Source organism: Callorhinus ursinus, unplaced genomic scaffold (assembly GCF_003265705.2).
Source record: "Callorhinus ursinus isolate GAN/ISIS: 27379988/994484 unplaced genomic scaffold, GSC_fseal_2.0 scaffold7, whole genome shotgun sequence".
Lineage (NCBI taxonomy): Eukaryota > Metazoa > Chordata > Mammalia > Carnivora > Otariidae > Callorhinus > Callorhinus ursinus.
The window spans coordinates 43,455,593-43,599,771 of record NW_027397069.1 but is presented as its reverse complement, the minus strand read 5'-3'; positions in this window follow the sequence as shown (position 1 = coordinate 43,599,771).

Below are 144,179 nucleotides of genomic sequence, written 5' to 3'. Positions count from 1 at the left end.
ATTTCAAAAAACAGAAGCTTTAGGTGTGCCTGGGTGGCTCAGTCAGTTGGATGACCAGCTCTTGATTTTGGCTCAGGTCAATATCTTGGGGTCATAGAATCAAGCCCCATGTCCGGTTCCATGCTTAGTGCGGAATCTGCTGGAGATTTTCTCTCTCCCTCTGCCCCTCCCCCCCAACTCGTGCACATGCATGCACTCTCTCTCTCTCTCAGATATTAAAAAGAAAAAAAACTTTAAATTTGACAATGACCAGTGTATCAGTATTTTGCCTTTATAAACTAGGATTTTGGTATTGTATCCGAGAATTTTTTGATATAATTTAAGATTACATAGATTTTATCCTATCTGTTCCCTAGAAGTCATATAGTTTTAAATGTTACATTTAGGTCTATGATCCATTTTGAGTCAACTTTTTAAATTTAATATGAATCTTGTGTGGACAGGACAGTGTTCTACAGTAAGCCCACTGGACAATTGCCCATGGTCAGATCTGAAAAATCACTCATAGGATTTTTCTTTGAAAACAGACTATTGGTGATAAAATCAGCTTTCATATGTCTGGAAAAGTGTTTGATCCTTATTTTTGAAAGATATTTCATTGTATATAGAATTTTAGTTTTACCATTTTCTTAGTACTAAGTTACCACACTGGTATTTTCTCATGTGCATAATTTCCTATGAAAAAGATGCTGTCATCTTTATCTTTGTTTCTCCATATATAATGTTTTTTTCTCTGGTTACTTTTAAGATTTTCTCTTCACTACCTGTTTCTAAACAATTTGATTATGATGTGCTTGGGGGTAGTTTTATTCATAGTTTTTAGGCTTGGAATTTATTGATTGACCTCCCTGGATCTCAGGGTTTATAGTTTTCTATGAATCTGAAAAATGTTCAGCCATTTTTACTTTAAGTATTTTTTATGTTTTATATATTCTATATATTCATATGCTTTTATTTATAACATATCTATAAATATAAATATAAACACAAATATACATATATATACACATACAAACAAACATACATATATATATATATATATATATATATATATATATATCTTTTTCTCCTTTGGGAATACCACTTCAATGTAAATAGGACTACTTGAAGATGTGCTACACACTTCATTAAGGTTCTATTCATTTTTTTAGTTTCTCTTTTTTTCTCTTTGCATTCTGTTTTGCATACTTCCTATTGCAATTTCTTTTCATTGATCTTTTCTTCTGCAAGGTCTAATCTATTTTTTTCTTTCAATACATTTTTCATATAGTTTCAATTTCTAGAAATCAGTATGGCTATTTTTTATAACTTCCATGTCTCTACTAATTCATTGAATGTATGAACACAATTATAATGATTGCTTGAATACTTGCTGGTAATTCTAATGTGTTTGTCAGTTGTGGGTTGGTTTGAATTATTTGTTCACTTCATTATGAGTCTTTTTTCTGCTTTATATGCTGATAATTTCTTTAATTGTATGCAATATATTGTGGATTTTATCTTTTTGGATACTGGCTATTTCTGAATTTTCACAAATACCTTTGATGTTCTGGGGCATAGTTAATTTACTTGGAAATAGTGTGATTTCTTCAGATCTCTTTAAAATTTGGTTGGCAGGACCTGAGTAGTGTTCGCTGAAGACAGGTTTTCCTGACCTTAATACTATTGACATTTTGAGCCAGATGAAACTTTGTTGTTATCATGTTGATTTGGCTGATAGAGGGGAGGAGGGTGTTTTTTCTGTACAATGAAGATGATTTAGCACCCCTAGCCTCTACCTCTAGATGCCAATAGAACCCCTGTCCTATTGGTGACATCCAGACTCTTCATAAATTGCCAAATATCCTTTGGAGCAAAAATAGTCCCTTGTTGAAAATGAGTCTACTGGTCATTAGTCTCACAAGCATGGCAATACTATTCTAAGTAATCTAACCAATACCCATGAATCGTGAGGTTTCGTAGTCTAGGTGATAGGAATAGGCACTCTTCTCAACTTTGTGTGAGCACCAGGTACTGTTCCACCTAATTCTTTTAAATTTGGTTCTTTCGGGGCACCTGGGTGGCTCAGTCGTTAAGCGCCTGCCTTCGGCTCAGGTCATGATCCCAGGGTTCTGGGATCGAGCACTGCATCGGGCTCCCTGCTCTGTGGGAAGCCTGCTTCTCCCTCTCCCACTCCCCCTGTTTGTGTTCCCTCTCTTGCTGTATCTCTCTCTGTCAAATAAATAAAAAATCTTAAAAAAAAAAGGCCTCCCTCAGCTTATATAATGAAAAATTCTTTAAAAAAATAAAATAAATTTGGTTCTTTCCTTGACTTTGGGTAGTTTTTGCACATAGGTTTGCTCACTAGTACTCTGTTGAATACATGAGAGGTGCCTGCTACATAACTCCAGAGTTCTCTTTCTGTGCAAGTTTCTCTTGTATATGTCATATGAGCTCAAACACCCTTGGGCTCCTCAAACACTCAGTTCTGTCTATTCAATGGAAGGAATCCACTGAACTCCATCTGTTTTTCCCTTAACACACAGGCTGCAAATGCACAAATGCTCTTTGTGCAGGAAGCTGAGGGTAGGGCTTTCAACGTTTTCTTGTCTATCTCTCCGGGATTACGGTCTTCAGCAGAGAGCCAGACTAGGCTTACTGGTAAGCCTACATAACACCCCATTCCTGTATGGCCTGAAAAATAAAATAATTGCTTTTAAATTATACTTTCACACCCGCTCTTTCATCAGCACCAAATTATATATTTAGGCATTGTTACTGTTCAGTTAATTTTTGGTATATATTTTCATACTCACCGTTTTCTTTTTCCATGGAAAACAATTGTCTGACATTTTGAGGAGATTTTTCTAGTATTAGGAAATAAAACCAAAACAACTCATTGAAAACTTATCCAGTATTTCAAGGGAACATGAGTATATACTTGAATCACTTAAATGTATACAGTTTTTCTATTTCTCTTCTTTTGCTTCATGGATTACTTCCATTATCATAAAGTTAGCACAGCCCTTCAGTGGCTTTTCTCAGAGCCTCATATGTGGAAGAGAAGCCTATTATATTCTCAATAACAAAACATATTGGAATGAACTCACCTGTACTTCATATGCTTTACAAATTAAGAGTATAAAAACAAAAGCAGCTGTTTCGAGAAAGGCTCTAAGACCTGTCCTTATGGAATCTGCAAATGCTACTGTAAGCAATGACCTACTACCAAGAAATGCATACCTAATGAAAAAGAAGTCATGCTTTTTCTGATCAAATTTAAGTAGAACCATAATGGGATTCAGCTCAATATTTATGAAATCAGATATGCATGGGTCATAGCATATGCCTGAAATACAAAATCATTTAGTAAATGCTATAAAAAAAAACATTTTTTTGCTGTATTTTAGTGTCTATAGGACATTTTTATGTGCCCTTACATAAAATTTTAAGGGCAGATATAATCCTGTTTAATTTTCCTCATTTTTGTAGTTAAGAAAACAAAGTCTAAGCCATGTTTTTCAGGTAAACAAGATCACGTAGTTGGCATGAGGGAAAGAATGCTTCTTATTCAGATCTCTGAGGCAACTCTTCTGCCTTTTACCACTTCATCACGGCATTCTGAAAACAAAACAATATATAACAAATATGAGGCATCACTACTGTCACAAAAATCACATAAAAGTAACTGAGTTCACCAAAAGTGCTTGCCATCTAAACCAAGTAATTAAGAATCATTTCTCAGGATTTTGTTCCTGATTCTCTTTCTTTCAACTTCAGCATTGCTATGGTAGCCATTAAATAATTTTCTTTTGTGCTTGCATGCCATGCATATGAAGTCACGTAGATTGAAATATGTTACGAATTAACACAGGTGTATAGAGATAAGACCGGATTCAGCTGATCTACTTTGAAGCATGTTTGTTAACTGAGGACGATGCGGAGATAAAAGACCTCTAAGTAAATTACATTTAATTTGTATAAAAAAGAGAGGGGATGAGAGTAAGCCCAAATAAAGATAATTTTTTCCTATCAGATATTATGGTAGGGAATAAGAATGAAACAAGAGGACAAATCACGTGGATGAAAAGAATCCAATTAGTAGATCGATTCAAAGTGTAACATAACAGGCTAGTGTCTCCCTCTTTGTGCCACTCTATCCTCTATATTACGCATGCATACCTATTGTATAACTTCTGCATGGGGCTGCATTTAAATACATAACTGCATAATTTACACAACTTCTTCCTAGAATTTACGATCCCTTACTTTTTAAATTAGCAAGGAAAAATCTTTATGTATATTGACACAAATAGATAACTAATGTTTATCAGGAGTTCAGAGAAAAATATGAAATGATATATGCTTTTATCTTTGAGTCAGTTAGAATCTCTTTGCCTTCTTCCTCCTCTGGTTTTTCCTCGAGTAGTCTTTGCTATATAATCCTCATCTTTCTATCTCTAGGTATTATATTGACATAAGGCCTAGTCGTCCTCTCTATCAAGACTCCTTCCCCGGGGGGCGCCTGGGTGCCCAGTCGCTCGGTCATTAAGCGTCTGCCTTTGGCTCAGGTCATGATCCCAGGGTCCTGGGATCGAGCCCCACATCGGGCTCCCTGCTCCGCGGGAAGCCTGCTTCTCCCTCTCCCACTCCCCGGCTTGTGTTCCCTCTCTTGCCATGTCTCTCTCTGTCAAATAAATAAAATCTTTAAATAGCGTGTCCCCGCCGGCGGAGCGTCGGCGATGTCGCCAAGGGATGATATTTGGCCGCGGTCGCCGAGGCGGAGTTCCAGGAGGCCGGCGACACTAGCGCGATCGTCCCGCTGTCTCCGTGTCGTCGGCCCGCGCTCCGCTCGCGGGAGATTGAGCCTCCAGCGCCTTCGACATCGATTCAACAAACTCCAAACCTTGAGATTCTCCATAGAGCTAGATCCAGAGAATGAGATCGATGGAGCCACGGACGGAAATCAAGTTTCTCTTTCCCTGAAACGACCTAGGACACTCCTCTTCTAGTCAGCTGCTGTCCTGCCCCCCACCCCCAACAACCTCTCATCGGACCTTCCCCTTTTGTCACCAGAAAGCTTTTCCACTCCTCCGCCTGGCCTGCGTTTGCTTGGCCTCTCTGCCAGACCCAGATGGTGGTGGCCGACCGCAGACTCTCTTGCCCTCAAGAAATGATGCCAGTTCTCATGTGGGTGATCTTTTGTTTATTTCCACAGAGGTGATTAGTTTGGGGAACAAAGAAAAGCACTCTGAATAAAAACCATGCCCAGTATCATGCACGCCCTCCTCTCCCCCTCCCCCTCCCGCCTTTTGATGTCTACATGAACCGACAGACGGCATGCATGGCATGCATAGATGGATGGATGGATCGATGGATGGAACGAACGGAAGAACGAACGAACGACCAGGGGAGAACACGGGTCTCACGATGAAAGAAGCCCACCTGTGTGGGACTGTCACTTGTGGAAAATGGAATCTGGGCAAAGTAGTGAAAGCAGGATCGATAAAGAGTATGTTGCGGATTAGAGATACTCCAGTTTGATTCCTTCCCCCCGCCCCCAAAGCAAGCGCTTACTCACTTTGGATGCCGTGTCTTGTTTGTTCATTCGTTCGTTCATTTATTATTCTTTTGCAAGATTTTATTTATTAGAGAGAGAAAGCGCGCGCTCACGTGAGCGCACGTGCAGGAGCAGGGTGAGGGGCAGAGGGAGAAGTGGGCTCTCGGCTGAACAGGGAGCCCGATGTGGGCTCCATCCCAGAACCTGAGCCCAAGGCACACATGCTCAACTGATTGAGCCACGCAGGCACCCCATCACTTATTATTTGTTAAAGATTTTATATTCAGGTAATCTCTACATCCAGCGTGAGGCTCGAACTCACAACCCCGAGATCAAGAGTCACACGCTCCACCGACCAAGCCAGCCAGGTGCCCCGATGCTATGTTTTAGATCTCTTTCCTTGCTGGCTTGCCGGCCCGCCGGCCCCCCGGCCGGCCTGCCTGCCTGCCTGCCTGCCTGCCTATCTCCGCATCCAACTGGAACTTTAAGTCCATGAGGTGGGAGCTTTAGCTATCTGGTTCTTGCTATATCCCAAACATGCCATAGACGTTTGCCATAGAAGAGCGCTTTCAATAAATTAGCTGTTAAATGAAAAAAAAAAAATCTTTAAATAAAAAAAAAGACTCCTTCCCCGGCTCACTCACCCAAGCCGATAACTTCACATTCTATCTGGACAAAGGTGACTCTCCCTATATTTATCTCTCCATTTCTAACTTCCTCCATGATCTCAAGACTCATGTAAACTTAACGTGGGCAAACTCTGATTCTCAATTTCCCTCCAAACTTGCTCCATAAATGATGTTCCCCAATTCAGGAAGTGTTACCTTCATTGACTCAGACCCCTAAACTTGGAGTCATTTAATTCTTCATGTTCCCTCATGTTTTACAATCTATTTGATGATAAATTCTGTCCACCTATAATATGCAACTTTCTTCTCTACAGTTCTTATCTCTTCTACCAATACCATTCTGATTCGAGCCACCTTAGCTTCTCACATTGACCAAAATAACCTAACAACTTGATCCTTTTCCACTCTTGTACATTATACAGTCTGTTCTGTATACAAAACCCAGAGCTACTATTTTAAAATATATAACTACTTATCTCATATCTCCACTTAAAAGTTTTCAAAAGCCTTCCATTACAGTTAGAATAGCAATCCAAATTTCTCATGGAGAAATCTCTAATTTCTTTGTGACCCCCTTGACATCATTTCTCACAACTCCTCTTTCTCATTCCGTTCAAGCCACACTTAGTCTCTTATAAAAAAAATCCATGCCTGCTCTGGACTCCAGGCCTTTTGACTTGTTCCTTCCACCTGAAATGCTCTTCTAAAGAAATGGATCTTGCTTTTTCCCTCAGTTCTTTACCTGCTCAACTTTTGCCATGTAAGAAAGGAGTTATGTGAGCACTCAATATAACATACAAAGGTGAACCACGTGAGATTGCTAATATTCTTCTGTTTTTGATTTAAGGTCCATTGAACCTATAATCTCCATTCTCTCTCTCTCTCTCTCTCTCTCTCCTCCCATATGTTTTCATTAACTTTGCAATACCTAATAATTACCTGACCTCATAGTGAGTTGTCACTTGTTATCTGCTCATCTGTTTTCCCCACGAGATGTGGATACAAGCTGCACAAGAACAAGACTTTTATTTCCTTTGAACAATGTCTAGCATAGGAATCAGCCAAAGAATATTCAATATATAAATAAATTCTCATTGTATAGGTTGAAAATAATAAACAGTTTACCTATCTCATTTCCTGGAGCAAAAATCTGAATATCTGCGATAAAATCACTAATTTGTATGTTCTTTTTCTTTTTTATAAAATAATGATTTATTTATTTTATTTTAGGGAGAGATTGAGAGAGTGCGGGAGTGGAGGGTTGGGGCAGAGAGAGAGGGAGAGAGGAAACAGACTCCCTGCTGAGCGGGGAGCCCAACAAATGTGGGGCCAGATTGTGGGACCCCTGAGATCATGACCTGAGCCAAAACCAAGAGTTGGCTGCTCAACTGACTGAGCCACCCAGGTGCCCCTGTTTTACACTTTCCAATTTGCTTTCCATATTTATTTCTCTCTCTCTTTTTATGGCTATGGTATTGGGATTTAAAATTATAATTTAAAGTAGGTACATAAATTGTGTAGCTCCATATTAGTAAATTAATCTATTCACTTATTATTTTTCAATCTTATAGATATTATTACAAGATATTATCTTATTACACTCCTCCATTTCTGTTTTTCTAACTTAAATTCTAATAGAGGGTTTATTTCTGTTATTAAATTGCAGTAATAAAAAAATTCAAGTAGTTTTAAAGGAATAACATGTTTTGACTTTAGTGTGAGATTGCACATAGCAACTTAAAAAGGTAATGCTTTACATTTATATTCCCAATTAAAGGTCAAGTGTCAGTTTTTCTCCTCCTCTCTTAATGCAAATATCCTCCTAGTAAAATTGGTATTTTCCAAGCTTGTCCAGTAACTGTCAGTGTTCTTTTTACTTTTATACTTCCCCAAACTCATGTCCTCTGAATGCTTTTTGTTGTACTCTTATCTTTAAAAGGCTCACTTATTCTGTTAACAACATCCTTCATTTTCCTCCATCAAAGCACCAGACAAAATCATGTGGGTGAATCTAACTATACTGAAACATGTGGAAAATTAAGCAGGTGTTCACTCTTCTTTCTCAGTCCCTGCAGGCATCTGAGGACAAATAAATGCCCATACGCTAGGATAAATAAGAGAAGTAGCTGAGCCTAAAGTACAATATATCCAAATTTCATCCAGGCATTTGAATACATCAAGGAAAGCAATACTATGATATAAAAAATGTTGCTTTTTTGTTTTGTTTTTAGTATTCACATGTCTTGACATATTTTAACATCTTCTAATGACAAATTTCAAACATAAACAAAAATAGAGAAAGTAGCAAAAAGAACCTACATGTCAGCATGAACCAGCTCAATAATTATTAACCATGACCAATACCTTTTTGTCTGTATGCCCTAATAATCACCCATCATACCCCACTGGATAATTCTGAATTGAATCCCAAATCCCAGATATCATAGGATTTGTTTTGTATAAATAAATTTTGACAACATATAAAGAATACACACACACACACACACACACACACACACATATTCATCAACCTATGCAAATAGAGAAAATTTAAGAAAGAGGAAGACTCTGAATTAGAGTGAATAAAGACATTTGAGCTTGTCACTCAGGACTGTTATGGATACCTAGACAATAATTTAAGTAGTTCTGCCCCTTGGCAATATTGCTATCCTTAATATACTATAAATTGAATTAAACTAGCAGTTCTATTCTATGTTTATTGAATGGGTGATTCTGTTTCTCTGCTTCTTTGCTTATCACAAGCAGTACTAAATCATAGGCAAACAAAGAATGAAATAACTGAAAAATTTTGGTGAACATGGTCACCACCAAGTTTTCAAACCAGACACTACTAAAAAGATAAATTTATAGGTATTCATTCATTTTTTCATTTATGCATTTCATTTTAATTTAACAAATATTATATATATAAAATGTATATAATCTCAGACCCATATCTATAGTATAGGTGAGTCTGTGCTATATTATGCACTTAGGAGCCAAAAAGAGATAAAAATATTTCCGATTTTGAGAGACAGATTTTAATGTAAATGTACATTTACAACACAAGATGAAAGAAGGGCATCTTACAGGCTCTTAATAAATTAATAGAATTATAAAATGATATTAATATTTCATACTCATTTTAATGGACTGTTCCTCAATTATATGTTTTGAAACCATTCTTGATTCTGATCAGATTATAGAAGCAGAACTTCTATAATGATTTTGAAGGTAAGGTTACTATCAGTCTCAAGAGATTTGGTTCTTGTACATCAAGAAAATTTTACTTTTTTTTTTTTTTAAAGCAAGTTTCTTAAGCATGTGGTGGAAAAGATAAACCAACATTCAAAAGTAGTGACAAATTGTATCTGTCAGCTATCAGGGTTGGGTGTAGGAAGCAGTAGGAAATGTATTCAGAGTGACAAATATTAACAGGGACATAAGCCATGGTATTTATTTCTCTATTTGTGATATATTCCAAATGGTTCAAGCACATAGAACAGATGGTATAATTCTGAGGTTGTGGTGACCTTATATAGAATTAAAATTCTCTTAGTAGATTAAAAACACAGAGTTTTTTAGGCGAAGTTTATCTTTTATATTCAAGAAGTTCTGGACCTCTGTATCACTTCTAAATATTCTTTCCTGATTTTTGCTGCAGTATTCAGGGCTTCCCAATCCTGCTGCTCGATACCTCCACATAATCTTCTGTTCTATTGTTCTGCCTGAACCTAATTTACTACTAGTACTTTAAAGTGGTGGTAATACTTTAAATAGTGTTACAATTATTTTTATTTTGACCTAAGTTTAGGATAGTTAATTATAAAACAACAAAAAACTTGAGTCTATAGAAATGGAACAGAAATTTAAAGCAGTGGATAATCTATTACTCTGTCAACATGTCCATGTATTCAGAAATTTTGGGATCCTTGAGGGCCACAAAGACCTGAAGTGCGTGTTTTGGTAAGGCAGAACATTAACAAGCACTATATGGTAAGAGAGATAAGTGAGCCCCCAAAGATGTCTATGTCCTAATCCCTGAAACCCATAAATATATTATGTTACATGGCAAGGGGATTAAGGTTGCAGATGGAGTTTAGTTTGCTAATCAACTGACTTTAAGATGAGAAAATTATCCTGGTTTCTCTTGGTGAGTCCCATGGAATCATAAATGTTCCTCACATGTGGAAAAGGGAGGAAGAAGAGTCAGTTGTTAGCATAATATGATGTGAGAAAGACATGAGAGGTCATTGCCACCTTTGGGGAAGGAAGGGCTCCCTTGAGGCAAGGGAGGTGACAGCCTCTGGAAGCAGGAAAAAGCAGGAAAACGCTCTTCCCTAGGGTTTCCAAAAAGGGATGCAACCTGCTGACACTTGGATTTTAACCTTGTTACCTAATTTTGATATTCTTGGTCATCAGGTACTATTGAGGGTGTGATTTTTGCATAGAGATTTCATGGTCATGAAGTTATTTCCTATTATTATTTTAGGCTACCCAGAAGTTTCACATTGTCATCATTTAGCAGGCTAAATTTACTTGTCTATTGTATTTATTGTTCATACTGCAACACACACACATAGTCATACACTATATGCAAGTCCCAGCAGGCGATAGTTTTAATTTGTTTTGGTCATTAATATATCCCTGGCACCTGGAAGAGTCCCTGTATTAACTGTGTCCACTGGCCGTGAGATGAGAATTGGGTGTTTTGTCTATTCAGTATACCTTTTTCTTTCGGGAAGTCATGTCTCCCACTGGAAAAGTCCAACCCTAGACCTTGACTGCAAGAGGGATGGGACACTGCATGCAATTAGGTAGACAAAAAAAACCCCAAAGAGAAACAAACCACACTTTCCACATAATATGATCTAGGAATAATGAAAAATAAAGTTTCTCTTGCTTTTGTATCACAAATGGAAAAGAGAAAAACAGTTCTGACACTTGTCAAAAAACTATCTCCTAGACCTCATGAGAGATCCTATGTGCAGTAGACTGGAAAGCAGGCAAGCCAAGATAAACATAGACGTTATAAGATATGAGGTGGAGTCAGCACGGAGGAAGGAAAGCAGATATCCTTGAATACAAGGCAACAGGTAATTGTCAAGTCAGGTTATAATATGGCCCTTTGATTTACTTTGAATGAAGGTCTTTTTTTTTTTTTCATTTTCCTTGTCTTTTCTACCTATTAAAGGGTTAACATATATTAAGATGGAATGTTCAAACTGGCTTCACGGTGTTCCAATTGGCTAATATAACTGTTCCCATTGGTTAATATGAGTGCCCAAATTGACTTCATGAAAAAAATTTCATCATAGTCACCACAGAAAATTTCAAAAGTTTACTTTTACTACTGTAATTCACTCCTTTAATCTTTGATGGTATCAAGCACAGAATTTATCAACCTATAATGTTTCTTTATGACTTTAATTTTCATTTACCAAATTTCTAATTTATTCTTACAAATATATGCGTAATCTTGTCTTCATAGTTTATAATTTTTTTATTTTTCAAAATTTGTATTTGTTTAAAATCGTGTCTTTGTTTTTTCCCTTCGAGTATCCCAATACTTAATATATTCATATATAAATAAGTGTGTCTCTAGGGAAATCTCATTTCTATTATAGATTAATGCCTATTTATTAATATTAGTTTTCTTTCTCTCCTTGTTTTTCTATGTCCTAAATTTTTACTTGTAAACTCATTTTTGATGGGGAGTTTTTCCTCTCATCTCTAACTCTGTATCTGTCTCCATGTCTTTATTACCTTTCCTCCCTCCCTGCAGCCCCTCATACCTTTCATTTTTTGTACACACTCCCCCTACCTAGCAGACCTGAAGTTGCTCATCACACACTCCCTAGACCATAATACAGAACCTGATCTTATAATCATGTTTTTGTTATTACTCTCTATGTATATTGGTGATACCATAGATCCAGCAGGAGCAGAACACACAGCATGGATCAGGTACTGGTTTCCTGACTATCTTCACCATCTCTTTGGGTCCCTGGTTTTTTCAAAGGCTTAACCCAAGTCAGTATATTGCTAACCTTTGCTTTTCAGTAGTTTTCTTTTATTACAAGAAGAGATGCACTACTGCCTATCCTTTCCTTATCTATGTGGACAGTCACTCCCCTTTTCCCCAGAGGAATCATATTGTCTGGTACCACATACTATTTATCAACCAGAGGTTAGTGTTACTCAACATTTTGTATATATATATTTTTTTTTTTTAGTAAGACTGTATCCTTGTGTTTAAACTCATCTATGTCTTTCTGGTTCCTTCTTTACACATTTTTTTTTAGTCATTGCTATGTATTTGGAGCAGTGGGTGTTTTCTCAGTATAAATACTCTGGGGCATGTTAGCAAAGAACTAAACTTGTTTTGCCTAATAGTGTCAAATATTAATAACGGCAAGGCATAGTATTGGTGGGGTATGACAGCACAAATATGAAAATATAGACTAGTTAGTATTTCAAAATAGATAAGTGTCTAACAACCTTGTTGACACAAATTCTTTTTTAGTTAGGCTTTCCTTACAAGCTCTGTTACACTTGTTTAATTCAACCCAATGGGATTTCCAGAACTCACAGGTGAAAGCAAACAAATAAATGCACCTGGAGAGAAAGAAAAGACCATATGACAGCTGTTGAGGACAGATTTTGACCATCTGTTGTAGAACTACTTCAACCTTGAGGAAAATATGGATATTTGAAAATGTGGATTATGAAAGAATATCATAGTGCAATATTGTAATTTATAAGAAGTATATGTTTGTTTGACCATTTAGATGACCAAAATATATGTCACACATATATTTGACCTTCATCCACCATCCTAGATCAAAGATCCCCAAACTTGGGACTTCCTGAGGCATAAGAGCAATGGGAGCAACTTTTGTTATAATTGCTTTTCTTATTTCCAGTTACTGAAATTTTTGCAGAGTCATTAAGGTGAAATGGGTGGCTAGTTATTCATAGCAAACTTCTTTCCACCACAACTGGATTTATGTTAATGAGGTAACTTGGAAAGCATCTAAGAATAGGGGCTGATTGTCAGGGAAATCCACCATGAATAGAGGGGTGAAACTTTTACTCCATTCCCTGATTTCCAGGAAGGGGAGAGCGGCTGGAGGTTAAATCAATCACCAATAGCCTATTACTTAATTAATCATACCCATGTAATAAAGCCTCCATAAGAACTCCAAAGGATGGGTTCTGAGAACTTCAAAGTTGATGTTGGTGCACCTGGAGGGGGCATGGAGGTCTTTTCCCCAACCTTGCCCTATGCATCTCTTATACCTTGCTGTTCCTGAGTCATATGCTTTTATAATAAACTGGTAATCTAGTAAGTAAAATATTTGCCTAAGTTCTGTGAGCTGCTCTTGCAAACTAATCAAATTCAAGGAGGGAGTTGTTGGAACCTCTAATCGATAGCTAGTCAGTCAGAAGCACAGGTGACAACCTCGGCTTGTAACTGGCATTTCAAGTGCAGGAGTGGGAGAAAGGTAGTTTTGTGGGACTGTGCCTTTAACCCGTGGGATCTGATGCTATCTCCAAGTAGATAGCATCAGAATTGTGTTGAATTGTAGGACACTCAGCTGGTGTCTGAGAATTGCTTAGTGAGGTAAAGAAATCCACTCACCCACCCAGTTGGAATTAGGTCCAGAACCCAAAACACATAGCAATCATCTATTAACAAAAAAGTTGTTAAATGAGCGTGGACAAAAAAATTTACCTTAATGGAACAGAATTACTTTAAAAAATGATTAATACCATTGTAAGCAAATAGGATATTTCTTTGTACCGGTAATCAGTGAAACGTAAGAAGTACCCAAACAATTTATGTTTAATTATGGCAAAAATTTTTTGAAATCATACAAAAATTGAATGTTTAATAAGAATGTAAGTTAAAGAAATCTCTTTGGGATAAAATGGAGCAGTACCAATATTCTGACAACTGCTAAATACATCAGTAATTGAGAGGCTGCTAGAAAATAAAAAGAAAATGGGTCTTTATTAAATAAAGTATTTCTGTAAAGACTCATTCAATTTTAAGTGAGATTTTCATTTTCAAAAATAAAATAGAAAAATACTTTCAAAACCAATTTTAGGATATTTTACATATGCAGGAATTGTTTTACTTTTCTACTTTTTAAACTTAGAGTGTTAATATTTTGAAGACTTGCAGTTTATACAATGAATATTGAATGAATTCTGCCATATTATTGATATGAGCCCCAACTGTAATGTGTCATGATTGAATCACATATCTGCCTCCGAAGAAACCTGCATAATGGAATTAAGAGAATGTCAGGCTAAGAGAGAATGGATAACTAGCCCATATTGTGAGATTATTTCCTGTGAGTCTCCTACATTTGTGTGTGTCTTGTGAATAGAGCCACTGTCTTTGTTGTAAACTGTCTCTTCAAATATTTTTCTATAGTCAACAATCTTGGAGAGAGAAATATTGGCTCCTTTTAGAGAAAAGGGCAGGTTCATGTGCTGTTCAGTATTATAAAGATAGTGACTCTCAATTTATTGCCTACTATAAAAGAATCAGCTTCCTTATGCTTAGGGTCTCTCTGCAATAAGGCACCCAGGATATGTGGAGGCATAACCTTTTCTACTTCATGTTGCCTTGTGAGAATTTGGGCTTGAGGAACTGGTGAAAACACTAACACTAGCTACTTTTATTGACATAGGTTAGTTGTAAAGACCTTTTCTTTCATTCAGATATCCTGTATACTTTGTCAGCATTCATTAAACTGTGGCAGACTAATTTCACAGTACTTGAGAGCCAAAGCTGATTTTAATTGCAAAATTTCATAGCCTTGGGGAGATGTAGTAGAAGAAAAAGAAATATTGATGATTGTACTGCATATCTGGAATCAGGCTATCTTATAAAAGGGTAAAATCACTGAAAGGGAAACATTTTGGTGAATTGCAGTTGAAACCCACCCTCATTATTGGACAGAGAATAAAATCAAGTGTACTATAGAAGGGATAACTTTCAGCCAATGGTCAGAAAATTTGAGAGATTTGTCAGGCATTCGTAAAAGGGATATTTTTATAGTGTACCATAAACCCTGCAGATGATAGGACTCTTCTCTGATATACTTTCCACAATTTGCAGTTACAAATGTATCTAAATTTAAAGGAGCATATTCTTCAACACAAACTATACTGAAACAATATGCTCAGTAAAAGCAATAAGGGATCCAAAAAAAAGAAGAAATAGTTTTAAAAGGTGAACTGAAGCACATTAAAATTTAGGATTATTTATTTAAACAAACATTGAGAGCGCCTGGGTGGCTCAGAAGGTTAAGCGTCTGTCTTTGGCTCAGGTCATGATCCTGGGGTCCTGGGATCAAGCCCCACATCAGACTCCCTGCTGAGCAGGGAGCCTGCTTCTCCCTCTCCCTCTGCCTGCCGCTCCTCCTGCTTGTACTCTCTCTCTGCCTAATAAAAAAAAAATTAAAAAAAAACAAACATTGATTTGAATTGGGTAGTACCAAACCAAAAATGGTTAGGAGTATTCCACCAATAGAAGGTAGGTGCGAAGTTTTTATACGGGACTGGTAGAAAGAATGCAAATAAATTTTTTCACTGGTTATAGTTTAAGTGGTTTACCTTATTTGGGAAAACCTGATTAGCTGGAATTGGTTGTTCCTAAGTTTCACTTTCTCAAATTTGAGTGCACTGACTTTGGCTTAAATTTTGCTTTGCTTATGTAGGCTACCAACATGTTAAAACTACGTGTCTATAGTTTCCTTGTTTAAATACTTTAATGGTAGGTAGGTAGGTAGGTAGGTAGATGATAGATAGGGATCCATTTCTTTTAGCCAATAACTAAAATAGATCTGTATCTATCAACCAGTTATATCCTCCATAAAGTAGTAAAGTGATTTTCCTATTTTTCTTTGTTCAGTATCTGTTTCCAAATAATGCAATATGTAAATTGATTTCATATAATCCAAACCTAGGGATGAATACTTAAATGTAAAAATCCAGTCAAGCTCATATGCACATCAAACTGCTCTGAGAAGCCTGCTCTAAAATTGTTGTTGTTTATTTAGGAAAGTAACCATCCTGCCTTAATTTAACAAATGATGAATAGGAAGAATAAACAAAAATAACAAATGAAAATATCTCCAAAAAGATTATTTCCCAAAATGAAGAATCCAGTATTTTATAAGTGAGAGACAAGATAGAAGAAAATAGGAAGAAAACAAAAATAAACATCAAACACAGTTAAAGGGAAAAAAATCCCTCAAATACACATTTTTAAAAAGATCATCTGCGGGTGCCTGGGTGGCTCAGATGGTTAAGCATCTGCCTTCGGCTCAGGTCATGATCCCAGGGTCCTGGGATCGAGTCCCGCATCAGGCTCCCTGCTTGGAAGGGGGCCTGCTTCTTCCTCTCCCTCTGCTGCTCCCCCTGCTTGTGCTCTTTCACTCTCTCTGTCAAATAAATAAATAAAATCTTTAAAAAAAAAATCAACTGCTGCAGGGAACAAAAAGTAAATTGTGAATGCCAACAAGTGAATAAAGTAATTTAAGAAAAAGATGCAGGGGCGCCTGGGTGGCTCAGATGGTTAAGCGTCTGCCTTCGGCTCAGGTCATGATCCCAGGGTCCTGGGATCGAGTCCCGCATCGGGCTCCCTGCTCCTAGGGAGCCTGCTTCTCCCTCTGCCTCTCTCTCTCTCTCTCTCTGTCTGTCTCTCATGAATAAATAAATAAACTCTTAAAAAAAAAGAAAAAGAAAAAGATGCAGTCATTTTGAAGTAAGAGATGAAAATGATCAAGTCATAAGAATGCTGTAATAGAATTGATCTGGCAGCTTTAAGAAAGTAGTTAATGATTCAAGCCCAGGAGTCAGATTGTTGGGATTTGAATTCCAGTTCCTATACTAACTAGTTATAGGATTTGAGGAAAGTTTCTTCACCTGTAAATAGAATAATAATAATCATAAAATCTTAAAAGTTTGATGTTTATGATATTTGAAAAAATGCTTAAAGCATTCAGTACAAGTTTGCTATTTAAACAGAATAAATAATGTTAGTCCATAAGCATAAAAATATCCATATTTTAGGTAAAACTTACTACAGGGGCTAAATGATATCATCAATGTCTAATTTATATCTTATTATTCTGCCTCAAATATGTTGTCTTCATTCTAACACAGGCTCCATTTTTTTAATCACAAGAAGACCTGCAACCCATTTTTACACTTTCAAGATTCTATTTAGGAAAACAAAACTGGGGCACCTGGGTGGCTCAGTCGTTAAGCGTCTACCTTCGGCTCAGATCATGACACCAGAATTCTGGGATCGAGCCCTGCATGGGGCTCCCTGCTCCGCAGGAAGCCTGCTTCTCCCTCTCCCTCTTCCCCTGCTTGTGTTCCCTCTCTCGCTGTGTCTCTCTCTGTCAAATAAATAAAATCTTAAAAAAAAAGAAGTTTGAGATTGGTAGTAAGGAGAAATGAAAGAAAAATGGATATTGAAGAAGCAAGTAACTTACTTACTTGTTATAATGATATTAGGAGTTCAAGGTGAGCCAGTTATGCTTCTGATTTTATAGATTGTCATTGAAGACATGAAAGACATTATTGAATATACAAGACCATTAACCTAAACTGAATGAATCAAATTGGGTAATTGAGAGAGCTTAGCCTAAAGCTTTACCTAAATAGTCATAGAAAAATAATGTATGAACTACATGCATACCTTTTAATGCAGGAACCCCTAACCCATTTATGAAATATTGTCCAAAGAATATGAAATTCTGACCAAATAGGTTAGAAACAGATTTGGAGAAGAATAAATAGAAGGTTGAAAAGAAGAGAACATCTGGGCAAACTGGCTAGTATTCAAATGTGAGTGAAGGGAATCAGTGGTATATCAAAATGGGGCAGCTGAGGGATGGAGACAATAAAGAGATACATTATCTTTAGAAAACTGAGAAACAAAATAAATCCAAATACAATTTATTGTTATTAGAGCCATTAGAACCATGTGCTAGGAAATCTAAACAGTGTCTCCCTTTGGAGAGCCACTGATGGGAAAACACCGGTGTCTTATTCCCCTGATTTTAAGCCTTTTTAACCTACAGCATTCAGATGACCAATCTATAGTCAGTCTAGGAGTGTGCCCCCACAGATGATGAAGAATGATGTATCTTCTTGAACTGCTTCAGAAATGTTTTATCAGGCAGGAACAAATCTACCTCAGCATCTCCAGAGTGATTTCAACTCCCACAAATTTTATGTATTCCACTCTAACAAATAATCAAAGAATGAATGGGGAATTTAAGACTGTTATTATATCAATCTCATTTTCATAGAGCATTTAATAAAAAAAATTTTTTTTCACCAGCTGTTAGAGCCATCCTTCTTTTTCATTCATTGGTAATTTAATCAGTATTAGAGTTGTCGACAATTTGCCAACCTTAATTATTTGGGAGGATTCACTTAACAAGAATTTGTGGTACTGGACTGTCCATTTTCTGAGGAAAATTCTACTTACACCATTCCCTCTTTCAGAAGACAAAATCAAAGTACTCCTCTTTTGCTGACTTAGAGAGTAACAATGGTGGTACTTCTCTTCAGGTCTGCCCAGAGTATCTCTTGGTTCATGTAAGCACATATGTATTTAAAGATCTTTAATTATCATTTTTCTGTTTGCTTCTCTTTGTTCCTGATCTCTTTGTATTTCACTTTCCACAAGAAAAACTCCAAAGTTGTTCTAACCCTAAGGCCCAGTGTAGTCTTTGACCAGGAATCTCTCCAATTCATGAGATCTGCCTATTGGGTGTTTTTGCCTTTTCTTCATGTTGCTCTGCTGGAAAATAATCCAACAGATTACTGAACTAAAAATGCTATTGATACTTTTTTCAGTCCTGTACCATTAGGGACCCACTAAGAACCTGCATGTTCTTTAACATGTGGTATTATACAAAAGTGTGTTTTTGATGCTTATGAATTTTTCATGCTTTCAGTACTGGTGATGGAACCCATCCTTTCTTGTATAGCCTCTACTGTAGCGTTGGGATGACTATAGCTCTCTCCCTCTCTTATTTTTAGAGTTTAGCTGAGTCTTTAACAATTCTAAGACTGGCCCTATTGTGCATCACTTCCATTATCTCTTATTACTGGCTTTCTTCACACTTCACCTGGCCAACTACCATTTTTTCAATTTCTGATGTCACCTCCACTTGGGGGGAAAAAAAAAGAACTCCCTCCCCTAAAAAAAAAACACCAAAAAAATCTAAAACATTAGATCTTAGACTCTCCCCCCAAACTGAGTTAGGTATCCCTACTCCTTGTTCCTATAGTACATTATGTATTTCAGCACTCATTATACTTAATGGCTTGGGTTTCTTCACTTAGTTTTTTCTCCCCAAAACATTGAAAATACCACAAATAGTCTCTTCTGTCTCTGGATTCCCAAAATCTAATCATGTGTACCTCTCATGTGGTAAAAGATCAAAGAATGTTGGTTGAATAAATAAGTGCCCAAAGTGTCTTATGAATATTAGAAGCCATTCAGCTATCTTGTAAGAATTCTGGAAATGGGAACCATCCTATATGGACAATAGATGATAAAACTAGATACAGACTTCAAGATTCCTGTTGCTACATAAACTTACATTGAATCTGTCCATTGGTGTGCTTTTCATCATAATATACAAGAGCTGAAAACATGGAACATCTATATTCCAATGTGCTATACAGGTTCATCAGTATATATTTCAAATACAGAAAGAAGGGCAATAAAAAGATGCAGAGTTGTTTTTATGTGTTGTTTTTAAATTTTTGCATTGTAATAATAAACATGAACCAATTGCAACCATAAGAGTTGTGAAATCTTTACTGCATTTTTCAAGGCCTGTTTTAGAAATTGAGATGAAGAGTGATCAGCATTTCCCTTTTATTCGTAGTCAAATTGATTTTATTTTATAAATATCAATTTTCTGCTTAGTATATTTTGTTTTACAGAAAACTTGTTTGGAGAAATTAAGCCATTAGGCCACAGTAGTAAAAATATTAAGAAGCAATAGGGGAAGAGGTAAATATGCAAATCCTAAAGGATGAACAGTATTGGCTCTCATAGTTAGGCTTCTTATAGAAGCCATGCCCCCTATGAGAGGATAGGTAGGTCTGAGTGGGAGAAATAGGTCTTTATAAAGCTTTCAACATTCATCTAATAAATGTATTTGACTCTCTCTGTGTTTTGTGGTCTTGTATAGCTAAGCTTTTCAGAACAACGGAAATTCTTTAGCAATTAACTGTACTCATTGGTAATATATTTGGACATGCTGCTTCTTGCTTCTCTAACTTAAACCTATTTTATCCAGGGTTAAATTAAAGCATTTAAAAGATAATGCTCTCTCCATTCACAATTAAATTAAAAATTAAATTCTTAAAATAATTCTTAATAATATATACATAAAGAATCAAAAGGCAAAAGGTTGAGTTAATTATGTTCTTTACTTTATAGCATATTACCACATTAAATATAAAACAGGAGGGTTTTGAGGATTAGCCTGTATAATTTGTAAAAAGTATTAAATAATAAATATTTAATTTTGTTAATATTAACACAACTTAATAAATTACATTTATTGAATAAGTACTCAAACTCCCACAGAAAATATCCTGTGATATGCCAAAAAACATCTGAAAAAGTTTTTTACTTTTACTTTCGTAAGTTGAACAATTATACACAGAATCTATTAGCCCATTATCCCCAATCCAGTGACCCATCATTGTCCTCTCTATATATGCTCTGTCTTTGTTCAGCCTTCCCTTAGAATCCTAATTTTATACATTTCTTGGCCATGCTTCTCCATGATACAAAAAGTTCCTGTGACCTCTCCCACACCACCATAAAAGTATCTCTTTGAAGCTTATCAGGAAATCTTTGGGTAGGTTATGCTGATATTCCCAATCTTTTCTCCTGAAATTCCTCTAAATTGGTTTCACCTATTTTATTAAAGAGTTTTATTTACTTATTAGAGGGAGGGAGAGAGAAAGCACAAGCTGGGGTGAGGGAGGAGCAAAGGGAGAAGCAGACTCTCTGCTTAGCAGGGAGCCCTATGTAGGGCTCAAACCTGAGACTCCAGGATCATGACCCAAGCCTAAGGCAGTTGCTTAACCAACTGAGCCACCCAGGCACCCCCGGTTTCACCTATTTTAATCTTGTAGTTGTACTCCTATTGCTTTTCCTCTAGATGTTCCAGTCTTGCTTTAAGAAATCACCACTCCATGATTTCCTCCCCTCCTGGTTCCCATAAGTGACTCATTTCAGTGAACTGACACTCTGAGCCTCTTGCTCAGTCTGCTTTTCTTAGGGCCCCATCAGTTTTTGGTCTAATCTAAGGTAGATTCCCTTTATTTGTTGCCTTCTTGAAAACAGTAAGATCCAGGGCTCCTGGGTGGAGCAGTCGATTAGGCATCAGACATTGGTTTTGGCTCAGGTGGACATCTCAGGGTCTTGAGATCAAGCCCCACAAGGGGCTCTGCCCTCTGTGACGAGTCGGCTTAAGATTCCCTCTCTCTCCCTCCCTCTGCCGCCTCCCCATTCTCTCTCTCTGTAAATAAATAAATCTTAAAAAAAAAAAGTAAGATCCAAGTGCATTTTATGTTTCCTTTTATATATGTCTTTCATAAGCTTTAGTTCTCATTTTCCCCTTCGTATCTGAGGAGCATCTCCCCCAGGATATAATTCATTATCTCAAGGAAAGCTTAATATCTTTTCTCCTAGTTTAATTCGTCTCCCCTTTAAGATTTTGTTATTGTTCTATAACTGCATATGTTATCAACCTATTCCATATCCTCCTTGGATTCCCAGAAAACGTGATTCCTAAAGACAGGGTATTTCAGAGAAATTTTTATATTACCAGAACCAAAGGAAAATATGGAGACCCTATCTCCCCTGATTATCTAAGCTGAGCACCAGATAACTTAAAAGTCAAAAGGTCACAGCCTTATGCTTGTACCTCACATGAAACTTAACCTGCATTTTAAATTTAGATGTAAATAGAAAAATGATAAAAACAGAAAACTAATTCCTCTGCCCCCTCCTTTTTTTAGATTTTATTTACTTATTTATTTATTTAAGAGAAAGCAAAAGCAAGAGAGATCACAGAGGGAGAGGGAGAAGCAGACTCACCACTGAGCAGGGAGCCCAATACAGGGCTGGATCCCAGGACCCCGGGATCATGACCTGAGCTGAAGGCAGACGCTTAATCGACTGAGCCACCCCAGGCACACCTCCTCTGCCCTTTTATGTCCAAATGCACTATATACAGAAAAAGTTTTCTTTCCCCAATAGTTGAATCATTACCATTTGCAGTGAAAGCAGTGCCTTGATGTTTTGAGGTTCCCATGAAGCCTCATGCAGCTGGTGTATGCGGAGTTGCTCACACTTGCCTTAGGCGTAAGGAGCCCAAGTTCCTGCGTTTACGTCTGGGTGGCCCAGACATTTGCTGAAGGACATAAACTGCAATCTCAGGCTAAGATCAAAATACCCTTGGCCTAAGGCTAAAGGCCTCAGCTACACAGCAGCAGAAACTAACTGCTCAATTATACCAGCTTCAATCACAAGAATATGCTATCAAATTTTTCTGCCCTAATAAAGGATCGTTATAATCCCCACATTCCTCTCCGTATCCCTCCCAATATCCCTAGCCTAACTGAACAGAAATGGCGATTTATTTTAACCAATAAATAATATTCCTGTTTTCCTGACTAAGATCTGAACAATTGAGATATTTCGAGTGTAAAATTTCAGCAGATTGAAGACCAAAACAGCGCTTTATCGACAAAAACTAGGTTCAAAAATGTGGCTTTAAGTCTAATAGCTAAGGGACTTGCTAATATTGTGCATTAGAATTAAGTTGATTTATTTTCTCAGACCAGAATATGTTGGATGGATTTATGATTTTCCTTATAGGGGTCTATTCCAGTAAAATTTCAATAGGCAGACCAGAATATGGACTTTTGTGGGTAGCAATTCTTAAAGCAGGAAGGAAGGAAGCAGAAAAGGGATGAACAATGTTTGCCCATTCTTTTTCTAGGATCACTCATAACATTTGTCACTCTTTCTTTGCTGCTATGAGTAAGGGGTCTAAGAGATGCTAGAAGTTAACTCTGATAGCAGTGCCTCCCTAATGGAAATAGAGACCAGGGAACAACAACCTACAGTGTGAGACACTTATATCCAGGAACACATTATTTCCTACCAAGGATAACTGACAGTGATAAGTGTCCCACATTTGCCTTGTCAACACAAAATCCCATTTTATTATACTCAAATGTCATATCTGTTACACACACACACACACACATACACACGCACACACACACACAAAACATTTTTAGAGCAATTTTGGGACTTTAAAAAACCACCTGTGATTTTGTTTGTTTGTTTCAGAAAGCACTGATACTCTCAGCAGCAATTCTACATTTGTTATAAATTCTACCTATGTTATATATGTCCTCTACAGAGAATTTTCCTAGCTTGATGATTGCAAGCTAAATGTGTGTTTGGGACTGGGCTCTGCTGTTTTATTGTCGTAAATTACCATTTTGAAAGCCCAGAAAAGTGACAATAGCAGTAAGGTGAGGCAGACTTACCATAGTATTTTTTTTTCATGATTTCTAAAACAAACAAGGGAGTGCTAACATAGAAGATGACTTTGTTTAAATTATTTTGAGGAGCAGACTTCATGTCCTTGATTAGGTGGAAACCAGCTACTTTATTAATTTCATAATTAATATATAAGTAGGGAAAGGAAAGGAATTGAGAGGAAGTGACCATGAAAGAGGTAATAGACTACGTATAAGATAATACATATACTAGTTAAAAGCAAACAAAGTGGGATGAGTATGAAAGAGGAATAGAGAAAAAAAGCCACTTGAGAATGAAATGTATCCTCAATGTTAATATTCTTTTTTTTTTTAAGATTTTATTTATTTGTCAGAGAGACAGCGAGAGAGGGAACACAAGCAGGGGGAGTGGGAGAGGGAGAAGCAGGCTCCCTGCAGAGCAGGGAGCCCTATGTGGGGCTGGATCCCAGGACCCTAAGATCATGACCTGAGCCGGAGGCAGTCGCGTACTGACTGAGCCACCCAGGCGCCCCTAATGTTAATATTCTGTTCTAAGAAAAGAAGTATTTGACTTCTTTACAAATGAGTATAGATGTCAGAACTAATTGGAAAGATTTAATTACAATGAGAGAGGTCAACACCTCTTTAAAATTCTATCATAACTCAATGGAAATTTTTAAGAAGTTTTGAAAACTTGTCAGATCTTGAATAACAGATTGGAACTGTGAATCATAATGGGACTGTAGGTATGATGGGCATAGGTACCTATATTTGTTAAAGTAATTTTTAGAGAATAGTAAAAGTAAGTTTCTTGAAGAACTTCGTGTGTACTGAAGTTTAATAATATTTTTTATTAGCGGGTGCCTGGGTGGCTCAGTCATTAAGCGTCTGCCTTCGGCTCAGGTCATGATCCCAGGGTCCTGGGATCAAGCCCCACATTGGGGTCCCTGCTCAGCGGGAAGCCTGCTTCTCCCTCTCCCACTCCCCCTGCTTGTGTTCCCTCTCTTGCTGTGTCTCTCTCTGTCAAATAAATAAATAAAATCTTTAAAAAAATAATGTTTTTAGTAGCTATTCATTAAAATTAAGACTGTGTCCTCGTTTCCAGATACCTCCCATTATTTTTCCCTTCTCAATCTCTATGTGATAGCCCAACCAAAAACCAGAGTTAGTTTGCTCTCTACAAATGTTCATTCTTCCTCTGACTTCTAAAGTCTTCTTCTAAGGGGAAGATAGTTCTTTCTTCCAGCAGCAAGAACTATTCTCAACTTTTTTTTTTTTTTTTTTGCAAGGCTTATCTCTTTCCTCCAGAATGCCAGTCAGATTTTCCAAAAGCATTATTAAGGTACAGGTGTACATAGAAGATATTCCCATGCATTTGGGACAAAAAGCTTTCTAATTCACTTTATTAAAGTTTCAGAATTATCTTTCACATATGACTTTTTTTGTGAATTGTTAGATGCAAGTCTAAAATCTTAGAGTTTTTAATACTATCACTATAAATACCCCCATTTTATATTTTTAAATATTTTACAATATTTTTTTCAGTTATGAGAAGAGCTTATGCTTATGATGCTTTTAAAATCAATGTCACAAAATTCCTTGGTATTAAAAAATATCAAGGCAAAAGTGTTAGTAAGAAATACTGAAAATGAAAATATTAATTGAACAACTTAATTAACATTTAGCTGTAACACCTACTTTTTGGATATTCACTACTTTTTTCTTTTTAGTTTTTACATTTTAAATTGTATTTTAAAGTCACCTTAGGCAGTTAATCACTTCTCTCAGAATACTTTTAAAGACACAAGGAGAACAAATACCCTCTAGAAAATGTAATTAATGTTTTATTACATTGAAATGGGTATAAATAAATTATTAGCTTTATTTAAATTGGGTGTGGGGAAATGTGAGAAGCTTGTTAATTGATACAAATGTACCCATGAAGGAAAAAATTAGATTTGGAAGAGTAGTTAAAGAGAGGTAGCTGCTATACATAAAAATGTTATAGTAAAGCTATATTACTTCACATTATATTAAAAATTGTAAGTAAAAAAACATGCATATCTTTATATTTAAAACTGTGAATGACATTTTAATTAAAGGAGATGATCAAAAATTTACCAATGTAAACAGATTATAGTTTTATATTCCACATATACTCTCTAAAGATTATGTTGATAAGTACATGTTCATTGGTACCCAAGGGGTCAGGTAGTAAATTGCATATTATGGTTATAGGAATATATCAAAATATATGTAAAAGCAATGAGTGCTTCTACGGGGCAAGGAAACAAAGCAAAATTACTCAACTGTACTTATCTCTATTCCCAATTTATTTAAATCTCATTCTTGTGAATTTTCCTTTGTGAATATTTGAACTTTATTCCTTGTTCCTATCTAGGACTATATTATCTCTTCCTGTGCTTGCCTGTCCTACACTTTTATGCCAAGATCACAAGTTAATGTTTATGTCTTGCTGATTTAATGATACACAGAATAGTTATTGAGTGTTTGGTCTCTCCTATGTAGTTAGCCTTAGGATCTTGTCTCATAAACTGCTTTGAAGCCAAGGCCCAGCAGTCCTGACATCCACACATTTCCTAGAAACAGCTCTTAAAAAAAAATAATGCATATATGAACCACATCTTCTTTATCCATTCATCTGTTGAAGAACATCTTGGTTCCTTCCACAGTTTGACTACTGTGGACATTACTGTTATGAACATTGGGGTGCAGGTGCCCCTTCTTTTCACTACATCTGTATCTTTGGGTGCAATTAATTGCTGGGTCGTAGGGTAGCTCTATTTTTAACTTCCTGAGGAACCTCCATACTGTTTTACAGAATGACTGCACCAGCTTGCATTCCCACCAACAGTGTAAGAGGGTTCCCCTTTCTCCACATCCTTGCCAACATTTGTTGTTCCTTGTCTTGTTACTTTTAGCCATTCTAACTGGTCTGAGGTGGTATCTCATTGTGCTTTTGATTTGTATTTCCCTGATGACTAGTGATGTAGAACATTTTTTCATGTGTCTGTTGGGTATTTGTATATCTTCTTTGGAGATCATATGTGGAATATAAGAAATAGCACAGAGGATCATAGGGTAAGAGAGGAAAAACTGAATGGGAAGAAACCAGAGAATAATCACCTAAATCTATAGCTCAGTGGGAATGGAACTGTTCGAATGGGCAGATTTAATTCATCAGTAACTAAATACTTGCCTACTTAAACCTTTGGTTCATTATAACCTCAATGGGCAAAACTCATTTAATTTGAAAGCCAAAACAGAAAATACCAGTCATCCCCACTGAGGTGGGGAGCAGAGGGCAGAACATAGGGAGATAGACCTCTCTCAGGATAGTATGATGGCAGTGCATGCAAAAGTGAATGGAATATTGTGAGACTTGTAGTGGAATATTGACATTCTCCAATTATATCATTTTACCTTTGTGTAATAGTCTTAACTTATCTATTATAATTGAAACAAAAATAATAGACTCATTGCTCATAGGTCATTGTGAAATAGGATAGATGGTAACATTTCATTGTTTCTTATTAAAACTTTAGTCCTCATAAGAAAATGTCACAATTCTATCATTTTACTTTCAGCACCTTTGACCACAAATGACAGGATAGTGAATAATATAAAAACTATAATTTATAGTTCTATTCAGTAACTTGATTTTTCATTACTTGAATTCATGAATGACTAGGTGATTAAGGCATAAAAATCTATGTAGCTTTAATATATATTATAAAAATCTATGTAGCTTTAATATATATTATATACTATTCTTTAAATAAAATTATGTGGAGGGCACCTGGGTGGCTCAGATGGTTAAGTGTCTGCCCTCGGCTCAGGTCATGATCCCAGGGTCCTGGGATCGAGTCCCACATCGGGCTCCCTGCTCCTTGGGAGCCTGCTTCTCCCTCTGCTTCTCTCTCTCTCTCTCTCTCTCTCTCCCCCCTCCCTCTGTCTCTCATGAATAAATAAATGAAATCTTTAAAAAAATAATAAAATAAAATAAAATTATGTGGATAACAATTCTTGTATTTAAGTTACAGTTGTCTTTGCTAGTCAAGAGCTTAATCTCAATTTCTTTCAAAACAAAAATATGCTATTTATTTATATAAATAAAGAGTAAAATGTCTGAGTTAATAAATTATTCAGAAAATGTTTATAAACAATGAAGAACATATCTATAGCATTGGGAACAACTGCCATGCAACAGATATGTGTCCTATTACCACTCAATAATATGTGCTCCCTTTTGAATTGGAATATAATTCATTGAATTTAAGAGCAGGCACATCCTTCATATGGAGGTCATTGGTAATTATCATGAAGCATTAGATTAAAGTTTGTGGACAATGATAAATTCTCTCTCTTTGTCCATTGGAGTCTTAAAGCAATCACAGGTGATCATTTCAGATACCTTTCAAACCTTTTTTCCAAAGATATTTCAAGTCTTTAGAAGAGGATTTCTATACTTCTATCTTTTCTCTCTTCTAGTTTATACATCTTTTGCTTTGAGCCAAGAAAATGCTCAGATAGAGGAAGAAAATTATTCTCCCCTTAATAAAACTGACTTAGTTATTGTCTATTTGTTTGTATATTTTGTTTGTTAAAAATCCAGTAGAGAAAAAATTTAGTATACCTCAGAGAAAACTGACTAATAAAATATGGTGAACAAAGTCTAGTCAATTTGATTTTACCAACAAGAAAGTGTATATCAATCTTCCCTTGTGCACACTCAAGAAAGAAAATAACTGCATTTTAAGCAAGTTCATCTTCTACTTAATGGATTAGATTTGGGGGCAAATGGTAAAATTAATTTTTACAGGAGGTAGAACTATGCCTGCCATATATATATATGTTTCTAATCTGTTGCTTTCATTGCTGTTACTAGCACAGGATTTTCTTGGTGTCTGTCTACTCATCCTATGTCAAGGTCCTGACCAAAATGTCTTTAATGTTCCCCTCAGCTTTACTAAAATTTAGACAGGTTTCTTCCTGACTGTATAAATCCCTGACCTTCCTTTTCTTCTAGCATATATTTAGAAAATTTGGAATTGTAAGCTCTTTCTCTGTTTTTTGAGATGTAAATTTTCTCCAAACATCTTGCCAGTTTTATAGTCCAGGGATGTCTTTCCTAAAGACATGAGAACCATCCTTTGAAATGTAATCATCCAGAAAGATAGGGCTTTTATCTCCCATGGAAGTAGGGGACTAATTTTGATAAATGCCAGTTAGCAAACACAGATGTTTTAATCATATTAACCACATTAACCAACTTCCTCCCTAAAATCCTCAGGTCCTTTTCAATTAGCTTACCCAAACACTTGAAAAACCTTCCACTTTTATTTAAGAAGAGTTGAGCTCAGTTCTATATAGAAGTTTCTCTCCCTTACTACAGTAGTCTGAATAAAATCTGTCTTATCCTTTTATTACAAGTGTTTTTTTGAAATTTTTCTTTGGCAGCATTTGATTTTATGCTTACTCACCTATGGTATTATCTTTAAAACTTTTTAAAAGGTCAGGGCAGTTAAGATACAGTTTGCATGCATATAACAGACCTAGATAAAATTTTATAAAGGCAAGTTTGGTGGATTGCTTTATGTCTTTGAGTTTCTTTTTTTTTTCATTTTTTTTCCCAAAATACATTTTATGTTCACTGGCTTATCACTGGAGAAGAAGAGGAAAATTCTGACATTGAAATATGTTTTGGTAGTAAGTGGACAGAGAGAGGTTCTAGAGTTGGGGAAAATATCTCAGTAAAGTGAGTTAGGAAATCTGCATTTCTCTTTAAATCAAAAGCAATTTTAATGAGAAATGTATACCTTAAAGTCAGGTAGCCAAGAAAATGTAGTTAGACATTGTCTTGCAGGCTAAGGAAAGTAAAACGTCTAAGAAGTAATCTGCCAGCTTCATTACACTCAAGTACTTAATAGGAAAAGGCAAATCAGCTATAGCAAATTTCTTAACCTTAAACTTCTTAATAAACTTGTTAACTAACTCCGTTAACTGATATCGTCAAAAGAGATTATGAAACAGAGTATGTAGAAGTATTTGATAAAACATGGTATCACATATGATAATGATCATAACAGCAATAGAAATGTGATAATGATTATGATAGTAGTAGTGATGTCCATTGTTTACTAATTACAGAAGTGTCTAAATGTAAGTAGCATTAACTCTTTGTACCTGAAACCTCTCTTATCAACCTAGCTTTAGCTTTAAAGAAATGTAACATGCAGACTTCTCTGAGTGAAAATCTCTGCCTGATCTCCAAAATGACATACTGTCATGTAATATCTGCAATATTTCTTAATACAGTGAAATTAGTGACATGTTTTTCTGTATGTTACATACCGGTCTGTTATTGACTGGGTTTGGCCAATGAATGCTATTTTGGTCTACATAAACTTTCTTCTGATTGCTTTGAGTAATTTATGGTTTTACTAAATTCTAATATAAATAAAAAACGCTAAATGATAAACTTTAAAACAACAGCATATTGAAAATATTTTTTTGACCTGTGAGATTTCTTGCCTTATTTAAATATATATTTTGCATATTTTAATAATAGGCTGTTGTGTATTATCTTTTACTTATTATATTATTGTATAGCATTTTTCCCTGTGGACCAAATATGGATATTTTTGCTACTTGTACTAATAATGCTACAGATATTCAAATAAAGTAATATATTTTATTTTCATTTTTCTGATGATTAGTGATGTTGAACACCTTTTTTATATTTATTGGCCACTTGTAGGTCTTCTTTGGAAAAATGTCTTTTCAGATCTTTTGCTCATTTTTTAACTGGGTTATTTGGGTTTTTCGCTATGGTGTTGTATGGGTTCTTTGTATATTTTGGATATTAATGTTTTATCAGATAATGATTTAGAGTATTTTCTCCCATGCCTTTTCCTTTTGTTGAGTTTCCCTTGTATGCAGAAGCTTTTCAATTTGATGTGGTCCCACTTGTTTATTTTTCCTTTTTTTTTTTTTAAGATTTTATTTATTTGACAGAGACATAGTGAGAGAGGGAACACAAGCAGGGGGAGTGGGAGAGGGAGAAGCAGGCTTCCCACTGAGCAGGGAGCCCAATGTGGGGCCTCAATCCCAGGATTCTGGGATCATGACCTGAGCCGAAGGTAGACCCTTAACAACTGAGCCACCCAGGAGCCCCTATTTTTGCTTTTTACTACTTTTGCTTTTGGTGTCATATTGAAAAAATAATCACCAAGACCAGTGGCTGTTTTCTTCTAGGTGTTTTCTGGTTTCAGGTGTTAACATTCAAGTCTTTAATCCATTTTGATTTTTGTGTATGGTATAAGATAGGGGTCCAGCTTCATTCTTTTGCATGTGGCTGTCGAGTTTTCCCAAAACCATTTCTTAAAGAGATTATACTTTCCCCATTGTATATTCTTGGTTCCTTTGTCATAAATTAATCATATAAGCATGGGTTTATTTCTGGGCTCTCTATTCTGTTCTATTGATCAATGTGTCTGTTTTTAGGCCAATACCATACTCTATTGATTACCATAGCTTTGAGATACCATCTCATATCTATTAGATGTCAACTATCAAAAAGACAAGAGATAAGATATGCTGGCCAGGATGTAGAGAAAAGAAAATCCTTATGTATTGTGATATCTACTTTAAGAATGGAAATCGCCCCATTCCCTCATTAACTCAAAATGGAATAATTTTTTGCGGATTGATAATAAAGGTGTACCATAAACAGATCTAGACTGGCTGTATGATAACTAATATATCCAGCTACTTTAATGTTAATGATGGAGATGCTATATGATGATACAACTCATGGATATGATGAGCACAGTAAAACCTATACACTACCATAGTTATACTTTATGATGTAATTTCAGTAAGACAACCCATTTTAAATTAATATGAATGTTGTAATCTTGTCTTTGGAGTTGAGATTTCACAGAATTTGTCATTTTAAAATGCTTTTAAGACCGTGCTTTTTTGCTTCCTTTTTATTCTGCTATTAACTCTTTTGTTTGTTTTCCCTCTTTGCTTTCTTTTATGAATCTTTGTTCTATGTGATAAGTTTGAAGTAGGAAAATGTACTTTTAGTGCTTTTAATATCCTTTATCTCACTGAATTAACTAGAGTACAAAAAAGACATTTTAGTTTTGTTAGTAATATTATAATTTATTAATGTCTGCACTTCCAGAAATGCCTTTAGCAAATACTTTGTGTTTTCCCTGGATATACCCATTCTTTTTTTTAATTTAAATTTTTATTTATTGAAGTATAGTTGACACACAATGTTACATTAGTTTCAGGTATATAGCATATGATTCAGCAACTCTATATGTTATGCTCACCACAAGTGCAAACACCTTCTGTAACCATCCAACACTATTATAATACTATTAACTACAATCCCTAGGGTGCATTTTTCATCCCTGTGATTTTTTCATTCCATAACTGAGAGCCTATACCATTAATTTTTTATAAAGACCTTAGTTTTTAGCTTTATTTTGTGTTATATGAAATTATGTGTGAATTTAATGTTAGTGTAAAGAACCAAATCCTAACACACTTGTCATTTAGACTTTAATATGCTAGAAATTTAAAAAAAAGAAAGATCTTTAAAAATAAATATGCATGTAAACATATATATTTGTGTAAATGTCAAATATTTTTCTCTTAATTTTATGAACTATTTCAAACAAATGGGAAACAGTACAATGTCATATCTCTCACACCTCAACTTAAACAAATATTTATACCTTATTTGTTTCAAATTTTGAAATTTTATTTCAAATACATACAAAATTATAGAAACACTTTAAAATGCCTCATGCACCCATATCTAAAGATTTTATTTATTTATTTGTCAGAGAGAGAGAGAGCACAAGCAGGGGGAGCGGCAGGCAGAGGAAGAGAGAGAAGCAGGGTCCCAGAGGAGCAGGGAGGCCAATGTGGGACTCGATCTCAGGACCCTGGGATCATGACCTGAGCTGAAGGCAGACGCTTAACTGACTGAGCCACCCAGGTGTCCCTATGCACCCATATCTAAATGCATTCCTTTTTTGCCCTCCCCAGAGAAAGTCAGTATCTCAATTTGTAGTTTATGATACTTATTAGGTTTCCTTCCTTTTACTACTAGAATTATATCCACAAATAGTATCTAATATTGTTTGCATGTTTAAATTTTTACACAAATGTTATCTAAGCTATATATGTCATCTTTAATTTGCTTTTTAAAATTTGCCTTTCTGTTTTGAGATTTATCCATGAGATAAATATAATAATACTTTATTTTAATGTAGTATTCTGTTTTATTATATGAATACAGTTAGTTCCTGACTTACGATGGATTGCCTTATGATTTTTCAGCTTTGTGATGGTGTGAAAGTGATACATGTTCAGTAGAAATTATACTTCCAAGTTCTGAATTTTGATCTTTTTCTGGGCTAGAGATAGGCAGTATAATGTTCTCTTGTGATGCTGGGCAGTGACAGTGAGCTGCAGCTCCCAGTCAGCCACACTATCCTGAGAATAAACAACCAATATGCTTATTAAACAGCCATTTTGTACCCATACAACCATCTGTTTTTCACTTTCAGTACAGTATTCTATAAATTGCATGAGATATTCAGCACTTCATTATAAAACAGGCTTTTTGTTAGATGTCATTGCCCAAGTGTAGACTAATAGAAGTGTTCTGAGCACATCTAAGGTAGGCTAGGCTAAGCTATGATGTTCAGGTGTATTAAATGCATTTTCAACTTATGATATTTTCACTTACGGTGGTTTATCAGGACATAACTCCATTATAAGTCAAGGAAGATCTGTATACAACAATTTATTTATCCATTCCCCTCTTAGTGAATATTTAGGTTGTTCTGATTCTTCATTGTCCCCTTCATTTTCTTTTTCTATCTTCTACTCTACACTCAATTGCATCAACTTGAGATAAGAGATTTTCTTAGTGCCTTACACATGGTATATATGCCTTTAGAGGAGCTGGTGAAAGAAATGAGAAGAGGGAGATAAATACATGAGAGCTTTTCTAAAATCTACCCTGTATCTCTCTGTATATTGCAAATCTGGAACAGTCTCTTTCAGTCGCCTTTTCCTAGTTTTATATTCCAACAGCCAAGTTGCTTTCTGGAACTGTTTCAAAGGTGAACTATTTAAATTCTGAAATGTGAGTTACAATGTTCTTTTTATTCTGTGTTCCTAAGTTGTAGAAGATGAAATAGAAGATTATACTTCTATTGATAGTTAAAAATACCATATTTATGGAGTTTTCAATTCTATTTCTCTAAAAATGCTCTAGAGAATTTACATTGCCAGAATTGTCAATCAACTCCAATGAGGTAGTGATCCTCTAAGCCTGAAAATTTGGCTATAAATTGGCACAGTTAAAAAAATGATTAAGGAGGTGGTATATTACTGTCCACAGTAAAGGTGACTGTACACTTTTTTTTTCACTTTGAAAAGGCTTTGGGAATTTCTTTCTATATAACATTATCACAATTGATAAACTAAAGTTAAGGATGAGTTTATCATATTATCAATGTCACTCACAGACAATGCAGGGCTATTACTGCAGGAAATAATTTTAATATCTCAATCACTAGGTTAAGTATTTCCTTAATGATTCACAGGAGACTTATGAATGGCACATTATAATATTAAATTAGTTGAAATGTTCGATTAAAACACTAGTCATGGAATTAAGAATGCTTTTCATAGAAAGGCAAATTATTAATGTCCTGCCTCATTTTACATTTTCTTAGATACTGTTTATAAGGTAAACTACAAGGACATCACATGTAGACATCCACATCCATACTCACATTGTCTTTCACTGACTGCTTCTAATATCAGCTTTTATCTGGTTTCTTTTTATGCCACATCAGTGTAAAGACAGGCAGTTTATTGTATCAATTTTCTCTGTGAATGTAGAATGAGAAAGAAACAGTTGTATTGATAAATGTTCAATGACAAGGGACCAAGATGCTATGTTTGTATAAAGTCTACACAATAATGTAGACTTTATGTCTACAATGTTATGTTGACCTGTGCATGTACAATGCTTGGTTGGATATTTGACATCTTTTTTTTTTTAAGATCTTATTTGTGTGAGAGTGCACGCGACACACACACACACACACACAGACACACGCACACGCATGAGTGGGGGGAGGAACAGAAGAAGAAGCAGGCTATGCTGTGAGGAAAGAGCCCTATGTAGGACTGGATCTCAGGACCCTGGGATCATGACCTGAGCTGAAGGCAAACGCTTAACCGACTGAGCCACCCAGGCATCCTGGATATTTAGCATCTTTTCAGTTGATAACCCTTATATTTAAATCATTTATTGTCTAATAAATATGTAAGAGACACATGATTTAGATAGGTAAAGGTGCATTTATAGGATTGTAATCAAATCCTACTGTACAATAATCTGATTTTAGCTTTAAGTTTTCTCTAGTTTATTTTATCATATGCTAATTTTATGACTTAATTTTCAAAAGATTATCCTTTATTATTTTTACAGCGAGTATTTTCATAATTTTATATTCAAAATATTATGTTTCATTGTCTTTTAAGGTATTTCATGCAAACCATTTCCTCCTCCCTAAAATCTTAATGTAGTATTCAATGAGAGTGGCAGCTTTAATTCACATTTATGTATCCTCTCTTGAACTTTTAATCCAGAAATCACAGATCTAAGGCAGCTCCATGTGGAAATACTTATAAGAGATATAAGAGATGATATTAAGAAAAGCCAAGAAGAAAAGTGAGAACTTGTATATAAATATAGAAAGTAATATATTGTCTAAGAAGCAAATTATTTTATCCTATTTGTAACTATGAAACATTCATTGACCATTGCTGTAGTTATAATATCTTAGTGTACATTAAAGATATAAAAAAATGGAAGAGGAGAGCCCTAATCATAATACAAAAATACAAAAGGATTGTGTTTATTTTTATAAAAAGCAATATTGTATTTATTTTTATTCTATTACATAATGAAAATTTTAAAAAATCTAAGATATCTAAATATGGAAATAAGGTTAGAATATGCATTTTGTGTTACATGTGATAAACTTTGCATTATTCAACAGGAAAGGATTTAATGAGTCATTCTAATATCAATTAAAATATTTACTTTGCATACTCCTCCTTAAAATGTATAAAAGAAAAGGAAGTTTACAGATAGTATGATTTAATTGAGAACACCTACTTTAGAGACTGAAAGTCTGCATTAAAATAGTCCATGCTGTCAATTTCCTTGAGCACCTTATATTAACATTTTGAGTCTCAGTTTATGATGTTTAAAAAGTGAATTATAGGGCGCCTGGGTGGCTCAGTTGGTTAAGCGACTGCCTTTGGCTCAGTCATGATCCTGGAGTCCCGGGATCGAGTCCCGCATCAGGCTCCCTGCCTAGCAGGGAGCCTGCTTCTCCCTCTTACCCTACTCCCTCTTGTGCTCTCTCTCTCTCTCACTCTCTCTCTCAAACAAATAAAATTAAAAAAAATTATAAAAAAAATAAAAAGTGAGTTATATTTTCTCCAACATTTTGCTATTAGATAGTACTTCTCTTCATGCCTGAGTTTTTTTTCTTCAAGTTTTTATTTAAATTCCAGTTAGTTAACATACAGTGTAATATTCGTTTCAGCTGCAGAATTTAGCGATTCATCACTTATATACAACATCCAGTGCTCATCACAACAAGTGCATTCACCATCACCCATTTAACCCATGCCCCCACTCACCTCCCCCCCAGTGGTGGACAAAATTCTACAGCAGCAATGGAAATTGAATAAAATTCAATTGAATAAAAGTTAATTTTCTACTAGTTTGAGAAACATTTCTTAATTAGCACACTGATTTGAAATAAATTGTGATAAATGACAATGTTTTATTTAAAAACAAAAATCTCAGTCCTGTTTACAATTATATTTGTTCAGGTTCTGACCAAATCTGATACTGTAGAGATTGGTCAGCCATACTACTCTGCCAGTATGGCTGTTTGCTAAAATAAAGGATTTCTTCACCTTTTCAGGAACTATGAACTCAGACAAAATAGACCAGTGGAGAATTTGTATGTAAAAGATCATGTGGTAAGGTCAGAAAAGAAAGTCACCAAGGGGAAAAGAGTCATTCTAGGAATTAGGAGATTTTTTTTTATGTTTATCTAAAGTATAAAAATTAAGTCCAGGATATTTATTCTTGCTGTGATTGCAATGCGGTGTAGGGAAAACTAACATAATCCATTAAAGCCAAATTAAATTAATTTCTGATTAGCTCTAGAAACTAGGCCATGGATTGTGAATAACTACCTTCCCTTCTTTTTGTTTCAGAGAGGACTACAATTAAATCATTGTGGATGCTTAGAATAGTTAAACTGCCTGTTGATAAGTGATAGGCCTAGAGAGATATCTTAAGTTTACATGATGTGTAAACAAAATCAGGAAATTATAAAATGCACTCCACTACAAATGAAAGTATTTCCATAAAGAGTCAAAAGGGAAGCATACAGGATTGATTTGACATGATCTTTGAATTACTTTCAGTAATTTCCATCCTGAAAGAGTTGGTATAGTGTAAGAAGTCTTTACATGTATAGAACAGCAATAGGGAATCATAATGGAAAAAAAAATAGATGAAACGCTAAAAGTGAGTGGTTATATGAAAGTAAAAGACTTCTATAAGAAGTAAAGACAGAAAATCAAAAGGGCTGTGATAAAGATAAACTCACACCGCTGACAATAAAGCATCAACTTATTATGACAGATATTCACATTAATAATGCATTAGTCATGGTGCTCCAGATAAACAGAACCAATAAGATTATATATTTTTTCATTTATTAAAAGGCATTGACTTATACAATTAAAGATTCTGAGCAGTCTCAGGATCTGTGGTAGGCAAGCCGGAGACCCAGGAGAGCTGATGCTATTGTTCTACCCAAGGCCTAAGGATCAAGAGAATGGTGTAAGGTTCAGTTTTATTCTGAATCTGAAGGCTGGAGAAGCCCAATATCCCAGCTGTAAGACAGTAAGACAGAATTCTCCCTTACTTAGCCTTTTTGTCATAGTAAGGACTTCATTGGATTGGATGGGACCCATCCACACTGAGTAGGGTAATCTGCATTATGAAGTCCACTGATTCAAATGTTCATCTCACCCAGATACAGTTTCACTGACACACACAGAATGTTTAACAAAATAAATGAGCACCCTGTAGCCCAGTCATGTTGATACACAAAATCAACTCTCAAAAGTGAGACAGTTGATTATCCTGAGAAAATTATGAAAAGCATAAGAGAAGACAAAAATATTAAAAGTGAGAGGGAATATAAAGGTGTTCTTTCATTCACATAAAAAGTTTTTATTGAGAAACTATTGTGTGTCAGGCCCATAGCTGGACACTAAGAATTAAAGGAGAACATATCAGATATGGTAATTATCTTAATAGGGTTTAAATACAGAATTTGTTAAAAGTGTAGATGATACAAAATTTTACTGAGATTTAATAGGAATTGAGATTTAAGAATACAAATTCTCAGCAGCAAATTAATGAAAAGAGAACTAGCTATAGGAAGAAACGTACCCACTGAAAGGTGAAAGCTATAACATTATATATATAGGCATAAAAATTTGATCCCACCTCAAAAGAATATAGTCCCATTACTATAAAAATGATTATCCCTTAATATTATTTCCTTTCTGATTGTTATTGTAACTGTGAATAAAAATTAATAGATATCTAAATTATCAAAAATATACTGGACATTTGAACTTGCTGGGAAAGAAAACTAAATGGCACTTTGACATGAGAAATCAAAATATAGAAATGATATTTCAGAAAGTTGCATATATCAAAAATGTTGAACAAGTCTTCTTAAATTATTTTCTTAATGTATTAAATTGCTGCATTGTTAATAATCACTGGCAAATTAGCTATATGTATAGAAATAGCAGTATAAAAAAACAAGTATGTTTTTCTACAAAGTAGATTTTTACACAGGCAAGGTCAGTCATTGTTCTGATATTATTGGTAGAGAAGAGAATAGGAGAGGGGGAAAAAAATCTTCAATTCCATTAGACTTTTATTTCAACATTGGGATAAATTAAAAGTAACATATAAACAAGAAAAATACTTCAGATTGGGTAGACAAGGAAGTCTTTGAGAAGATAACTTTTATGCTCAGATCTGAATGGCAAGAAATCCTCTCTATGGAAAGATTGTGGAAAGAGTATTCCAGTGAGGAATGGAGTCAGAGGGAAGGGGTCAGTTTGGAGTGTTGTGGAAGCCAGATTGTATAGGGTTGTAATTGGGATAAAGATTATTGATTTCTTCTAAATATAAGGGGGAAAAAAATAGAAGACTTTTAAGCAAGGTGGTTGGCATGATTTCTTTCTTTGGAGCCTGGAATTTAGACAGTAAAGTAGACTTAGGGATGTCGAAGAGGAGAGTGTTTTTGTTTTTGTTTTTCTATAATAAACCATTTGAGAAATAATAGTGGCGTAACTAAAGAAACATACCTGTATTTTTATATCCACATAATGCAATTATAAATGCATATGGATGGATAGATATATAGATAAGAAAGAAAGAGAGAAAAAGAAAGATCTAATACTCATAGTCTAGGATAAGGGTTGGAAAACTGTTTCTATAAAGGTCTGGATGCTACATATTTTAGATGGAAGGGCCATATGATCTCTTTGCAACTAATCATTACTGTCTTCGTATCATGAAGACAGCCCAATATATAAATGAATGGGTGTGACTGTTCTAATAAAAATCTATTTATGAAAACATTTGACAGGCCGGATTTGGCTATAGCTTGCTAATTTCTACTCCAATTTATAGAATATGTAATTTACAATTTGCTGCATAAGAATACATTTTATTTAGTTCATAAAATATATAATATATAAGATACATTATAAATAATGTATAATGTGTAACATAGTGGTATATAATTCTTATATAAATAAGATTAACAACATAGAATGTATACTATATCGATGTATCATAGTGCCATAACAGATAAAGATTTTTGTTCCTACAAAGTTCAGGTTCTTGTTCTGGGACATAGATGGTGGAATATAATGAAAAAAATTAAGTATGCCAAGAATTCACCAAAGTTGTTATTTTTGTTGTTTTCTTTAAGTGAAACATTTTTGTGTGATCTCTGAAAGTATTTGGAGAAATTTACATCCTCATTTATAAAATAAACAAGTTAACAAACTAAATAACAAAGAATCTAAAAGAGAATGAAATAAGGTAACTATTTGGGTGGGGAAATGTTCACCCTCTGGCCTCTAAGAAGAAAGGGCATTTATGCCAATAACTGGGTAGGGAAGACTTAGCCCTTTGAAATGCTGCCAGCAGTTTTTTCCTGGCCCTAAGGTAGTTATCACTTAAAAGAGCAGAAAGAACAAGTTACTGCATCTATACCAAAATGACCAAGTCTAAAATATGAGGGATGAGGTTGAGGATGTAGGGAGAGACTAAACCATAGAGTGCCTTAAAGGGCGTGGAAATAATTTAGAGGAACTGATCAGAAGACATTTTTTTCTGAAGTTATTTTAATTTAAAACACAAAATTACTCTGCCTTGCTGTGGAATGGTTGTCACAATGAAGATATATACAGCACTTGCCTCATTCCCCAAAATTTATCTGGATCAATGTCTCCTCTCATGCCAAACTTCTGGAAACTTCTGATCTGTTTTTGCTTACTATGCCTTTCCCTTTCCCATAATGTCATATAAATGGGATTATACACTATGAATGTATTTTGAGTCTGGTTTATGTATGCTTTCATTTATCATTTTGGCAAATGAGCATTTTTAATAATGAAGTATTTTTTCTGCATTTAAAGAAAAGTTATTAAAAATGTTTTTCAATGCCACTAATTGTTTATTATTTGTCTATGACAAAGGATGTGTCTATCTAGACATAGTCTTTGATAATAGATAAAGTATCCTTGTTGACCAGGATTTTTGACTCAGATTTAAAACTGAAGCCAATTACTCTACATAGACCTTAGTTTAGGTTCCAGTAATTAACATGTGTATATCTAGCTAGGATCTACTGGACTTACTTGGGAATTTGCCTATTCTCAGCCAAGGCATCTATGATTAGGATTTAAAGCCAAATGTGATCCAAATTTCTATCCTTCCTATGTGCGTAATCTTGGGCAAGTTACTTAACATTTATGTGTCTCTGTTTCTCAGTCTGTTTTTGTGAGGACTAAATAGAAAGTCTTTAGAATAGTGGCACTTCTAAAATGTCTTTTATCTCCCAGCTATTGGTATTCTTATTATTAGTAGTAGTCTTGTTATAATATAAAAGACTGTATCCTATAATAGAAGTTCCAAACTGTGTCCCATAAACCAAATATAGCTTGTAGATAGGTTTTGAATATTCTACATTATTAGCCCAACATAATGCTATAAATCTGTATTTAATGCCATTTTTAAAATTGAGATAGTTCACATAAAAACCCATATATTCTGTTGAAAAATTGGATTATGTATCAATTATATGTTCATAGTCTTGTTTGGTGACATAATAGTCTAGATTAAAGTAAAAGCTGTTCCCAGTCGACACCGAAATTCACAATCTCCAGGTCTATATAGATCTAAACATTCATTGTTATCATTCTACTTAGAGACTGATTACCATTACTTCTCTTACAAACTAATCTGTTATCAAGGTTCTAACAACTTTTTCGTTCCGGGTGGCTTGCAAAATTGAGGCTTGTTGCCCAGGAGCAAGCACTTCTTTTACAAGTCCCATCCTTAAACAATTATATATTATTATTTTTTTTAAAGATCTATTTATTTCTTTGAGAGAGTGAGAATGAGAGAGAGAGAGAGAGAGAGAGAGAGAGAGAGTACACGAGAGGGGGGAGGGCCAGAGGGAGAAGCAGGCTCCTCGCCTAGCAGGGAGCCCGATGCGGGACTCGATCCCAGGACTCCAGGATCATGGCCTGAGCCGAAGGCAGTCACTTAACGACTGAGCCACCCAGGCACCCAATTATATATTATTAATGATGCTTCCTCCCATTTTGTAACCTCTTGCTCTCTACTGTTTACAGTTTTGCATGTTGAGAACTGTTTTGTTTGAACATTTATACCATAGTAGGGGCTACTAGGGAATGAGATCACAATTTTGTTTCTGAGCAGCTCAGATTGTTTTTTTTTTTTTTTTCTTCTCTATCATTTTAGGGAGAAATCCACCTGTTGCTTTGATTTTCTATACATTTCTTGGAAGGGAAATATTTTTGTTTTTGTCATTGCTGCCTCTGCACTCTGGATTTATGCACAGGTAATTGTTGGAGTCAATTACATCAAACTTCCTTTGGCACTGTCTGCCTGTTCTGGTTAAGCATATGGCATGTAATGAGTAATCAAGACTGTATTCTAAATTCAATCTTTCCTGTCATTCATTTAGTGGAAAACTTCTACAGGCAATAGCAAACATTCAGTGCTCTTGCCAGACTTTGATTTTTCTGTATTCTCAAGGATATTTTAAAGGGAGATAGAAAAAGTTTTATATTTGGAACAGAAAAAAATTGCCATGATGTTACTATCAGCAGAAATTATCTGTTTACTTTTCTGTCGGGGCTACTCTTCCCTGAACTCTTTGAGGTTTGATCTTTTAATCCCTAAAGCCTAGAACAGTTACTGATATACAATAGCCATTCAGTAAATATTTACTGAATAAACCTTCCCTCTGAGGATTGCACCTGCTCTGAATTGATTTTATATTTATCTCCACAATGCTTGTGTTAGTCTATGAAAGCAGTATACCTCTCAGATCTTCCAGATCAGTATCCTGGTGGTAATGCTTGATTTTACTTTATAAACACAAGTAAAATTTAACGGGTATGTAAGAAAACATAGAAGGGAAGGAATAATCAATGACTTCATATAGAGGAGCCTGTGTTTTCCTTGTCAAAGTGTTACATAGGGTCAAAGCTACCAAGTTCTTTTACTATGGAACATTCCACTGGTGTAACTGTCATTATTTCAATAAAGCCATATGGTTCCTGAACCATATTAAAATACTACATTTAACACATCTTGGACAACTAAAATGAAATTATTTCTGAAAGAAATTGAACTAACATAGAGCTCTAGTTACTTTCCAAGACTAAAGACAAACATTTGAAATTTGTTAATGAAGAAATGTGTTTAATATGTCCTGAATAATTGAGAATAACTTGGATATTTAACCAGAAGATAAAACTGGGAAATTCAAAATCTGGAAAGGATGCTATATATACACGTAACTTATTGCATTTATAACACAACTTAACCTGCTGCTTTAAAAAAAAAAAAACATGAAATAGTAATTACATACTTTTAAAAGGATGTTTGTGAAAACTCTCCAGCAACAACTATTACTTTGGGAATGCCATTATGAAAATCTCTTACTAGTTAGGCTCAATGTTTGAGAAACAATTTCCTGGGAAAAAATGTCAGATTAAGTCAAATAAATATTTTGATCCAAACCTTGTTGCTATACAGCTTATTAAAATGGAACAATTTTCTTCTTTGTTAATGTCATTTAACATTAACACCAATATATTTAAGGGAAAATAAACCTATATTGTATGTTTATGTAGCATTCAGACATTTCCTTTAATTTATCTCTCAGTAGTGATAAATGTTGGCCTGGAAAAAAAAAAACACACAAACTACTCATGACAATGGCTTGCCACATGACAATGTTATAAGTATTGATGCCATAAAATATTGTTATTCTACACATTTCTATCTGTGTGTGTATACAAACACATAAAACAGTGGCACTATATAGAAGTGTAGTACTAAATATTAAAATCCTGAGATCTTAATCAAACCAAGAACTGTTAGAAATTTATTATAAGACCAATTAAGCCATTTGGAATCAGTTTCATTTGCTATAAAATGAGCAACTATATATAACGTGTTTTATTTAGTTTACAAATTTAATGTCAAAATCAAACCTGCTGACATATTTAAAAATTACTTTGAAATACCTTAAAATTCTTTAAAGAAATTATTTTACAAATCACTCAATATGCTGTTCTCTGTACACATTATGCAAGCTGGTAAGGACAGTTTTCTTCATTTATTTTAGATGTGCTCCTATTTCAAAGACCTTTCCAAAAAGTCTGATATTTCACTACCATAGTAAGAACAATGAGACTTCGTCATCAGAAAGTGCTAGTTTATTCCTTATGTTCCACATGGCTAACTGAACATAATAAAAAAATGTTTTGCATTTTTATTTCATCTGGTGTGTCTGTGTAGAACCCTTATCTAAAAATTTGGTAATCTAAACATAAGCACATGTATCTTTAAATGATTAACCGGAAACTGATGTTTTATCTTCTTGGGCATTGTGCCATTATGTTGCATTATACAGTATATTGACCTTATACTCTGACAAGCAGAGGTTCCACTGCCTGTTAAAAATATTAGTAGATATAACTTACATATGTACAGATTACAAGTAAACTATTTGAAGACTGGATGATTAGGTTGCATCCATATCTTGGCTATTATAAATAATGCCGCAGTGAACATGAGGGTGTACATATCTTTTTGAGTCAGTGTTTTAGTTTTCTTTGGATAAATACCCAGAAATGGAATCTTTGGATCATATGGTAGTTCTAGTTCTTGGTTTTAATATTTTGCGGCATCTCCATACTATTTTTCACAGTGGCTGTGCCAATTTATATTCTGAGCAACATTGTACAAGTGTTCCATTTTCTTTACATATTTGACAACTTATTTTTTGTCTTTTTTTTTTTTAAGATTTTATTTATTTATTCATGAGAGACAGAGGGGGAGAGAGAGAGAGAGAAGCAGAGGGAGAAGCCGGCTCCCAAGGAGCAGGGAGCCCGATGCGGGACTCGATCCCAGGACCCTGGGATCATGACCTGAGCCGAAGGCAGACGCTTAACCATCTGAGCCACCCAGGCGCCCTATTTTTTGTCTTTTTGATAATAGCTATTTTAACATGTGTGAGGTGATACATCACTGTGGTTTTGATTTGCATTTTCCTGATGAGTACTGATGTTAAGCATCTTTTCATGTCCCTGATGGCCATCTATGTCTTTTTTGGAAAAATAGGTATATTCAAATCCTCTGACCATTTTTTTTTTTAAGATTTTATTTTTTGACAGAGAGAAAGAGAGCAAGAGAGGGAACACAAGCGGGGGGAGTGGGAGAGGGAGAAGCAGGCTTCCCGCCAAGCAGGGAGCCCCATGCAGGGCTCAATTCCAGGACCCTGGGATCATGACCTGAGCCAAAGGCAGATGTTTAAGGACTGAGCCACCCAGGCGCCCTCCTCTGACCATTTTTTAATCACTTTTTTTGCAGTTGAGTTGTAGGAGTTATTTATATATTTTGGATATTAACCCCTTATCATATATATGATTTGCAAATATTTGTTCCCATTTGGTAGGTTGCCTTTTCATATTGTTGATGGTTTCCTTTGTTGTGCAGAAGCATTTTAGTGTGATGTTCCACTTGTTTATTTTTTGCTTTTGTTGCCTTTGCTTTTGGTGTCAGTACAAGCAATCATCACCAAACCTGACGTCGAGGAGCTTACCTCCTATGTTTTCTTCTAGGAGTTTTTGGTTTCAGGTGTTATGTTTAAGTCTTTAATCCATTTCAAGTTAATTTTTGTGTATGGCATAAGATGGGGGTTCAGTTTCCTTCTTTTGCATATGGTTGTCCAGTTTTCCTAGCACCATTTCTTGAAGAGACCATCCTTTCCCCATTGTATATTCTCGGTTCCTTTGTTACAAATTAAGTAACCATATATGTGTGGGTTTATTTCTGGGCTCTCTCTTCTGTTCCATTGATCTTTGGAATAACGTGGTTGGATCTTGAGGGCATTATTATAAGAAAAGTAAGTCAGAAAAAGAAAAATACCATATGATCTCACATGTATGTGGAATTTTTAAAAAACAACACACAGATACAAATGATAGATTGGTGGTTGACAGAGAGCGGGAAGTGAGCAAAATAAGTGAAGGTGCTCAAAAAGTCCAAACTTTCCTTTGTAAAATAAATCATAGGAATATAAAGTACAGCATAATGACTATAGTTAATAATACTGTATCTTATACTTGAAAGTTGCTAAGAGAGTTGATCTTAAAATCACAAGTAGATCTCATCACAGGAAAAAAAAAATCATAACTGTGTAGTAATGATAACTAGACTTATTGTGGTCATTTCATGATATATACAAATATCAAATGATTATGTTTTATACCTGAAACTAACATTATGTTGTATGTTCATTATATCTCAATAAAAAATACAGAAGTAGAGACTTTATTCCAAAAGACTATTGCAGTTGGGTGAGAAGGACCGTTGGACTAGGGAGAAGGCTCCAACAGTCAGATATGTTAAGTGTCTCAAAGCTGTAATGGAGAGGCTTTCCTTTCATAGGAATAGAGGGAGAAGTAAACAAGGCTAGATGGAACAGTGAGTGGAGGAAAGGAAAGAACAGGTGGATCAGACAGTTGATTAGGGAATATTTTTCTCTGAGGTCAGTCCATTCTCTCTGGAAGGAATAGTAGGAAGGGTTGTTTGTATTCCAGTGCCTGTTGAGTTTGGGTGAGTCTAAGTCCAGGAGTCTGTGAGGAAGGAAAAAGCCTTACTAAATTTATCAAGTCAGTTTAACATGGCTATTTTCACTAAATTGGCAAATCTTATTTGAATAATTTGTTCGTTCAACTTATTGAACAATTTTTTCCAGTAAGCATACTAGGTGTGCTTACTTTATCCTAGTGGAAAGTAATGAAGAATAGTATTTCTCATAATGTCATCCTCAAATTGATTACCACAAAACAACTAATCAAGACCTAACCCTAAGGATGAGGGAGCTGCATTTTCAATAATGAGTCTGAGTAACTCTTACACACACTAGCGTGTGAGAAACGCTGCATAAATAATTTAAGCACACAAGGAATCAGAATCTTGAATGGATTGCCAAGTAGGGTTACCTGGTATGTATAATTTAAATATTAATTTAGAGAATGAATACTTATTCCACTCATCTGATTAATGTGTGATAAATACCTTACAATCTGCTTTGAATTCTATATATTTTACAAAATGCTTAACCTATAATTATAAGTACTTTTAAGTTAAAATAAAAAATGATATCAAATATGCCAACATTCATCCACCTTATTCTATTTGTCTAATATGTATTAAATTATAGTTTCAGTAAAGCCTTTAAACATTTTTATTAACATTTTTATTTCTTTATATTACATAGCTTCTTTGATTTTTTTCTCTTACCATTCAAAATTCCAAGCTTAGATGACAAAATAGTCAATTACTTCTATCAAAGGTGATAAATTATTTGAAGAGACTGTGAGTCCATAGTTGTTTAACATCCATACTTCAAATTATGTCTTTCTCAGAAATGTATTCTAAATAATGTGAAAGCTATAAAAAGTAAACTTCTCAACCTCTGTAATGTTTCTCTAGCTGTTTGTGGAGGTACTTGGGCTTTTTCTATGTTTGTAAATGTAGGTAGATTAGAGTCTGGAAGCAAGTTTGAAAAGATTCACTGACCACAACAAATTTTGATTTCAAGCAAGATTTCCCAAACAGTGAAGATATGGCATAATATTTAAAATAATGGAATTTGAAGTCAGATATGAATATAAATTCTTCCTCTTTCTCTTATCAGCTCCTAGGATATTCATTCAGCAGATGGCATAACTTCACTGAGATTCACCTTCCTTTTCAGTAAAGTGGAGATAGAATGAAGTAATATCTGCACTGTTTTCTCATGTATTAGTTGCTCAATAAGTAGTAGATATTTTTTATCTCAGCTTGCAAAAGTACTATAAAACATCCTCCTTGGTTATATATATTGTTATTTTATTTATTCCAGACCCAATTAAATCTAAATTGCACTCAATACGATGTATATAAATGAATAAAATATAAATCCTACTATCAAGGAATAACATTCTAGTAGGGGATACTCGGATATAAATATATGATTAAAGTAAACTTCTTATCAAGTGGTTTTAGAAAAGTAAAATAAAATTTATTTGGAATTTTTTTCAAAGAAATGCAATAGTTATTACAATTTTAGAACGGATTTTATGGTTAATTAATTTAGTTATCTAATTGTCATTAATATTCATCTTTGTTTTATACATTTTGCTGTATAATGCAACAGATAATTTTCCACTATATCATGGATATTAATTATGTAATTATGATGCTTTAGTTATTCTGAGTTAAGATTACACATGAGATGGCAGAGATGCATATTAAAAATAGCAATAATTGTAAAGCTTTTCACTACTTAATTACTGTGTTAATTTTTTAATAGTTTTTAGAGATTAATAACAATTCTATGGTTTATTTTTATTTTATACACTCTGCCTTACAGATTTAGACCATTTTATATGCTATTCTTATCTGATTGATTCCACCAAAGATTTATCTGGCCCCACACATATGGTGCCTAACTACATAAAACCCTAGTTATGACCAGGGTTCCGAAAGTCCTGCCCATCTCTCTTTGTCACTAGTGTGACCCTATTACAAAGGTAATTATCCTGACTTCTGTACTCAGATTCATTTTGCCTATTTCTAACTTTTATTAATGGAATCATGTTGTATCCAATTCATTATGTTTGGCCTTTTGCTTAATGATATGGATTCAAACATGTTTATGCATGTAGCAGTAGTTGCTCATTTTCATTCATGCATTTATTAACCATTTTAGGAAATATGCTCTAATTTACATGTGTGTTCTTCTGTTGATGGAAATTTGAGATATTTCTAGGTTTGTGCTAATTATATTGTCATTCTTCTATAGAACTTGTGGTACGCATCTGCATGCATATCTCAGGCATGTGCCTATTAGGATGGTTATTATCAAAACAATAACTGCAAGCTGTCTTTTATTAATGTATTGTATCACATTGATTGATTTGCGGATGTTGAACCCACCTTGCAGCCCAGGGATAAATCCCACTTGGTCATGGTGAATAATCCTTTTAATGTACTGTTGGATCCTATTGACTAGTATTTTGCTGAGAATTTTGCATCCATGTTCATCAAGGATATTGGTCTGTAATTCTCCTTTTTGATGGGGTCTTTTTCCGATTTGGGGATCAAGGTAATGGTGACCTCATAAAATGGGTATTATGCTGAGCGAAATAAGTCAATCAGGGAAAGACATGTATCATATGACCTCACTGACATGAGGAATTCTTAATCTCAGGAAACAAACTGAGGGTTGCTGGAGTGGTGGGTGGGGTGGGAGGGCTGGGGTGGCTGGGTGATAGAGACTGGGAGGGTATGTGCTATGGTGAGCGCTGTGAATTGTGCAAGACTGTTGAATCACAGATCTGTACCTCTGAAACAAATAATACATTTTATGTTAAAAAAAAAGATAGCAGGAGGGGAAGAATGAAGGGGGGGAAATCAGAGGGGGAGACGAACCATGAGAGACTATGGACTCTGAGAAACAAACGGAGGGTTCTAGAGGGGAGGGGGTGGGGGATGGGTTAGCCTGGTGATGGGTATTAAAGAGGGCACATACCGAATGGAGCACTGGGTGTTATAGGCAAACAATGAATCATGGAACACTACATCAAAAACTAATGATGTAATGTATGGTGATTAACATAACATAATAAAAGAATAAATAAAAATTAAAAAAAGGAAAAAAACACCAAAAAGCAATTAAAAAAACAAGTGTTGGGGAGGTTATGGAGAAATAGGAGCACTTACACACTGTTGGTGGGAATAAAAATGGTACAGCAGCTATGGAAAACAGTACGGAGGTTTCTCAAAAAATTAGAAAAATCGAACTCCATTTAGGATCCAACAAGTCTACTTCTTGGTATACCTAAAAAGATTGAAATTAGGATCTGGAAGACATATCTATACTCCCGTGCTCATTACAGCATTATTCATAATAGTCAACATATGGAAACAGCACAAATGTCCACTGACAGATGAATGTATAAAGCAAATGTGTTATATACATACAATGAAATACTTTTTTAGCCTTAAAAAAGAAGGAAATTCTATCTAGGCCACAACTTGAAGAACATCATGCAATAAGTCAGTCACAGAAGGACAAAGAACACATGATTTCACTTACATGAAGTATTTAAAATGGTCAAACTCAAAGAAGCAGAGAGTATGGTAATGGTTGCCAAGGGCTCTGGCTCAGATATTCCTGAATCATCTTGTCCTTATCCCGTTCCAGTCCAGAAATCCAATAAGTCTTGGTACCTTTTTATAGAAAATGGTATTTAAAATCCAACTTATTAACATTAGATATGCTCATTTGTATTGGGACATTGGTATTGTTTCTAGACCCTCTTGTTAGAGGTCAAAATTACACATACATGCACACATGCAAACAACTATTTCTTTTTTTTTCTTGTGACCAATCCTTTATTTATCTATTTTTATTATGTTCTGTTAATCACCATACATTACATCACTAGTTTTTGATGTAGTGTTCCATGATTCATTGTTTGTGCATAACACCCAGTGCTCCACGCAGAATGTGCCCTCTTTAATACCCATCACCAAGCTAACCCATCCCCCCACCCCCTCCCCTCTAGAACCCTCAGTTTGTATCTCAGAGTCCATAATCCTCATGGTTCATGTCCCCCTCCGATTTCCCCCTTTCATTTTTCCCTTCCTACTATCTTCTTTTTTTTTTTTAACATATAATATATTATGAGTTTCAGAGGTACAGGTCTGTGATTCATCAGTCTTACACAATTCACAGCGCTCACCGTAGCACATACCCTATTTCTAACTACCTACCTACGTATCTTAACTGAGTTCAAACTTTTACTTCAAATTACTGATTAATATCACATGGCTTATTCTAACCTTACCCTTTTTGTATTTGTAATTCCTTTTTTTTTTAAAGATTTTATTTATTTATTTGAGAGAGAGAGAATGAGAGATAGAGAGCATGAGAGGGAAGAGGGTCAGAGGGAGAAGCAGACTCCCCGCTGAGCAGGGAGCCCGATGCGGGACTCGATTCTGGGACTCCAGGATCATGACCTGAGCCGAAGGCAGTCGCCTAACCAACTGAGCCACCCAGGCGCCCTGTATTTGTAATTCCTTTCTGCAATATTGAACTAGCTGCTCTTTTGTCCAAATATGTACTTCTTTTTTCAATCTTCTGTACATAGCCAGTCCGCCAACAGATTGATAGTGCTCTTGGAATGACGCTGCCAACTCAGGACAGCGCCAGCCAGGATCTGTTGCTCCTGCACCAGCAGTGCCAACTCGCATGATTTCATTCAGATCAAAAGAGAGAGACAGAGAGAAACACAATATTCATATCTATGAGAGGTGGTATCAGGTTAACCCCTTGCTAGAGAATGGCTATAATGTTTTGTTGACTGAACCTAAGTAACTTTTTGTTGTGATTATTTATCTTAATTGTTACCAGATCTGATCAAATAAAATGGAATGCTTAAATGTATCAAAATAATTTCAATTATTTTTTAGGTATATTTTGAGCACACTGTGAATTTTTACTAAAGGATTTTGAGGAGTGCCTCGGTGGCTCAGTTGGTTAAGCATCAGACTCTTGATTTCGGCTCAGGTCCTGATCTCAGAGTCGTGAGATTAAGCCCCACCTCAGGGTCTGTGCTCAGCACAGTGTCTGCTTCTCTCCCTCTCCATGCATGTTCTCTCTCTCTCTCTCTCAAATAAAAAAAAAAAAAAGATTTTGAAAAGTATAATGTAAAAATTAAGCAGGGAAAAGTCCTAACAAATTCCATTTTAATAGAATCTGAATTATAAATATACACCCACATTTCATTTCATACTTAACAATGGACATAAAAGAAATATTTAATGCAAATACATTATTTAGCCTACATAACATACACTTTAATATCAATAAAGCTTACTGTTTTAGATGTGATTATTAGTTACTAAGGTAAACATAAATAATAAATGCTATGCAAATTTAAAAGTGGCTTCATTCTAAAAAATATACATGATCCAGTTAGTATATTTTATCAGACAAATAAAAAAAATCCCATTTTTTTAGAGAATGCATATCTGCTAAAATATAATGCTGCTAAATTTATTAATTTGGATACAGATTTGCTAACATGAAATAACTAACAGATATAAACACAATGAAGTCTTAATTACGGGTTTCTCAAACTGAAAGATAAAAAGTACTTTTCTCCCCTTTGTAAATCATATGTCCTGATTTGGGAATCAGACAATCACTGAACTTGTCAAGATAACAAAGAAACAGTAACAATAAGAACACAATTTTCTCTTGGTTGTTTTCATCTAATGTATGGGTGATGCAAATTGAGTTAAAAATGGTAGCAATAGGGTGCCTGGGTGGCTCAGTTGGTTAAGCGACTGCCTTCAGCTCAGGTCATGATCCTGGAGTCCCAGGATCGAGTCCCGCATCAGGCTCCCTGCTCAGCAGGGAGTCTGCTTCTCCCTCTAACCCTCCCGCCGCCATGTGCTCTCTCTCTCATTCTCTCTCTCTCAAATAAATAAATAAAATCTTTAAAAAAATGGTACAATAAAAGCTCAAAATAAGTATACAATTTATGATATAAATAATTCAATGGAGATCCAATTCCCTAACAAACATAAATTTTAAAGAGAAAGACAATAAAGAAAATTAATTCTTCATCTATAACATATATCCCTTATGAACTACAAATTAGTAGATTTGAATTGCATTCTAGTAATATCTCTTTTTCCAATAAAGCAAATAACCAAACAACAGAATTGGAAATATCTTATGAAGGCAAATGATTTTGAGTGGATTAAACTGTGTCTCTCTGTTAGCTTGCCTATTATCTCTGTCTTTCAAAACAATTCTTAGTTGAAAAAAAGGCATTGCCGCCTTAATGATATTTTGTAGTCAGTGTCCTAAAACACTTCTGTCACACACTATTTTTGGTCCCATGGACATTCTAACAATTTATTAATCATAACTGCTGTTTAATTGAGTAAAGTGTTAAAATATTAGATCTGATCTCTTTTCATGTGATACTGTTTTGTTGTTTTTTTTTAAGGAAGGGGGTCTGGAAAAAATACAGAAATGTTTCAAGAAGGGTGTAAAAGACAAAAATTATTTCATAAACAGTGCCATGAAACCTTCATCTTGAACCATTATTCTATAGCAAACACTACAACGTTTTGGTGTGTATACTCTATGGTCTTACCCAAAACAAACAAACACAAACAAAAACCCTCAAGTTTAGGAAAAGATTTAAATCCATTTTTCCTTTGTTCTTTTCTTAACCCTTCTTTTCTTTTGTTGGCACATTTTAACATATACTCCATTAAGTTTAAAAATGCCCAGGAAGTTAAGTTTTCCTTTCAATCCCAATGTAATATGTTTAAATGCATCCTTTAAAATAGAGATGCTGTCTATAAAATCGTATTGTAAACACTGTGCCGATAAAATTGTTTTTACCATAGTTATTATATGGAACAGATGTTTTAATGTTATAGAAAGAATTAAAATCTAATGGGTGGTTTGGGGAATTGCACATCTGTTTTGATTAGACAGATATTTTCTATTTAATTTTAATGTTGTCTTAAAAATATTCCAGAAGAATACATCTGTTATTAATTTACTCAAATCTAAAATGTGTGTCTATTATATATACTTTTGATTTATGGCAATAAAAATTGAAATGTTATGGCAAGAGTGTTTCGGCATTGAACCTTAAGTTGTCTCAGCATTTAGAGAAGAATGAGATGTTGATGGCACAGAAGCAAAGAATGAATGTTAAAAAATAGGGAATGGTCATGATTGATATCAGTTAACCATCCATAGCATGCTTTTCTTTCATCCAGAGCCTTGGCAAAACATTGGGGGAAAAAATACCCTTGTCAGGCACGAAGTCATCTTTGCCATAATTTGTCGGTATACTAATATGTAGGAAATGCCTGCTTAAACCACCTGCCATTTGATCTTTGCTGGCTTCAACTTTATACAATTTTTTAAACTTTTCTAAATAGTCTTAGAGAAAATTTCCAGACTGTGAGTGTAGAGATTTTGCTGGGACAGTGGTATGAATATTTATACCAGCATTTGTAAAGTAGAAATACATTAATATTAATGTCAATTCCTTTTAATAAGAAATAATTGGCCAAAGAACTTAACGTATTCCAAGGGTGCCCTGGGATTTTTATGTCCAAATCAAAAACTTAGTCTGATTTGACTGGGTGTTATTTTTAAAGATTTCATTCTTATACTAACAATAAAAAAAATAACTCCATAATCATGTATTCATTCACTCTTTCAAGCATTTATTTACCCAACAAAATAGACTGGGGGACAACTCTGTTCTAATCTCAGTGCTAGACATTACAAGTAAAACTGTGAATAAGACACCCGTTCTTTCCACTCATGATGTTTACATTCTAATGGGTTAGACAGAAGACAGGATTATACTATTACCTTAGGTTAGGACATCAGAGAATATACCTAAAAGCAATTCAAGTAGTCTTTAGGAAAAAAAAAACGATTTAAAATATAAAAATAGTGATTATAAGGTAAAAAGTTATTAAGACTTGAAGAAATAGGAGTGCACATCCATTGGTGTGACAAGAGCACAGACACTAGTAGTTTTAGGCAGTATTATAACATGCCATCAACAACAGATGTTTTATTTTGTTCTTTATGTTACTCTTTAAAACCTGAATTCTAGATGGGATAAGTCTAACAACATTTTGGTAGATAAAATTAGAACCAGATAGAGAGCTAATTTAATAGTCAAGGTAAAAGTTAATTGAGGAATGAAAAAAAAAAACTGAGAAACTCAAATGACTCTTAGTTTAGCTCCTTCACCAAAATGAAATCCTCTTTTGGCTGAATGAAAAAAAAAATCTTGGTACATCTATTTTTCTTGCTTATCTGCTCTCTGGGACACCTGACGTCTACAATAATTACTACTTTCTACAAACCCTCAGATTTGGAACAGTAGGATATCAATCAAAAGACCTGTTACAAGAATTTTAGTTGATATTTTTGGTGTTCCCCCCTTTTCAGAAATCAGGGAACCCAACTGTGCAAATCAACTATGAAAAAGAAGAAATGAGAGACAGTGTATCTACTTGGCTAAAACAGGAGCTGAATTACAATTTTACTACTCATTCTTCTCTGTTTCAGTTAGCTTTTAAAAGTATCAGTAGCATTTCACAAGATTGTTAAGGATTTGCCTTGATTTCAGAAAGAGCCATTGGTCTGGAACATTGATAATACATTGGGATTGTCTAGTTCATCAAAGGTTAATGTGCTCAAGTAATAATATTATTATTTCAGGCACTTCATTTTAAATCTTAGTCGTTTATTTAAGGTAGTAAATCAGAATTATCTCTGAAATTCTGAATTGGCTTATGTTTGATACATTCAACCTAAGAGCAGAGCTCTGACCATGATGTGATTTCTTTTTGCTTTCAACTATTCATTGAGTGCCTATGTGTGCCAGGTGTGGAGAATATAGCAGTTAAGTTACAGACATGGTCAATGTGCCTTTATAGAACTTTCAGTTTAGGAGTGAAGTTAGTAGTTAAAAACAAACCCAATGTTAACTGACTTCAGTTGTGCTATTATAAAGAAACTTAAGATGCTCCAAAAGCATGTATTTATTCAAATTAGTTTATGTGTTCAAGAAGGGTTTTCCTGTGGAAGTGATATTTGAAGGAAAAGATGGACAGGTAGGGACTGTCTAGGAGAAGGTGGGAGGGAGAGAAACTCAGGTGGACAAAATAACATGTTTGTTAAAGTCCTGAGGTGAAAGGGTGAGGAATGTTGGAACAGGAGAAAGGCAAATGTGATTTGAAAAGAGCAAGAGTAACAGAAGCAAAAGTTAAGGCTAAAGATATAGGTAGGGCTATGATTATTCAGGGCATTATTTAAACTATTTTTATTTAAAGTGCAGAAATCCCATCCAATGTTGGAGTGAAAGATGAAAAAATTAATAAGTAGGAGTCCAGGTGTGGTGCTAACTTCACATATAACTGATCCAGTGACTCAACTAACAGTATTAGAATTCTGTCATTCTCTCACAAGAGTTCTCTTTTCTGGGGTGCCTTGTGATTGAGCATCTGCCTTTGGCTCAAGTCATGATCTCAGGGTCCTGGGATAGAGGCCCACACTGGGCTCCCTGGAGCCTGCTTTTCCCTTTCCCTCTGCCCCCTCCTGATTCATGCTCATTCTCTCTCTAATAAAATCTTAAAAAAAAAAAAAAGTTTTCTTTTCCTAGAAGGCATAATATCCCTTTGATAAGGTATGCTAAATAATGTCTCCCTCATAAAGTGCCACTCCTTACCTTTGCCTGTCTCTGTGGAAACATTATATGGTAAACCAGACTTTGATTTTTTAATTTTTTTTTTATTTGAGAGAGAGAGAGTGAGCATGAAGGGGGTGGGTGTCAGAGGGAGAAGCAGACTCTCTGCTGAGCGGGGAGCCCGATGTGGGACTAGATCCTAGGATTCTGGGATTGTGACCTGAGCTGAAGGCAGACTCTTAACTGACTGAGCCACCCAAGTACGCCAGACTTTGTAGATGTAATTAAGTTAAGGATCCTGAGATGGAGAGGTTATCAAGGTTTATCTGGATAAACCAGATGTAATCACAAGGGTGTACTACTAAGAGGGAGACTGGAGGATCAGAGTCAGAGAAGAAAATGTGATAACAGAAACAAAGGGGTGGAGGGGCAGGAGGCAAGGAATTAAGGTGACCTCTAGAAGCTGAAAAAGGCAAGGGAAAAATCTCCCCTGAAGCCTCCATAAGGAACACAGCCTTGTTGATGTTAGACTTCTAAACTCCAAAAGTGTAGGATGACAAATTTGTGCTGTTTTAAGCCCCTGAATTGGTGGGGAATTTGTTACAATAGCCGTAGGAACCCATATATGTCATTTCCAATTTAGTCACCCTAGTTAAAGGGTCAATCTTTTTCTGTAGGTTTGGCAGAAATTTCTAGAACAAACTCTAGTCCAACTTGAAGCATGTGGATATCCTCAAAACAAACCCTATGGTCAGAGGGATGGAGTATTCTTATAGGCCTACTTGTGTCATGTTCTTCCACTTCCAAAGGAAAAATTGTGGGAGAAGTTATTCTTTCTTTCTGATTCACATGGGTAGTCCCCCATGAGGAATATTGATTTGTTACTTAAAAAAAAGTGGACAAAGAATATTGTGTGAATAGCATCAGAGGGAGAGGGAGAGAGGAGGAGAAAAAGAGAGAAAGAAAATAACTGAATGAATATAAGGATAAAGACACTCTGACAGCCAAAATCAGAATCACACTTAAGAATAGCACCAAACAGGGGTGCCTGGGTGGCTCAGTCCTTTAAGCATCTGACTTGATTTCAGCTCAGGTCGTGATCTCAGGGTCGTGGGACTGAGCCCTGCCTTGTGCTCTGTACTTACTGGGAGTTGGCTTGAGATTTCTCTCTCTCCCTCTCCGTCGCCCCTACCCCCACTAAAATAAATAAATAAATCTTAAAAAAAAAAAGAATAACACCAAACATTATTTTGACACTCAGGAATTGTGTTAGTGTACTCATATGAAAAGTGAAGTGATTTAATAGTAAATATGTGTATGTTTTATGAACTCACTTAAAATGGAAATATATTAAATATAAAACATTATTACTTTTTCAATATTCAGTCTGAAACCTCACTATCAATTGCTCTAATATTTAGCTAAAACTAGTAACAAGAATTTTCATGTTTGTAGATAATTCTATAGTACACATATAACATCTCTATGTTTCCATTTGTCAAATACAAAGACAGAATGCAAAAGTAATAGGAACTTAAAAGAGTATATGACAAAAGACTTTCCTGATTACCCATCCATTCCAACCTGGCTTATGATCTCCCTTCTCTGTGCTTGTAGTTGTCTGGTCATGCCTTGATCCTACATATTTCTGTTAAATAATGTATAGTATGATTGTCCCTGAGGGCTGAAACTATGTCTTGTTTATAATGGTGTGACTCCACAGTCCCTACTCAGCATAGAATAGATAATAAATCTTTTTGAATAAAACAATAAAAATAAAAGAGTATATGAAGAACATGCTATGTATGCTTATTATGTATACATGTATACGTATATAGATAAATAAATCGATGGATAATTGCTTGAAGTTTTGCTCACCATTGTTATATTTTATTTGGTCTTCTAAGATTTATTTTTAAAGATTTTATTTAGTTGACAGAGAGTGAGAAAGCACAAGCGGGGGGTGGGCAGCAGAGGGAGAAGGAGAAACAGGCTCCCTGCTGAGGAGGGAGACCAATGCGGAGCTCCATCCCAAGACCCTGGGATCATGACCTGAGCTGAAGGCAGATGCTTAACTGACTGAGCCACCCACGTGCCCCATGGTCTTAAAAGTTTTAAATTGACCCTATGATGGGGTCTATATGTAAAATAACCAGCTCTGTAAATTGAGTCATTGTTTTATCAAATGTTCTATCAAGTGTTCTATCAAGTGTTTGCCTTAATCATAAATCAGAAGCAACAGGCAAGATTGTGGCTGAGGATACTAGCCCTTTATCTGATAAGACATTTGTAAATATCTTCTCCCATTCTCTCGGTTGTCTTTTGGTTTTGTTGACTGTTCCCTTTGCTGTGCAAAAGCTTTTTATCTTGATGAAGTCCCAATGGTTCATTTTTGCTTTTGTTTCCCTTGCATTTGGAGACGTGGGTGATGGCTATTAAGGAAGGCATGTTTGTAATGAGCACTGGGTGTCAGGCAACCAGTAAATCACTGAACTCTACCTTTGAAACTAATAATACACTATATGTTAATTAATTGAATTTAAATAAAATTAAATTTAAAAAAAGATTGTGGATGAGGGAAGTTCAAAGAATACAAGCCAAAACCTATGAAAGAATAGGGACATAAAATATGACATAGAATATTCCAACATGTTTACACGTGTTCGGAAGGTCACTTTATAATCAGTTTATCAACAGTGATGTAGTAAAGAAGTGAGGTATAAATTATCCACATTAATTAATTAAAGTTTCTTCAGCCTTCTCCTTAGGAGCCCTTACAACCAGATAGCCATGAAAGCAAACAGAATTTTAGTAGATCAAGAGATCGTGATCAGTCAATATTATCTTTTCTATAAGTAATTGTGTATTTTACTCTCTAAAACAACTATTTAGCAATAATCAGATATCTATTATCAGCCCATCTTGCATACCTTTTCTGACAAATTCTTTTCTTTGAATGTAAAAATAATTGTCATTGCCTCAAGAGATGAATGAAGAATACAACAGGGTAATTGCTTCAATAGTGGGAAAGGAGAAGATTGTTTTATCCCATCCCTCAAGACAGAAATGATAGTGTTGAAGTCCAAAGCACAGATAGGCAGTTATTTTTTTATCTCCATTTTCTTTTTTTTTTTTTTAAGATTTTATTTATTTAATTGAGAGAGAGAGAGCTCGAGCATGAGCAGGGGAAGGGGAATAAGGAGAGACAGACTCTGCTGAGCCGGGAACCCGATGCTGGGCTGGATCCCAGGAGAATTGTGACCTGAGCTGAAGGCAGGCACTTAATCAACTGAGCTACCCAGGCGCTCCTATCTCCATTTTCAAAATAGAAACATTAGGATAGCATATATTTCCTTTATAGACAATACTTCCTATTTTTCTCTACTATACCATTGTCCATTCTCCCTCAAACTTCTTTTTCTATCTTACCAATAATATCTAAATGTTTATAAAGAAAATATTTGCTCCTTTCTATCCATACTCATTCACTTGGTGATATCATCAAATAGCATCTTTATTAGTTTACTAGGGCTGTCATAATAATTCTACAGATTGGGTGGCTTAAATAACAAAGTAGTCCCTTCCCTTATTTGTGCATAATCCGTTCCAAGATCCCCAGTGGATGCCTGAAACCATGAATAGTACTGAATCCTATAAATACTACTTTTTCCATACATACATATGATTAAGCTTAATTAATAAATTAGGTATAATAAGAGATTAAAAATAATAAAATTGAGTAATTATGACAATATGCTGTAATAAAAGTTATGTGAGGGCGCTTGGGTGGCTCAGTTGGTTAAGCGACTGCCTTCGGCTCAGGTCATGATCCTGGAGTCCCGGGATCGAGTCCCACATCGGGCTCCCTGCTCAGCGGGGAGTCTGCTTCTCCCTCTGACCCTCTTCTCTCTCGTGCTCTCTATCTCTCATTCTCTCTCTCTCAAATAAATAAATAAAATCTTAAAAAAAGTTATGTGAATGTGATCTTTCTCTCAAAATATCTTATTGTACTCTACTTACCATTCTTGTGATGATGTGAGATGATAAAATGCCTATGTGATGACATGAGTGAGGTGAATAAGTAGGCATAGTGACATAGTGTTAGACTATTACTGACCTTCTGATATGTCAGAATGAGGGTCATCTGCTTCTGGACCATAGTTGAGTGTAAATAACTGAAACCATGAAAGGCAAAACCACAGATAAGGGGGGACTATTGTATTTTTTCACAGTTTTGGAAGCTGGAAGTCCCAGATCAAGGTGTTGAGAAAGTCTTTTTTTCTCCTAAGGTCTCTATCAATTATTGGCTTGCATGAGGCTGCCAACTTGTTGTGTCTTGAAATTACCTTTTTTTTCCCCCTTGTGCATGAGCATCTTGGTATCTCTCTCTCTCTTCTTAAAAAGACACAAGTCGTATTGGATTATTCCTCGTACACGTCAGAAATATGCCCAAGACTCTTCAATCTTAATTTTTAAGCATGATCCCTGTTTTAAGATTCAATTTGACTTAACAAAAATCTTCAAAGCTTTACTATGTGCCAGGCTCTAGATACTTCTCCAATAATAACTCAATCATTATAACAGCATGGAAGTACTTCTTTTATCTCTGTATATAGGTAAGAAAACTGAGGCCTAAGAAGATTAAGTACTTTTCCCAAGTACTTTCCCAAGTACAAGAAATAGGATTTGGAGTGAGATTCCAGAGTCTCTGCTCTTAACTTCTGTATACTTCCTCAGTTCAAGCTAGAATATTTTATTGATTGGCACTTCAACCCCAATTTTTAACACTCAATTATCCCTTTAATGTGTACCAGAGTATAAAGTAAACATATGATCTTAAGCTAAGATTCAGTATTGTTTTACAAATCAATTTATATGTATTTGTGTTACAGTATAAAGACTTGAAGGCCATAAATTGCATAGTTAGCTCTGTTGATGAGGTGTCTAGGCAGCAATTGTTGGTATCAGCTTGTGCAATTCAACACTGAACATGCAGGGACTCTTGGTATTCACTAAGTTCATATGATGACCTGATTTCACAGAGGTCAATATGGAAAAAGTAGCCAAATGGCATTATTTATATCATATAACTGTGTTTGTTATAAGAAAGCATTTCAGCTAGGTAACAGGGAGATGCAAGAATTATATTATACATAGGTTTATGGTGTTTAAGGCAAATTCTGTATACATTTACTACCTGTGAGCAGAATATGGACCAAAGCTAATATGTAAGTTTATTAATAATTCAATATTAAAATAATATTTGATATAAACTTTGATCAAAGGAAGTTCTGAGAGCAATTAACCTCAGAAATTATATATTTCTAATGATTTGCTGCAAAAAAGTCTTAGTAATCATCTAAGAACACTTGCATAATTAAGAATAGACCTAATTATTAGATTGGTTGACACTTTCATGATATTCCTTCATAAGATCACTGCACTGGTAAAGCATGTGACGTTTTATTTTTAATTATGAAACTCAATTGTATTGTTATTTTAAAACATCTATGCAGCTCATAAAGTGTGTTGAAGATGCTTAAATAAAACTTCTAACAGTTATGTACTATTTTTCTGGCTTGTTGTTGTGAAATGCAATTTTTTGTGACATTTTAGCTTGAGTTAGTACACAGAAATTGCTGTTTCCATCCCTTGGAAACAATGACAACTGAAACTATTACATTGTGCAATATACCAAGACTTGGTTTATTTTCTTTCTTTTATTTATTTATACCCAAATTCACACATCCATGAAGTAAAATAGTTATTTTGTTATGCCACTTTCCAGCCAAAAATATTGCCTGTTCTAATTTCAACAGTGTATAAGTAGCAGTGGCAAAAGAATGTTTTTAAGGACAATTCTCCTTAAAAAAAAAAAAAATGGGTTTGATTGTTCTTGAACCCAACGTATTGAGGATTTATCAAAATCTCCAGACTAATTAAACAATGTACCTACCACAGGAATTCTGATTTTCTGTCTCATGCACTCATACACACGGTTTTAAGTTGAAAGCTGACTCGCTTTAGCAGGAGATTCAATTTACATTGCAGCAAACAGTTGAGACTGCAAATGAACAGTGGTTTTGCAAAAGATACATGATTAAAATGGGAAATAGCTTTGGTCCAAAATAAATACAGCCTACACTGTATATCATTATTTATCCCCAAGAGGTTAAAAGATCCACTATAATAAACTAAAGTTTTTATTCCCTCTTGTGTTTATTTCAAATGAAATGAGTTGGAAAAAATAGGTAAACTAATGTATTGAAATTGATCAATATTTATCACTGCTTTTCAATAGTAAATTGAAATTGTTAATAAAACATCGATTGTTTTCATAACAATTTTTAGGAGAAATCAACATTATTCTTACATGAACAGTGAAACACATAGAATAAATGAATAGCTGAAATGTCAACATTATTTTTGTAAAAATGGATAAAAGTTTGAAACTTTATCCTTTTTGATCTTTGACAGATATTAAAGTATTCTTTTAGTTTCCACATTTACTTACAGCTATCCAAAATGTATTTTTTTTAAGATTTTATTTATTTATTTGAGAGAGAGAATGAGAGAGAGAGAGTACATGAGAGGGGGGAGGGTCAGAGGGAGAAGCAGACTCCCCGCCGAGCAGGGAGCCCGATGCAGGACTCGATCCCGGGACTCCAGGACCATGACCCGAGCCAAAGGCAGTTGCCCAACCAACTGAGCCACCCAGGTGTCCCAAAATGTATTTTTTTAAATCTTTTAAATTATACTTTTATTTGTGGCAGGAAGCTATAGCATAAGTAAGTGCTTTGGGGGACATAAACAGGAAAGGAGAACTTGGAGACATTTTTGTGTATTTTAGATCAGCTTATGCTTAGAACAGTATTCTCAGGAATTTTAGTGATGTGGATACCATCTCTCATTAATGCCACTAATAAATTATACTTTTAAAATTTATTTTACCTCGGGGCGCCTGGGTGGCTCAGTTGGTTAAGCGACTGCCTTCGGCTCAGGTCATGATCCTGGAGTCCCAGGATCGAGTCCCACATCGGGTTCCCTGCTCAGCAGGGAGTCTGCTTCTCCCTCCGACCCTCTTCCCTCTCGTGCTGTCTATCTCTCATTCTCTCTCTCACAAATAAATAAATAAATAAAATCTTTAAAAAAACAAAATTTATTTTACCTCTCAGGCAGAGTTCAAATAGATAACTATTAGGTTTTATAGATAGGTAGGTAGATTAATTGGTAAGTAGATAAATAGATGGATAGATTGATTTTAAATTAAAATATTAATTGAATATAAACTCATTTTAGAGAACATATGAATGTTTTCTGTCCATAATGTGTTGTTTTATAAATTATATTTATAAAGAAATGCATGTATAGAGCACAGAAATTAAATTCTGAAATTAATATTATAGGCAATTATATTAATATAGCTCCTTTGGAAAGTGAAATTTCACAATGTAATGACTGCATTTCTTGACTAAAGCCAAAAAAATTATGAAACTAAGTACTTTGATAATGGAATCGTTTTGCCCTTCCTATTCTGTTTATTTTTGATGAAAAAATATGAAAATATAGCTCATTGGATATCAGAATAATCCCAGAAGATTATTTATTACCAAAGTTTTAAAATTTTTCCTGATTAATTATGTTTACTTTTAGACCACTACTAGGTATCCACAATAAATAAGCAATGTTATTATACGTACTTTTTTAAGAACTGATTTCAAAGTAAACTCTGTTAATAATCAAAATTTTACTTTTAATTTTTTGATAAATTACACATGGTAACTTTAGTCATAATCTTTATATCATGAACCTTGTTTAATTACTTAAAGGATAATTCAGATATAAATTTAATGCCATTTCATTGAAATAATAAAATTACTCTATATGTAAAATGCCCCTGATAGCATCCAGAACTTGCATCTGTAAAGGTTGTTTTCATGCAAGCATAAATGCATTTCTGAAGGCTTCATGAAATTACAGATCTTGAATCTATCAGTAACAATTGCTTCAATCTTTAAAAGAAGTCTCATAAAATAAACATTTCGGTAGATTCCCTTGGTTGTCGCTGAACAGAATGAACTTCAAGTAAATAATCTCCCCATCCTAAGTAAAATCAAACCAGTAAAATACAATTGACCTTTTGGAATAAAATTGTTGCTTTGGGTTCTTATTGTTGCTGGGTAAATTACTGTTGATTTAATTTGGTAAATATAATTTTAAAACAAACCCCTACCAAAATACCTTTGATCTCTTCTGTTCTCACATGAAAGTCATGGTTTCTTTTTCTTTTCTTTTTTTTAATTTTATTTTATTACATTATGTTAATCACCATACATTGCATCATCTGTTTTTGATGCAGTGTTCCATGGTTCATTGTTTGTGTATAACACGCAGTGCTCCATTTAATACGTGCCCTCTTTAATACCCATCACCAGGCTAACCCATTCACCCACCCCCCTCCCCTCTAGAACCCTCAGTTTGTTTCTCAGAGTCCATAGTCTCTCATGGTTCATCTGCCCCTCTGATTCCCCCCCCCTTATTTTTCCCTTCCTACTATCTTCTTTTTCTTTTTTTCTTTAAACATATGGTGTCTTATTTGTCTGTGGTTTATCAGTCTTAAACAATTCACAGTGCTCAACATAGCACATACCCTCCCTAATGCCTATCACCCAGTCACCCCATCCCTCCCAACCCCCACCACTCCAGCAACCCTCAGTTTGTTTCCTGAGATTAATTCCTCATATCAGTGAGATCATATGATACTTGTCTTTCTTTGATTGACTTATTTCACTTAGCATAATACCCTCTAGTTCCATGCACGTCTTCACAAATGGCAAGATTTTTTTGGATGGCTACATAATATTCCATTGTATACATATATACCCCATCTTCTTTAACCATTCATCTGTTGATGGACATCTTGGCTCTTTCCACAGTTTAGGTATTGAGGACATTGCTGCTCTAAACATCAGGGTGCACGGACCCTTTCGGATCCCTACATTTGTATCTTTGTGGTAAATACCCAGTAGTGCAATTGCTGGATTATATTGTAGCTCTATTTTCAACTTTTTGAGGAAACTCCATATTGTTTTCCAGAGTGGCTGCACCAGCTTGCATTCCCACTAACAGTTTCTCCACATCCTTGCCAACATCTGTCATTTCCTGACTTGTTAATTTTAGCCATTCTGACTGGTGTGAGGTGGTATCTCATTGAGGTTTCAAGTTGGTTTTCCCTGATGCTGAGAGATGTTGAGCACTTTTTCATGTGTCTGTTGGCCATTTGGATGTCTTCTTTGGAAAAATGTCTGTTCATGTCTTCTGCCCATTTTTTGATTGGATCATTTGTTCTTTGGGTGTTGAGTTGGATAAGTTCTTTATAGATTTTGGATACTAGCCCTTTATCTGATATATGATTTGCAAATATCTTCTCCCATTCTGTCGGTTGTCTTTTCGTCTGTTGACAGTTTCTTTTGCTGTGCAAAAGCTTTTTATCTTGATGAAGTCCTAATAGTTCATTTTTGCTCTTGCTTCCCTTGCCTTTGGCAATGTTTCTAGAAAGAAGTTGCTGTGGCTGAGGTCGAAGAGGGTGCTGTATGTGTTCTCCTCTAGGATTTTGATGGACTCCTTTCTCACATTTAGGTCTTTCATCCATTTTGAGTTGATTTTTGTGTGTGGTGTAAGGAAATGGTCCAGTTTCATTCTTCTGCATGTGGCTGTCCAATTTTCCCAACACCATTTGTTGAAGAGACTGTCTTTTTTCCATTGGACATTCTTTCCTGTTTTGTCAAAGATTAGTTGACCATAGAGTTGAGGGTCCATTTCTGGGCTCTCTATTCTGTTCCATTGATCTATGTGTCTGTTTTTGTGCGAGTACCATACTGTCTTGATGATGACAGCTTTGTAATAGAGCTTGAAGTCCGGAATTTTGATGCCACCAGCTTTGCTTTTCTTTTTCAACATTCCTCTGGCTATTCGAGTCTTTTCTGGTTCCATTCAAATTTTAGGATTATTTGTTCCATTTCTTTAAAAAGTTGATGATATTTTGATAGGGACTGCATTAAATGTGTAGATTGCTCTAGATAGCATTGACATCTTCACAATATTTGTTCTTCCAATCGATGAGCATGGAAAGTTTTTCCATTTCTTTGTATCTTCCTCAATTTCTTTCATGAGCATTTTGTAGTTTTCTGGGTACAGATTCTTTGCCTCTTTGGTTAGATTTATTCCTAGGTGTCTTATGGTTTTGGGTGCAATTGTAAATGGGATTGACTACTTAATTTCTCTTTATTCTGTCTTGTTGTTGGTATATAGAAATGCAACTGATTTCTGTGCATTGATTTTATATCCTGCCACTTTACTGAATTCCTATATGAGTTCTAGCAGTTTTGGGGTGAAGTCTTTTGGGTTTTTTCACATAAAGTATCAAATCATCTGTAAAGAGTGAGAGTTTGATGACTTCTTTGCTGATTCAGATGCCTTTGATTTCTTTTTGTCTGAGTGCTGTGGCTAGGACTTCTAGTACTATGTTGAATAGCAGTGGTGATAGTGGACATCCCTGCTGTGTTCCTGACCTTAGGAAAAAACTGAGAGTTTTCCCCCATTGAAAATGATATTTGCTGTGGGGTTTTCATAGATGACTTTTATGATATTAGGTATGTACCCTCTATCCCTATACTCTGAAGAGTTTTGATCAAGAAAGTATGATCTACTTTGTCAAATACTTTTTCTGCATCTATTGAGAGAATCATATGGTTCTTGTTCTTTCTTTTATTAATGTATTATATCACATTGATTTGTGGATTTTGAACCACCCTGCAGCCCAGGAATAAATCCCACTTGGTCGTGGTGAATAATCCTTTTAATGTACTGTTGGATCCTATTGGCTAGTATTTTGGTAAGAATTTTTGTGTCCGTGTTCATCAGGGATATTGGTCTGTAATTCTCCTTTTTGATGGGGTCTTTGTTTGATTTGGGGATCAAGGTGATGGCCTCATAAAAAGAGTTTGGATGTTTTCCTTCCATTTCTATTTTTTGGAACAGTTTCAGAAGAATAGGTATTAATTCTGCTTTAAATGTTTTGTAGAATTCCCCTGAGAAGCCATCTGGCCCTGGGGTCTTGTTGGGAGAGTTTTGATTACTGCTTCAATTTCCATAGTGGTTATGGGTCTGTTCAGGTTTTCTATTTTTTCCTGCTTCAGTTTTGGTAGTTTATATAGCTCTAAGAATGCATCCATTTCATCCAGATTGTCTAATTTACTGGCATATAGTTGCTCATAATATGTTCTTATAATTGTTTGTATTTCTTTGATGTTGGTTGTGATCTCTCCTCTTTCATTCATGATTTTTATTTATCTGGGTCATTTCTCTTTTCTTTTTGTTAAGTTTGGCCAGGGTTTATCAATCTTATTAATTCTTTCAAAGAACCAGTTCCTAGTTTCCTTGATCTGTTCTACTGTTCTTTTGGTTTCTATTTCATTGATTTCCTCTCTGACCTTTATTGTTTCTCTTCTCCTGCTGGGTTTAGGCTTTATTTGCTCTTCTTTCTCCAGGTCCTTTAGGTTTAGGGTTAGGTTGTGTATTTGAGACCTTTCTTGTTTCTTGAGAAAGGCTTGTATTGCTATATACTTTCCTCTTAGGACTGCCTTTGCTGTATCCCAAAGATTTTGAACAGTTGTGTTTTCATTTTCAATGGTTTCCATAATTTTTTTTTAATTATTCTTTAATTTTCTGGTTGAGCAATTCATTCTTTATTAGGATGCTCTTTAACCTCCATGTATTTGAGTTCTTTCTGACTTTCCTCTTGTGATTGAGTTCTAATTTCAAAGCACTGTGGTCCAAATATATGCAGGGAATGATCCCAATCTTTTGGTAACAGTTGAGACCTGATTTGTGACCTAGGATATGATCTATTCTGGAGAATGTACCTTGGCCACTAAAGAAGAATGTGTATTCTGTTGCTTTGGGATGGAATGATCTGAATACATCTGTGAAGTCCATTTGGTCCAGTGTGTCATTTAAAGTCTTTATTTCCTTGTTGATCTTTTGCTTAGATGATCTGTCCATTTCAGTCAGGGGGGTGTTAAAATCCCCCACTATTATTGGATTGTTGTCAATGTGTTTCTTTGCTTTTGTTATTAATTGCCTTATATAACTGGCTGCTCCCATGTTAGGGGCAGAGTTATTTACAATTGTTGGATCTTCTTGTTGGATAGACCCTTTAAGTAGGATATAGTGTCCTTCCTCATCTCTTATTACAGTCTTTGTTTTAAAATCTAATTTGCCTGATATAAGGATTGCCACCCCAGCTTTCTTTTGGTGTCCATTAACATGGTAAGTAGTTTTCCACCCCCTCACTTTCAATCTGGAGGTGTCTTTGCATCTAAAATGAGTCTCTTTCAGATAGCATATCGATGGGTCTTGTTTTGTTATCCAATCTGATATCCTGCATCTTTTGATTAGGGCATTTAGCCCATTTACATTCAGGGTAACTATTGAGAGATATGAATTTAGTGCCATTGTATTGCCTGTAAGGTGACTGTTACTCTATATTGTCTCTGTTCCTTTCTGGTCTATGTTACTTTAGGCACTCTTTTTGCTTAGAGGACCCCTCTCTATATTTCTTGTAGGGTTGGTTTGGTGTTTGCAAATTCTTTTAGTTTTTGTTTGTCCCGGAAGCTTTTTATCTCTCCTATTTTCAGTGACAGTCTAGCTGGATATAGTATTCTTGGCTGTATATTTTTCTTGCTTAGTGCTCTGAGTATATCATGCCAGTCCTTTCTGACCTGCCAGGCCTCTGTGGACAGGTTTGTTGCCAGTCTAATGTTTCTACCATTGTAGGTTACAGACCTCTTCTCCTGAGCTGCTTTCAGGATTTTCTCTTTGTCTCTGAGACTTGTAAGTTTTACTATTAGATGTCGGGGTGTTAAACTATTTTTATTGATTTTGAGGGGGGTTCTCTGTGCCTCCTGGATTTTGATGACTGTGTCCTTCCCCAAATTTGGGCAATTCTTTACTATAATTTGCTCCAGTATACCTTCTGCCCCTCTCTCTCTTTCTTCTTCTTCTTGGATCCCAGTTATTCTAAAATTGTTTCATCTTCTGGTATCACTTATCTCTCGAATTCTGCCCTCGTGATCCAGTAGTTGTTTATCTCTCTTTTTCTCAGCTTCTTTATTTTCCATCATTTGGTCTTCTATATTGATAATTGTCTCTTCTGCCTCCTTTATCCTAGCATTTAGAGCTTCCATTTTTTATTGTACCTCATTAATAGCCTTTTTAATTTCGACTTGGTTAGGTTTTAGTTCTTTTATTTCTCCAGAAAGGGTTTCTCTAGTATTGCTTTTTTCAAGCCCATATAGTATCTTGATAATCGTCATTCTGATCTCTAGTTCTGACATCTTACTAATGTCTGTATCGATTAGGTCCCTGGCAGTCAGTATTGTGTATTGTTCTTTTTTTTTGAGGTGAGTTTTTCTGTCTTGTCATTTTGTCCAGAGGACACTAGATGAACGAGAGAACAAGATGGTAACAGGGTAACAATGACCCCTGACAAATATGCACTAAACAAATCAGAAGAGACCTGAAACCAGAGGAAAAGAAAGTGAAAGGAAAAAGAAAAAAAAATGAAAAAAAAAAAAAAGAATATGATCATATATGATCAGGCTGGTGCATAGATCAGTGCCACACAATAGATTTGGGGCATATTTTTCTCTATTAGAAAAAAGTGCCTCCCAAAATTTTAAAGAAAGTAAAACTTATATATGTTCAAAAATAAGGATAAATACAATGAAGAGATGGAATATGACTGTAAAGATGAAAATTATAAAAGATCGTATAAAAGGAATTAATAAGACGTTGGTTGAAAATGAAAGAAGAGAAATTAAAAACAAAAATAGAGAATGTGATGAGACAGGAGACTAGAACAAATCCATACACTAGAGATTTAGGGTATATTTTGGTCTGTTAGAAGAAACTGTATCCCAAAATTTTAAAGATAGGACAACTTATATATATATATATATCAAAAATAAGCTTAACTACAATGAAGGGATAGAATATGACTCTAAAAATGGAAAATAAAAAAGATTTTAAACAAGGGATTGATAAGATGTTGGTTGAAAAAGGGAAAAAGAAAAATTCAGAAAAAAATAGAAAAAGAAAAAAAAGAAAAGAAAAAAATTAACTTTAAAAGACTAAAGAATCAGGGGAAAGAAGCCATGAATTCTATGTACTGTATTACCCTAGTGCTGGAGTTCTGCCATTTTCATTGATCTGTAAACTTGGTCTTGGCTGGCTGTTCTTGCTGATCTTCTGTGGGAGGGGCCTGTTGCAGAGAATCTGAAATATCTTTGCTGGAGGCAGAATTGCTCCAACCTTGCCAGGGCCAAGCTAAGTAATTTCCGGTTTGTTCTCGGGAGCTTTTGTTCCCTGCAAGCTTTCCCTACAGCTTTGGAGGACAAGAGTGAAAATGGCAGCCTCCCAAACTCCGCCTGGAGGAGCCAAGAGCTCTGGGCCCCACTCCTCAGTGCGCCCCCAGACAAAAGCAGTCTATCACTCCCATCTCCCCAGTCTCTGGCCACACTCCATGCTCACCTGGCCTGTGACCAAACATTTCTGTCTCTGGCTCATGACCCGGTGTGGAATCTCCAAACCCAGCAGATCCCTGTGGTGCACTTCCACGCCGCTCCTCCCAGGGGAGGAAGGGGAGTCTCCCTGGATCTGCCGCTTGTTGGGTCCCTGCTGGAGGAACAGTGGCCCGACTGTGCGGCGGATCACAGTTTATGGCCACCCCGAGCTATGAGCCTGTGCCTCGGCTCCGTCTCTGCAGCTGGCTTCCCTGCTCCGCTACCTGGGAGCTCTGCCACACTCAGGCACCCCCGGTCTTTCTGTGACCCTGAGGGTCCTGAGACCACACTATCCCAGCAAAGGTCCCAGGCCCCGCTTAGCCACTGGAGCGACGTCCCTCAGGGAGCAGACTTCTAAAAGTTCCAATTTTGTGCTCTGCTGCTCAATCACTTGCCCGAAGCGGCTGACGGAGGCCCCCTCCCCCGCCGTCTATCCTCCTGAATATCACCTCAGATTCACTTCTCTTCATGGCCTACCTTTCAGAAAGTGGTCGCTTTTCTGTTCAGAGAGTTGCTGCTATTCTTTTCTTCGATCTCATGTTGAGTTTGTAGGTGTTCAGAATGATTTGATCCCTATCTAGCTGAATTCCAGGAACCAGATGAAATTTAGGTCTCCTACTCCTCTGCCATCTTGCTCCCAGAACCTCTAAAAGTCATGGTTTGTATAAAGTGAAAGCAAGAAAGCAAAATTTCTTGATTCTTGCAATGTGGCACAGAATTTGGCAAATTTATCCCTCAATTTAAAAAAGAAAGAAAAATTAAAATTATAAAAATAATTTACATTCACATTTAAATAACTTGCATTTAGATAGGCTGTCATAGTAATTAAAGATAGAGTGTTTGATTTGGAAATACAAGAGCAGTAATTGTATTCTGGATAAGGATTCTTTCCATTTTTCTTGGGTCATTTGAGCACACAATGACACTTCCCTGTCCTTCTTCATTGAATTGCCTAACTCCCTGATTTATACTGTGGTGTCCACTTGACAGCAAAAAGAATTTTTTTTTTACATTCCTATTTTTGGTTAAATATACAGGTGGCTTAGGGAAGATTTGGCCAAGCTACTACAAAATTCCAGTTTTTAAAACCTAACTATGCTCTACAATATGTAAGATTGAGATAAAAGATAATGTAGTCTTTTAAATGTGAAATATAATTGTTATTTTATATTCACATAAACTATTGTTTTTGCTATATTCTCAAACTATGATCATTTTGGTACATATATGTAAATGACCCTCAAAACCAGGAGCTACATACTCCACAAATAGATATCTGGAGATCAGAGAATTTTTTTTTCTAGAATTCATCTTAAATACCCATAAGAATTGGTAATAGGTTAAACTGATAAAAATTAGGTCCCTAAATGAAATCAGTCTGTTAGGACTTTCTTCACAAAATGACAATTCCTTTAAAGTAGAAAAAATGAGAAATTCCAAACATGAATATTTTGAAAATGGGAATTCTGAATGTGCCTACATCATAAATTTGTTGACATGTAAACTACCTAGAATTATGTCTGGTTTATATTAATATTTTGTAATTATTTAATATATTTTTATGTTAAATGCTTTGGAAATTAAGTAAACGGTAGCAGATAGACCAGGGAGTTATTTATAATTTTTGTCAAATTAAACTACAACTGTAGAATGTTAATTTTGTCAAGTCTGGAATATTTCCCATCTCTTTCAGAGCTGGCTTAGGTCCTATATCATGGCTAACATCATTGATTACTCATTAACTTGTTCAATAATTCTTGTGCCATTGATTTCTTAGTAACCCACATCAATCTATATAGGAACTGACCTTATCATATCTAGTCATTTTACATTTGAGCTAAGACACAGCTCAAGTGACTTGATTGTTCTATATTACATAATCAAAAAGTGTCTTTATTCACCTGCCCTTTTTTTTTTTTTTAGACTCAATAAGATCTAACAATTTGGCTTAGCAGTGCAGTCAAGAGTGTCATTATCTGTGTAGTAGCACATTAAATGAACATCACTAAAACAGCTATTTGGAAATCATTCACCTAATAAGCTTTGTTCCTCACATTAGTGAACACAGTTCTCATCTTTTACTGGCCAGGGACCTCACTGAAAAAAATAAGATGAAAACTGAGAAAGTGCTCAATCCCCCAAATGCATAAATATTTATAGTATAAGTTTTGTGTAAAATGAACTACAAATCTTAAAAATCCTGAGATGGATATTTGATTTTGCCTTAATTCTTCTTACAGTTTGAACACACCTCTTAAATGAAATAGGGGATTTACGTATGACTGCTTTTTCACGGTTAACTAAAAAATAATACATCTCAGCTGTATAATGGATAAGGATAACCGAGAAAACAAACCTGCAAATTCTATTTTAATACTTTGAGTACTTATCCCCATTTCGTCATATCCCCTGACATTTTCTCCAGTATCTTTATAGTTATAGATGTGAATTTATATTTTACATCAATTATTTCCTCCTCAAAGAATAAAGAATTTTGTTGGGCACATTTTTGAAAGTAAAATCTCTCTAACATGCTGTTAAACTGTTGTTTTTCTATGTTAAATTTATACACGTAGTGGAAAATTTTTCTGATCTCTGTATTCTGTAGTGAAATGGGCAGTGTGGTGACTAAACATGGGTGCTCTGGAGGCAGAGCCCTACATTAACCACATTCCATACTGATTGTCCAAACCTGGGTAACTTAATCTTTTCTATAATTCACTTTTCATTTATAACTTATTAGGTAACTTAAATTTTCCACATAAACTGGAAACAATAGTAGAAAAAGAACAACAAGAAGGGGAGGAAGAGGAAATATATCATTGGGTTGTTTTAAGAAATAATTAAAACATGTAAAATTCTTAGAATAATACTGATATGGGGAAATAACTCAATGTGAGTTATTATCATTTTTTGTTTGTGGAAATTAAAGTTATGGTCAAGATTCAGCAACAGCAAAAATATCTCTACTCCCAGATTACCATTGTCACAATAGACTAATTTTTGGTGTTTGTTTTAACAATCCATCCAAGACTCTGATTTTATGTTTTTGATATGGAAGTTAAGATTATGAGTTTTATCAAAGGGTTGCCATCACAAAATAAAATGTATCAGATAGGTTCTGTAAACATCCCATTTTATAACTAGAAAAAAAATCTATAGAGAAGATATTAAATAATTTGTATTCTTTTAAAGTATCTACATTTTACTTTGCAATTCATTTGGGAAAACTTTTTCTCAACTAAACTCAATTTCATATTTCTTCATTAAGGAAAATTCATAATTAATGATTAAGCAATTTTTGCTCCTTAATTACTATACTTTATCAGTTTAAAATATGTCATTTCCATATAATGGCATCAGTGATTTTTAGTTTTTGAGTATCTTAAATATTCCTTAACTGATATTTCAAAAAGCTATAATATAACTAACTCTGCCATATATGAAAATTAAGATATAAAGACATTAACATTTGAAAATTACATGAATAAACTTGTTCTGGGAATTAAAGTAACTAAGTTTCTTCATACCTACTAAGGCAATTGGTTTGGTTCATTTCAGATCTTCTAAAAAATGTCATTTCAGAAAGATATGTGAACTTATTTTTAGGAATTGCTATCATCATTGTACTTATAGCTATTTTATTTAATATGACAATGTGAAATGATTTTAGTATTTTATGTGCAGAGGACTGAGGTAGTCATACTTCTCAGTTCTCAGTACATGAGTATCATTAGCCCTTTTTAGCCCCTTCTTTTGAGTTATGTGTGTGTGTACATATGTATGTTCCTTTTTATTCTCATTTAGTATTAACATTCAATTATTAATGTATGTTACATATACTTTAAATACAGTCTTTTTTTGTTGCATTTTTTTTCATATTTTCAAATGCTAGTTTTATTCAAGAGTGTAAACCATATTGTTCCAATCCATAGTGGAAAGGGTAGTACATTGATTACATTTGCTTTCATATCCTTTATTTTCACATTTTAAGTCTAATTAAATGCTATCTATATTAATGTGGCGTCACAGAAACAAAGAGAGGACAGTGTTTCAGAGAGGAGTGGTGGGCCAACTGCAGTAAAGTCTCCTACAAATGAAGTAATGGAGGGGCGCCTGGGTGGCTCAGTCGTTAAGTGTCTGCCTTCGGCTCAGGTCATGATCGAGCCCCGCATCAGGCTCCCTGCTTGGCGGGAACCTGCTTCTCCCTCTCCCACTCCCCCCTGCTTGTGTTCCCTCTCTCACTGTGTCTCTCTCTGTCAAATAAGTAAATAAAATCTTAAAAAAAAAAAACGAAGTAATGGAAGGCCAAATTTTATTCATTGGACTTAGTAACATATAAAAGACTTTTATAATTGCATATAAATCAGAGTTGTAAGGCAACAGTATAGTCATATGATTAACAGGAGATGAAGAAAAGAAAGACTGAACAACTATTTCTGGATATGTGGAGGACAGGAATCTTTTGTAGAGTTTTCATTGGTTGGTTGGTTCAATTTGAATGGAAAGCTGCACTGATATGAATATTGAAGGCCAAAAACTCAATTAAGAAGGGAAAGAAAAGGGAAACAAAGGAGGTAAGATGATAAGATGATTCAGATTATACTGTCTCTGAGAAACCTGGTGGGAATTAGATTCAGAAAACAGGTGGAGTATTTAGCTATTGTAATATGATTTAAGTTGGAGATGGTGGGTCCAAAGCAGGTATTTTTTGGTTGATGGAAATTTGAGAGTTTGTATCATATGACTACATTTTTTTTTTTTTTCTGAAGGGCCTGGCATTGGTCAGAGATGAGGGAAGAGGAAAGATTTAAATACTCTTTGGTAACAATGAGAGGCTGATCTCATTCAGTAAATAAGGGATGCTTCCTGGGAGTTTTGAGAACTCACTTGCAGACAATAAATTTATAATGGCTATAACACTCACAGCTTGTATTATTTTCACTAATATAATGGCTTATTTGTGTGTTCATATATGGATGACAATATATGCATCCATCAGTGCTAGGCTTTTGCCAATTAGGTGAAACTTAAGGGACCAGTGTTGAGGATTCTTGGTATATCTTAACTAAGGGTAATGACATAATGTGTCATGGATCTAAGGAATTCATAAAGTGAAGGGAAAGAAAAAGAGGATAGATGAATAGGGAGAAAAGTGAAGAAAAATGTATAATTGGAGTATTTGAACACACATGTTGAAATAAATGCGTAGGGCACCTGGGTGGCTCAGTTGGTTAGGCATCTGCCTTGAGCTCAGGTCATGATCCCTGGGATCAAGTCCTACATCGGGCTCCCTGCTCAGTGGGGAGCCTGCTTGTCCCTCTGTCCTTCCCCCCACTCATGCTCGTGTGCTTGCTCTCTCTCACGCGAAGGTAAATAAACTTTAAAGTTCTTTAGAAAATGCTTAAAAAGTAATTTAGAAGGGGAAACCTTTTCTTGTGATAGCAAGTTAAAATGTGTTTCTGTAGATGTTGGTGAGATCAAATAAAGAATGAAATATATGAAGAAGTCAAGAAACAGGGTGAAACGAGGATTGGATATACTGTCCATAGAATAATAAAGTCACTCAGAATCTTGGCAGCATTTTATTTGGGTAGGAAAATGCTATGCGAGAGAGAAAATATTCAGTGAATAAGAGATTCTTAGAGGGCAGTGGGTTTATATACTAATCCTAAGAAGTGAATGGGAAGCTGGGTGGAATGAGGTTTAAAGAAGCAGATAACAAGAATGTAGAAGAATAATAAAGAACTAGCATTGGAAAGGAAGTAAAATACATAACCCCATTTCATGACACTGAGGTAGATGCCATGTGGCTGCAGTGAAAGCGATAGTCTTAGTTGATACACAAATTTTAGTTAAGGACAGGAATAATATAAGGTATAAGATATATTCAAAGAAGCATTCTGGGCTGGTGGACGTGGGGAGAGGGACTATTTTTAAAAAGAATGTTGGTCAAGTCTCAGACGTTAGTGGAAAAGTTTCTGACAGAGTGGTGATAATTTGGATCAGGGGATAGAAAGCAGAAATCTGGGAGGCGGAGAGATCTTCCAAGTGGTTTGTACTTTATTGACTGTAAAGAAAATCTTGAACATAAAAGAAGACACACTTAGATTTTAAAGACAGTTGAAGGAGGTGGGGCAAATGTGCTAACAGACAAGAAACTGACCCAGACATTTTATTTTCTATTGGTAGAGTTTTTATACTATTTGAAGAGACATAATTCTTATTGCTCAGAGAATGGAGGAAAAAGATAAAAATTGAGATAATTTATCTTATAAAGCTTCACTAAACTTGTTCACAGAAACTGACAAATATATTGAAAACTGTAGAACAATTTCAGCCATAAGTACATTAGAAGCCCAAATTCAAAATAGAACACTAACAAATAGAATTTAACAACATTTTGAATGTGTAAGTTGTTATTATGAAGCAGATATTTCCCAGGACTCTGAAGATTGATAAACATTAGGAAATTTATTTATATATACTGTATTTATATTATATATACTGTATTTATTTATATTATATATACTGTATTAGCACTTAAGTAAAAGGAACATCCTGATAGTCCCAGTAGATATGAAAATGGTCTTTGATTATATTGTGTACATTAATCATAAACTCTGAGTCAACTAGAGATAAAAGAATAGTTTCTCAAAATGATAAATCATATTACTTATAAAATGAGTCAGCATAAAGTATTATGTTTTCATGTAACATTTCTCTTTAAACATTTCAGTTGCTTTCCATTATACCATTGTATAAATGATAAAATCTATACTGCAGCCTTTAGGGCCTTTGATTGGGTTTTACAGATATCCTCAGTGTCACCCCAGACACCCTTTCCATTGCATTCTTTAGTCTGCCCCAGGGCACCACTTGTGTTTTGATCTCTCTCCCTATAATGCTGGGCTTTCCTGTTAATAAAATCTAACACCTTCAGTTCCCAGAGAAATTGGCTGTGGCCACATACATTAGTAAGATCCTCTAATTATTTGTATGTCACAAACCCATCTCCTTCTAACACTATTACACTTCTACTCATAAATTCTCTACTTCCTTTTTAACTAATATATCTATAGGGAGATAGAAGTTGTCAGATCTATTGCATGATGTAGGTTTTAGAGCCTAATATGTATACATATTAATTAGGAATTCTCCAAAGTATAATTATTTGAGGGAGATAGGGCCTGCCTTCCACCTCAGAACATATGAATAGATTTGGATCCATAATATGAACTATACGAACTATAATATAGATAGGCATGTGATGTAGGCATGAGCATTTAGGCATTCCCCCCACGATTCTGAATCTGGAGAGAGTGACAAAGCATGGATAGGGGCAGCAAGGCAAACTACGGACTCCTTTTTCTAGCAGTCATGGTTGTGACCATGACAATGTCAATGGCAGTTGCAAGTGGCTGCATTGTCAACTGGCTTTCTGTGACAAGATATTGACTGAGGTTTTAGCTACCCAGATTTCAAGGTTTCATCCTGGGGGGTCATTGGCTTTACTCTAGATTATGTGAGCTATATGCTTTACTTTCTTGAATGCTGTTGGTCAAAAGCCCCCTTTTAATGTAAAATATAACAGACAAAGTTTCAAATATGGTGACCTTCATGAGTATGTACAAGTTGAATAAGTAACCACCACTTGCATCAGTAAATAGACTTTCCAGTCATTAGAGAGTCCTCCAGATAGGGTATCCCAAAGCTCCCAAACCCTGATATGACCACTATCTACATGTAGTGGTAATTATGTCCTTGCTTCACTTTATAGTTTTATAAATTCAATGGGCATTTTAAAATACTGCAATTTGCTTTTATCTTTTTTGGACAGTGCTTATAGATCTTCTTATTAAAAGTTCCCCCATGAATTATTTTTCCTACAATTTTATTTTGTAAGAAAATAACTAGGTCATTTTTCTTTTTTTCACTTGACAATTGAAAATGGAACTACAGCACACCAAAAGTTATGAGATGCAGCAATAGCAATCCTAGGAGGAAAGTTTATAAACAATAAACACCTACAAGGGTGGAAGACTTCCAAATTAATTTCAGGAGACCAGCATTTTCCCAATAAAAACCAAAACAAAACAAACAAAACAAAAGACAGACAAAAGCACTACAAGAAAAGAAAATTACAGGCCAATATCTCTGATGAACATAGATGCCAAAATCCTCAGCAAAATATTAACAAACCAAATGCAACAGTATATTAAAAGGATCATACACCATGATCAACTGGGTTTTATTTAAAAAATACAAGGATATTTCAATGTCTGTAAATCGGTAAATGTGATATACCACATTAACAAAAACAAAGATAAAAATCTTATTAACTAATGGATGGAGATAAAGCATTTGAACAAATTTGACATCCATTTATAATAAAAACTCTCAACATACTGGGTATAGAGAGAACACCTTCCTCTGTCCTTCTAGCTTCCTGTGAATTGATTACTTAATCTAGGGATTTTTATTAGTTTCAATAGACATATATATAGATGATATTTGTAAATATTTCTTTAGATTATTATATAAAAATATATTTATATAGGGATAGGAAGATATATACATGTAAAAGATGTATCTAAATTTGCACATATATATCCAAATACGCATAGGTGGATGTGTGTGTGTGTGTGTGTGTGTGTGTGTGTGTATTTTTAATTTCCTTTTGGTAAGACTGCTTTGTACTTGGCATTGCGATCTTCCAGCAAGAAAAACAGCATGTCTGTCTTTTTCTTTTTTTTCTGGCTCTGTTATCAGTCAATTATGCTTATATCCTAGATATATAATTAATTTTTAATTATATGCCCTCTTCATTTATTGGCTGGAAAATGTATATGAATAAAAATATTTTCTTATCTAATATTTTATATCTCAGAACAGTTTTACTGGAAACATAGGCTAAATGATTGAATTTTTACCTTAATTTATATATTTAAAAAACTCTGAATTACTTCTTTATGGCCCCCTAAATTTGGCTACCTTGTTAAAGCTTTTTGGTTTATCTTTATTCTAGTATATGAATTCACAATTATAAACCTTAAATTCAGAATTACACCTCTTAATATACCTTAAGGTTTAGGTTTTACAAATAGGTCTGTTAGGCATTTTGAAATAATTTTTATATATGATACAAGGTAAGGATAAAAGTTCAATTTTTCTTTGCATCCAAGTCTCCAAATGTCCAGCATCATTGGTTAAAAAGGCTGTCATTTCTCCCCTGAATTGCTTTGAACTTTAAAATTAGCGAGTCTTTTTCTATACTTTTTATTGCATTCAATAAATGTATTTTTCTCTTTATATGTATACCACATTATCTTGATAAATGTATCTTTACAGTAAGTCTTCAAATCAATTAGAATGAGTCCTTGAACATGATTTCATTTATGTAAAGTTGTTTTGCTATTCTACTTATGTTGTATTTCCTTAAGAAATAAAAAAAGGAGAACATTGTCTAATCTCACCATCATTTATTTTTATAATTCATATTTTGAAAAAAGAACTTCAGACTGACAAATGTGGAAAAAAGATTACTGTCCTCATACAGTCTCATAAAGATTCTCCTACTGCTAACACCTTAAATAATACCAGACATTAAAATACTTTTTAAGTAACATTGGTTAAATACTATTAACTGTCAACTTTATTCATATTTCATGAGGTTTTTCCACCAATAAAATTTCACTTTATTTGTGTATGAATATTAATAGTAAATTTTATTGGTTGACTCCTAAACTCCAGGCACAGTGATAGGTTCTAGGTAAACGAATGTGATTAAGACATTCCTATCTTTAAGATCACAGTCTATTCAAAATATAGTTTAATAGTGCAATAAGCAAATGCCACTTTAATTTAGTGTCTAGGGAGACATTAAAAATTAAAATTGTATTTAGCATTAAATGAGGCAAGTAAAGGCTTAATAGAAGGTTGTCACTAAAAAGATTCTTCTACTTGAAAAATGTAAACTTCAGCTTTTCCTGAGAGTTTATTTTCTCATGAATTCATCTTTACTTTTCATTTCTAAAGCAACGGGAGGCCCTTGCAATGTGGCAAGGATCTAGTTGAGTCAAAATATTTCTTTAACAACAAGATGTCATTTTAATGATAAGTCCAAAGGTACTATTCTTTTTTCTTTTTAGCTTAATGTTGACTTATTATTTGAAAAAGTTATTTTAATAAGCAATTTCCAAATAATTTCTTTTGGATAAAGGGATACATACAGAGATTAAATATTTTGTATGTAGCTAAGAATGTATCTACACATATTTCAGAGGTACCAAAAAGAGATTTAAAATGGCATTTTAATAGTAATTACAGTAAAGAAAACTTGTTTCTAGTTTTTATTGCTTAAAAATTTAGCTATATTTGTTGAAATTTGTAACATTAACTCACATTGGAAGTTAACCAGTAAACTTTTATATACTATTTAACAAATATTATAATGTAAGTAATTCAGCTTTTATTCACCATTTGAAAAATTCCATAAGTAATTAGGTTTGTTACCAAATTGCAAGCCTAGCAAAATCTTTTCAAAGAAATAATATTCTGTGACAGGGACATAAGGTTCTTTTCTAGGTATCTGTATTTATTTGGATGATGGGGAATTATAAAAGAAAAATTCACTTCTCAAGTGTTATAAGGCAACACTGGGTCAACAGAATGTGTGAGTTGGTGGGATATTTCTAAGGACCCTCTTTAATTTTTCCCATGGTCTATCCTGCCCCTTTCCTGCTACCACATACTCTTCCCATGTAAATTACCTAGAAGAGTATGAAATAATTCAAATTCTGAAGTCACCAATCAATAACTTCAGCACTCTTCTGTAAAGGGAGGTATGGAAAACTTTATATTTTCAAGCTTATTCTGAATTTTATGTCACATTATTTATTTAGTGTAAGCTAAGTCTTCTCTCATTGAACAGATCAGTAATAAAAAATATTAAGAGGTTATGTAACCCATTAAGCCTTTTCAGCTTTATTAAACCTACAATAAAAAAGCACATGAATTCTAGGTTTTCTCCAAAAATAGTATATACAGAATTACTCGTTATTTCCATGCTAGACTTTTTATGACATTCCCCAATAAATTCAAAAAATATCAGTGCTTCAATAATATGGTCAACAAATGCACAAAATGGATCAGTGAGACAAAATGACCACTAAAAATGTAAAAGCAACTGTAAAATTTGTGTTAGATTGTATAAGAAAATAAGCAAAATTATCTGTATTCCATTGTCAGCCATTATCTTACTATAATATAAATTTCTGTTGTGAATTAAATCTACTTTCTGTTTTCTAATTATGCTGTTTTAAAAGCTATTCTGGCTAAGTTCATACATGCAAAAGCAAGATTGAGAAAATAGTGATTTTAAAAAATGATCCTGCTTTAAACATGTAAAAGAATTGTACAAGTTGTCAGCCCATGGCTAATGTTTTCGAGAATGGAAACCTTGTCTGGATTGTTCTGGATTGTTATGCTATTATCTGTGGCTTTCATTTTCAAGGTTATTTCAAAGAAAATTATGGTTTTTGCAGTTCCAGCCATTGCATTTGCATTCCAGTCAGGAAGCATGAAAGAAGGCAGAAAGAGCATGTGCCCTCAATTAAAAGAATCTTCCTGAAATCACCCACTAATCTTCTGTTCATAGCTCATTAGTTAGAAATTTGCCACATGGCCAGAACTAGCTACAAATAGCATTTAAAATATGTCTTTAAACCACAGTGGCAAGTTGCTACAATAAAATTAGGGGTTTTATGCTTTAAGAAGAGGAGGATTATTAGAATTGAATTAAATTAAATTAAATTACTTAAAACAATTAGAGGAAATTAGAAGTTTTTGCACAATTGCTATTTTAAAAAGTATTAATTTTTTTCATTGATCTTGCATCTAACCACCTTTCACAAAATTCTAATTAATTCAAATAGCTTGTCAATTTTTTTTGAAATTACCAGGTAGGCAACAACTATGTAAATAATAAATGTTTTATCCCTTCCTTGTGATCTTTTTACATTTATAATTTTTCCTTATCTTAATGAACTGACTGCTGCTGCCAGTAAAATGTTAAACAGTAACTTTAATCTTCGATTCTAGGCTTTAATGGTAATGATTAGAATAGTTTACTATTTGGCATATGACTTAAAGGTAAGTCATTCAAATCTTTTTCATATGGTCTCAGGTAGGTCTCATATATAAAATGGAAATAATCTTTGTAGCTTTCCTAAAATTAAAAACTGTGTAAATCATATGAGATTTTAGAGAAAGCTCTTCCACAGCAGAATGTTTGTGAAACTTTGTTAGTAGTGTCAACAGAGAACAGGATGAAAATAATTAAAAAACAACAACAGTCTTAGACAATGCATTTTAGATACATCTCTGTAAAAGCTATCTGAGAAATGGGGCAGAAGTTGCAGCAGGATTTTGGATAATGTCTAATAAATACTGAGGAGAACACCGCCCAAGGCAGGTTATCTGAGGAATTTATCTCTGAGGGAACCCTCTGTCCCAAGATCAAATTCCTGCAAGTACTGACTTTTTAATTGTTTGCCTTGTTAAATACAAATAGATAGTCAAAACACACCAAGTATTTTTGGTAAAGTCTGTAAGCTATCAGAGACCAAAATTAATAAATGGATAAAAAGGTCTTTTTTGTAAGTTTTATAATACATTAAGGAAAATATTTTAAATGATAGACTATTTTAGATGTAATATATTATATTCATGCAATAAGGATATCAAGATTTTTCAGATTACCTGAGTTTCTATGTAAACACATGGTGGAGTGGTGCTTGGTGGAGAGGTCAATGGAAGGCTTAAGGTTAAAATACAAATCTCAAAGGAAAAAAAAAAAAACATCGTCATATAATCTGAGAAAAGAAACTCCTCTTACAGGATCAGTCCATCTAGAATATCAATATCATAAGAATATAGTACATCCAGAATGATAAAGAGAAGAAATTGAGATGAAGGAACTAACAAATAGTGTAAATTTCTCTCATGTGAATGAAAGATGTTTCCTCAGTAAAAGGCTCTTTAAATGATAAACACAATGACTAAAGAAAAAACTAAGGAAAGTTATGTGATTGAGTAGTTAAAGAACACTAAGGATAAAGATTGTTTGCTTGTTTGTTGGCATTCAAAGATGGAAATGGGAAAAATATGTTAAAGATGACATTTTAAAAATTTGGAGTAAGAAAGACATCAGATTTTTCAAGAGTAAGAGTGACACTTGGAAGCAGATAGAGTAAAATATCTTTAGATTCGCAACTTGGAATTTTAAATAAAGGTAAATATCATTACATTGCAATTGATTAAAGATATTTTAAGCATCTAAAGTCTCAAACATATTTATAGTCTACACACTAAGTTATAGGATGCAACTGAAGAATGTGACATTCTTAAAGAAGGGAAAGTACAAATATAGAGGAAGATATAGAATCCAGGAAAAATTCAATACACAGGAAAAAGACAAGTTAGAAAGTCAGCATAACAGTGAAGAAAATTCCCAGAACAGTTGTGCAGCAGATGTATGGGGAAATCTATCCAGCAACATTGTAGAGCACACCTGCAGAGATGTCTCCAAAGGAGAAAATGCTGTCCAAAGAGGCAATAAAACTGAGACAGAAAGATAAATTCTAAATTTATGGGTGAAGATGACTAAAAATCAGGATATCTGTATAATAACCACCCTGGTTAAGAAATAAGAAATAACCAGTAAACCAAAATTGCCTCATTGTACACCAATATAGTGACTATCACAACCATCCCAGCTTACTCTTTTTTCTTCTTCTTTTTAGTCCTCTAACTGGCTAATTTCAAGTGACTTGTCTCCAAGTTTGCTGATTCTTTATTCTGCATGATTGTGTCTGCTGCTCAAGATCTCTATTGAATTTGTCAGTTCTGTCATTGTATTCTTCAGCTTCTGGATTTCTGTTTGGTTCTTTTTTATGATTTCTATTTCTGTATTACACTTTTCATTTTGTTCATGTATTTTTTCTTGATTTTGTTAGTTATATATGTTCTCTTGTACTTCATTGAGTTTCTTTAAGATGACTATTTTGAAATCTTTGTCAAGCAATTCATAGATCTCCATTTCTTTGGTTATTGGAGCTTTATTAGTTTCATCTGATGGTGTCTTATTTGCCTGATTCTTCCTGATCCATGCATCTGTGTATTTGAAGGAGCACATCCTTTTTCTGGTCTTTACAGACTGGTTTAAACAAGTAAAGAAAGACCATCTCCTGTCAAATGAGATTACTTCCCAGAATCATAGTTATACTGAATAAGACTTGGGTGAGTGGAGCCACATTAACCCTGGAGGCTGTTGCTGTATCCACAGTGGGGTCTGTGGATGGCACGCTTGTTATCAGGGACTTATGTGGGTATGGATCCTGTCTGGTCCCTGGGTGGAAGAGACTGCCTCCAGGACTTTATTCAGTACAATGGCTCTGAGACGAAGGTCTGGTTTAGAGTCTGCAGTTGTGGGTGCACAGATATGTAGGGCTTCTGTCAGATCCCTTGAAAAGACAGTTCACTGGGTATGTCCCTGGGAGGGGCAGACCATGGCTTGGAGGAGCTGGAACCACGTCCCAGGGCTGCTTCAGGGTCCATAGCCAGGATGTAGGCCTGCACATCTGGTTCTAAAGGCACCGATGGTGTGTCTCCTGCCAGATTGCTGGGCATGCAAGACTGATCTTTGACTTAGCTGGGAAGAGATGGAACTAAAGGTTAGAAGTTTAGGACGATTTGGGGAGCTTTAATGGGACTGAGGTTGGTGGGCTTACCTCTGGGGACCCAGATGGACATGTCTTCTGGGGTCTGTGGGCAGATAGAACAGTTCTCATGCTGTGGCTGAGAGTGGTAGGAGCCAAGACAGGATCTGTTATCAGAACTAAAAGAGCATCACCATGACCTAAATAAGGAAAGGATAACTGCTGATAGATGGAAGTATATCCCTTAAGAAAATAAATATTGCTGTATAACATCACTATTATCAAACAGCAAAACAATAAAATCACATCAGTGTTAAAGATTATGTAGGTAACATTGAACATATTTATTACAACTATTGTTGAAATCATTACAGCAAATATATAGATGTATTAACACTTCTGCTGAGACTAAATTGTGGTGCATATGCCCGCCATAGAATTTTATAACTGAAGGGATATGCAGAAATGATCTTTTAACCACACTGACTTATAAGTTTACCAACTTAGAATGCCATTTTATTTGAAATTTGGGGAATATAGGTGAGGTGATTAGTTAAAAATTTGATTTTTAAATGAAATTTGAATATAATAGGTTTCTAATAATTGATTCCATGGAGAGATTTGGGGAGCAAACTTACCTGCCCATAAGAAAATAGTTCTAAATTAATTTGATGCTATTTAAGTACACCTAAACATTTAGAAAATAAATTTAGTTCATAATATATAATTTGTAGTCAGTGTGTAATTTAGTAGCTATAAATTACTTCTTACGTTAGAATTGAAGAATGTTCCTTGAAAGACCTAAATATAAATGTCAAAAGATGCTTTTAGATACTGACAGTTAAGTTTTGCTTTGACCTGGAAAAATAAGGATATCTATGAGTAAGACCTGCATTGATCAAGTAGAATAATCCTCTGTTACTTGTCAAGTTGTTTTAATAAATTATCAAGCCTTATGTTAAACACAGCCTTAAGAGAATTTGGCCCAAGCAGCTGTGAATAGTTATCATAATACAATCATTGTCCATATGTTCTTTAAATATTTGCAGACTGCATGAGGATAAATCAATCTTTATCAAAAGTTTATAAAACTGAATTTCTTTCCACTAATCTCAGATAACTTTTTGAGAGTCAAAACTTTGTCAAATTAGTACTTTGATCACAAAAAAGAAAGTCATTTTCAATGTGTTTATCTCCTCCTTTTAGACATGACATTTCATTTATTTCTTTATTATACAGAGTATGCTTTCTTTTATTTCTCATGCATGGTGATAGTTACTTTTCATATTTTTTAAAGACTTTGTTCTAGGTTTATAAAAATTCGAGAAGAAAGTATAGAGATGTCCCATGTACTCCCTGCCCCCAAGCGGGCATAGCCTTCCCCATTGTTAACATCACTTACCAGAATGGTTCATTTTTTACCAAGAATGTACCTACATTGACACATGAGAATCACCCAAAGCCCATCAATTATATTATAGTTCACTGTGGGTTTGGACCAATTTATAATCGCATGTATTCATCATTATGGTACCTTCTAGAATATTTTCACTGCCCGCAAAATCCTTTGTGCTCTGCCTATTCATCTTCTCCTCCCTTCAACACTGGTAACTACTGAAACTTTTATTGTCTCCATAGTTTTCCCCTTTCCAGAATGTCACATAATTGGAATCATCTAGTCTGTGGCCTTCTAAGGGTTCTGTACCCAAATTCAAATGTGTGGGGAGTTTTTCCCCACACCACCAAGCAACTCTCTGACACCAGCTGAGTGTCTTACAATTCAACTCACTTATGACACTGTCTACCCAGAGATAGTATCAGATTTCACGGGTTAAGGGCTAAGTCCCACAGGATTATCCTCCATTTCATATGTCATTCGAAAGTCCAGGTTGTCATTTGTGCTTCTGACTGACCAGATACAAACTGGAAATTCCAATTACCCTTTCCTTGGGTTTGACTAATTTGCTAGAGTGGCTCATAGAACTAAGGAAACTTAATTCACTCACTAGACTACCAATTCATTAAAAGAGATATTAAAGGCTATGTATCAATAACCAGATGAAAAGATATATAGGGTGAGGTAGCAAACAAAGGACCTTCTGTCCCCATGGAGTTTGGATCTGGCAAGGTGGCACCTGGAAGCATGTTTCATCAACCTGGAAGCTCTCTGAACCACACTCCTGCCTTGGGGTTTTTATGGAGGCTTTATTACATAGGCACAATGGATTAAATCATTATCCATTGGTGATCGATCCAACCTCCATCCCCTATTCCCTCTTTGGAAATCAGGGGATAGAACTGAAAGTTCCAACCTTCTGTTCACACTTGGTTCCCCTGGCAACTGGTCCTCCTCCTAAGGTACAATCCAAAGGTCATCTCATTAACATTACAAAGGTAGCCTTTATTGCTCCTGTCACTTAGGAAATTCTGAGTCGTAGGAGCTCTGGGCCAGAAATGGGGACTAAGACGAAATATATATTTCTTATTATAAATCACAATAGCACAATTTTCAGATTGGCTTCTTTGACTTAATAATATGCATTTAAGGATTCTCCGTGTCTTTTCATGGCTTGATAGTTCACTTCTTTTTAATGCTGAATAATATTCCATTGTCTAGATGTACCACAGTTTATTCATCCACTGAAAGACATCTTGGTTGCTTCCAAGTTTGGGCAATTATGAATAAAGTTGCTATAAATATCCATGTGTGGGTTTTTGTGTAGATAAAAGTTTTCATTTCCTTTGGGTAAATACCAACGAGTGTGATTGCTGGATCATGTGTGTCATGAGCATGCTATGAAGGTGCACACATGAGTTGTGTCTTTCCACAGTGTCAGCTTTATTCAATCATAAAGCAAAGTTAAATCACAATTCTAAAACAGGTTCAGGATCCAAACTCAATGACAGTTCACCAGGTGATTAAACTTGTCTTGTTACGCAGCACGCAGAGCAGGACAGAAGACAAGCCACACAATGAACAAGATAACAGAAAGGCATAAGAAGTTAACGAACCAAGCATGAAGTCCATCTGTGGGCCCGCAGTTGAGATAAGGCCTTGGTCTCATCCAGGTCGGCTCTCGGCACTTACTGCTTCTGATTGTTCAAGCAGAGAAGGATCTCCGTTCTGTTCCGAGATCAATCGGGCAGAGCATTCAGTGGCAGTTGCCTTTTTTAAGTGGGTCAGACATAAAGGGGCCAGGTCTGAAGAGTCTGACAGCTTGTTGCCAAAATTCTTCCCTTTTTAAAGAGATGTAATCAGGGGCGCCTGGGTGGCTCAGTCGTTAAGCATCTGCCTGCGGCTTAGGTCATTATCTCAGGGTCCTGGGATCGAGCCCCACATTGAGCCCCACATCGGGCTCCCTGCTCAGCAGGAAGCCTGCTTCTCCCTCTCCTTCTCCCGCTGCTTCTCTTCCCTCTCTCTCTGTGTCTCTCTCTGTCCAATAAATAAATAAAATCTAAAAAAATAAATAAATAAATAAAAATAAAGAGATGTAATCAGTTTTGGGTCTCTGCAGACCTCTTCTGGTTCTGCTCATTGTCAGTTTTGGGGTGTCAGCCGACATTGTTCCTGGCGCTGTCTCCTAGCTGCAGTATCTTACTTGCTTGTGTCACTGCTTGACACAGGCGCCTGTTTGACACAGGCTTCTACTTGACATGAGAGACTCCATTTTGTTCTACAATGTGTTAAGAGTATGTTTAGTTTCGTAATAAGCCACCAAACTTTCTTCCAAAGTGTCCATACCATTTTGCATTCTCACCAGCAATGTATGAGAGTTTCTGTTGCTCCACATCCTTGCCAGTATTTGGTATGTGTGTTCCAGATTTTAACTAGTCCAATAAAGTCTGTAGTGGTATCTCAGAGTTACTTTAATTTGCATTTCCATGATGATATATGATGTTGAAGCATGTTGTCATGGGCTTATTTGCCACCTGTATATCTTCTTTGGTGAAGTGACTGTTAAGATCTTTGGCCCATTTTTAAATTGGGTTGTTTTCTTATTGTTGAGTTTTAAGAGTTCTTTGTCTATTTTGGATAACAGTCCTTTATCAGATGTGTCTTTTGCAAATTTTTTCTTCTATTTTGTGGCTTGTCTTCTTCCTTCCTTGCAGACAGAATTTTTTAATTTTAATGAAGTCCAGCTTATCAGTTATTTCTTCTATGGTGTTATATCTAAGAAGGCATGCCCAAGGTCATATATGAGAAATCACGTTATCTTCTAGGAGTTTTATAGTTTTGCATTTTATAGATCTATGGTCCATTTTGAATTAAAATTTTATGAAGTGTGTAAGGTCTGTGTCTAGATTATTTTTTTTTACATGTGGATGTCCAATTTTTCCAGCACCACTTGGAGATCATCTTTGTTCCATTCTATTGCCTTTGTTCCTTTATCAAAGATCAGTTGACTTATTTATGGGAGTCTATTTTGGGGCTTTTTATTCCATCCCCCTGATCTATTTGTCTATTCTTTCACCAGTATTATACCATCTTAATTACTGTATCTCTAGAGTAAGTCTTAGAGTCAGGTAACATCAGCCCTCCACTTTGTTTTTCTTCTTCAATATTGTGTTGGCTATTCTGGATCATTTGCCTCTCCATTTCAACATTGAAATCAGTTTATCAATATCCATTGAATAGCTTGTTGAGATTTTGATTTGGATTGCATTGAATTAATAGATAAAGTTGGGAAGAACTGACACCTTGACCTTATTGAGTCTTCCTATCCATGAGCATGGAATAGCTTTCCATTTATTTAGTTCTTCCTGATTTATCAGTTGTATAGTTTTCCTTATACAGATCTTACACATGTTTTTGTGAGACTTCTATCTAAGCATTTCATTTTTGGAGGTGTTTATGTTAATGGTATTGTGAATTTAATTTCAAGTGCTACTTGTTCATTGTTGATATATGGGAAAACAATTGACCTTTTATTTTTATATCATTTTTCTCTTTCCAACATTATGTGAAAAGGTCAACATGTTAACCTAACTTAAAGGACCATCTATAACTACCTTTTCAGTGTTGTTACTTGCCATGGGATAAATTATTTATTGTTTGCCACTAACCTTTCAAAACTCAGTGGCTTAAATCAATAAAGAATTATAATCTGTGAGTCTGCAATTGGGATTGGACTATGTTAGGTGGATCTTCTACTGATCTAAGCTAAATTCACTTACATAAACATTTATGTACAATGTGCTGACAGGAAATGACAGACAATTTAAATGTGTGACAGTTAGCTGGCTCTTGCTTGGTAAATTAGGATATGGTAAATTAGGATAACTGGGCCATTATTTTTAAGCAGGATGGACCTAGATTATCACATGTTAGTAGTTGTAGGACTCCTAGGAAATGAGAACAAACAACTTCTTGCGTCACAATTGTTAATATATTAGCCAAAACAAATCCCATAAATTTTGATCCCCCCCAAAAAAGTTGGAGGTATACAGCAAGTAGGAGGAAAATTTAGGAGAATTTGTAGCTATATTTGCTGTCTACCACCACCATATTATGTTTCTTTGTATCTTTGTTTCCTTATATGCAAAATGAAAATATTGATAATAACTTCTGTATAAGGTTCTTATGATATTCAATTAATCAGTATGTTTAAGTACTTAGAATAAAGCCTACCAAATATTAAGTCCTGTATATTTGTTGTAAATATTGTTGACATTGTTGCTAAATAAATATCAATGGAGGAATTTATATCTCATAATAAATGCTACTGGATTTGTACACATTTGAGTAAAATTAGGGTCTGCTAGCACCTACATGGAACATAATGAGTAATCTGTAAATCTGCTTCTATGAATAAATTTCTTAAAGTGACATCACTTCATTCCGCTATCACTTCAAATACTTCTTGAAGAGTCTGACTTCTGGATAAAAACAAACGTGTGATTTTTCAGGTCTGACCACAGGCAGTTATGAAAGCTTTATCTGGCAGTCCTCAAAGGGGAAGCTGGTTTCCCCACAACGGACTTGGTACATAGCCACTGCATTGCAGTCTCCGAAGGGAGTGGCAGTCAAGGACTCTGGCCCTTCTGGTCAGTCATGCTTTTATATTTTATTTACATCCCTAGTCCCAGGTCTCTTGATTGGGGTCTAGGGAAGAAGATACTCAGTCAAGGACTCCGGCCCCTCTGGTCCGTCATGCTTTTATATTTTATTTACATTCCTAGTCCCAGGGCTCTTGATTGGGGTCTAGGGAAGAAGACATACTCGGGTGCCTTTGCTGACATCACCTTATTGGAGGGAAAGGGAAAACTTTTTTTTTTTTTTAAAGATTTTATATAGAGAGAGAGAGGGAGAGGAGACAGTGAGAGAGTACAAGCGGGAACAAGAGGGAGAAGCAGACTCTCCGCAGAGCAAGGAGTCCGATGTGGGGCTCGATCCCAGGACCCTGGGACCATGACCTGAGCCGAAGGCAGACGCTTAATGACGGAACCACCTAGGCGCCTCGGGAAGGGGCAAACTTAAAGATGCTCTACTCTGACTCTGTACTCAGCACTTTTCCCACTCTTAGCTTCTCTCCCCTAATTTCTCCTCTACCTAGGGTCCATAAAACTGCAACTGCAGGAGCCTTTTACACAGGGCTCCTTGGCAGCAGAACCTCTACATCTGTGCTCATACACTGTGACCCAGTGTATGGGGTTAGGGGTGGAGGTGGGTAGTGGGTATGTTGTCCAGTCTAGCCTCTTGTTTGTATTATCACTGTAAGTTATTAAGTGCTTTATTGTTACTGTCATTTTTGGCCTGTTGCTTTTACAACTCATGGGAGAGACCTGAGCTGCCAGGTATTGGATTAGCCAATTAAAGCAATAAATTGGTATATATAACTAGACACAAGTATAAGTAAAAAGCAATGTAAGTTAATTGTGAATTATTGGGCTACTCTTTTTGTGAGCTTGGTCAGTAAAATCTCCTCTAAGGAGGTAGTGTTAGAAATTTATTATATATTATAAACAAATTTATTTGTTTACTTTCTGTGTCCCCATTTTAATATAAGCAGCATGTGGTCAGAGAATTTATCTTGATCTTTGTTGTATCCCCAGCGTCTATGAGTGTCAGGCATCACCTATGTCCTCTATAAATGATTACTCACTATATTAAAGAATGATATTTTGAATAGTCAGCAATTGAATTATATTTGTATCAGAATTACTATGAAGAAGGAGAATGTATGCAGCTCAATATGATGGTATTGTTTGGGTAGAGTGCTATAATGTCTTACTGTATTTGTGCCATATGTATCTCTTCTTTGGAAAAATGTCTATTTAAATCTTCTCATTTTTTAATTGGATTTTTTTGTTGTTATGGAGTTGTACGAGTTCTTTATATATTTTGGATATTAGCCCCTTATGAGGTATATGATTTGCAAATATTTTCTCCCACTTAGTAAGTTGCCTTTTTACTGTGTTGATGGTTTTCTTTGCTGTGCACAAGTTTCTTAGTATGATAAAGTCCCACGTGTTTATTTTTGCTTTTGTTGCTCTTAGTGTCAGACTCAAAAAAATAAAAAATAAAAATCATTAAGACGTATCTGTGCTAAGGAGCTTACTGCCTAGGTTTTTCTTCTAGGAGTTTTATCATTTCAAGTCTTGTTCAAGTCCTCTAAGCAAATTAAAACAAAATAAAACAAACAAACAAAAATACTTTACTAGTGGTGCTATTTATCATTGGGATAATGGACCAAAAAATCCATCTGCCCCAAGCAAACGAATTTAAGTAGTTAATTTCCTGGCAGTGTGTGTATGTGTGTGTGTGCACGTGCACACACGTGTGTCTGTGTATACTTCGAAAAATATTAGTTGGAGGGAAGGCCAAAGGATTTGGGACAGAGAAGAGACCAAAAGAAATATTTCAATGTTAGCATTCTAAGACCTCCTTTGTGAAAGTCTCCTCTGTTTTAATATAATCCCATGTTTTCATGAAGTGTGTTGGCTTCAAGGGTTTAAAAGGATCATTAAGATTCATTTCTTTTTGCTTTTTCTTAATTATAAACTCTGAAGCAGTACTGGTCATATATATATATTCACATACATATATATAATATATTAAACAAATGTATTTATATTATACATATATACTATATTCACACACGTTCCACATTCACTGTTTGTTCATATATTCATCTGTTTTTTTCTATCCATTTAATCTCTATCTTCTGATACATCAACAGCAGGGAGCTTTCATTTGTTATTTGTTTAAATCTCAAATCTTCTGAAACATCATGTTTAATGGCATTAATTTCAGCTTCAGTTAGCAAGTTTCCTTTCATGATGGCTTGTCTCCAACCCGTTATATTTTGTTCATTTATTTAATCTCGTTGTCAAGTCAGGATATTTGTTGATAAATTGCTAGAATATTTTCTGTCTCCTGTATGATTGTAATATTTTCTGATTGAATACCTCCTCTAAAGCAGCACTTACTGTAACCTTATGCTTAAAAATTCCAATTACTAGGACTTTTTAGGTATAAAATTCTGATGATTGGGCTTCTTGCATCTGCCAAAGTAATTTAACCACTTACATTAAAATGTCCTCAGTGCTTAAATTGTTTGCAATACATTGTATTTTTGAAACCTTGAGTAACTGGGTAAATAATGACTCCCATTCTTAGATTTATTTGGCTCTTCTGAAAGCTACATCAACCTAGCCTATGGCTCTCTCTATTTTTTATTGTTATTTGAGTTGCTGTTGTATAGAATTCTTAGATCACCTGCTTACATAGGCAAGATGGGAGTAATAATGTATAGTTTTGGAAACTTTATTAACGTGTAGTATCTGAGTATTATATATACTTAAAATGCAGTAATCAATTTTATTTAGTCACAGGCTTCTAGGTAATTTTAATATGTATGTCACTTTAAAAAATATATACTACCTAACATTTGATTCATATTACTAATACATATATTTCATAAGGTGCATATATGCATATACCTATAAAAACACAAATGTATAAATTATCATATATTTATGCTAAATGAAAGATGATAGACACAAAATTGTGCATTCTACTTATATTTCTATAAAACACAAACTAAACTATACTGACAATGTTAGATCTATTTATCTGAGATCAGAGATGGAAGGAGGAATGGATTGCCAATGAGTGCAAAGAACTTTTTAAAGGGATGAACATGATCTCTAACTTCATTATGGCAGTAAATTTCATGAATGTGGTTAACCATTAAAATTCAAGTTATACATTTTAAATTATTATTGTACTTTATTCTCATTGTAGGTAAGCTATTCCTCAATATATCTCATAATGATACAGCTTGATGAATACAACTTGATTTATTTTAGAAGAAATGTACACTCTAAATAAACTTCAAATTTCCATTTTACCAATTCCACTAACTTCTAGTATAAGCAGCAATCGTATCTTTGGAAAATAGTCTCCTTACTGTTCTCACTCCTCCTTATTAAATATTTTTCAGACAAAGCCAGGATAATCTTATGAACTGATGATGCCTATTCTGTTTTTAAAATATGGAATGTCTCTTTTGTGCATTCAGGGTAAATTCCAAAATCCTTACTGTGGCCTGAAGGACTATGAATTTTTTGGCAAGTGTAGACCTTTCCAGCTACAATTGTGTAATCCATTCCAAGCCACACAGTCATTATTTAATGTTATTCAAACATACCAAATTCCTCTCCACGCAGGAACTATGTGTAAATGTCATAGTTTGAACTGTGATTCCACCTTTACTCAGAAATTATTTTAATGGTTCATTGGATATCACCCTGGATTGGTTTGAACCACATTCTCTAGTTATACAATCTCATGACTCTGTGGACTTTTTGGCTATATAGTACTTACCATACTGGACACTAATCGAATCTTGGAGGTGTCATCTGTTTTCTTTAATTGCATGTATCTTTATTTTTGATTTATTGAGATATAATTGACATATAATTTTGTATAAGTTTAAGATGCATAATATGATGGTTTGATACACATATATATTGCAGAATTATTACCATGATGTTAGTTAACATTTCTGTCACCTCATGTAATTGCTTTTTTTTCTTTTGTGGTGAGAATATTTAAGATATACTCTCTTAGAAACTTTCAGTATTGTTAACTAGTGTACCATGCTGTACACTTAAATTCCTAGAACTTACTCATTTTATAACTGGTAGTATGTAACTTCCATTTCCCCCACCCCTTAGTCTATGACAACCACCATTCTACTCTCTGTTTCTGTGAGTTAAGCTTTTTCAGATTCTGCATGTAAGTGAGACCATGCAATATTTGTCTTCTACTTATTTCACTTGTCATAATGCCCTCAGGTCCATCCATGCTGATGCAAATGGCAAGATTTTCTTTTTATGGCTAAATAATGTGTGTGTGTATGTGTGTGTGTCTGACATTTTTGTCATCTATTATCCATTGAGGGACACTGAGGTTATTTCCATGTCTTTGTTATTGTGAATGATGTAACAATAAACAAGGAAGTGAAGATATCACTTTGAGATAGTGATTTTGTTTCTTTCAGATATATACTCAGAAGTGGGATTGCTGGGTAATATGGTAGTTCTATTTTTAATTTTTTGAGGAACCTTAATACTTGTTCCCATAGTGGTTGTATCGATTTACGTTCCCGTCAAAAATACGAAAGTGTTGCCTTTGTCCACATTCTTACTAACACTTGTTATGTCTTGTCATTTTGATAATAGCCATTCTAACAGATGTGAGATAGTGTCTTATGGTTTTGGTTTGCATTTTCCTGTCATTTATAAAGTTATTTATGCAATGAAAATGTACAATGACTTGGACAACCAAACATATATTTGGAGATCATTGGGAGGTCTTGCTCAGCCTTATTCTAAGTGGCTCTTTAAATGATGAGAAAAGTATTAGTTGAAACAGAATATAGAGGGAATATCTATGGAGTTTTCTTTTTCTCCCTTAGTAAGCTACAATAAAATGAGGGCTGGGAGTGGAAAGAACAAGCTAATATAGAACACAATTATTCTTTTTTTTTAAGATTTTATTTATTTATTTGAGAGAGTGAGAAAGAGAGAGAGAGAGAGCACGAGAGGGAAGAGGGTCAGAGAGAGAAGCAGACTCCCTGCTGAGCAGGGAGCCCGATGTGGGACTCGATCCCGGGACTCCAGGATCATGACCTCCGAAGGCCGTCGCTTAACCGACTGAGCCACCCAGGCGCCCCAGAACACAATTATTCTTAAGATCACAGTTTTACTCTTGTCCATTTTCATTCTTGGGGAAAGAAATCTGACTTTAAGAAGTGCTATTCACTAGGGAGGTGTAAGATCACATTAAAAGATCAGCATTCATTTCAGTGTAGTAAATCAAAAATTAGGAGTTTGAAATCAAGACTATCTGACAGGTGATTACTTCTTCATAAAAGTTTATTTTACATGAGTCGATAATTTGGGTTATAAAAAAGTTCTGCCAGTCTGAATTTTTGCATATTAAATCGTAGCTCACTGTAAAATTTTATTACAAATGTTTTCCTCAATAACAAGTGTGGTGGTTTTTATAACTTCCAAGTTTTATAAAATGTTCATTGATTGAGGGAAACTTGACTAATCGCCCTCAAAACCAATGGTGTATCTTTAATATGTCATCTTACCATGTAATATCCTAGACTTTTAAAACAAAGTCAATGTTATTCAATATATATGTATATTTGTGTGAAGCAGGAAAAACTGTGTGCTTCTTTAATAATTATTTAGATTATTGTATTATGTCAAAACACTATTTAATGTTATAATTGAACATACTTTACCTTGGATGATATATATTTTTCAGGTATAATGATGTTATTTACAAAAATACCCAGCCAATGTTAATTACCTTTTGGAAGGAAAGCATTCATTTACACTTTCCTTAATCGAGTCATGATGTAGAATGCATCTGACCTTAATATTCTCTTTGTTCCAGGATATAAGACTTTATTAGCATCTTATTAATAAAGCTTCATGGTAAGTATTTTAGGGATGAAACAATAACCCAAATAAATATAATTAGAAGACATTGGTGGGGAACACAGAGAACAAAAAGAACATATTAAGAAATAGGTAAGATTTCCAAAAGAAAGTGACAGTTGAGTTGAGTTTTTAAATATTTAAGATTTGGCAGGCAGAAATGAGTAGAAACACATTATAAGTGAGGTGATATGAGAAAAGTAAATTGAAAAATTGGGGGTACAGAAAGAAATATCAAGATGATTTAATTTGCAGAATGCTTTAATTACAAAACTACATGTTATAAGGTTTAAGATTTAACATTTATATATGTGTATATTTTGTGGCATAATTATATCTTGTTTTATACCACTGTAGTATACTTTACACATAAATACTTGACATATCTAACATGGTAATATATGGATATGTTTTATATTTAAATCCACTTTTAACTGTTTCTTCTTACATTTATTTGCAAACTAAAATCTATCAATATGGTAGTAGATTGAGTATGGGTTGTGGGCAGATCTAAGTATAAATGATATGGCCAACAATTTCCCTGCCCTAATTAGGTCGAATCCAGGGTAATCTAGACTCAGGAGTGCTAATACTCTGCACTTTTGTTTCTCCCAATTTTGTTGCAAAATGTTGATATTTACTTTCACCTAAGCTAATAGATATAAGCCCTCATGTCCTTGAGTTTTCCTTATCCTCAATAAAAAATTATCTGAAATACAGTTACTTTTTATTTTTTTTACATGGCAAGTGCATAATTATAAAGCTCCTAGTAAGAGAAATGATTTTCAGGATAACAAGAGAAGTTTGAATGATATTCAGTAAATCCATCACTTCCACTTAACAAAAGTGGGGGGGACAGTCATCACTGGATAAACTGACAGGTTACTATGTAAAAGATAGTAGCATTCTACCTTACTAGTCAGTAGGTAGCTAAATATTTAATGCTGAAATTCTTGCAAAAATATACCTAGGAAAAGGAACAATTCCTATTCATGATTACTTTGGTAGTTCCATGATGAATATAAAATGACAGTTAATATTTTGTACATTAAAGCATGGGTCTACGTATGTATTTGGTCCATTCCTAAAAATCCTCTGATCATAATGTAACTCAAATTTAAAACATTGGTCCATATTATATTCAATATAAAAATATATGTGCAATAAAAGAAATATACTTTAAAATATATACTTTATATATATAAAGAAAGATAATTTCTGTAGGCAGAGTGGACTTTTTCATTAGTTTCTTAACTCTGAATAGGAGTCTACAAGAGTCTACATTTAATTTGCAATTAAAATAAAATTGAGCTTTCAATTTTGGTAATTTCAGAAATCAGAAAAAGATCTAATAACATTAAACAATGAGTTGCTAATATGACACTGAAAAAATGTTTTACCTTGTAGGTTTTTGTTGTTTTTCATGGTATTTATTTCAAATAGTTATTATAGAAAAAGATGGAATGTGGTTCTTTTGAAGTTTTTAAAAAACTTCAAAAAAGAGTCAAAGTTTAAGTGAATAATAAAATTGTGTAACATGTCCTTTCCTTGAATGTCTTAAAATATGAAAAGTTTAAGTAGCCCCTTAATATGAGATCTAAACATGGCTATGTGGGGGAGCAGTTTATTAGTTACCTATTGCTGCTGCAAAGATATTTGGACCTTTCAAACAATGCAAACTTATTATCTTACAGACCTGAGATCAGAAATCTGAAATGAGGGGTTCGATGCACTAATAAGATATTGGCAGGGCTATGTTCATTCTGGAGACTCGAAGGGAGAATCTATTTTCTTACGTTTTCCAGCTTCTACAAGATGTCCACATTCTTTGATTCATGGCCCTTCTGTCTTCAACACCATATATGGACACTCTAGTCTTCAGCTGCCTCACTCAGACTCTAACTCTCCTTCCTCCCTGTCTCACTTAGGAAAATCCTTGTGATTACATTGGGCCCATCCAGACAACCTAGGATATTCTCCCATTCCCAATCCTTAATTTAATCTAGGCTGCAGAGTTGCTTTTCCCATGTCATATAACTTATTCACAGGTTCCTTAAAGACTAAGGTGGGGAGGCGGGTGTAATTTATCTATCGTAGGAGCCCCTGAACACCTAGTATGTAGTTTAAGAAAGAGAATAGTAAACATCCTTAGAGTCTTCCCAGGTAAACATCTGACATTCCTAGACCATATTCTCAATGTTTACATTTTTATCAGTTCCATGACTTTTCTTTATAATTTACCACATGTGTACATATCTGTAATATCATTTAATTTTGAATATTGTTACAAAATAGCATCAATATGTATATTTTAGTTTATTAAAGCTTATTATTTTCATTTATCTAATATCTAAAACAGATCCCTAATATTTAATGCTTTCCTTTTTCTTAATGAAAAATAATACAATATTCTTTTTTTTTTAAAGATTTTTTTTTTTTTATTTGAGACAGAGAGAATGAGAGAGAGAGAGAGAGCACATGAGAGGGGGGAGGGTCAGAGGGAGAAGCAGACTCTCTGCCGAGCAGGGAGCCTGATGTGGGACTCGATCCAGGGACTCCTGGATCATGACCTGAGCCGAAGGCAGTCGCTTAACCAACTGAGCCACCCAGGCGCCCAATAATACAATATTCTGAAACCATTTTAATGTACATACAAATGTATTTCTATTTTGAAATGTCATAGGAACAGATTGTTCTTAGTTGAGAAAAAATATGTTTTAACTGTTCTTCTAAGATTTCAAATCAAGTTTTTTCCTACATGTCTATATCATAGGCTCATGCACACACAAATTTATTCCCAATTCTGTGTATTTATATGGACAAAATGGGAAAGTGAAACAACAGTTATGGTGAATAGGTTAAAATTTATGACTATTTTATGTATTATACAAGTATTAAATATTATATAAAATGGAAGAATATTATCAAAGTCATATCTTTGAATCGTTCATATTGCCTATAATACGGGATACACACACTTCTTTGTCCTTTAAAGAAATGAAGAATGCAGAGTACCCAGGCTGACTTTGTTGGGCAATTATCAAAATCAGTTCATAAGAACTGGTCATAATAGAAGGTGAATTTTGCATACAGGCTCTTCTCTTCAGAATATGAATCACTTTGAAATAAAATATTGAGAACTTGCTATTTTTAACACAAATTTTTTCAGAATTTTTATTTTTTTGTTTATTTTTTTTAAAGATTTTATTTATTTGACAGAGAAAGACACAGTGAGAGAGGGAACACAAGCACGGGGAGTGGGAGAGGGAGAAGCAGGCTTCCCGCCCAGCAGGGAGCCCGACACGGGGCTCGATCCCAGGACTCCAGGATCATGACCTGAGCTGAAGGCAGACGCTTAATGACTGAGCCACCCAGGTGCCCCAAGGCCATCATTATTAAACAGAGCCAGCTTTCTACAGAAATTTAAAAAAAATATTTCCTGTTATTCATAAAAGATAAATTGGGAAATGGCATTATTTCTTCTGTTGGCTGCATTTCAAATTTTTCAACATTGAACATTTTACAGAATTTTCTAAATGCGTGGCTAATTTGAAAACACTCTCAAAAATTAGCAGTGTTTGAAACGTAGTCTTATTTTTCTTTTTTATGATACTTGAGTATGTTGCATATTGTTTAAATTAAAGTGACACTGCATAGATTAATTGTTGGGGAATTATCTCCTAACAGGGATCTTGTACAGATTGCTTTTGTTCTTTCATAGGCTATTTTTATTCTGAGACTGGAAGTTACTGCTCTGATGCATCAGGGTGAGCAGCTCCCTTTGGTCAATTATCAGACATCTGCTTTTTAGTTATGTACCACATAAATTGTTAACAGTGAAATCTAAGAAACTTATTCGTGGTCTGGTTTAATAATGTGTGCTGAGAAGTACCCAGTGATTTAAAATGCATGTAAAGGATCATATTTCTTGAAAATGGATATTCTGAAATAGCATTGCCATTAATATGCAAACAATAGATACTTCACTGACAAATACTGAACACAAATTAATAATCAGTTCAACCATATCATGTCACTTCTCATTGTAAGTAAAATTTTAAGAAGTCTTTTAATTATCTAATAAAATATATGCATGTGTTTACGTGTGTCATTCTACTTAAATAGGATATATCATGATTACATACATTGCTTCCTTTCATTTGGACACCATGACACCAGAGATCCATAGTAAAATAAAATAAAATCCATAGTATTTTTCCAAAAATCACATATAGTTGAATAACCAAATGGAAATGCTTGAGGAAGAGATATTGCCTTATTTCGTTTCTTAAACAGTGTTTAAGGATTATTACGAACATTATTATTATTATTCCTCTTGTTTCCCTTCATGTCTTCTCTTAAATCATTGCTATATATTACTTACACCATCTTATAAAGAGATGGAAAATTTGTAAGTAGGTATATTGAACACTGGTAATATGTGTCCCTGGTCACAGTCTGGACTCTGTAAGCCTACTGTATAAACTGTAACTTTTAATGTGGGAATGGGATGATTTCCATATAAATCTATGATCTCTCCTAAGACTTGAAATGTCTTTCTATACTTACTAAAATTTAGATATTCGAATAACAGCATTTCTGTTTCACAGGAATTTGTAAAAATATCATAATGTGAAATGATCACCTTCCTCCCACTTCCCTACAGAAAAAACTTAAATGCCTTTGACTGGATAGGGTATTCTCTCTGATTCCATCATCTGTATTCATACTTCATACCTTTATTCATTTTAGTCCACCATTGTTCTGTATCCTTCCCTCATAAACTAGAAACTTGAACCAGTCCTGTGGTTTAGCTTCACCATAGTAGTTTCATTTTCAGTGTACAGCATAGACTCTCATTCCATCATGATCTTGTAGACGGTGTTCCAAATATATATATTCCCTTCTTACCATCCTATTTCTACAACTTATTCTTTAAATCCCATCTTATTTCATCTCTTACTAAAAATGTCCCTTCAAGTAAATTAAGATTTAAAAGCTTCCTCCTTTAGTCTTCAGCACTTAATTTGTGAGTTTATATAACTTATTTCAATGTATTACTAATAATTTACAATTATTATTTCTAGTTATTATTGTCCAGAAATAGTCACAACATGGTCTTGCTGAATTGTGAGAGGGATAAGAAATGCATTCTTTCACTTTTCCCAGAAGTAGAGGATAACCAGATATTGGTTAAGTCTCTGCTGTAAGTGTAGTATCATATCCTGGGTTGAAACAAATCAGAACACTCAATGGGTTGGGATTTTTATACCATATAAAAATGACTGCGTGAAAATCCTTTATAACTTGAGAAAATGAGCTTCTTTATGTGAAGATTTCAAGCCTAGGCAGGATGTCTGTCAATGATACTATAGGTGATAAATCTTAATAAAAGACCATAAATATTTCTTTCAAACTAATGATAATTACTAATTACTTCTAAGACAAAGAAGAATATAAAGGGTACTTCCGCATGTTAACCTAACCAATTATATTTAGCAATTACTAGTAAGTGAGGAAATTTTACTTTCTCATCAGAATTTTGTAATTGATTTTCCTGTAGGAGTTTCCCTTTGAAGTCCTGTTATGTCAGAGAAAACTATACACCAAGTTCAGTGTTTTCCTGGGCCACTGTTTTATTTATCTTATTTAATCAATACTTTAAAATTGCTTTGTATTTTATTATGTAAAAAAAAAATAATCCTTTGGATGTAGTACAGAGTCTAAGTCATGTTTTTTCCTGATTAGAATTTTAAACTTGCTAACACATATGAGATATGAGGAAAGGTTTTGTTCCAGTAGAGTTGAACGAAGTAGTGAGGTAGAGTGAACACTTACTGAAGAACATGTTTTAAATCGAACAATATTCATTTTATAATTCTTTGGTGATGATACTATCGATGTTCTTGGAAATTGAGAGGGCAGGGGATTAGGTCACATGGATGGACCACATTTAACTCTAGCCAGTGTTTTGGATATGATGGAAGGACTGCCTGGAACCAGTTTCAGAGAGTTGGATTATAGGACGGGCAAGTCATAGATTTGTGCCTGGCATCTCATCCTAACTTCAAACCAGAGGAAATTAATGCATGTTTGATATATGTGGTTCAGGAGTCGAGGAACTTGAAAACCTATGAAGTAAAAGATAAGAACTCTGTACCATATTTGCTCAATTACCAGTACAATCCAACAAACATGCAAGTGTAATTTTCAATAACTGACTCTGAATGTAGTGGTTTATACATTTTTGTTACAATTTTTGTAAGTGTATTTTCTTCCGAGGGAAAATTCCATTTTAATAGAAATAGACCCACTTTTACTTGTTAAGTATGCATTTCTATAGAGAAACTACAGAAATAGAAATTGTTTTCTTGTTCTCTGGCAGAATCAACAAAGAAAAGAATTTCCCATTAGTATATTTATTACTAGGTTTTATTCCAAAAGAGAAATTCTTAGATGAATTAAACTTACCTTAAATTAGACGTTACCAGCTAAAAATGTACCCTAAAAATATGTAAACTATTTTAAATTTCAATGTTTTTAGATAAGGCTATACATCAAAGTGCTCTCATATTACCAAGCTTTCTTAACCTGTAACACCAACAGTATATTCTAGATATCAATATGTCTGTGTCAGCATAGATAATAAGTAAACACTGATCTTATTTCTCTTTTCCATCCCATCTCCATGTTAAATCTCTCCTTTGTACTTACACTATGCACTAATCTACATCCGTGTTCATTGATCTACACCTCCTGTTTGCTATCAACAAACTGTCCAAGAACAAGACGAAAATAGTCCATCTCTCTTTTACCTACAAACCCCATACCAGCAAAAAAACCAAAGGATTAAAAATATTAAAATAAGAATTTTTTAGAAAGTTAAGGTTAAAGAAAATGTATAATTTATTAAAGCTCACATAGTAAGTTATGTTGCCTCTCCATTTTTTAAAAATGAGCTATATATTTTATGTGATGATGCTTCTTATGCTTAGGTATAAATCATTCCCAAATATTGATTATCCTTGATTGTATTGCTTGATTGATTATCTTTGATTGTACTGCTAGATTGCAATTAGAGGCAATTTTAATACAGAATATTTTAAAGAATTTAATGTGAGTTTATACTTTTCAGAATATTTTGGCTTCCATAATATTTTGATTTTCAAAATTACCAGCAAACAAAATAATCATCATATCGGTTGCATTGCATATAAGAAAATTGGCATGCATAAAAAAATAAATTACTCAAAATTAATTTGCTACCGATAACTTATGACTGCTGATCCGCCCTCACCATTTTTTTCACTAGACAATACAGGCTTATCTATAGTTGCATGGCTATTTTAAATAAAGAAGTGGTTTTAATGTCAGGAGAAAAAATACTGAATATGTTGGAAGGATTTTAACTCTTTACTACGTGCTCAGAAGTGTACAATGGATTGTTAAATGCATTGTTTTGATCTGAGAAATTACCTTACATATAATGTTGGTTTACACATTTTATAAATTAGGAAACTGATTCTTAAGAAAAACTAATGATTGCATGATACACAGAAAATTAGGAATCTGGAATTTCAATCCAGAGACCTCTAAGTCCGCCATATTGCTATTGTTTTTAGTACTGCACTAATTGTAGATCAGGAATAACTAGATTGCATTGTATAAGGGTAAAAGTAAATCCCTCAAAACACACCAATATACTGCATATTTAGGAGTCCATGTTTATATAATTATAGTTAGTAATTTTCAGTTAGAACAAACTGCCCTGACTTGATGGAAGTTGTCTCCTTCCCAATACTGCTGCTCTAATCTCCTCATCTTAGTTTGAGTGTATTTCTTATTTGTAAAAGGACTTTTTTCTTGGCTTTATTGTGATCTAATTGACACTTTACTGAGATATGATTTAACACTGTATAAGTTAAAGGTATCCAATGTTATAATTTTATATAGATATAAATTACAAAATGTTTCCCACAATGAGGCTCCTCACATACTTACCATTTCATTGTTGTTGTTAAGGTAAGAACATCTAAGATCTACTCTCATAGCAACTTCCAAGTGTACAGTACCAGTTTTGTTAATTATGCTGTACATTAGACCCCCAGAACTTACTCATATTTGGAAGTTCGTACACTTTGACCAACATTTCTCCATTTTCCCCACTCCCAGCCCCTGACCACCAATCTACTCTCTCTTACTGTGAGTTTGCTGTTCATGAAAAGGACTAGATATGATACCATAAAACGGGCTGAGAATATAGTGACAAGTCCCTTATATTGAAAAACTCATTCAATGCAACCCATTTTTTTATGAATGGGGAACTGTGGGCTTACATTTTTCTATTTTCAGAATTATTTAGTATATTTAGTATATAACTTCTACCAGATGAAAACTGACTATACTGTGTACCTGGTTATTCTTTCACTGCTTTACACATCAGAATTCTTTGTTGACTGTTTTCTTTGCTGTGCAGAAGCTTTGTATCTTGATGAAGTCCCAATAGTTCATTTTTGCTTTTGTTTCCCTTGCCTCTGGAGATGTGTCTACCACGAAGTTGCTACAGCCAAAGTGGAAGAAGTTGCTTTCTGTGTTCTCCTTTAGGATTTTGATGGATTCCTGTCTCACATTTAGGTCTTTCATCCATTTGGAGTCTATTTTTGTGTGTGGTGTAGGGAAATGGTCCAGTTTCATTCTTCTGCATGTGGCTGTCCAATTTTCCCAACACCATTTGTTGAAGAGACTGTCTTTTTTCCATTGGACATTCTTTCCTGCTTTGTTGAAGATTAGTTGACTATAGAGTTGAGGGTCCATTTCTGGGCTCTCTATTCTGTTCCATTGATCTATGTGTCTGTTTCTGTGCCAGTACCATACTGTCTTGATGATGACAGCTTTGTAATAGAGCTTGAAGTCTGGCATTGTGATGCCACTAGCTTTGGTTTGTAACATTCCTCTGGCTATTCAGGGTCTTTTCTGGTTCCATACAAATTTTAGGCTTATTTGTTCATGAATGGAACTGGAGGATATTATGCTGAGTGAAATAAGTCAATCAAAGAAAGATAAATATCATATGGTTTCACTCATATGTGGAATATAAGACAGAGGATCATAGGGGAGGGGAGGGAAAACTGAATGGGAAGTCACCAGAGAGGGAGAAAAACCATGAGAGACTTTTGGGAGGTGGTAGGGGGATGGGGCAATTGGGTGATGGGCATTGAGGATGGTATATGTTGTAATGAGCACTGGGTGTTATACACAACTGATAAATGATTGAACACTACATATGAAACTAATGATGTGTCCTATATGTTGGCTAACTGAATTTAAATTTTTTAAAGAAGAATTCTTTATATAAGGACTCTCAAGAAGTATCCAATACACTTTACTGTAACTTCAGTCTGTGACCATTGGTTTTCTTTAGCCTTCCCAAAGTTAGATGGGCTCTGACGATGTAGTGACAGAAGGAAAATGTCTTTCAATATTAGTTTGTTAGTGTCAACTCAGCCATATGTTCAGAGAGCATATACAGTATGCAGGAAAATCATAGGGGACAGGTAGATGTTATATTAGATAACTTGCAGTCACTGTTTAGTTTACCTTTCATTTACCTTCTTCCATTGATGAATTTCCAGACATTTATCTTCTACAAACAATACTGTAATAACCCATCTCATATGTGCCTCATGCCCATGTGTAAACTTCTGTAATGCACATAGGTAAAAGGGGTATCACTGTGTATATGTCTATATATAGACATATTTTTTATTTGTTATTTATTTTTTGTATATTCTGTAATTTTATATATTCTGTATTTTTTGTATATTCTGTAATTTTCTAAAAGGTTGAAATAACTTAATACAAGGGGAAGTGACACATAGGAGCCCTGGAGTGATGGGGCCCAGTCAATTCTTCCTGCTTTCAAGTAGCACAGTATTTGTCATTATTTCCTCTTCATTACATAGGACCCATTTACAGTTGACAGCATCTCATTCATTGCTCTTCACAGTTCAGTGACAGATATTAGCTGTCAATTGTGAAAAAAACTTGGGCTTGACCATCAATCTTCAGCATCATACAGATAGAGGAATGATAAGATAGGTCAATAAATAAATGGTGTAAGATAACAAATGACATTACCGGACTTTGGTTTATTATGTGTAAAAATAATTTGATTATAGAATTCTGTGTTAGATTAAATATGGCCACAGGGGGCACCTGGGTGGCTCAGTTGGTTAAGCGACTGCCTTCGGCTCAGGTCATGATCCCAGGGTCCTGGGATCGAGCCCCACATCGGGCTCCCTGCTCAGCGGGAAGCCAGCTTCTCCCTCTCCCACTCCCCCTGCTTGTGTTCCCTCTCTCTCTGTCTCTCTCTCTCTCTGTCAATTAAATAAATAAAATCTTTAAAAAAAAAATAAATAAAAATAAATAAATAAATATGGCCACAGAGTGTTTAGTGCTTCTCCCTTTAAAAACGAAGCCCCTTTCTCTGTACTCTCACCTGACCTTGCAGCTTGGTTTGTGGCAGCCAAGATAACGTAGTGAGGCTTCTGAGACTCATTCTCGGGAGACCTTGCAGCTTTGCTTTCACATTCTTGGAACCTGTGACTGCCAGGTGATTGAAAAGACTGGGCTGAAAGACCGTGTGGAGAAGCCCACCTCAGCCCAGCCCAGCCACCAGAGAGTCTCAGGTGCATCAGAAAGCTCAGGCAAGACTAGCTGAAGAACTGTACAGGCCACCCACAGAATTAGAAGAAATGATAAATCCTTGTTTGAATCCACTAAATTGTGGGGTCGTTTGCTACATAGCCATGAGTAACTAAAATTCTTTCCCTTAGTATTATAGAACTCAAAGGCAATGTTCAACTGGTAATTCCATACGTACTTCTCCAGTCTCTTTACTAACAGTGAACTCTGTATCTGGGTTTTTTTCTCTGTAACCCAGCCTCCCTCCTTTCCATAGCCTCCTTCCCACAACTAATGGCCAGTTTTCCAAGTATTGCTAGTAAGCCTTGATGGCCATTATTATATAAATGATATTTATGGAGAATAGTAATTTCATGCATTTTAAACTTTTGAACCATAAATCATAAATATTATTTTGAAAAATTAATTTGTATGACTTAATATATATTCAGATAATCCGAACACTTATTGTGTTTGCTTTTTAAATCAGAATTTATTTCCACTTGGGAGCAATTAAAGCACATGCAGCTGTCATGTTGAAACATTGTTGTCACTACAAACAATCCCTGCCTTTGTCCTGCTGACTTTAGATACGATTTACCCTGTGATGCTTTTCTAACAAACATCAAAATACCAATGGGGCTACTACATATTTAAGTCCCTTTGATGTAACCACACTGTTAAACTTGGTATATTCAGCAAATGACATCCACAGCAGCTGACATTTAAGCACACTGTAATATGCATAAAGGAACAGGGCCCTCCTGGGTTGATGATAGCAGAAGTTCCACTTGTGGCTCAGTTTTGGAAATCAGAATTATAGAGTAATTATAACCCAGCTCAGGCATTTTCACATAGTCTCTTCATACCCGAGCTCAGTCTGTTCAAGAGGCACTATACCAAAGGTGTATCACTTCTATGCTAATGAAATGGGAAGAATGTTCTTTTTTTTTTTTTTTTTTTGATCCAATGAGTAAGAATCCATTGCTCCCTGGGAGAATTGTTTGGTTATTAAAAGTTTCTTGTTTTGGGGCACCTGGGTGGCTCCGTTGGTTAAGCGACTGCCTTTGGCTCAGGTCATGATCCCGGAGTCCCAGGATGGAGTCCCACATCCGGGTCCCTGCTCAGCAGGGGGTCTGCTTCTCCCTCTGATCCTCTTCCCTCTCGTCCTCTCTATCCCTCATTCTCTCTCTCTCAAATAAATAAATAAAATCTTTAAAAAAAAGTTTCTTGTTTTGGTAATTCATCCAAGTGGTTGAGGACTTGCAACAGTGGAATAGCTATGTGGCTTAAAACAAGAACAATCCCCACCTAGGATTCTCAGGCTAAACAAAAATCCAGATTTGGCACAGTGATTTGCAGCCATTAGGTTAGAAATGTCACCTAAGCCTGTCATTGGCCACTGCTTAAGTGAGGTTTCAAAAACTGGAGTTCATCACAATTATTAACAATTATAAGAATAACTGAATTTGAATTTCTCTTTCCCATTTCATAGGGGATATTAAGATTTAAATATCTTATCAAATGTTACATTGTTTAAAAAGGCAGAATTATAAAGTTTATTTCAAGTCCACTGGTTCCAAAACTATTTTGTTTCCCATTATGTTTTGATACCATTGACACAACTTCCTTAAAATCCGAGACATTTATCTGAGCTCTTTTGGGGGGAAAGATATATTGTAATCATATTTGTGCATATTTATAGGCTTTCCTACATTAGTCCTGAAATATCGGGAAATTAAAATTTGAAAAAAATCTTAAATGATCTATCTTATAAATATGCCCTACATACAAATATACTGTATGTGGGATGTCACTTCACTATTCAGTAACCACCCATTTTGATTTTAGAAATATGGACAAATTTTTATCCTGCACATTTAGTTAATAGCTGCACAAAGTAAATCACTCTGGCAGACAGAACCCTGGGTCAAGGGGAATGGTTAAGTTTTTCCTTACTTGTAAACCTCCCTTGTAGTCCCCTGGGAAGACTGGAAAATAGGACCCAGAGTTTCAAGTACTTATAATTCCTTGAATCAAAGTAGATACATAATCCTTATTATTATAATTCAGTGCTCATGGGACCTTAATGAAACATTTAATTGAAAATAGATTTTAAATTAGAAGTGAAGTTTACAAACTTGTTAAAAGTGGTGTAACGTTTAATAACTTCAAAAGTATTTTTCCGTGAGACTTTCAATTTATTTGTTTCAAAATGCGTCACTTATCCTGGTAATAATTCAGTTGCGTAAAGAAACTGAAGTACAAGTTTCCTTGCTGCTACATCCTGTGGAGGGAGTTATCTGCAAAGAACACCAAGTTACCCCAGAATAAAAAGACTTTTAATGCTATTCCATAGATATTAGGGACAAAGTTTAAGTACATTTTTATACTCAGGGTAGGATTTAACTTAGTGACTGACCTGACATTTATATAGGAGAGATTGTTGTGTGTTGCATTTATAGTTCAAAAAATTCTCATGGAAAAAAATTAATTTTTGGAAGAATTTTCTTCTTACAGGCAAAGTTAGCTTGCCATGTTATATCCTCAGTTCCTTGGCCAGAATGGGAATGATGTTTGCTCCTAGAGGTAGTCTCAAGATACTTACCTAAGTGTTCATTCCCTCATTCCCTCTGCCGGTATTATTCTTACCATTCGAAGGGCACCTAAGGAATTCACTCTTTCTTGTTTTGCTGACCTAAACTTAAATTTGTAGCCTTCTGTTTGTTTGTTTTTTTTAAGATTTTATTTATTTGACAGAGAGAGACACAGCGAGAGAGGGCACACAAGCAGGGGTAGTGGGAGAGGAGAAGCAGGCTTCCTGACGAGCAGGGAGCCCGATGTGGGGCTTGATCCCAGGACCCTGGGATCATGGCCTGAGCCGAAGGCAGACGCTTAACGACTGAGCCACCCAGGCGCCCCTGTAGCCTTCTGTTTTAACCCCAAACTACACTAAGTGTACCCTAATAGTGGAACTTCAGGTTAGTTCCCAACAGAATTTTTTTCACTTTTATTCTCTTCTAAAGTTCATGACCTGGCAAACTCCCTGGTAATCCATTTACCTGTTGACTATGCCTTGACTTGGCTTTCCTATTTCCAACCAGGAATTAGAATTCTATCCTTGGAGCTCATTCTCATAGAAATGTTCAGCAAACTGGTGGACATTCTTAAGCTCAATCACTGAAACTATTCTGTTCATTGTTTTCTGGTCCTATATTTTTCTACTGTACTCTGGTAACTTCTATAAACATAGATTTGTCCCAATAGGTTATAATAAACTGCCTTACACTCTCATCAACTGTTTTTCTCATTTATTACTCAGTATTATCCTGTATGTGTGTGTATGCATTTATACACAATGATAGTACACATACACACACATGTATATGTATATCATTCTATGTAATTAAGTACACGTGTTTATAACAGTAAGTAACAATAATTTGAAGAGTTTTTACTATATGTCATGCAACATTCTGAACAATTTCATGTCGATTCATAATGCAAGTACTTCACACCTTTTATATATGAAGAAACTAACGCACAAGAGCACGTGGCATTTACATCACCTTATTAATTTCATGCAGCTAATAGATGACAAAATAGAAACCCAACCCATACAAACTGAACTTTCCAAAAGAAAGATTTTATTGTATATACATATATTCTAAGAAAAACTTAGAATCCTTAAAACCATACATTGGAAGATGGTGCTCTATGGGCTTGTCCTAGGAGATAAGATTTTGCCTCCGTTAACAAGTGTTTCTGACAGTGCCTCAAGGGAATGCAGTTGCTCTCTCTCATCACACCACATTTTTCCTTCAGTCAGGCCTTCACCAGCAAGTTGGAAGTGAAGATTGCTATAGGCAGTACTGAGGATTGCCTCTAGCCTAACTACCAGGCTTCTCAGAAATGGGAATACATTAAAACACTTCACATATCTTCTACCTTTCAGGGAAGGTTTGAAAGGGGGTGATAATTCAGGAAAGTTTGCTGCTTAACTCCCAGTGTCCATTGAGATCAGTCTCCACGGTATATAAAAGTATGGTATTAAGAACAGAGTAATCATGTCTTCTGAAATAATTTTTCTCTAGTATGATTCTTTTTTGAAAATGACCTAAGCAAATTTTATTTTAAAATTTATAGTTCTATCTGTTTGTATGATTACTCTACTTTTAACTATCCTTATATATTACCATAATTTTTATAATATCAGCCCCAAACTCCTCCCAATACCTTATTCTCAACTTCTACTATATCTTCCACTTTGAGAAGTAATTATTTTTTTTTCCCATGCAAGACAAAAGAACGTGCTTTTAATTCTGAGGTAATTGTGCTATTTCTTATTTCCCTTTCTTTTTCATCTTTTCCTTTGGTGAAGTCCTGAATAACCACTAACTGATACTGAATACTGATAACTATTCAGCATTATTCCCCTGAAAGTAAAACTTCTGTCTGCTGTGTTGATATGCTCCCACTGGGTATTCTCATAAAATATGATTTTATGGTTCTTATTTTCATGAAAATTGATTTTATAAATGTGGCTAAAACTTCAGAAGCAGTTGTAACAAAACCTAGTTTGTATGTGCCTATAAATACTATATATTTAGAATATTATACTCAAATTATCAGTGCTATATTTGAGTATCAAATACCCAAAATAGTTTTGATTTTTTTCTCCAAATAGCTCCAAGATAATTTACTTTTTCATGATGTAATATAATGCAAATCTGAACTCTTAGTGTTATACAATAGAAGGTTAACATGAGAAGCACAAAGAATAATAGTTTAATTAGTCAGATTCCAACCTTTGGAATGAATACCTACACACACACACACACACACACACACACACACACACACACACACACATTTTAAGGGGCCAGGATAGCCCACAAGGAGAGGTATAAATGCCTTTGGACCAACAGACGATAATGTGGTATAAGGAGAGGTGTACGTGAGGGGCAATAAAAAATGTTATGAAGTATGTATAAGATTTCATTTTATAATCAATATAAAGCTAAAGAAAGGAGGTTTCTTACTAAGAAGTTGAAGAGCATAGAAAAGCAGTTTGTGTTTGGGGGAATATAAAGAATATGTGTTGGTAAAGGCGGAAGGAGGGTAAATTCTCAGGAGATGATCTAAGGGAGGTATCAACAGCCAATGATTATACTTTATCCTGGTGCTAACTAGATGCCTGGTCAGAAAATTCTATATAAGGGATCGACATAATTCATCCGTCAGATTTACCTCTTAAAAGAATTCAGTGACACATATATGAAGGGTTGAGTAAGGTTAAGTGGGAAAAAGAAATTATAGTCGGAAATCCCATTAAAATTACTGTCATAATTTTTATAAGTAGTGGAAACTGATATAAGAAGTATTTAGTAGTTGATATCAATAGATACTAAAGTTCTATTTAATATGTATGTGTGCATACTTGTGCATGAGAAAGGGGGAAAGGAGCCAAAGATTTGAGTTCTGGCACCCAAGGGTTAGAGGCCTGTAAGCCTGAAATACATAATTTGGTTATATACAGAAAACCTAGACAAAACCTATATTCAATTTTGTTCTTCCCCCAGTACATCTCTTGAAGCTGCTGGGAAGAAGGTGTGATCAGTAATTGCAGTAAGACTCTTAGTGCAATTTTCTAAGTCTTTTTTGTATTCTCTTGAATTATTGATTTTTAATTGACATTGTAAAAGAAAGACTTAAACCAGCTTAGTTTTTACACTTTGGGCACAATATTGTTCAAGTATTTCCTCAGCCCTAGTTTCTAGTTTCAGACAGATAAATCAGTTATTTCCTATGGATTCTTAAGGTAACTAGTACAAAATAATTTAACTTTATAATGTATGTCATAATTTAACATGGAGTAAATTATTGCTTAATAAGGGTCATCCTTTTCCCTGCATTTAATAAATAAGCATATAATAAATTTTTTAAATCTTTATGTTAGATTTACCACAAAATATATTTAATTATTTTGGAAATTTTGCCTAAAATTTTAGAAACTTAATGTGGAATTCTGGGAGTAATAAAGGTCAGTTTCAATCTTTGACTTGATAAAGTAATTTCACATATAAAAAGAGATTGTCAGGACCACATGCCATTTATTACTTAAATTTAGTTGTCATTCTTTAATCATCCAATGAGCTTTTTTTTATTATCCACCTATGTTCATTCAATCTATGTTTAATTATCGAATGAATCTACATCATTACATTCTGGGACAACATGCTGTATCTTTGAAGAATTTTGTTCTTTGTTGAAAAAAAATCATCTCTTTGATAGGTACAAGTCTGGTTCCCAATTCAGTCTCTCAGCACTTTCTAAAAATCTTTCAAGCACTATGTGATCTATTGTATGTCCTCTTGATATTTTCTATAACTGTTCCTTTTATTCATAACATATATCTCAAATATAGTAATTTAATTCTTTTCAACTTGGTTGTCTGTCTGCCTCTGATAAGCTCTGTTGAGGTCAAGACCATATCTGTTTTCTTCCATGTTATATTCTCAGCATCTAACACAAAATATAGCAGATGCAAAAAACAAACAAACAAACAAACAAACAAAAAACACACACACAAAAACTTGTTGAGTAAGTGCTAAGCAAGGCCCCTTCCAAGTAACTTCTTCAAATGCTTGGAAACTATTTTATTTCCTGATTTTTTTTTTCCTTCTCCAGGCTAGTCATCCCCGAACTTCCTTATACGACTTAGTTTTGTCACCCGTCTTCACCCTAATTGCTTCCTGAACATGTCCCAGGGTATCTAAATGCTTTTTAAGTTGTGATTCGCATAAATGAATGCAATCGATTTCATCAGTCTGTGTTTTTCTGTTATGTATTTTATGTTTCTTTTATGTTTAAAATGTTAATAATTTGATAATGTTAGAGGAACACCTCAAGTTCATGTCAAATATGTTGAGGCTGTTAAAGTCTCACCTCCCTGTGCTTCTATCTCTCTTACCTGGTTACTGTACAAACTGATACTCAAATATAGTATTCTGGGACATTCATTCAAGTTTTCTGCTAATTTTTAAAAGATGAGCGGTTTTTAATTGTTTTCTAAAGAACTCTAGAGAACACATCATAGAGTGATGGTTAAGATACATGATGAATACTTTAGACACTACATCTGCAAATCAACCAGAATACAACTTAAAAAACAAAAACCAAAAAAACAAAAAACTCCATATAAGTTTTTATCTGGAGAAATAAAAATCATATCACTGCTAACAAAGGGAATTAGTAAATTGATAAATTCTTCCTCTTCTGTTTTACTTTATTTTGCTTTGATGTAAGTGGTGATAAGAGGGTGGTGGGGGGAGGGGTTGGATTCAATGAGTTCACTATAGAGCTTCATGGGTATGTCCTGGTATTTGAACTGTGTAAGATATCTTCCTTTTACTTTCTTTGTAATCAAATGGCAATCACCATCATGAAATGAAAACATTTGCAATGAGCTGTTTCTTTCCATTGTTGAGAAAGTATCTAAGACATAATACCTGAAGGTTCTGGTTGCTATTGTGGTGCTTCAGTGTTTCCCCTCTGCCATTTACTGATATTTTTCCAAAATTCTTTGCCAATCAGATAATGTGGGCAGTGTTAGCACTAGTGATACACTTTAAAACTGACAGTGTATTCAAACTGCATTTAGATCAATTCTTCTTAAAGCAGAGCCCTTACTTCACAATTCTCAAGAGCCACTTCAACCCATAGCCACTAAATACTTTCTTCTTTCAGTATCGTCCTGTGAAATCACTCCGGGGTAAATAATGAAAGGCTATGGAGCAATTAAGCATATTAGACAATGTAAGTGTTTTGAAGACTCATCTTGCAATGTGTTTTCATTATAATATACCTCTTGTTCTTTTCCTTCTTTTTTGGTTTAAACTGAAAAATAATAACAGAAAAGCCAGGTATGGCCCAAACCACCACAAAACACTAGATTGGAGTATATTGGTGGTGTTCAGTGATTCCTAACAATATCACTGAGTGAGCTTTAATTCACTTTTTAAAGTCCATGTTCTAGCTGCTGTAAGGCCTTAGTAATAGGATAAATGTGTTCTCTATTTATTATAACATCAGAAATGGTTAGAATAGAAGTTTCTAGAAGAGACCAGAATGTTATATAATTGTTTCATAGAGAAATGTAAGGAAAGATAAAACAACAACAACAACAACAACAACAACACAGGTCAATTTAAATAACTACTTCTTATTATTCCTTCATCCACAAAAACTCATATTTGTTTACTGGTCATTTGCTTTTGGCTTCCTTAAATATTCTAGTTCACAAAATTTTGCTTATTTTTGTTTCTTTCAGGACAAGAAAATTTAGACCAGATAATATTCTTCTGTGAATAAACAGATTTACAATTGTATTAATCATTCATACCAGTAAATGTCTTAGCTCCATCATGAATCAGTACACAGAAATCTGATGCTCCTCTCATTTCTTCCAGTGGTGTTGACACTGTCCTCAGAATTTGTCTCATTAGGTTTCAAGAATGGTGTTTTCAGTTCAACTTACGTCTGCCATTTTATTTTTCTCCTTTATTTTTCTATGTTGATATCCCCTGCTCTGCTTAATCTGCTTCTATTGCTGCAAAGTCATCAAGGCACTAAGCCAACACCAAGGAAATCTATATTTTAGTTTTTTTGCTCTTCAGGAGGGATGCTTGTCTGGTTCACTGCTCATTACTTTGTGAGTCTGATGAACTTATGTATTCTAAAAGTCATCCCCAGTGAAGAAATTGGCATTTACTCTTTCCTACACTCAAGTAAATAGGAAACAAGATATTGTTTCTTAATTTTCCATATAGCTTTCTGAGAGATCATTGAAACAGTTTTAATTTTTACTTGTTCTTTGTAATAGCTCCTTCTTCGTTGGATTCTGAAATGAGGCCAGTCTGAGTAACTATTTCCCATTTTTAGGTAATTGCTCTGCTCTGATCCTTCTAAGCTGTTTTTGCTCAAACTTGGGCACTTCAACTTCCCCTACACTTAAGATGATTTGTTTTTCAAGAAGTTCCTAATATAAGATATTGCCATATATCATCCAAATATAATCAGACAAGTTTGTATATGAAAGGTGATTATTTCTTTGATGCCTGCTTTGGTTCTTCAGGCCATATGGTAATATGAACAGTGTGTACCTAAGTCACCAGTACTTACAATAAATAGCATTGCATGATCTATGTAGAAAATTATACATTTCCTCTAATAACACGTGCTTTTTCTATACAAATTCTTTACGTTTCCAGGTAACATGCCAAAAATGAGCCAATGCTTACTACATTATATTCTTTCAAGTACAAGATTATCATAGTTATTTTTTAAATTTTTGTTTAGATGCTTTTTCTCCACTAGGTCAGGGGCCATGTCTATATTACTTTATACCTAGATAGTTACTGGCACATAATAAGAGGTTAAGCTTCTAAAAAATTATTTTTGAAATAATTTTGGATTTAGAGGAAATCTTCAATGGTAGTACCAGAAGTTCCTATGTGCCCTTTACTTAGGTTTCTGTAATGCTGTCATCTTACAAAATAATGTTACATTTATCAAAATTAAAAAAAATAGCATCAGTACAAAACTATTAAATAAACTATAGACTTTATTCAAATTTCATCAGTTTTACTGCTAACTTCCTTTTCTTTTCTTCCAAGATTCAAGTCAGGATATCATTACATTTAGGAGCCATCCAATCTGTGGCAGGTCCACAAAATTTTCTAATCTTCAAAGACCTTGAAATTTGAAGAGTTCAGGCAAGGTAGACTGGCTGGTCAAATTTTTTTCTTTATAGTTGATCTTCTTCAATTTAAGTCTGATATGTTTCAGTAGTAGTTTCTTCATGTTTCTTGTGCTTGAAGTTGGTTGAGATTCTTGAATTTGTGACTTTAGAATTTTAATTGAGTTTGTAATATTTTCAGCCATTATTTATTTTTGTGTCCTCCCTTTTCCTTTTGGGACTTCAATAATATATACATATATTAGGCTAATTGAATTTGTTTCACAGTTCATTAGGTTTTCTGCTGATTTTTGTTAGTTCCCATTACTCTCTGTGTTTCATTTTTTGTTAATCTTATTTCTGGGATTTCAGTTGGTTAATTATTTCTTCAGCATTGCCTATGTACCCATAACCCCATTTAGGGTATTCTCACCTCCTATTACAATAACTTTTCTTTGTATCCTCTTCATATCATTAATGTCTCTTCTTAAATTTTGAACATACAAAATACAATTGTAATTCTAATATCTATGTCAATTGTCAATTTCTGTTGATTGATTTTTCTCCCCCTCCTCATTGAGAGCCTTTTTCCTGCTTCTGTGTATGCCTGGTAACTTTTTACTGGAAGCCAGACATTGTAATTTAAACTTACTGAGTACATCATTTTTGTTTTCCCATAAAGATTATTGAAATTTGCCTGTGATATTGTTAATTCACTTGGAATGAGCTTGATATTTTACATTCTTTCTCTGCAGATTTATTAGGCAGAATCGGATAAATGCTTATGATAGGAAAGATTGTTTACCATGTCTGAAACATGACTTTTTTGTACTCAGCCTGGTGCTTCATGAATGTTATTTTCCATTCTGACTAATGACAATGGGTGTTAATCCCACTCTGCCAGGCATTAACTAATGCTTTGTGATTGTTCTTCCCAGCACTGAGTAGTTTCCTCATATCCTTGTGTTGATCAGTACTTAATTTGAGGGCTTAGGAATCTTCCACAAATGTTTAGTGTGCTCTCTGTGTGCAGCAACCTCCTTTGAGGTCCTCTGTTCTGTGAGCTCTTTCTGCCTGACTCTTCTCTATTTTATCTCTTCAACTCATGTGGGAATCCAGTCTAAATGGGTCTCTTCTCCCTGTACCAGAGCTTGGAAAATTCTTCAACACAGTTTATGGAAAACCAAACCAAAACAAAACAAAAATAAAAACAAAACAAAACAAAAAACAAAAAACAGTTCATCGGTGCAAACATAAGACTCACCTTTATTATCTTCCATCTGTCAGAATTATTGACGTTTTTTGCCTGATGTTCATTGTCTTGCAAACCACTTTCTCATCTATTATGTCTGTTTTTTGTTGTGTCTGGCAGGAAATTAAATTTGGTCCATGTTACTTCAGCCTGACTGGAAGTATAAAACTATTTCCAGTCTAAAGTCTAAAACTACCTTTGATTTAATAAGTCTTGAACTCAAAAATATTCATATGTAGAATAATACTACTTTATAAAATTATATATTGTGTGGAATAATAAATAATGAAATATTTATCATATATATATCCTAGTAGTATATGATAAATAATATAGTATATTTAAAAAAAAACTTCAATATACTACCATATTCAATTTACCAGACTTTCTCTGTTTTTCTAATTAACAGGTTTTGTATGCCATTTATAACATACATTATAGCATAAGACCAGAAATATATTTACCTTTCTTTTCTACTAAATTTTAGTATTATTTTTGATATTTCCATCCTTGATATAATGATATAATAACTTTTGATAAATAATTTTATTAAAACTCTTCACTGTCATTTAAAATGTGTTAAATATAATTCCCATATTTCCTGAGTATAGTTTAAGATCTGTCATTTATTTAAAGTAAAAAATAATTGAAGTTGAAAACTTAATGTATTTATTGTTACATGCATGTGCTAGTTTAAAATTTATATAATCTTCAAACTGAAATTTTCTCCAAGAGAGTAAAAAAAGGCATGGAGTAGAGGATGGAAATGAAAAGCCATATATTCCAATTTCTTTTCCTGGTGATAAAATTGAGACCTGCTGATTATAAATGACTTGGCAAAATTCATTCTTAGGGCCATTGGTAGAACTCAAAACTATATCTCTTTCTCCAAGTCACTACTCCTTTCTAATGAATATCATCTACCCAAGCTCTGAAAATAGTTCTTGGATTTTCATTCCCTAATATCAGGGTAAGAGTTCTATCAAAAGAAGAGCCTGGAAGTAATCCTTCTATGACTTTATATTAGCAGCAAAATGGCAAAGCAAAAAGACTTAAATGTATTCTTACTTAGGCAAGATATAGGGCTTCGATTAAGTTGATTTCTTAATTTTGTTTTACAAACACAAAACATTATGGCTACATGCAAAGGCAGACATTTTCTTTACTGAGAGGAGAAAGACCATTCTTATCAAGGTAGATAAATAGATGATAGATATTGTAAACACTAATATTAAAATTGTATGACCCTTCAATATATTTATGACTTCTACATTATACCAGTTTTAAGAACCACTAGAAAATTATATATTTGAACTGTCACATAAGAGATTAATTCAGAAACACCATCTTATAAATCTCAGAGGATTTATAAAGTAATAAGTGTAAGTGTTGATGAAAAGTATTAGTTTGCTGAACTCAATAGGAACTAATTTTAGTGGTAGAAGAATCACAATGTTCTATAAAATGTTGTCAAGGGCTAATTGAAAACAGCACAAAACCAAATCCAATGATTAAATTCAGTTATCAAATCTACACCTTTATATGTATATACATGCATATAATGGCAGCTGATATAATAATTATGCTAATTACTACTTTGAATACTGTCTCCAAAGTGCCATGATATATCTTAACAACTTTTGCTCCATAATCGTATAGAGAAAATAATTTAAAATCAATAAAGTTGGCTACATGTCTACATAAAAACAGGAAGCTAAAATTGCAATAGCCACTTACGATTCATCTATTACTAATTTATTCATATATGTGTCTACATGTAGTTTTATGTGATATATATGTATAGACTTCATATGAGACAGGTGTTTCTCCAAATAGATTTAATAATAATATTAAAGTTAATATTTTTAAATGTAAGAAAATATTAATAAAGGTAAGTTTAGGGGCATCTGGGTGGCTCAGTTGGTTAAGGGTCTGCCTTCAGCTCAGGTCATGATCTCAGGGTCCTGGAATCGAACCCCACATCGGGCTCCCTTAGAAATAAGAAAACTACGTTTAAAAAAGTATAGTATGTGTATTAAAAGACAAAATTTAAAAATTCCTTGTCATTAAAATAGTTTGCCACTACCTTGAAAAATTAAAGGGGAAAAACTTAATACAGAAAATAATATCTCAGTATTCAACCCTTCTTACAGATAATATGTCAAGTTTTATTATGATAAAAAGTTTTCAGAACACTACTGTTCTTATATCCTGGGGAAAATCTTTCTCCTTTTTATTTATTTATTTTTTTAACAATATGAGTTCTACAGTAATATAAACAGACTTGAACTGTAACCCTCACTTTAAAATTGTGGGGATAACTCTCTGAGCTGGTTTCTTAATATATAAAGTTGATAAGACTGGAGAGATACCATACACATAGCTAGTTGTTTAGTTCCCCAAACACAATAGGTGCTCAATAAATGCTATCTATGCATTTTTCAATAAATACTTATTGAATATCTGTTTTATGTCAAAAACTATTTTAGATGCATGGGATGCACACACACAAACTTGAATGAAATGCATGGACTAGAGCTTGATATAATTATGTTCTGTTGTCTGAGACAGATTAGGGCAAAACCATTATCAGCCCATGAACATTGTTTATAGAAAATACACTGATCGATGTATTCCACTATTGTCTGTTATATTATCTTGGTATCTGCTTTTGAGCCTGGTCATGCAGTGTAATTTTGTTTCCGTGACTACAAGTATATAAAAGATGCCTCCTGGAACAAGACTGATTGTCTCCTAAGACTTAGGCATCTTGCACTAAGCATCTTACACATGTATTTGTGGTTCACAATTCATAGATTAATCCCTGTCTATACTGAGAAAGGACTCTGAGAGTGCTTCTCTTAGGCTTGATCCTCTCTAATGTTTGCCTGGGCGCTCTTTCTCCTGCTGTCTCATACTTTTTATTCTTATTAAATACTTATGTGAGTGTACATCTTGCAGTTTCATGAATCCTTTAAATTTTCTGACCCTGTGTAACTGCCGCACTTTTTTTTTATTCCAATGTGACTACTTGTGTACTAGTATATACTCTTAATTACCAATTAATTATTAAAAACTTTATTATGATAGGGTATAGTACTCTCCTTTACTCCTGACTATTTGCTGATGCATACAAAACTTAAAATAAGTCCGTTAAATTCCCATGCCCCCCAAATTTACTGAGATTGACTGTGATTACTTTGAATCTGTGGATCAGTTTGGAGAGATTTACTATCTTTATGATTTCTTTTCTGATCCATAAATATTCTATATCTTTCTATTTATGCATTTTAAACTATCATTAAATTTTATTTATTTTCTCCATAAATGTCTTGGACATGTTTTCCTTTATTTGTTTTTACTATATATTTTTGTTTTTGAAAGTGTTACCACTTAAATTTTATTTCCTGATTATCTCTCTTTTTGAATATAGAAATGTTCTGGATTTCTGCTTATTGATTTTTTAAATCCAACAAATTTGATATAGTCAATTAAATTTCAATTAATTTCTTCTATATCACTATATTATAACATTATAGATGGGATATTTTGTTTATTTTATGTATGTTCTAATACTGGCTATAAATAATTGCATCTACTTTATTTTCACAAACTTCAATTTTTTTAAATTTTTATTTCTTTTTTCTTCCATCAATGCATTAAACAGAAGCTCTGAAATAATGTTGTAAAGATGAACCTTAATAATAAAAATCTTACTCAATGTTTTTATACCAAAGTGTAGTTTTTTTTTCATTGCCCTATTAACTATGTTTATATATTTATTAAGGTTCTCCTTTTTCAACTTAGCAAAATTTCCTTCTCTTTCTAGTATTATTGAGAATTACATCATGATTATTTTTATTTTTTTTCAAATTCTAGTATGCTCTATAATTGCGTAATTTAAGATAATTCTTCAAATAAATATTTTTAATGTCTATAACTGCCATGTTCTTGTTAGAATATATCACTTATTTATAAGACTTGTATTGTTTTTCACTTTTTAGTTATTTTTCTATTTTAATTTGTCCTTTCTTATGTGAACTTTATTTAGTTAAATATAGTGCATTAATCATTTTACATTTGCATCTAATAATTCTGTTACTAATATTACTAGTAACGCAATTCTTCTATTAATCTCTCTTTTTAAAAGAATTCCTTATTTCTTTGCACATAATTTTGTGTTTGTTTTTTGTACCATGAGCTTACATTCACCATCTGTCTGAGTCACTACCAGTCCAAAATTACTCTACTTTAACATCTTGCTTGAGGTGTCTTTGTGTGACCAATGTAGTGTGAGCTTGTTGCAAAAATTTACACGATTGATGTCTTGACCTTCCCAAATCTCAAGGGTGATTGCAACCCACCAGCTAAAATCTAAACCAGCATTCCAAATAGTCAAAGTGCTCTCCATGGCTAGGGAATTATTTCTTGGTTCTCTCACATGCTAAATTTGTAGCCCTTCATGAACCCAACTATATGGGAGAAAGATCTCCAATTAGATTCTCTGTCTTGTGTGTTTCTTGGTTTTGTTCTTTTATTATTTCTTGCACTTCCTGCTGAGAAATGAAAACTGAAGTTTATATCCAAGCTCAATATCAGCACATGAATTTAGTTTTAAATATATAGATATGCCTTACATCTAAACTTGTACTTGACTAGGCTATATTTAGTCTTTTTGTTTTAAGGAATCCTTAGTTCCAGCAAGTTTATTGTTAAACTTCTAGAAAAATATGCAGTTTTTCACTTTTTTAAAATTAGAAATTCAACCAGGATATCAAATCGGATATATGACACAGTTCTAGAGAGTGCCTGTCACACTGTACAATGTATGAATAGAGATCCATGAGAATACAAATGATACAGCCTGTGCAATCAGATTTGCCTATCTAACCAGGCTTTCAGTATTACCAAACAATGAGGTTTTGTAGGTTTTTTTTTTTTTCAAAACTTATGCTTTTAAAATCATTTGAATCTATAAACCTAAGAGATAGTAACAGAATAGATTTTTTTTTTAAAAAAGGTCTTCTCCCACACTGTGTATCATAAAGGATGCCACTGAAAGTGTATTAAGGGAGCTTGAAAAAGATAGCATGTATTTTCTTTTTTCAGTTAAGTACTTCCAGTTTTGTGATGACAAGGGCTGTATTTTATGAAGTATTGTGGGTAAATAAGCCAATACATATCTTACATAGACTATAGAAATAAAATGATAGAGGCTAGTCAAGTTAAAAATGAGAAATAATGGGGTCCCTGAGTAAAATAATGATTTCTAAAATAATTCAAAATTATTAAACTGAGAAAACTAAGTAAAACATATAAGAAAGTAATAAAATACTCACTAGTGAAGACAAAAAGGAAAAGCAATGGCTAATTGGAATAGAAAATCTCAAGCATTCAAAGAGATTGCTGAAATAGCAAGCAAGCAAAAAAAAATAGGGAAAATGCAATATTGAAGATGTTCACATTGAGATTTTAACATCAGAAACTTGTTCATTTAAGAACTTATTCTGGGAAATGAGTACATAATTACAGGGTCAGCCACAAGTCAAAATAGATGTGTCATACTCTAAATCCACTGCATCAAATCAAACCAAACCAAACAAAAAAAGATGTTAAATTGCTAAATGAGAAGTAGAATATGAATATAAAAGGAGAAAGCAAATGATCCAATGTTATAAAAGCCACTCGAAGGTCTTGTACAATTTTAACACCCAGAAAACAAGCTACCTTTTACAAAATGAGGTAATGAACATTTTATATCCTTCAAAATGTTAAATTAGGCAGCTCTATGTGAAATTATTCATAATAATACTACATTAAAATTTCCTCTGGCTTGCAACTACTGGTGTAGGTATTTCTAATTTACTTCAGAATGTCTATGAAGATAAAAAATAAAAGGAACTATTGCCCATAAAAATAAGGACTTACTATTCACATATTCTCCCAAAATATAGGAAGGATCTTATATAAAGATACGGTGATAAAGTGCATTGAAAAATCATGTTAGGAAAATATGGTCATGGAAATAGAATTAAAGTGCCTACCTCAAAGTAGGTAGAAATTCCATTTAAACTTATTTTATAAATATGCCTTCCAAATATTCATTTACCATGAGTCTTCTTCTTTGAAATTATTAGCCAAATGATCGCCTCTTAATCCCAGTATTATCTATTTTCACACATTCATTTTAAAACCAAAAATCCAGAAAAGAGCCTTATATGACACATTGACTGGTAATATAAGTTGTAAATTCTATGATAAGAGTTTAACACAGAGAAGAAAAACCACTCTATATAGTTTAGGTGAAAAAAAAAAAAATAACCCAGCATGTCGAATACATAGAAAATCTGTGGAATGGTTAGAGAAGCTAGCTTGTAACTGGCCTCTAGAAATATCACCCAGAACATACAACAAAACTGGTAAACCAGGAGACCTGTTAACCCTCCAAGAAAAATGGAGGGTGAAAATTCATAAACTGCCACTCAAATAATTCAGTTCAAGACCATATTTCCTTAGATGATATTCAGGGATAAGAAAGCTGAGATAAGAAAGGCACAGACTGTGTAATAAAACTTTGTGGGTTTTGTTTTTTCTCTTGTTAAAAAAAAAGTCACAGACACCACTACTGTCCTCACTTTCACTTAATCTTGAAGAGATAAGTCACTACACTTCTATTGCAAAAAATATTTCCGGGGCGCCTGGGTGGCTCAGTTGGTTAAGCAACTGCCTTCGGCTCAGGTCATGGTCCTGGAGTCGCAGGATCGAGTCCCACATCAGGCTCCTTGCTCAGCGGGGAGTCTGCTTCTCCCTCTGACCCTCTTCTCTCTCGTGCTCTCTCTCTCTCTTTCTCTCTCTCTCTCAAATAAATAAATAAATTCTTAAAAAAAAAATATTTCCAAATATCAACACTCTTTTTTGACAGCATCAAATAAGTAAATGCCATTATAATAGGACCTAATATCCCATCAGACTTTGTATCTACTTTTGTGTGCCGTTTATTCTTTAACTGAATCTTAATAAAATATTTGAGTTCTGTATTCTAAAAAATACATTAAAAGTTATCTACTATCACCTAATTTCAGCCAAGCTTTCAGAATAATAAGGGCTAAATTTACCTCTCTTCTTGAAATAATAAAAACAAAATAAAGCCAAAAACAATGTAAGAAACAATTTTCAAACTGGATATCAGGCAACGAGAGACAGTAATCCCTGAAAAAAAAAAGATTATAAATAAAAATGTTGAACCCTAGTTCCAGCTTACTGTCTTAAAAGAGTTTTTAGGCTATTGGGAATGAGATAAATTTGTCAGACTCCCTGAATTGAGGATTCTGAGCTAAGAATCCAGGAAGAGTGAGGAAACAAAAGTCTATAGAATAGCGTATCAGAAAGGAGGTAACTAAACAGAACCTCAAACATATGCATAGGATCCTAGTCAAGTATTGAATTAATTCCAGCATGTATATGAAGAAGCAATCCAAGGTGTGTTGTAAGTGGGGGAGTAAGTCCCCTTTGAGCGGTCTTTAAGGATCACTCTAACATGATCAGGGAAATTACATTCAGAGAAATATGAAATGAAAGGATTTATGACACTTACCGGTCCTAAAGAGGGGGGCATGACATGTCCAGAGGGCCAAAGTCATCCAAAAGCTTGGATAAAGTTTGGCTATGGCAGGCAAGGGAAAGAGCAGAACAAAGACCTGTGGGCAAGTGCCTTTATTAAGGGCTATGAATGGGGTAGGTTGGCTTCACAGGAAGCACTGTTTCTCATCCATATGAGTTATAAGTAACAATTTTTGGCACTTGACAGGTCTGGACACAGTGCCTATTCCCATGAACTGGAACAACAACAACAAAAACACTAATTTATGTGACTATGGGTAGTTTGGAAGGTCTTGCTTTGATAATTTAGAATAATTAACCCAAGACTGAACACTCACTAGACCCAGCTAATCATAAAAGCAAAACATGAAGGCATTGCATTTTTTTCAATAATTTATTTTTAGCGTTTAAGAAAAAAGTTAAACTTACCTGGAATATAAAGTACCCAGCACTCAACTTGGTAAAATATATAATGTGTGGCATCTAATTAAAGATTACTGTGCTTGCGTACTAAAAAATGACCCATAATAAGGAGAGTAAGCAATCAATAGTAATAGACGTAAAACAGACACATATATTAGAATTAACAGAAAAGGGCATTAAAATATTTATTATAATTGCATTCAGCAGGTTCAAAAAGTTAAGTAGGGATATAGAAGATATAAAAAATATCAAACAATCTTCTAGGGTCAAATCTATAATACTGAGGCGGAAAATACAGCAGATTAGATATCACAGAAGAAAAGATTAATAGGCTGACATTAGAAGGCAATGAAACTATCCAAAATGAAATACAAAGATAAAAAAGAATTGAAGGAATGAGAAGACCTTCAGTGAGCTTTGGGACAACTTGATGTGGCCTAATTCAGAGGCAGTTCGAGTCTCTGAGGGACAAAAGAGAAAAGGGAAACAAATACTTAAATATGTAATAGACAAAAATGTGCCAGTCTTGAAAACCATAAATCCACAAAGCCAGAAAACCACACCCAACTCAAAGCACAGGCAACAAAAAGATAAAGACAACTCATACCAAAATTAAATTGCTCAAAATACAGTTGTAGAAATGAAATTTTAAAAACAGCCAGACAGGAGAGGAAAAAAAAAAAAAAGATGACATGTTACAGAAGAATGAATGTAAGAGTGACATTAAATTTCTTCCTGGAGACAGTATAAGTAATGACAATACAGAACAACATCTTTAAAATACTGAAAGAAATTTAAAAATTAGTAAATTAGTGGATCTAGTATCCTATACCCAGCAAAAATATCTTTTAAAACAGAGCTAAGAAAGATATTTTTAGAGCTACAAAAGCTGAAAATAATTACCACCAGCTGACTCTCTGTATAAAAAATGTTAAAAGTAGTCCCTCAGGCAGAAGAAAAATGATACCATATGAATGTCTGTGTCTGCATAATGGAATGAAGAGTCCCAGAAATGTCAACTATGGGAGTAAATATACAGTATTCCTTATTTTTAAGTGCTAAATGACTCTTCAAAGAAAAATAATGCAATCTGAGTCTTATACCATATGTAAAAGCAAAGCATCATAACAATAATATAAAGGTTAGGAGGAATGAAATGATAGCAAATTCTCACAAATTGCTTACACTATAAATGAAGTAAGTTAATATCACTTCAAGGTAGAATGGAATAAGTTAAAGGTTCATCTTCTAAATCTTAAAAGGGTCTAAAATTAGAAAACAAGCACTAGATTCATCCAAAATAGGGAATATAATGTCAGGCAGTTTTAGTGATGGCCATTGTCCCCTGCCCTTGCTGTAGTGCTTTTCTACCACTGACCTCAGGCTGAGGAATTTTTGACCTTCCTCTTGCAGATTAAAGCTTTTGTCCAGTGGGAAAGATAAGGGAGATGTCTATCTGGGAAAAAATTGGAGGAAATAGGTCTGAAAGGAGACTTGGGCATTGGCTGCCTTTTCCCCTCCCAGCCAGCACCAGGGTTAAGGTTCTTTGGATTCTCCCTGAGTTTCCTGTGACTACCTGGTAAATTTCTTGGACGAAAAGCCCGCCAAAAGGTACAAATTCCCCTATATCTATGGTGACTAGATTCTTCACACTATTATGCTAGTCCATATTTGGTCTGAAGCAATTTAACAATTTCTGTTTCCTTTCAAAGACTGATATGCCTTTCAGCGGTATCTGCTTCAAGTAAGCAAATTCTCAAGTCCACTGTTTCTCACTGTAGATGATGGTGTCTCTCAAGATAGCGTGCCTCTGATCTTAAGTTATTCGATGCACTCAAGAATATTCAAAAATATCCAGTTTCTTCAGCTGTTTTATTAAAAGTTTGAATGATGTTCCTTCTAGTTCTCTACATCTCTGAGCTGTCAGAATTTGCTTCAGGGACTTTGAAGCTCTTTTCTCAGGTGCATATGTATTTAGGATTATATTAATCTTTTCTGTTATAATTTTAAGTCTAATTTGCCTGACACCAATATTACTCTAGACTTTTGAATAGTGTTTCCGATACTAACTTTCACCATCCTTTACATTCAAACCATGTCTTTCTATTAAAAGTATACTTTTTTATAGACAACATATAACTGAGTCTTGCTTTTGTTACCCAAACTTGACATTCTCTGTCTTAATTGATGCATTCAGACTGCTCTCATTTAATGTGATCATTGACATTGTTGGTAAAATCTACCATCTCTCTAGCTGTTTTCTATTCATTATTGATTTTTTCTCTGCTGTATTATCTGCTATTATATTTATAATTTCTATAATTATTTTATTTCCATATTGATCTAGTATTAATATATTGGGCTTAATTATATATTATAGTTAATAATCTACTTTCAAATAATTTTATATGGCTTCATATGCGCTTTAAGGATCTGACTCAATTTCTAGTCTAGACTCAATTTCTCTGTCTTGTACTTTGTGCTTTTGCTGTTATAAATTACTGAATTTAACATATGCTCAAAGCACAATACATCACTATTGTTTTTGCTTTGGACCGTGAGTTTTCTTTTAGAGCAATTAAAATATGGATTAAAAAGCTCATTTTATTTTTTATTTCCTACTTCTAGAGCTCCTCATTTCTTTGTGTAGATCCCAATTTTTCTCTGTTATTATATTTATTCCTTTGTCCTTTAACATTTCTTGTAATGCTGTGATTTGCTGGCAATGAATTCTTTTGGTATTATGTTGTCTCTTTCTGTTTATTTTGCCATAATTGGTCTGAGACATTATTTGTTCATTTTTGAAAGATATTTTTGCAAGAACTCTGGGTTGACAGCTTTCTTCTTTAGCACTTTACATATGTCACTCATTTTCTTCTGACTTGCATGGTTTATGATGAGAAGCCTATTTTCATCTAACCTTTATTCCTCTATATGTAGTATGCCACACTCCACTCCACTCTGGCTATTTTAATAGGAGTCTCACCTGTATTTTGCTGTTTGCCATTAATTTTGGAATATTGTTTTACTTTTCTATCTTTTCTTTCTGATTCTAGCCTTATTAAACATTTATAGGTCATTTCACAACTTTTAACTGTTTATTTTTTATTTTTTAACTATATTTTTTCTCTTGTGTTTCAGCTTGGGTAATTTCTGTGGATTTATGTTCAAGATCCCTGATCCTTTCCTCAGCTATATTGATCCTAGTAATAAATTTACTTCATCTCTGTTACTGTGTTTTTCATTTTGAGAATTTCCATTGACTTGTTATCATAGTTTTGATATCTTTGGTCAAATTGCCTGTCTGATCCTGCATGCTATCAACATTTTTCACTTGTCTATAACATATATATTTCAAAATTTTAAATTCTCTCTCTGGAGATTCCAGTATCTGTGTCATTTCTGAGTGGCATGTTTCTGTTGACTTCACTGCTTCTTGACAGTGAGTTATTTTTTCTTTATTTTTTTTACTAATCCATAATTGTTGGCTGATAGCCAGAAATACTGTATAAGAAAGTATTTTGTGTAGGTAAAAATATTTTAAAATGCCAGAAAATGAACAAATCCTTGCCTTTAATAGCAATGTTTTAGTCAGTCTAATCAGAAGTTGAGCTGGGTGTGTGTGTGTGTGTGTGTGTGTGTGTGTGTGTGTGTGTGTTGCTATGGTTAACCTTATGGGACCATAGGTTTTAATTTTTTTTATAAGACTATATGTTTAGAATGGAGGCTTTTTGAAAAAAGATTTTCATCATTGATTACCCCACCCTTAGCTTTGGATCTCTCATTTACAGTACACCTTACAGAGGGATGTTCTCCCAACAGTATTCTACTATATATTGCTACTCAGAGCTTATCAGCTGATGGTGAGACAAGAATTGGGATTGGGAGTGTTTTCTGTAGTTTGGTTAAACCTCAGTTTTACACAGCACTGTGTCAGTAGATCTCTGGAAAGTGGCCTTCTCAATGTCACTGTTCTCGCCCTCCCCCAACAGTAGTGATGGATCCAACACATATTTTTGAACCCCCTCGTTAGATTTTTCTTTCCTTTTACACAACTGCAGTAAGATTTCTCCTGTGGCCTAAGGATGACATTATTTACTATTCATCTCTCCTTAGTAAGGCCTTTTTTTTTAAATAGGGGAAAAGATCTGGATGAGTTCCATGTCTTTTCTGCAGTGGTGATTGTTCTCGTCCATAAGGTCTGGACCATGATAGATGCTTTCTCAGGGCCCTTGTTGATGAGTGTGCATGTGCATGTGTGTGCACATGTGTGAGCACAAGTGCATGAGCACACACACATCATTTGACCTTAACCTATTCATTAACAATTTTAGGTAAATTTTTCTTACTCGTGTCTGACTGATTTTGCCCAGTTAAGCATGCATGGCTTGTCTCTCCTCTCAAGCTCAATCTTTCTTCAGTTTCAGAATGGGTGATCTTCTCTGTTCTTTATTGGCTTCAACAAAATCATGACTTTCTTTTACTGTGGTGGTTGTAAAGGTGGGAGTGATGGTATTTCCACCTTTTCACAGTCTAGGAAGTAATCAGAGTGCTGTCCTTGGTTTAAAATGTATCTGCAAATTCTTTGCTTCTCTCCTGTAAAAAGATGGAGTCTAAATTTCCTTTTCTTAAATATAAGCCTGCTTTCATGATTTAATTCTACAAAATAAAATATAGAAAAAGTGCTACTACATGCTTTTTTCCAGGCTGGGTTGAAATAAAAGATAGTGTCTCCCTGTGTAAATTTCTCATATTTGTGCCTTAAAAGCCCTAAACCTCCATATAAGGATGCTAGCTTATTTAAAGCTGTCACACTGTAGGGAGACCATGTAGAGAGAACACACAGAGTTGGCGGGGGGAGGATGCTGAAGGAACATCTCCAGAAGCAGTTCCAGCACCCAGGTATTTGACTCTTCCCAGGTCAGACTTTGGCCATCCAAGTGAAGAAGCAGCAGTCAAGATGACTCCAGTCCTTGGTATCATCTGACAGAACCCTCATGAAACCCTGAGAGAGCCATTCAGTCATGCTGCTCCCAAAACTCTAACACAAAAACCATGAGAGATATTAAATCATTATTTTAAGCCACAAACTACTATGGTGATTTGGTATGCAACAATAGATAGATGACATGGAATCTTATTTATGAATTCCAAATTATTTAGAAATTCTAATCTAAGTCTACGTTGATTGGTTCTCAGAACTATTCTTATTGGGTTTTTCTCATTAAATCTGAATTAAAATGAACAGAATGAACATGATCACTAGAATTATAACAGCATTCCAGAAGCTGTTTAAAAATAACAGAAATCAGTTGCATTTTTCCCAATTCCTTACAATTGGGATTGTAATGCCATGGGACTGCAAGGAAGAAAAACACATCAAAGTATTTATTATTTTTCTATATATTGTTTTTGGTGTCCAGAGCAACAGAAGGAGACGTGACGTTTGATAATATCTTGGGAGAGACTAAGTTTTCACAGACAAAGGACTGAAATGTGATGAGTTTTGGTAAGGGATAACATAAGCAACAGCATTTGATGCTCACACTGTAGATACTGTAAGTTATTGCCTGTAGTAAATGAAACCAGAGATGAACAGACATTTATAACCCTTGAATATATTTTCTTATTTGTAAGAGAAACATCCCCAAATCAACCTATACCTAGGAATAGATGTTTCTCACTTAGGCCTTACATTGAAATTGAAAGCTGGATATATACAAAAGACAGGAAGGATAGGAATTAAGAATGATTTTTTAAATTAAGAACTGTTAAAAATATGGTCTTAAATTTCTTAAATAATTCTATTCTTATTAAATTTCCATGTCTTCTAGTTAGAGTTTATAGTTCAGTCAAAACCTATTCCCCAGCAGAAAAATGAGAAAATGGATAGTTATAGTAAGTTTATTTTGCCAAATTAGGAAAGTTCTATCAACTCCAGCATAGATGTATGTTAAAAAACAGGTCCACAACAGTTTTTTCTACAATTCTTCTTTGTACTGGAAATAACCTCATGAAATAATTAACATGAGGGGTCTCAAAAGGTGCCAGATATATTTATCATCTCGTGCAACATATAATTTTTAGTTCACATCAGAAAAATAGTTTTTACGGTTTGCTACAGATACTTCTTTAAAGTAATTTCTCAATTATTCATTTTGCTTTGTTTTGTTTGTTTTGGTCTAAAGGAAGATTAGTTTCTATATTTTTCTTTCTTTGTGTATTGATATATATCATTTTTCCAGGTAAATAAATCATTGTTTTACTCACCTCATTATTTAGTTTTTTTGTTATCCTAAGATCTTTGGAATCCTTTCTTCTATTTTGCCTCTGTCTACTTTCAAGTATCCCTAATCAATTTGATCAATGAAAAACATCAATAAAGACCAATACATTTGATTTATGGCTTTGTCCCTTGCTAGTTCTCTGACCTTGAGTAAATCAATCAATTCTTCTGAGGCTATTTCTTTGTATAAAAGGAAACTCTTTTATGTGATTGTGTAGGCGAAAAAGTTAAATAATACATCCAAAATACTCAGTACTGTGGTAGACATACAAGAGATGAATAATACACTGGATGTGTGTTAACTCTCTATACCATAGAAATAGAGTCTTGGGTGATATATTAGCGTGGCTAAGTTTAGGAATTTGAAACCAAACATTTTAGATTCTAATCCCATTACTATAAATAAATGGGATGTTTTATGACTTCGGACAATTTTCTTACTGTGTTTTTTTTAATCTCAAAGATTATATAATGAGTGTAATAGTATGGGAATAATAGTAACATATACCATGTGGACTTGTGAGAATTGATTAAATTAGTACATGTTCATTGCTCAGAAAAAAAGTCCAGAAGATAATGAACACTCAAAGCTATCAGTTGTAATTATTTTATTTATTAATAATATGTGATTTAGCCTTATTTCAGATAGCCCCAGATTTGTAGCCATGAAACTTGATTGCATTTCTTAATGCAAATAGTATGTTTAAGATGGAACATAGACTATATACATAAAGAAGCAGTTATTTAATATTATTAGTATCATAAAGGTTTATCTGTAAAATAATTTATAAAGGTTCATTTTTTTTTGCATGTCATATTCAACACTGAGAGGATATTAAAGTCTCAGAACTATCAGTTTAATTCTCCATAAATAACTTACTCTGTCAGGGGTCCTCTGATGCCACCCAGACTCAGTGATTTGCTAGAAGGACACAAGACAGAAAAATTATTATTCTCGTAAGTATGGTTAATTGCAGTGAAAGGCTACATGAGAAAAAGGTACGGCAGAATTAAGTCCAAGAGCAAACACCTAGATATCCACATCTAGAGGAGTCTCACAGGGATGCACTGATTCATTTAATTTTCCCAGTTCAATGTGTAACATTGGCCAAGTCTTCAGGCACATAAGAAAGTCATTCGTCATAAATGCAGTGTGCCCCAAGGCTTCAGGCAAATGAAAACACCCTTGGCTAAAATATTCCAAGAACTCAGATTTTCTGCCAGTAGCTGGCCAAGGGCCAGTTCTTAAAATAGGTCTTTCTTTGGCATATGTAGAATCTTAGCAATCCAGGTCTGCTGAGTTAATGTTTTATTGACAGTTGTCTTTTTGTGTATTTCTTTTTCATGTTTTCCCCATTTAGCCATCCCTTCTCAAATTTTCTCAATATCCTTAATAAACTTGTTCCATAGTAGACCTTTGCATCACTATTCCCACAGTTAATTATTTCTACCCACTTCCCATCAATTAAAATATTTGATGCTTTTACATATGTATTATGTTTTCTGGTTTTTATATGTTCAATATATACTTCTTTTTGTAGGTTTTGTTGTCATTTCATTCTGACCAGCAATTCTGCAAGGTGACCAATCTATTTTTTTTTTAATTTTATTTATTTATTTGAGAGAGAGAGAATGAGAGATAGAGAGCACGAGAGGGAAGAGGGTCAGAGGGAGAAGCAGACTCCCCACTGAGCGGGGAGCCCGATGCGGGACTCGATCCCGGGACTCCAGGATCATGACCTGAGCCGAAGGCAGTCGCTTAACCAACTGAGCCACCCAGGCGCCCATGACCAATCTATTTTGTTAAAATCATTTGACCATATTATCTTTATTTACTTTGTTAAAACATAAACTTATAAAGCTTATGCTATTTTTAAAAATTTTTGAGGAATACTTGAAATATAAAATGGTAACATATTTAGAGTAGACATCATGGTGATTTGATGTATGTATACATTGTACAAATATTCTCCCTATCTAGTTAGTTAACACATCTATCTCCTCATATATTTATCTCTTTTTGTGAGACTATTTAAGTTTTACTCTATTAGTGAATTATGAAATTGAATGCAATGTTATCAACTACTGTCACCGTGTTTTACATTAGATCCTCAGAACTTACTCATCTTAGAGCTGAAAGTTAGTACCCTTTCACGAGTGTCTTCCTATTTTCCCCAGCCCCTGGCAATCACTTTTTAAATCTATGTACTTTATGAATTTGACCTTTGTTTTTAAGATACCACATCTAAGTGATAACGTACTGTATTTGTTTTTCTCTGTCTGGCTTATTTCACTTTGTATAATGTCCTCAAGGTCCATCAATATCATCACAAATGGCAGGTTTTCTTTTCTTTTCTTTTTGCTTGCTCTTTCTCTCCTTCCTTCCTTCCTTCCTTCCTTCCTTCATATATATATAACTATATATAAAATCTTACATCTTTATCAGTTCATCTGCTGACAGAAACTTAGGTGTTTTCCATATCTTGGCTATTTTAAAAACTACTACAGTGAGTATTGGAGTACAGATATTTCTTGATATCCTGTTTTCATACCTTATGGATATATATCCAGAAGTGAGATTGCTGGGTCATATGGTACTACTGTTTTTAATTTTTTGAGGAACCTCCATATTGATTTCTATAGTGGTTGCAACTATTTACATTCCCATCAACAGTGCATGAGGATTTTCTTTTCTCTGCATCTTTGCCAACACTTGTCTTTTTTTTATGTTAGTCATTCTAAATAGGATACATAGACTTGCCACTATTTCCTTCAGAAGTACTACTAATGCTGTATTAAATTAAAAATGGTCAAACATTTAAAAAGGTAAAGGCAACTACTGATGACAGAGAGCCAAAAATATAGAAATTAAAAAAAAAAAAACAGATGGAGACCTGGGTATTGTTTTAGCAGCACAGGTACAAGTGATGGTGGAAAAACAACAACAACAAAAATTTGCTGAAGACTTCCAAAATTCTAGGAAATTGGAATCACCATTTATATTAAAATATAGTAAAATGGTAGGACTGCTAAGAGGAATATTTTCTGAAAATTTATACAAGTAGCACATATTACTTCTACACATCTGCTCCCAAGTTATTAAGCACAATGATGTCAAGTTCCCCACTCTGTCAAGAGGAAAGTTATTATTCTTCCCAGAATATGAACAAACTAGAATCTAGTGTTAAGGATCTTAAGCACATCAGAGTGCTAGCATGAGGCCTTTTACTGAGAAGGAAAGGTTTGTATATAGAGTGAATGATGAGAACCACTGGCCTTTCCTCTTTTGCTTCCAGAAACCTGGTATTATGATTAATCTTATCAATAAAATAATATTAAAATGTATGGAGATGCTTAAACAAAGCAGAAAAAAAGACATAACTTGTTCCAAGAGATGGAAAATGATGTCAAGTCCTAAATCATCACAATAATGTGTACACTTGTTAATACCCACATAGTGTAAAGTTACTGTGATGTAATATTTTAAGATTGACATCATAAATTTGGAGTTATAATCCAAAGGAAATATTAGAGTTGGAAATGTTGACCTCTGAGCTATAGTAATCAAGGGGAAGATAACATGGGGCAGGGATATCCCTTTACCATTATAATCCCTGTAGTATAATATAACTTTTGTGTGAGAATATTTAAGTTCTCCTATGTAAATGTAACTTTTATAAAATTTATGTAAAGTTTAGGAAATTAATAATTTTTGTAAAGCAACTCCTATATTCTGTGTTCAACATAAAGGAATGATGACTTGGCTTCAAAAAGAGAAAAAGCTGACTGGAATTTTAAAGGTTATGTTGCTATACTCTATTTATTGGTCATTTAAAATAGTTATTTTGACAATGCCAAATGCTGTTGAGGATGCAGAGCAAAAGGAACTCTCATTCATTACTGGTGGGAAAGCAAAACGATGGAAACATCTTAGGAGATAGTTTAGCAGTTTCTTACCAAATTAAACATATTCTTACCATAAGATCCACTCATCATGTTCTTTGGTATTTACCCAAAAGAGTTGAGAACATGTCCACACCAAAACCTGCATATAGATGGTTTGTTTTTTAATTAAAGATTTTATTTTATTTATTTATTTTAGAGAGAGAGAGCACAAGAGGGGGTAGGGTCCGAGGGAGAAGCAGACTCCCTGCTGAGCAGGGAGCCCGATGCTGGACTCGATCCCGGGACTCTGAGATCATGACCTGAGCCAAAGGCAGTCACTTAACCAACTGAGCCACCACAGCGCCCTGCACATGGACGTTTATAGCAATTTTGTTCATAATGCAACCTGGAAAGCAACCAAGATGTCCTTTAAGAGGCAAATGGATAAACTATGGCACATCCAGATGATGGAATATTATTCAGTGGTAAATATAAATGAGTTATCAAGCAATGAAGCAACATAGAAGGAACTTAAATGCATATTACTAAGTGAATGAAGTCAATCAGAAAAGGCTACATACTTCATGATTCCAATTATATGACATTTGGAAAAAGGCAAAACTATGGAGGAAGTAAAATGATCAGTGATTTCCAGAAATTTGGGGGAGGTGGGGATGATGAGTAGACAAAACACAGAGGAGGATGTTTAGGGCAGTAAAAATATTATATGATACCATATTATTGGATTTTTGTCATTATACATTTGTCTGAACCCATAGAATGTATACTACCAACAGTGAACTATAATGTCAACAGTGGACTTTGGGTGATTATAATGTCAATATAGGGTCAGCAAATTAACAAATATACCACTCTGATGGAAGATATTGATGAGGGGGGAGATCATGCATATGTGGGGCAGGACGTCTATGGGAATTCTCAGTACCTTCCCTCTCAAAATTCCTGCTTTCATGGAACCTAACGGTCAGCCAGAGGTGAAAGTTTAGTCTCCCCAGATGTTTTCTGAGCATGCCCCCAGTCTAGGGCATGCATATGGCCTCTATATTCCTCTGCATAAGTGAACTTTTTAGAACACGTATTCCCCACATATCTCTATCCCAATCTCTTCCTTCCCAGACTTTTGGTCTTGTCCTATCTCATCCCTTGTCCCAAACAGCTGCAGCTTGTATATTTTCCTTTAAATGCTTTCAACATACATTGTACAGGAGGATGCTTCAGCCCTGAGAATGTTCTGAAGTTGGGGAAACAAAGGCAAGAAAACCCCAAAACCGTATTTCAGGAAGGCACTGGACAAATCAAAATTCACAACTACAATTTTTTTGAGTAAAAGGTCCCTGTTATGTTAAAATGAGTAACGCTCTCTTACTGAAATTTAGCAGCTTCTTCCTTTATTAAGCACTCCTCTGGTTGTTGTAAGATTTTGATTCAATTACAGAGTTCAAAAGAAGTTTATCTGATGAATTATTGCCAGCCTAATTGTTGCATTCATAGAAAGATGGAGATTTGGAGTTCTGTACTCTGCCATTTTGGGGCCATCGCCAGGAAAGTATTTTCTATCCTCCAAATATAGCTTGATTAATAGTCACCATGTATTTACTGCAACAGAAGTCATACTGGATTCTAGCTGGAATTTATTCCTTCAGATTTTGAACATTTAAAAAGTTTTTGAATTTAAAAATAACATAGATAAATCACAATAAGCAATACTTTGACCATCTTAAATCTGCCAATAACCATACAAAGAGTAAATCATGGTGCTATCGTGGCCTGGGTATTTAGAATGATTACCAAACAACCCATGCCTTTATAAAGAAGGATGTATATATAGATATTTTAGGGGTAAAAATATATCTTGTAAACATAGAGCTGTGTGCCTACAAGTGGAATGCCTACTTAGTTAACCTGAAATATAGCTAGAATAAAATTTCACAATAGAGATAAAAATGATTTTATATTTGTATGTCTAATGTCACAGAGTAGTAGGAAATAGCACAGTATCTAGCATGTCAGCACATAATTTTCTTTTGGTTATTTCCTGTCTCATTCTATTGTTAATGAAGATAGCATGCTGTTACTACACAATTGGAGACTGATTGGAAGTCTCATAAGGATTCTGGGATGTTTTGATTGCATTAATTGCATGCTTATGCTAGGTAGGTTTTGTTTATTTTTTCATTCATAAATTTTCCTTTAATTACCTATAAAATCTGTGTCTGTGTGTGCTCTCAAGTATTTCGATTTTACACTGAATGTGATCCTTGTATTTTGAGGAAATACAGATAAAATGTTTATCTACTCAGACTCGTGGGAGGAAGTGTTCCTTTGTGTTTGTAGTATTTTTGTCTTAATTTTAGTTATACAATTTGAATATGAAACTGGAGATCGGGTGGGATCTAGTGACTAAGGGCATTGTTCACATTCATTTTAAATGTTCTATTTTTCCCCTCTTGTAATCTGGGCATTTAAAAGTTCTTTCCTCATGTTGCCTTCTCCAGGAGCAGAAAAAGGAAGCCAAAGATGACAAATCACCTGTCTGGTCTTTTTAATACTTCAAGCTCTGCCTTAGAAAATTCTTTGGAAGCATCCACAGATACACAGCATATCTGTGAAAAGTAGCTCATTTTCTTCTTCTCTGGAGGAGGGTATTAAGATCTTGACTTAGATTCCTCTGGTTGCCAGTACTCCCTACACTCCCACTGCTTCCAGAAGCAGGATGGTTCAGCGATTCTATTCCCCTACCTTTGTGTAAAGGTGGAAAAATGTCTCTTAAAAGAGTGGGAAGGACTAAAGAGGGAATATTGAGAGCTTTCTGTCAGTGCATTTTTTTCACCTTCCCCTTTCATAAACCTTTTCTCCATTTGTTATGTATGTGAGAGAGGTAATCACTAATGAGAAATTAAAGTACTTAACTTTAATTGTATTTTTTAATTTTAGAAAATATTTTTGAAATAATACTTTGAATACAGTAAGATGTATTTTCTATTTATCTAAGTATCTCATAATGAACCATTCCTACTCTGTTAGCAGTTTATCATGGTAGTTGGTATTTAACTGCAGATTTAAAAGTAACATTTATATTACAATATATAGATATTTTCATTTTTAGATCTTGACAAAATGGATGGTTGAATAAAATTCTATTTCCACCAAATCTTGCCTATTTATTTATAACAATTTTTGTTTAAACCAGCTTTCAGAGTTTGCATCTTTATGACTATTTAACTATTATTCACAGTGTGGACAAGTACTGTTCCCTGATTTATTTTCATTCCTTTATAACTTTCTCTTTCTAGTAATTGCCTAATTTTTATTTACTTAATTTCACCGTTCACTAAATGACCACCAATCTTCCTGTCCAGAGACTGCATCTTCTGACAATTATTTTGAGGTTCACTCTTTAGTCTGAATTGTGTGCTTTCCAGACCTGTTGCACCACACACATCTGAGGACTGCTCTCAGCATTGCCTGCAGCATCTACTCTGTCCCTCCCTCCAGTGCTGGAAACCTTAAGTCCTGGACCTGCATGTAGCTTCCTCTTTCTGGCTTGACTATCGTTTTGTAAGGTATCTTTCTTTGTAAGATGCTTTTCTAAGAATGTTGAGAGAATTTGCATATCTAGGAATGTATTTATTTTACACTCACACTGGTCTGATTATATGACTAGCATAGAATTCTAGCATAGAAAATAATCACATACAGAATTCTGAATTCCTTGGTTCTTTGTAATGTGGATTCCAGGACCGTTTTAAGTCTTGAAACCATAATTCTCAATCATTTCAGTATGTGTGTTTGCGTGTGTGTGAGTATCTGTCCATCTGTGTGATTTCTCTGGATGTTTTTAGAATATTCTGTTTCACTTCTGGCATTTTTAATTTCACAATTTTGCCATGGTGAGTCTTGATATGGAATTTTAAGTCTGATTGTCCTTCAGTATGTAGAAATTTTATTATGTAGTTGATAATTTCTTCCCCTTAACTTTCTCTGTATTCAGTTTTGGGGCTGCTTTTACTTAGTTGTTGGATTTCTTGGCTTAATATTCTAATATTTCCACTAGTTTATCCTTTTTTTTTGTTTTCATGTGCAGTTTTAAAAGAAATTTATTGGCTGTATATTCAATTCTAGTGTTTGTTTAATTTTTATAGCTTATTTTTAACTCCTAATAGATTTTCTTATTTTGTAAGATTTACACTATATATTCTCATGTGAATAAAACAATATCCTTTTTTTTCTTATGCAATGCCTTAGATTTTTCCGTTTTATTTTTCTGTTTAGCTGTTCTATTCTTTACCTTATTTTAGAGGCTTTCCTCAAATATGCATTGGACCTAGTGTTTTTTTTTTACATTTAAGCTATGCCTTTAAAGAGATTAATGAAAACTTGGTCTTTGAAGACCATCATCAAATTGGGTCCAAGTGGCTCAAATTGGGACCAAGTATTTCTATTTAAGGAATATTAACTGCCATTAACATTTGACACATTATTAGGGGCTAGTATGTTTCTCAAAAAGAATTGTCCAACCTCCCCTCATTATCAGAAATGTGGCATGTGTGGGAAATGACTCACTCTTCAGTATGTATACTTTCTCATTTAACCCCCTTATTTTTATATATTCCCTTGCCCTCATTTGTGCTTCATGTTCCCAGATTGTCTGAACTGACCTTCTGAGAGAGAATAAACTTTCATTTCTTTACCAGGTTGATGGCTGGTGTTTTAGTTTCCTGTGGCTGTGATAACAAGTTAATCATAATTGATGACTGAAAACAACAAAAACTTACTCTCTCACAGTTCATGATGCCAGACATCTAAAGTCACGGTGAGGGTGGGATTGTGCTTCTCCCCCACCCCACCCCTGGAGGCTCTAGGAGAGAAGCTGTTCCTTGTTTCTCTCAGCTTCTGGTGGCTGTTGTCATTCTTTGCATGGTGACTACACCACTTTTCTGCCTCCAGTTCCGTATCACCTTCCCCTCTACCTTCCCCTCTAGTGTCTCTTCTTCTCTTTTTCTGTATCATATATCCCTCCATTTTTTTTCTTATAGGATGCTTATCATTGGATTTAAAGCCAATGCTGGTATTCCAGAATGAGCTCATCTTGAGAGCATTAACTTACATTTGCAATGACCCCTGTTCTGAATAAGGACACATTCACAAGTTCCAGGGGTTAGAATGTGGACATATCTTCTAGGGTGCCACTACTCTAAGCACTACAGGCTGGTAATTCTATGACTGCACAGTTTAGCAGATAAGCACTAGGATTGCTTTTCCTTGTACAGGCTTCATACCAATCTTTTCATTTTTGGCATTGCACCAAAACCCTTGTTTGGGAGGCATTTTGTTACAGAATACGGCCAGAGGTTCTAGGCCATAAACTGATGTTGTTTGTTTGTCACTATAGACATTGTTCTCCTGTACTTCTGCTATGATAGTTATCCTCTCCTACCTGCTTTCCAGCTTCCAGAATGTATTCAACCGCTCTTAGCTATTGTAACCTTTTCTGATCTCCCTGTCATTATATTCAATGACTCTTATAAATGTCCTTGTATGAATATTTTAAGAAAGGTTTAACAGGGAGTTAGAGAAGTAGAGAGTCATATACATTGCATTTTCTATGCTTAACTGGAAGTATTATAACTTATTTTACAAAATCATAAGCATGTCTTTCTTGATAGTATTGTCTCTTTTTTTTTTTACTTTTCAAAGATACAAGAAGACTATTTATAATTTAAGGCTATATTTGGAACATAGGAGTAATGATATACAACTTTTTAATCTCCATGTATTAGTGAAGTGCAACAAGGTGGATTTTGTTTTGCTAATTACTATCAACAGACACTAAATTCTCTATAGCATACAAATGTCTTGTAAAGATTTTGAGTGCCCTTCCACTGAAGCTGTTTTTTATTCTCTGAAAACATTTGACAAATTTACTGTTTCATAAATCAGCAAGCTTTGACCCTGCAAATAAAATAAAGAAGGGATTGTGTAAATTAACATTCATAATTAATGTTTAAAAAAAACCAAGTAGATCTGGAAATATTTGTCAGTCCAAATCCCCCTAATGCATTTATATGAGTATCTTATGTTACATATACTGACCCCTAATTCATCGGGCTGATGTTTATTTGTTTTCTCAAATACTTTAATGGTTGAAAAATGATCCATCAATCCACTATCAGTTGCTCATGTATGGTCAACTTATTGACCAAAATGAACAGTCTGCAGTTCCATTAAACTAACTAACCAAATAATAGCAAAAAATTAACAAAATATAGCAAAGCAAAAATTTAAAGAAGTTGAAAGATTGCAATAACTTCTAGAATTCATAATAGACTAGTGATCAGGAAAAATGTGTATTGAGCCCTGCTCATGTGCTATTGACTAAGCCAATCTACCTTCTGGATTTCAGTCTCTTTATTTCTAAGAGAAGAACATTTGCTTGCAATTTGGTATCAGAGTCCAGCATATGGTGCATATTCAGAGTTTTTGAATGAAGACATTGCTAGCTGGAAGGATTAAATTGTGGATGAATGAAAGAATAAAATATACATTTTAAAGGTTTACTGAAATGGCAAAAGCCATGAGGAGAATTTTTGCTAGTAGTTTGGATTTCTAAAATAGCAATCATTTTGTGAGAGCTAGCAAAACACTCGTTAAATATAAACGTATAAAATCCATTTATCCTTGAAAAGGAGGAAATGGTAGGGGACAGTTACCTTTTCTCTGCTGTATCTGCTGATTTATTTACTAGTGAACTACAACAGACAATCGAAAAAGGGCTCAGGGAAGAATTTAGGACGTCAGCTTCTATTTAACTTTAAAACCCGGTCATCCTCTATCATGTCTTCTTGTTATCTATTTTATGATC